At 37.2% G+C, this 127,622-nt stretch overlaps 5 protein-coding genes across 9 annotated transcripts; 2 read left to right on the forward strand and 3 right to left on the reverse strand.

Annotated features, from left to right (window-relative positions):
• Window positions 1–1,565: 1,565 nt before the first annotated feature.
• On the reverse strand, window positions 1,566–59,027 carry map3k1 (mitogen-activated protein kinase kinase kinase 1, E3 ubiquitin protein ligase). 3 transcript variants are annotated; one of them, XM_042732111.1, is made up of 20 exons: window positions 58,569–59,027; window positions 27,564–27,714; window positions 26,309–26,500; window positions 25,826–26,020; window positions 22,949–23,065; window positions 22,713–22,861; window positions 22,051–22,172; window positions 20,849–20,930; window positions 18,865–19,057; window positions 17,357–17,611; window positions 13,937–14,056; window positions 13,277–13,370; window positions 12,687–12,879; window positions 10,509–11,766; window positions 9,874–10,026; window positions 8,402–8,564; window positions 7,929–8,060; window positions 6,841–6,983; window positions 5,160–5,291; window positions 1,566–3,199 (listed from the first exon to the last, which is right to left on the reverse strand). In XM_042732111.1, exons 1-20 carry the CDS (start codon window positions 58,985–58,987, stop codon window positions 3,050–3,052), a joined length of 4,413 nt encoding a protein of 1,470 aa, XP_042588045.1. In that variant the 5' UTR covers window positions 58,988–59,027; the 3' UTR covers window positions 1,566–3,049. The 3 variants fall into 3 exon arrangements, with proteins under 3 accessions (XP_042588045.1, XP_042588047.1, XP_042588046.1); XM_042732113.1 differs by lacking the exon at window positions 58,569–59,027 and adding an exon at window positions 30,184–30,278; XM_042732112.1 differs by lacking the exon at window positions 58,569–59,027 and adding an exon at window positions 30,107–30,263.
• Window positions 59,028–72,281: 13,254 nt separating this feature from the next.
• syk (spleen tyrosine kinase) lies at window positions 72,282–97,195 on the reverse strand. Of its 2 annotated transcripts, XM_042732115.1 has the most exons (14): window positions 97,062–97,195; window positions 89,662–89,976; window positions 84,778–85,218; window positions 83,071–83,235; window positions 81,086–81,233; window positions 79,982–80,065; window positions 78,705–78,773; window positions 76,762–76,825; window positions 76,523–76,682; window positions 75,848–76,057; window positions 74,883–75,072; window positions 74,584–74,724; window positions 73,467–73,579; window positions 72,282–73,197 (listed from the first exon to the last, which is right to left on the reverse strand). In XM_042732115.1, the coding sequence occupies exons 3-14, from the start codon at window positions 85,173–85,175 to the stop codon at window positions 73,125–73,127; spliced, it is 1,815 nt and encodes a 604-aa protein (XP_042588049.1). In that variant the 5' UTR covers window positions 85,176–85,218; window positions 89,662–89,976; window positions 97,062–97,195; the 3' UTR covers window positions 72,282–73,124. The 2 variants fall into 2 exon arrangements, with proteins under 2 accessions (XP_042588049.1, XP_042588048.1); XM_042732114.1 differs by lacking the exons at window positions 78,705–78,773; window positions 84,778–85,218; window positions 89,662–89,976; window positions 97,062–97,195 and having other exon boundaries at window positions 83,071–83,253.
• On the forward strand, window positions 97,185–100,793 carry LOC109098032 (GTP-binding protein Di-Ras2). Of its 2 annotated transcripts, none has more exons than XM_042732116.1 (2): window positions 97,185–97,321; window positions 98,022–100,793. In XM_042732116.1, the coding sequence occupies exon 2, from the start codon at window positions 98,055–98,057 to the stop codon at window positions 98,652–98,654; it is 600 nt and encodes a 199-aa protein (XP_042588050.1). In that variant the 5' UTR covers window positions 97,185–97,321; window positions 98,022–98,054; the 3' UTR covers window positions 98,655–100,793. The 2 variants fall into 2 exon arrangements, with proteins under 2 accessions (XP_042588050.1, XP_042588051.1); XM_042732117.1 differs by having other exon boundaries at window positions 97,191–97,321; window positions 98,037–100,793.
• Window positions 100,794–105,642: 4,849 nt separating this feature from the next.
• pdzph1 (PDZ and pleckstrin homology domains 1) lies at window positions 105,643–116,870 on the forward strand. The gene is made up of 13 exons (XM_042732118.1): window positions 105,643–105,751; window positions 106,342–106,434; window positions 107,409–109,604; window positions 110,274–110,441; window positions 110,904–111,074; window positions 111,151–111,252; window positions 112,333–112,443; window positions 113,358–113,536; window positions 113,625–113,782; window positions 114,652–114,694; window positions 114,895–115,081; window positions 115,516–115,651; window positions 116,589–116,870. The coding sequence occupies exons 2-13, from the start codon at window positions 106,377–106,379 to the stop codon at window positions 116,686–116,688; spliced, it is 3,609 nt and encodes a 1,202-aa protein (XP_042588052.1). The 5' UTR covers window positions 105,643–105,751; window positions 106,342–106,376; the 3' UTR covers window positions 116,689–116,870.
• Window positions 116,871–118,158: 1,288 nt separating this feature from the next.
• Window positions 118,159–125,365, reverse strand: LOC109098035 (CMP-N-acetylneuraminate-poly-alpha-2,8-sialyltransferase-like). Its single transcript, XM_042732119.1, has 5 exons — window positions 125,128–125,365; window positions 122,826–122,955; window positions 122,376–122,632; window positions 120,299–120,592; window positions 118,159–119,466 (listed from the first exon to the last, which is right to left on the reverse strand). Exons 1-5 carry the CDS (start codon window positions 125,304–125,306, stop codon window positions 119,184–119,186), a joined length of 1,143 nt encoding a protein of 380 aa, XP_042588053.1. The 5' UTR covers window positions 125,307–125,365; the 3' UTR covers window positions 118,159–119,183.
• Between the last annotated feature and the right edge of the window lie 2,257 nt (window positions 125,366–127,622).

Consider the following 127,622-nt stretch of genomic DNA (forward strand, 5'->3'; position numbering starts at 1 on the left):
TTTAAACTTAAGTTAAAAAGACTGAACTAATATGTAGTTGCATAACCATTCTTATTGATATCTACTGTGTGTCTGCGCTGCATGGAGTCAACAAACCTCCAGAAACAGGTAAAGTTATTCCAGCCCAGGATCAACAAACTATGTTCCTGTGAATTTTTGGGTTTTGCTTCAGAAAGTGCATTTTTAAGAAATGTCTGACTGCTTTTATTTCTTGCAAACTGTAACATAAAACAAAGTTCAATAGGCTGAGACAAACTGAGCAGGTTTCACAGGCAGAACAGCTGAACAAAGGGCAGGTGAATGTCATGAGTGTCCAACAGCTGCTGCGTGTATAAAGTGCGTCTCATCCTTCGAGACTGATTTACAGAACACCACCCATGCTCCCTTCATTTTCTCCACACAAACACACACACAAAAAAATAATTAAGTGAAGTTTATTTTTTTTGGCATAAAAAAGCACCTCACAACTGATTCTAAACTAATAAACTTTCTTTGTGAATGCTTTAAACGTCTTTTATGATGCAATGGACTACACAGCATTAAGGCTGACATTATCAAAAAATTAAAAAAACCCTACTGATTCATGCTGATTGATTATGAGCACGAAAAAAAATTATATTTTGGATTCAGATAAATAGAAGTATATAAAAAGCTTGAGCTTATAAGACTTGATGTAAGCTTACTCACTCGATGTCTAGATGTCTGCTGAGTGATTCAGTTCTGAACATTCAGTCAGTCTGGTTCTAATCAAAACAATGGTGCAAAACACAACTAAACCAAAAACTCATCTGTAGTCTTCTATACTAATTAAATAATCTACTTTTTGAAACTTCTGCAGTCTAATAAGTAATTATTAATTTACTTTTTAAATTTCTAAAAAAGTAGGACATTAGAAATGCATTCAGAGTTTTACATGGTCAGTTACAGTTTATGCCGAAATACTGTACTGATGTTTATCATTATAGTAAACACTTGACAGTAAACCTACTCAAGGGCAGGTAATGTTCTCGATCAGATACTGATATCTGAGCTCAGTGAAGGCACCATCTTACACACAATAAATCTTACAGCAATGGAAGTTAAGCCATCATTTCTTATTACAAATCACATGATATTGTAGACAGCATAGTTACACTGATCTGACCAAATGTAATGTGAAACAAAAAGAGGCAGAGAGAAAGAGATTTTCCTATACGTTTTATTTGCTATAAAGACCAAAATAGGTAGATTTCATTATAAAATGTTTCAAATGGGGTAAAAACCTAATAATTAAAACATTTTTGACAAAAGCTACACAAGATTAAAAGATACAGCTTTAGCCAATTAAAGTTTCTTTCGCTGAACCCAGAGATGTATTTGCACAATAAAAGGAGCTAATATAAGTTAGCCCTCAAGCCCTGGAGATCTTTGAGAAAAAAAAAAAAAGAAAGAGAGAGAGAGATGTAGATTTCTTAGTAAAAGAATATATATTTATATATTTTTATATTTTTTTATATGTATTGATATATTTTTATTTGTTTGATTATTTATATATATTGAGAATGTGGTATTTGGTGACTGGAATTAAACAGCAATAGACAATCTTCACATAAAAAGTACCACCAAGTGACAAGAAACGGCATCATTTCATACAAACCAGTTCAGCCCTCATCAAAAAAGCCCATGAAATAACAGAATAATAACATACAGTGAGCAACAAGCTGGTTGAGATGTTGAGAACTGAAAAGAAATGACAGAAGATGTGAAAAACTCAAGTAATACTGATTAGATTTTATGAAGCTGACTGAAACAGACACCTTTCCAGTATATAAAAAGACAGAGTGCATAACTTTAAAGCTTTTATAAAGGCATAAAAAAACAAAACAAAAAAACACACCCAAATGCAGGAACAAAATAAGTATTTATATGATGAGAAATGTGGTTTCCAAAAAATAAAATAAAATAAATAAAATAAAAAAATAGCAGGAGTCGAGTAAAATACATTTAGCTACCAAAATTCATATTTACATCTGAACTCTTCAAGCTTGATCAGCCTGTATTCCACAATTTAGCATTAAATAACTTTACTTTTAAAAATAGTTTTGAAATGGTCACGTTTAAAACTCTGAGATTTGCGTGAAGGGAGTCCAAATAAGGTCGTCAATATTCTTTTAAAATTTGTCAGCAGCAACAACACTTGAAGAGCTACAGTTCACACACCTGACACGTCTTCAGAACATGCATAATGTTAATTGTTTTTGGGAAAACAATGATTACGAGCACAAATATCATTAGCTAAATATGATCCCTCCACCGAAATGTTCAACAGCATGAAACGGAGTAAATAACACATGAGGAAATACTCAGGTACAGGTGCTGAATACTCCTTTAGGAAGCTTAATCATTTACAAAACGCCTGTTGGATTTTTCGTGAATGTGAACAGAACAGCACCAAAAACATGGCTGAGCAATTAACAGCCGAAATTACAACTGAATCATGAGTCAAATCACAACATTAAAACCGAAATGGAGTTGGAGATCAGAAATGATGTTCCAGTGAGACTTTGCAACAAGTAAAATAAGAGTTACGGACACACATCACAGTCTAAAATTGGGTGATAGCTTTGAAAAGGTTCCCGATTACACCCAAACAAGTAAAAGCAGACATTTATACATATGATCTCCATTCAGAAATGAAATGAAAAGCGAACCATACCGGCATCATAAGCATTCACATTCAGCGGTGTGCTAGTTCAACTAGCAAAGATTTGTCTTTCACCAAAACACATTCGTGGTGTAAAACAAATCATGAGGCCCGACACAAACAGTGTTAAAATGTGAGGAGATTTAACAGATGAACTGACCTCGGCCTCTCTGTTACTAAAGACGACCCGATTCAGAAGGTAACTTAAAAACAGACATGGCACTTTCATACAGACACTCATGTGCTAGCGGGTTTTTGCATCAGGTATCGAGGCTACAGCATTTAGGGCCCTCTTCAGTGACTGTGGCAAGAGAAAGACAGAAGAGCATGACAGCAGGATGAGCTTCAGTAGTCTGAGGTCCCGCTCTACCAGCTGTGGCGGAAGATGGGATGCTTCAACAGCTCTCTGGAGGGCGACCGGTCGGAGGGCTGGAGCTCCAGGCAGCGCAGGGTGACGTCCCGCAGGCCTGGAGACAGGTGGGGCGGGATCGTGGGCGCTGTGGTAGCGCTGGCGATCTGGGAGAGGAGAGTTGGGACAGTAGAGTGGATTAGTTTGGACCAAACAACACATTTAAGTGAGACAGGAGTTCAAATATACACACACAAATCTATACATGTCAATGCTGGGGGAAAATGTGGTAACGCTTTATTTTAAGGCATCCTTGTTACACGTTATATGTAATTACTATTATAATACCAAATAGTTATGCATAATTACATGTAAGTAACCCTAAGCCAAACCCTAATTCTAATGCTACTTTTTTTTTAACCCAAATGCTGCATTCAGCCCGTTGGGTCATATTTTTAGGTTGTTTTTAATATTTTTTAACTACCCAGCACCAGTTTTTCTACGTTTTAAAAAATGCTGGGTTATTATTTTTAACCCAAATGCTGTTCAGCTTGTTGGGTCATTTTATTAAGTTGTTTTTTATAATTTTACCCAGGTGCTGGATAGTTTTTTTCTGTGTTCTAAAAATGCTGGGTAATTTTTTTTAACCCAAATGCTGGATTCAGCTTGTTGGGTCACTTTACTGGGCTGTTTTTATATTGTTGTTAATATATTTGTTTACCCAGGTGCTGGGTAGTTTTTCTGCATTCTAAAAAATGCTGGGTTATTTTTTTTTTTACCCAAATGCTGGGTCCAGCTTGTTGGGTAAGTTTATTGGTTTGTTTTTATGTTTTTATATTGTTGTTAATATATTTGTTTACCCAGGTGCTGGGTAGTTTTTCTACGTTCTAAAAAATGCTGGGTTATTTTTTTAACCCATATGCAGGGTTCAGCTTGTTGGGTCACTTTATTTGGTTGTTTTTAATATTTTTACCCACGTCCAGGGTAGTTTTCTGTAATCAAGTTGCTGGGTCATTTTTCTACCCAATCGCTGGGCTGAGCCTGTCTCCGACAAAACAACCCAGCCACTGAGTTACAGTCAGAGCGCGGGCATTTTGAGCCAAACTACAGGAGAGAGCGATTCTCTGCTTCATTTATCAAGTCTTTATTGTGCTGTAAATTATATTATTTTACAGAAAGAAACATACAAGGACAAGATGTCAGTCAGCTAAATGCGTCAGCAGCAGTCGTTTAGCATGATGAAAACACCTTTTGACTTGCATATCAAATTGATTTTATTCGTTATAATATTTAATTTAATTTAATTTGATGGTAAAATATGTTCTCTAATCTCAGTACTGTTTGTTTTTGGGCAGGTTATGGAGTCAGTCACAACATCTTTCAGCTATGATCGAAACACGAGGCCGCGGTCTAAAGTTCACAGTTCCCCTGGTGAACAGCAGCCCCACACCATCATGCAAATTAGCACAATTTCGGTGAAAAGTGATTACAGAGTTAATCAAATTAAAATGCTATTTTTAAATATTAAATTTTTTGTCTAAAATGCTTGTTAAATGAGTTTAAATGTGTGTAATATTGTAAACTATGCTGTATTCACACAAATAAATAAAATTTGTCTTAATAATAAATATTAATAATAAATGTTCATCTTTTGATTATTGCTGTTGCCTATAGTAATTCTGTGTATGATTTTTAATTTCCAGCTCATTTTAAGTTAGCAATATAATTATTTTTAAACAATAATTATCTTAAACAAAACAACCCAGCGTGTTGAGTAAAAACATTTAACCCAAAATAACCCAGCATGTGTTCCGTCCAATATTTTTTTTTTATTTTTTGTTTTTGTAATGTATTTTCAATAAATACATGCATTTATTTATATATATATATATATATATATATATATATATATATATATATATATATATATATATATATATATATATATATATATATATATATATATATATATATATATATATATATATATATATATATATATATATATATATATATGAAAATGTATATGTATGTATGTATATATGTATAAAAATATATAAAATTCCATACTCTTTCTTTTTTTGTTTTTTTTTCTTTAATTGTGTGCACACACTGTTCCATTCTCACCTTGAAGATGAGTGCCAGGTGGTTGGAGTGTTTCTCTGCATTCCAGGGCGGCTTCGCACAGGACATCTCTATAATAGCACAGCCCACACTCCAGACATCACAGCTGCGACCGTACTGCTGCCCTCTCAGCACCTGCACTCACAGACATGACAATCACAATCCCTCATGTGACACTTGAGACGCGTGCAGAAACGCACAGACCTTTCAATGTAGCTGCAAGAAAAACACATTTAAAAATTAAATATAAAAATCTAACGCAACTGCCACTGACTGACAAGCAGCAGGTGCATGCAGGGTCTCACTGGGTCACAGGACTGCACACCCCTGATCTGTCCTCTTCACAGAGCTCAGAGAACGGGGGGAGATTCGGTCATCTCTCATCAATCAGTGACTGATTTACTCCTTGAATGCACAGTCACCCTCGCAGCATGACTCACAGACTATTCTGCAGCCCAATACTCTTTCAGTCCTCTGCTCTGTGAATTTCCAAAATAAAGGGGGTAGGTTTGGTCATCTCTCACCACAGTATCTCGTTTCAAATAAGCCACAGTACACTTGTCAGTAATTCTCTGACATTTCAGAGTTATTAGTCACGGAGGGCCAAATAAGACAAAACTGTGCTACAAAGTTTGAATCTGAAATACTGTACAAAACCTAAAAAGCATCAAGGGGTCCACTTCGACATTGTCAGTTTGAATGATAATGCATGACTTAAAAGTTCTCTGCTTCATTATTAAAAATGATTTTTCTAAGTACAGGCATGTAGAGAACTCTGGATATATACAATACACAATACACACTGTATTCTATAATGCTGTTTCTGTCGCTTTAATTGATTTTGTGAGTTAACCAGCTAAAGAACTGACTTACTGACAGTACATTTAAATGAAAATGCCCAAACAAAACATGGCATCAGCCAGCCATTCAAGTGATGAACTGATCCAATACAAATGTTTTAATTCTCTGCACCATGTAATGTGAAGTGAGGGCACACAGGTGCACAACTTTCCTTGCCCTCTAAGCTCTGGACATTTAAATGTCTTTCCACAAAACTGTGGTCAAGTCTGGTGACCTCTGTGTGTGGTGTTCATAGTTACATGGCCAGTCAGGAAAACAGGACAAAGCGGATTTAGATCTCAAGTTGAAATGAAAGTAAATTGCAGTTCTTTTAAGGCAGCCATAATTGACCGAGCCCTTAATTTCTTGTTGTTAGTGTGTGCCCAAACTCTGTTTAATTAGGAAGCAGTTCAGCTGGCCCTGCCTCCCCTGACTGCGTATTCATTACTGAAACCTCTTCAAAATGAACAAGCTTTCTTTTGTCTGGAAGGTCACTCTTTCACTCAGTCTCTCATTTTCCGACCAAGCCACCAGAGCTTTGAGCAGAGTCTAGGCAGGCTAATGTCTTTATGTAGTTGAATTAAATGGACCCAAGCAAAGCGACTATCGTACACCTCAGTGTAAAACCAGATGGATGTATAGTTTTTCTATATCGCTGCATTTTGACATATCAATAAATTCTGCAAACAAAAGAAACATTGCACCACACTGTCCCATCTGAATGCAAGTTGTGAAATGAAGCTTTAATATTGTGTGTGAGACTTGCTATAACGCTAAACACACATGCAACTGTATTTACTGTAGCGAAGAGGCAGGTTTTGCATTTTTAGATTAAAATGTTTACCTCAGGAGCCATGAAGGCAATGGTTCCCAGGAGCTGACCCTGAAACTCCCCCGCACCGGTGCCTTTTGAAGCCAGACGCGCCGCTGCCCCAAAATCAGCTATCCTCAACCTCTGGCCCGTGCTGTCTATTAGTAGATTGGCACCTGCAATGATAGAAACATGCAATAAAGCTCTGCTCTGCTACTGCCTATGTAGAGAACTACCCTCAAATGTAGCAGAATTTTCTTGACTTGTGCATCTTATAATAACTGGGCTTATTTGAAATGCATTCTGGGATTGCCCTGGGGTGGGCAGTATGACTAAAATTCAGTTTCACAGTATGACAAATTTTATTTCACGGTACCGATTTATTTCACGATATAGTTATTTATATATGTAGTTACTCTGAACATTGACTAAAAGGGCATTATATGATTAATAAATTCAATACTTTAGAAATGAAAAGTACTTCACCACTTCAACTTGTTCAATTTTTTTTTTTTTTTTTTGTAAATCATTTATTTAGTAAAAACACACTACTGCCCCGAGCTGACTGATATTAAATGAAACTTTTAGGTGCAAGTAAACTTTAATCATGGTGTTCTTGACTTATTTTTACATCTCATGTTTTGTTTTACTTCAATCAGTTCATAATATCTCATTTTTTATTTTAATTTTATATTTTTATTATATTTAATTTAATTACTTATTTTGTAGAATACTATCAATATTAGTTATATTGTTTCACTTTGTTCCCTTCAATCTGCTTATTATGCTGTGTTTTAAGGGGCTTGTTTTGCTCTTTTTGTGATATCTGGCAACCCTGCACCTGGAGCTTTAATCAAGAGAGGGAAGAGTTCAAAAGTGTCTAGGAGGAGAGCAGAAGTATGCAAGCTGAACATCACCTACTGTACTGTTAATGCTGACTGAGAAGTGTAAACTATAACCGTGTATTTGACTCCTATTGTTATTGGTTAGTTTGATTTGTGAGCTTTAACCGTGTATTTGACTCTAGTTCGAGACGGGAGGGCAGATAGTATTAAGGTATGAATTCCTCCTAGTACAGAGACCGCAGCAGTGTTTGCTGTAGCTGAGCTCCAGCAGCTTACCTTTGATGTCACGGTGGATGATCTGGTTCTCGTGGAGGTAAGCCAGACCTCGTAGAAGCTGCTCGGTGTAGTTGATGACCACACCCTCCTTAAAGGCACCATACTTATTTAAGAGATGAGACACAGAGCCACCTAAGAAAACAGGAGTCTGAGTATTACATTTATGGAATCGGGCAAAACAACGACTCTGAAAAGTGTTGCTTATAAAGAGGAAAGTAGCCAAAAGGATCCCAACACTACCTATGGTACGGTCACATTTGCCATTGTTCTGTCTTTTTTATGGGGAAAATCCAATTCAATAAGAATCCACACAATTTGGAATTGGTTATAGCTTAAAGTTAGTCATGCAGATGCACCACCCATCACCAAGAGAAAGCTGCTTGGGTTGAAACTGATAAATGGACCTGCTTTGGCCACAAAATTTCAATTATGTGACCGCACCTTAACTCTCTGCATGATTGTGAACAACCAACCTGCCATCCACTCCACAAACAGGTTGTAGTTGTTCTTCTCACAGGTTGCCCCGAGCATCCGGATGATGTTGGGGTGGTTGAGGAGGCCCATCATGCGGATCTCCTCTCGTAGTGCCTCCACCACCTCTTCCTGCTCTGAGGAGGTGTTCCTCACATACGTCACCTGAGGAATAAAAATCACAGTTAAGTCTGCAAATGGTATGTTCTGTCACCGCTGCCAAAAACAAAACATACTAGGCCCTGTTTGTGTCCATATTTAGTGCCTTTGTCTGCAACCCTGCTCCTGAAGGACTACCATTCTGCAGAGCCCAGCTCCAACCCTAATCAAACACCTGAAGCAGCTAATCAAGATGCTTAGGATTACTGGAGCAGGGTTGAAGACTGCAGCAAGGTAATCGCCCAGGAACAGTGTTGGCTAGCCCAGGTGTCCACCTTTTTCCTATTGAGCCTACTGCGTTTTAAATTACGGGAGGCACTTCTGGTTTGGGGAGGTTCCACGTAAAAAGACTGCAACAAATCATTTCAGATCATAAGACTGTGCTACAAATAATCCCTATATGAATATGGGCTGTACATTTTCATTCAGAAGTCAGGAGAATAATGTTATGTTGTGTATATTAATATGATGTCATATAACAACGATATTTATAGAATAGCTCTTTTCAGCCCACTGCATTATTTTCCTCCTGAGTATTTTCATGTTTCCTTTGTATTCCGCTGTAAGTAAATGAAAAAAGACAACATATCTTGTGCATTTGTGGTCTGTTCTCCCAATTTAATTTATAAACCATGAATAATTCCCTGGAATTCACTGGGAATCTTTTATTTTTCTCCCCAAAACCTCATGTGTCTTTCCAGGTTTGTTTTGCTGTAAAATGTAATTGTTATGAAATAATAAACATACATTACTATTATGATATTTAACATGTCCGAAATATTGCTGCGGATAGAAGGAGGATCTTTAGGAGTTATTCGTTGTGTTTAAAGTTATTTTTTAATGCTTTTATACTTTTAAATTTCCTTTTAATGATCGATGGTTGAAGGGTGAGTAAAATAATGTCACCTCATTGTACCCAGTTTTTGAAAATGCGTATTATTGTGTTCACAGAGCAAACCTTTTGCTGACTGTTTACAATGTAAACAGAAGTTACTCCCATAATTAGCGCAAAGCATCATGGGCCGTAGGAAAAAGGAAGCTAGCTTCTCACTTTTGCTATAAATGACCAGAGAACTTTGTCTAAAAGCAGTTTTGGATCATTTTTGTCGATTTGCATTTCAGCTAACACCCAGATCCTCCATAAACATGTTAGAAAAGAGAAAAGGCTTGTCTGAGAAAATGGTGGACATCAAAATGTGCTAAGGTTGGACTGATCAGTAATGTTTCCAAAGGTGAGGCTTGCAACCTGAAGATGATAAATTGATGGTGATGATCTCTTATGAAGTGCTGTGTGGTGTGTGACTGATATTCTCACCTGTTTGACAGCCATCAGAGTGCCAGTGCCCACATCCTGAGCCTGGTAACATGACGAGAAGGCACCCAGGCCAATCTGCTGACCTTTGAGCCATTCCTTGCCCTCCCTGTATGGCTGCTTTGCTTTGGTATGACCAGGCAGAGTCTCTGGTGTCTGACCATGGAAAGCAAAATGGGGGAAAAATTGAAGCTAAATTGGTACAACAGCTGGCCACTGGGGTAGTACCCTGAAAGGAACATCTTTGTACCTTATTTACTGCTAAAAGGTTCATTGTAGCACCTTATGAGGGGATATTATTGGTTTTATTGGCGAATAGTAAAATGAAGTGATGCCAAGGCCATGTATGGTAAACCATACTCTGAATTTGTCCTCTGCATGTCACCTATCCAAGCACTGTTTGTTAACTTCCCCTACCTAGATTTCCTACTGGTACTGAGACTTGAACCTGCAACCTTCACAAGTTTATAATTCTTTAACCATTAGGCCACAACTGTCCCTATAATAGTAGATAAGGTACAACGTTGTCCTCTTAAGGGTACTGCTCCAGTGACATGTTCTGGTAAATTATTTTTGTGACAGTGTACAAACAATTCACCCTCATTTTTGGGCAAAGTTTACTATGATCATGCACTTACATCCACCTGAATAATGATCACGTCCTCTTCTTTCTCCACCTGTAACTGTGGGATGACAGGCAAGGCGTCTTGTGACTCAGACATGGCCATGATCACCGCCAGCGCCTCCTCTTCCTCAGCTTCCATCTTCTCCTTGCACTTCTGGTTCTGGGTCACGTCTTCGCTGTACGTGTCGTCGCTCGTGTTCGCCTGCTCTGGTGACAGCACCGCCACTTCAGACTGAAAGGTGACTGTGCTGTTTGCCGCGGGGATGGAGGTTTCCAACAGGTCCTCCATGCTGGAGCTGAGATCGGCCGAGGCGTCCAGACCGGGAATCTTCTCCTCCACTGGAGTGAATACCGAGTCCTCGCTGGGGATGAAAGCGGATCCGCCGCTGCAGACCACGTCGTCTCTGGACCGGATCTCCTGAAGGTCCAGTTTCATGTTGCTCTTCGATCCTGGGCTTAAAGCTTTAGCTCCTTCGGATGAGGCAGCGGGACAGGGGCGAGAGGGTCTGGGCCGGTGGATCTGACTTAGTGGTCGAGCTTGGGTAAACACGGGCGAAGGCAGCTTCTCCGGCTCCTTACAGACGCCTCCGTTTAGTCCCCTCTGCAGAGGCAACTTACACTGGGTATTCAGTGAGGACTGGGTGAGTTTGCTGGGCATAAAACTCTGTGGCAGGGCTTTGGGGTTTTCTGGAGGGAAGGCTGAGGCGTTGGCCATGGACAGAGAAGGAAGGTTTGGGGGTTGACCGGATGAGGGGGAGTTCAAACACTGACTCACGGGTCTGTTTCGGGGTTGAACGGGGGGCTTTGGAAACTCAGCAGGGCTTGTGACGACGTTTGAGAGTCTCTCTGTTATATCGTCCACAGGAGCAGAACTGGCTTGACCTGAAAGCGCCACCTTGGCGGTGGGCTGCTGTAGATCAGGGGTGGGAGAGCTTCTTTCGGTCGTGCACGGGGAGTTATGGGGGGCTGCAGGTCCGAGGAAAGCGCTGGAGTGGGAACTGTGCCCAGTCTGTAGGTCGTCTAGTCCCAGATGGATGGCGTCCAGGATGTCCATCTCCTCTGCGATGGCCAGGAGACGCCGGCGCATGCGGGTGTAGTGAGTGGAGCTGGTGATGTTGAGCATGTCCAGGAGCTTAACGAAGACATGAGGCACACGCGCTACCATACGAGCGGCGCTCAGGAAGACCCGGCGAGAGAGTTTACCCACCATGGAGTGAGAGTTATCGATGGACTGCAGCGCGAAACTCAGAAGAGGCAGCAGCTTCTGATACCTACAAAGTCAAAACAAATGCAAAATTTTGAGTAAAGGACCTTGCATAAAGAGGGTGCAAACCGGTTTCCCTTTACTTTTTAGTTCAGAAACTGATGTCTAATCAGATTACTTATTCCAAGTAACTAGTAAAGTAATGCAATACTTTTACATTTACAACAAAATATCTGAGTTACTTTTTAAAAATTTTTTTTTTTTTTAAGTTTTTTCAAAACTTTTTTGTTGTCTGATACATAAGGCATACAAAACGTGAGTTTTGCAGTCATCATCTGATTGGTGGAATACTATCGGTTTATCGGTAGAAGTGTGTGTCCCTTTCTTTAGCCCTATTCGGACTGGATTAGTTTTATGGGGTAATGTAATTTTACCACAGGACGTCTGTAATATTACAATTCGCACGGGATTAGAAATCTCAGTAAAACTATCAGAAGTGGGAGGGGTAACCGGGTCATGTGTGTTTTACATTACTTCCTGAATGAGATATTTTTGTACATGTGCAAACACGCAACATGGCGCCAACGAGAAAAACTTGAAATTGGACCAGGGAGGAAACACCGTTTAATTTTAGAAGCATCGACTTTGATTGGCTGCTTTAAACATCGGTCACACAGCCATTTGGGCGGCCTTAGCCAATCAAAGCTGCTTTGGGTTTAATTTTTGATGTTTTGTGTTTGTTTGGCTGTTTTAGACTAAGGTTAAATCTACAATCCTGATACTTGTTCTGGAACACATTTTTTTAATTAAAATGTATTGTTTTAATTTAATTTTTTTTTTTTTTTTATTTTTATTTTTTGAGTTTAATGTAATGACTTATTTATAAAAATGTGTTTACAGGGTTGCAAAAATGATAAACTTTTATAATAGTTCATATTAAATAAATTAAGAACAGAAGCACAGTAAGATTTGGATGCATTTCTGTACCTCTCCACAACGTTTTGGGCCTGGTTGCAGTCTCCACCAGATACGATATGAGGGTAGAATTCAGCAGGAAACTCCAGTAAGAGCCTGTCGATCAGACACAGCCGACCCAGCAGTGCTTGCCAGTTATTGGCCTCCGTTTTAGAGCCCAAGATACAGTTCAGGACATAGTCAACTCCACCAATACCAATAGAGCCTGATGGACAATCAGAGATGAAAACATCTTTATTTAAATATTACAGAGAGAAAGAGAAGAAAAGAATGCCTGCAAAAAGGAACAGTTCCTTAAAAACTCATTACTCATTCCAAACCTGTGTTTTAAAGTACTATTTTATACAAGGCATTTATAATAGCTTCATGAGAGGTATACTTATTATTCACTATAAATCTTCTACCATGTCTGTGACAGGTCTTGGCATACACAAGTAAGATTTTGAGTGCTATGGTGGAGTGTCAATAACAAATGTAAGCTTCCCGTTTCTCACACAAAGCTAATGTATATGTGAATCACGATTTGCATACTTATGCAGTATTCTACGTGGTATACTTATGCTCGTAATATACAGTGTGAAAGTGTGGAATATGATTTGTACCTGCTTTGAGGATTTCTCTTCCCACAGCGAGCTCCCCCATCTGCCCTTTGCACAGTTCCAGCAGAGTGGAGACGGACAGCTGACTGGTGCGACTACAAGCACAAAAAACACACACACACTCAGTTAACTCACTCCAAAAGAGCTTTCAAAGTAAACAACAATGTGAGGCCTTTTTCTGAACTGATATAGGGTGAATTCTTTTTCTGAACAGAGATAATATTGCAAATAAGTCTGATACTTGCTCATAAAAAAAAGCAGAATTGAAAAATATTAGTGTGTGGTGATGCCCACAACAAAGAAAGATTATAAAAGACAACCATTATTACCTTTAGAATAACACGCACACCTAAATCATTCACAATTAGACCAGGAAGATGTGTGGTGGAGCAATTAGTACACATTTTGATTTCATATTAAAAATCTTAAAAAAAAAAAAAAAAATTAATAAATAAAAAATATATATATATTATATAATAATAATTTCAGCACTTCAGCAAACACTAAAATGTATTATTCAACTGTGTTTGTTACAGCGCCTGGCCACTAGGTGGTGATAGCTTGTTAACTTCAGACCAGGGCGTTTGTCTATTAGTTTGTTCATTTTTTTTTTGTTTGTTGTAAAATTTGATCTATGTCATATCTTTTGTTAGGTGTTTTGATGTTAGCGTCTGCACACTTGAGCAGGATGGTCTCCACCACGGGCCGCAGCAGCTGCTGTAATCGCGTCCGCTCGGACACAGAGTGACAGGGGGTGTAGACCAGCATCGCTCGCAGGGTTTTCTGAAACAAACAACAACTCTTAACATGGATCAACACAAGCAAAAACAAACAATGTTGCCATGTTCAGGACTGTGGCTTGTGTTGTGGCTTCTCTAGTCTTCAGTTTAAGTTTTCTGTTGCTTTAGCCTCATGACCCAAAGAGAGTTGTGCAATTAGCTGAAATATTGAAAGTGCATATAAATTAGCTGCTGTTCTAAACAAAAAGTAGCTTTAAGGGTTTTCTGCCAAAATAAAAGCTTAATCATTTAACATTTAAAAACTATGAATTGGTCACTTTCTTTTAAGGTCTAATTCTCGCTATAAACAAACCATTAACTACGACTTTTGCCTCAAACTCCTAATTAGCTGCTTATTAATAGTTAGTTAGGTAGTTGTTAGGTTTAGGTATTGGGTATGATTAGAGATGTAGAATATGCTCATGCAGAATATGTGCTTTATAAACACTAATAAACAGATAATGTTTTAATAATAGGCATGCTACTAAACAACTAAACTATTAAACTATTAAAACAACAACTATTATTATACTCATTTTACATTTAACATTAAATTACAACATTTTTGGCCTAATTGCAGAGCCCTACCAACAAGTACAGCAAACATGGAGCTTTTATTAAAAAACAATGACAACAACATTAAATAAATCACAATAATCCGAAAAATCTCAGTTAATTTTTAAATTCCAAAACATGCAGCCATACACGGAGCATAATATTTGTTTAGTTTTGAGTGCTAAGTTTCTAAAGGTTTCTTCAAGTCACACAACCTGGTTAACTTGCCTAGCTTTTACAAAGTGACTTGTAATTGACATCAGCAATAAAAGAGTTAAGTGGTAGTTAAGTTTTGAAAGTTGATAAGCCTCTTTACTATGTTAGCCTACACACACAAGTATATGTTCAGCTGTATTTTATTATTTGCATGAACACTGCGGTCAGGACAAGGCTGTGATGCTCCAGTCTAGAAGCACTGGACTCTACACCAACAGTGCAGTACAGTGAGTGTGAGAAACGGTTCACCCTGACCCGACTCCAGAGAGAGCTGGGAGTGGTGACTGATAGCACATCGCACTGGAGCGCGGCCCGGCATTGATTAACCCACCATACACTCCCTCCTGAAAACAAACACATTCTACCGCCTACACACTCACACAACACTAAAGGCTCAAATAATGCTCTTCTCCCTGCAAAAAAAGAACTCCAAGTCAAGAATAAATAGTGAAACGTGACATTTTAACTCGCCGCATTTAATACATAAGCAGACTTCAGATAAACGTCACTATGCTGTAGTGTTTACAGAGCAGTCTAACACAAGGTAACATCCCGAAAGCTTTAGTCTGTAGTATTTTTAGTTCATAGAGATGGCCCTCTTTTTGGTGCGTGTTCTAGGAACACAGGAAAACTGCTGGAAAGCCCCGAAAAGACAAAACGCTTGTTGTTTTTTTCATAGAGGCGGCTCACTGGAGCACAGAGCCCGAGGGAAAAACACCATCCCAGAAGTCCAAGCAGCAAGAGCTATTGTTTTTTTGTTGTTTTTTTAAAGGAAGAGAAATAGGTTAAGAGACAAAGAAAAAAGAAACCTTTCTTTTCCAGCTTCAGTCTGAGGATCCCCGCTGTTTCCAGACTTCCTGGTTTGAAGTGAACTTTAAAACTAGCCAGCGTGGTTTGTTGCACTTTAGAACTCAGTACGGTTCTGATAACCTCCGATCAAAGTTGACCAAAGGGAAAAAACTTATCTAGACTGCTTTTATATCTAGCAGAAATACATGGATATCAGCCAGAACAAAAATGAACATTTTGGCAAAAGTTAAAAAAAGCATTAATGGCCTGATTTCTGTTTTATTTCTTGGGAATTTTGTCATTTTTCTATTGGCTGAACAGTGTTAATGATAAAGTTTTAAGTTTAGTTTAGCTTTCTAAATACTGTAAGCCATTTTTCATCTCATGAGTATGACAGCCTCAAAGTGATCGGGAGTATTTGTTTGTGGTGCACTAAGTGAAGAGCATCAATGGTTTCTATTTACATGTTTTTGAAGCATAAAGATTGCACTTTATGTACAATTTCTTTATATTGTTACCTTTAAATAAATATATTATAAATGCTTCTTTTGTGTTTATTTGCTAGAAAACAGAAAGTGAATGCTATGTATAGATATTTTCTAATTAGATTAAAATTATTTGTTTAAATTAGGTTTAATAAGATTATTTTTAGAAATAAACAATGTACTTCATAACAACAATCTTGTCTTTCGTGGGTGACAAACAAAAGCAAATATATTTAAATACATTTCGAATATAGTAAAAATGTGGAGAAATAGAGATTTTTAGCTATATCATCCAGCCCAGTTTGGATGTGTCCTTGGCATGATGGAGATCAACTGGACTGTACTCTACAGAGCAGGACTTTTCTGAATGTGCCTCAATTAAGACCAGCTCACGCAAACATCCACATTAGCGCTTAAAAACTGAATTCGACAAAGCTAAAGACAAAAGGGTACCAAGACAATGTTTTGACGCGAGACTACTTTAACCTGATGACTGTAGGAGCTCTTGGTGAAGAGTTGGTGCAGTATTGTGCAATTTCCTTCCCAGCACTGTGCAATCTCTCTATGATCATAACAGAAGCATCACGCTGTAAGCGTCTCATGTGACTGAAGTGTACACATGATCACAGCAGCGGTCAGACATGTGAAACACTGGTCAAGGGAGAACGCATGTGACAGCACTTCACCAGTCAGCATGCACGACACTTGGGCATAATAAAGACTGGAGCATTTGAATAATAAAGACTTCTGCTTCACATAAGTGCTTAAACAACTCCGAAAGCACGTACGCTATGCATGTAACCTGAGATGTAGCGCATGAAACCAGTGCAGCCTGATTAATGCACACACTGATTCATTGTCATGTCTAACAGGCAATGTGCTATTGTACTACTGTACAATACAGTATTGTTGTGATGTTTTTGTATTTTGACACTATTTATATGTGTCCTAAATCTGCCTTTAGATCAGGGATTCTTGCAGGTTTGATGAAGGTAAATTTAAGACTTTTTAAAGAGCTTTTTAAGAGCAAGTAAAGAAAATTATTTGTACTGGAAATCAACAATACTGAGCAAGATATACATTTTTCACTTCATGCAACATTAAATGCCATGACTTCCTGAATTTAAGTCTTCCTGCTCTGATTGAAGTCTTTTAAGGCATTAATTTGCAGAAGGGTGGATTAAGACGTGCAGAAACCCTGCCACACACTTTAGCAGAGGCAAGGGTGGTGTCAAGAATACAGAGGTGTAGCATCTCACCAGTGCTGCCACATAGACTTTGTAGACGGGGTCAGCGCAGACCATGGAGAGCACGCTACAGCAGGACTCCACCACCACGTCTCCGGACACCTCCCCTGCAGCTGTCCCAAGCCCCGCACCCGCCCCGGCCAATGAATGCTCGCCATTGGCTAAGAGGAGGGCGCCGCTCACGTCATGTGACAGCCGCCGAAGAGCCATTTCTCTGATGTTCCAGTTTCGGGAAAAGAGACAGCCGACCAACTCCAAACCAAACACCTGAGAGAGAGCATGAACACACAAAACCACACAGAGGAAGTCAGCCGGACAGTCATGCCAACGGTGATAACAAAATAGAACAGTAAGAATAAAAATTTTCTTGCAGCGTGACATTTTCATGACCATTAAGAACTAAAAACCATCATAACGTATACTTATAAGTTCACTTTTTTTTTTTTTTTTTTTTGCATTACAGGAATGAGAATTTAGATGAAAACACAAGTCAAGCAGGTCAGTTTATGTGAGATGATCTTTAATAAGTAGTGAGTTTTGTAAATATTGATGGCCGGCAATTATTTTTATGGCCAATAATTAAATCAATCCCGTTCTGTCCATCCAAAACGAAATCATTTACTCACCATAATGTTTTCTGTAACCTGCAGGACTGACTGACTTCTGTGGAGCACAGAAGATATTTTGAAGAATGTTGGTAACCAAACCGTTTCAGTTCCCACTGACATTAATTTTTATGCTCATACAATGGAAGTCAATGGGGACTGAAACTGGTTACCAACATTCTTCAAAATATCTTCTTTTATGTTCCATAAAAGAAAGAAAGGCATACATGTTTACATACAAACAACATATGGTTGAGTAACTGACAGAATTATAATTTTTGGCCAGACTATCCTTTTAGGCTACAGTGGATCATTAGGAAGAAAAAGAAGGTCTTCTGATGGCTTTGTAATAGAAAGTGAAGAGTTATCAGTCTGGAGAAGGCTACAACGATATTTCTAAGGCCTCTTTGGCTCCAACAAACCACAATCAGAGCAATTTTATCCAAATGAAGAGAGTTTGAAATAGTTGCACAAGGAGTGATCGCCCTGCCAAAATCCAAGGTACAAAATTATCCAGAAATCACAAAGAACCCAAGAACAACCTCCAAAGACCTTCAGGCCTATCTAGTGTGATGGTTTTGCTGATGCAAGCAGTAAATTCTGCTCTGAATCAGTGAATTCTCCAGGAGAATGTGAAGTGATCAGTCCAGAAACTGCAGCTGATACACTATTGGGTCAACACAATGATCCAAAACATACAAGCAAACAAAATGTTTTAAAGCTACAGCATTTTTATCCCCGTCAGAATTCTTTCACAAAGGTGTGTAACGTTTGCTGCAGTAACTGGTGATCACCTTCACACAAGTGTTATATAAAAAGTGTCTTTTTTTGTTCATGAATGGTCATGTTAATGCATTTTTGTCTGAAGACCATAAGCATGATCTTATCTGTGTATAGTTTGCAGGTTGAGCGCACCTTGATCCAGGGTTCGGCGAGCTCTGTGTACGTCTGTGGGATGTGCTGCACTCCATACTGTGGGAGCGAGAGGTCGCTCTCCTGTCCCGTTCTCGAGCTCTCGGTATGAAGAGATGAAGACATTGAAGAAGAAGCAGCTGTTTGACTCTGGGAGCGGTTTGTTGTGCTTTCCACTGTAGATGGTGCTTCATAACTACACACACCAATACACAGACAAACAGCTATCAGATTATTTGTCCAAGCAACATCCATGATACACTACTGTACTACTTTTCTATTGCGCGTTCTTTTCATTAAAGTATCATAAAATATACATCTATAAAAAAAGGATTATGTGACACTGAAGACTGCATGAATAATTCAGCTTTACCATCACAGCAATAGATGACAAAAACTGTTCATTTGTACTGTAACAATATTTCATAATATTATTGTCCTTGTATTTTCAATCAAATAAATTTAGCCTTGGATAGACTTCTTTCAAAACAGTAGTGAACGGCATAAATCACATCTTACTGAGCCAACTGAAGTATCATGATGCCATGTTTGGTTGTCATGTTACTCATTAGCAGAGATAATTCATTTGACTTCATCTTCAGACAAACCATTCAAAAAAAAAGTCACTTTAGATAAAAGCATCTGCTAAATGCATGAATGTAAATTGAGTCAATAAACAACTTTTCTTCGAGTTAATTTTTTGGCAGAACAATCTAATCTTTAATCATTGCGGTCTTTACATTTAAAAAAAAAAAAAAAAAAAAAAAACGCTACACTGCTGAGTCTTGCGTCTTGAAATACTGGTCAAAGTATTACAAGCAAACCGCTCCATGGCACATAATTAACATATGTTTGCACTGAAATGGTAACTGACTGTAGAAGACAGGTTACACTAATGGCCACTGTAATGTCTCATAACAACAAAACAATGCATGTGTAAGGTCTAATATCGCAGGAACACCACAAAGGCAACAAACCAAACCCGTGATTTGTGTTCTTGAAACCTGAGATGGCAAGACCATGATGTGTAGCACAGCATCATGACAAATGAAGGGGATTTACTTCATGAAATTAGAATAATTGCTGTTTCCTAAAAGAAGAAACATCAGGATTTGGTTTCATGCGGCTCTGTGTGTGGGGCGATTCTCTGGATGGTTTGCGGGAAGTTGGAACATACCAAAACCTGACTGGCCGCTAGCATGTCTATCCCGGGCAGACACACAAACATGGCTGGTGCCAGGCTGTCTCGCTTACCTAACCACCAGAGAGGAGTCGACACCAGACTCTGTGATGCTGCCTATCCTGACCTCTGCATGACCTCCTCTCAGAGTAAATCTGAATGAAGCATCAGCACTGGTTTTGCCAGCTTCATTAGTTAGCGCTGTCTGCCGCTCTGACAGCGGCATCTTTCTTAAACTCCATCTGTGTTGGGGCTTGTTGCGTTCAATTAGCATCAGGCCTGCTTGGGTTTATGCGAGACTCTTTTGTTATGGGTCCGCTAGTCAACTGCACACCTCCTTAAATACGAAAATATTTATGAGGTACTCGGTCCTAATGCTCATAAAACATCTGTAACTGTCACTTTCAGCTTCAGAAAGTACATTTATTCATACATGAACTGTTGATTTTTTTTCCTCTTACGTTCTCTAGCACTCTCTATTCTAATTCTATCTACTTGTTTCCTTTTTTATTTAAATAAAAACAACACTTGACCCTCTAACACTAGCATTCTCTATTCTTTTTCTATTCTACTTGTTTTATTTTTATTTAAAAAAATTACTTTATAATACTAGCGTTCCCTGTTCCTTTCTATTCTTGCTACTTGTTTTCTTTTTATTTATTATAAAAAACCCTTGCTACGTGACAACTGAGACTTGTCACATATTATTAGACATATCATTGACCTTTTGTTGGTCTGATTGCTTCTATTGTCCTCATTTGTAAGTCGCTTTGGATAAAAGAGTCTGCTAAATGTAAAAATCTGTACCTGTAAAAATCATGAGACTTCCACTTGGCTCTACACAGAGGGCAGATTAACGGGTCGTGATTTCTCCGGCACTCCTCGGCCCCTAAAAACGAACAGGACACAAGAGATGCTCACACAACTGTCAGGGTATATAGGGCTAGAAATGGGTCAGGGATGATCATTCAGCAAACAACTAGTCACTACAAATCAAATCATCTTCTGTGTGCAGTGTTCTAGTTTTTACATGTAATCTGACTTTTGTGGTGATTATGAGAGTTTTCTGCAATATTTAGCCTATTTACTGCATTAAGCTCTATTTAGGTGGGACTAGTTTTCTCAGAGGTCAGTAAAATTTGTTTCACAGATGTACTTTGTGTTTTTAATCCAGTCTGATTCTGCCAAGTCTGTTTTTTTTCCTCAAAAAACTCAAATTACCTAGTTTTTCAAGAAATTGAATCCTGTCCAAGTGTGAACGTCTGTGATTGCTGATATTGTATCATCCCAACATTTCTCCTTGACTAACCTGATCTACCATTTGCACACTAATTTTCCACATGCTGCACCTTTTAATATCCAACTGGTGTCCGAGAGAATTGTAACACAAGCATCACTCATGTTTGAATACAGCTTTTGTTGAATAGCTGAATATTACTGGTTACACTACATGGGAATATTCTCAAAGGACCAATTTTTTTATTCCATCTGTAGCATTTTTCTTTTATTTGTCGGTCTGTATAAACATGCAACTTTGTTTTGTGCTGTTTTTCAGTGTTTTTAAGCTGCCATAAGAGGAGCACATAAGAAGAGATCTGTCATATAGACAACGAATGAGCATATCTAAAACTTGAAAATATCTTCAAAAGCCATTATCTTTGACTTTATACTTGTACTGCTGGATGGAAATCGATTGAAAGGCCTCTCTTCAAATAAATGTATATTCTCAGCCCAAAATATCAATTCAAAATGAAAGCTCAAATTTTATCCAAAATTACACCTTTAAAAAAAAAGAAATTCATAAAGTTTCAAATTTTTTTTATCAGACTTTTTGGTTCTGAAAGTGTGTGTTTTGCATTTCCTGTATGTGGGCTGTATTTGTAAAATTGTCTGGACCTATAAATAGGCTCTTCCTCCTGTGATGTGGACAGTCAATGCTAGTTCCTGTGAACATTCGAAATATAACACCAGGGGATGTGGGATAATCTGATATTTTTCCTGCTACTTACATATAGACATGCAGTGATGGTGGAGTTTGTTTCTGCAGCCCTCTTCACACACTGTCAGACTTTCCTCATCTAGCATGTCCAACAGACAGATAGGGCACATCTGCTCCTCCTCATCCTTCATGCTGCTCACAGGAGTAGACACACATGCACAGCTTTTAAAAAAAAGTTACTAAGACACAAGGATTGACGAGGAATCCATTCATGAGGAATCCATTTTTTCTAGGACTTTTGAGATAAGAATGAACTGAACTCAAATATGACTCGTTTTGACAACTTACTAGCATCGCACAGATAGATCAGTACAATAACTACACCTTTTTTGGGATTCAGAAACTTGGCTCTCCCACTCAGCCAGTGGGGTAAAAGCAAGACATACAGTGCCTTGCGTAAGTTTTCAAACCCCTTCATTTTTTTCACGTTTTGGTACGTCGCAGCTTTATGTTAAACTGCTTTAAATTTCTCTTAATGTTAAAAACCTGTAAGGTTTAACATAAGGCTACAACATAAACCATGAAAAAATGGAAGGGGTGTGAATACTTTCGCAAGGCACTGTATATGATGTCATAATAGCAGCAAACTATGAATTCAGAGTGAATTATTTTGCTCAAGAATGCAAATCGCATAGTTCAACCAAATTAGAGGGTCTCTGGAGCTTCACAGACCTGCTTTCGTTGCTGGATGGGGAGGCGTTGGAGGTACACGTCGTGTGAGAGTTGGACATGCGAGAGACAAACTTCTGGATGGTGCTGCGTGAGGGAGCTTTGATGCGCGAGCTGCGGCGACTGTGGTACTTCTGAAACAAGCTCTCCACCTGAGTGAGATCAGAACATCAGTGTGTGCTGAGCTTGAGCGATGGCACAGAGCTCGTCGTGTTTTGGCTGCATAACAGTCTCCTCACCTCAAAGTTCTTCAGGGTCTTCCTCCACAGCAGAGGGTCTGACGGCTCCAGCTGAAAGACTCGGAGCATGACGAAGAGCACGTGGATGCAGAACGTCCCTCGCCCACAGCTACACGTCTGCTCAACATAACGGACACCATATTAGGATGAAAAAATTACAAATTATAGTAGTGACAAATATGACTAGAATACATCCTGTAACACATTAGGCATGCAAACAGGAAACAGAGCATATGTATTTACATTTTTCTTTATGAATACCATTTTCTCTTCTAAAATACAGTTTTTTTTAATAGAAATCAGGATGTTTATATATAAAATCAGTTGATAACCTCATTTTTTTTCCCTTCAGTATTTATGTATAAGAACACTAGAATAGATACAGGGTTTCTGTAGTTTTTATAAATTTAAAGGGGTCATATGATGTTGCTAAAAAGAACATTATTTTGTGTATTTGGTGTAATACAATGTGTTTATGTGATTTAAGGTAAAAAAAAACACATTATTTTCTGTGTACTGTACATTATTGTTTCTCCTCTCTGCTCTGCCTTTCTGAAACGCGTAGACAAAGCTCAGCGTTCTGAAAAGCGAGGTGAGCTCTGATTGGACAGCTATCCAGTGACTGGCTAAATACCTCAAGCATGTGACAGAAATGTTACGCCCTTTAACATATTTGGAAACACACGGCATCTCCACAACATGGCGGCGGCGGCAACAATACTATAGCGAGAATAAAAGTTAGCCTTCTTTCTTTGCAAGAGAAAAAAAATTGCACTGTATTTTATGTATTCACTGTATTCTATGTAAAATCATTTTCTATTTTTAACTGTTTTAAATTCATTTTAAATCAATGTTTCAATCATTTTCAAAGTTTTTAAATTTCTTGTTTTACTTTTGTGATTATTATTATTATTTTTTTTCATGATTATTTTACTTTCTTTTATGTAAAGCACTTTGAATTACCATTGTGTATGAAATGTGCTATATAAACAAACTTGCCTTGCCTTGCCTTTGCGTAAACATTTGGGCGGTGTTATGCAAATTGTCCAACCCAGTGGTGTAGATTTGTGGGGCGTGTTTGAACGAGGTGTTTTAAGAAGGCGTGGACTAGAGGTGTGAATCGTCACTGGTTTCACAATTCGATTCAATTTTACAGTTTCATGCATCTAATACGTACTGCATTCCAAACAGCATAAATGAAAGCATATCTAAAGTAAAACACTGATATAACGGTGGGTGGAAGCACAAGCCAAGCAATGCACACGCGTGTTTCACAGCACGTATATTCTATACCACGAAGCTGCCATGATTGTCTGTAGTGCACACACGTGCCACTATAAGCTTGTTTTTTCCAAAAATGTGCACAGATCTCGAATTAAAAAATAGTGGGTGCATTTTTTTTATACTGGCGTGACAAACACGTATGACGTCAGTAGGCTATAATCAATTACAGTCTATTACTGCATCGCTGCAGAACTGTCCACGTCCCGATGCATCGATTAATTTCAAGACCCCTAGAATGAAAAAAAAAAAAAAAAAAAAAAAACAGGGCTCTGAACCGGTTCAAGGAACGAAAAAGAAAACTGGAAACAAACAAAATTTTGACAAGAACGGAACCAGAAACAGAAACGAAATCAAATCTTGCAGTTCCGAACAGAATCAAACGTTTTAAATGGCCATTAACCGGTTAATAATGTTATTTTATCATTCCATTTAATATTTGAAATTTGGTGTCAACCAATCACGAATTCCAGTAGTACGGCCTGCAAATATGACACTGATGTATCCAGCGAGTGAAATGCCCACTCAGCTGAACTCATCATGGCTAAGATGCGGTCGATGTGGGTGAAGTACAAAGCCTATTACCTAATAAATCATATTTTAGCATCCAGATACGTCGCGAACATGGAAACATTTGGATTTGTGCCGAATGAGAGAGGTAGGCATCAGTTTCACCTTAAATTAATTTGTTTTTGGATTTACGTTTTTATAGCCTAAACTTCAGAAGATTTGTTGCAGAGAGAAGGAAACTGTGCTTGTCATAGATAGATATGTATACGTAGTTTGTAAACATTTTGCTTTACTGGCATTTTAACACATTATTTCTGAATGTAGCCCAATAATAAAATGCAACATAAAATAGCCTGTTTTTTCCCTCTCAAAACGCAATGTTATACAAGTAGCATTTTTTTTTTAACAAAGCAGCAAACATTTTTACATTTCTTAAAAATACTTTAATGTCTTTAAAGCGTTAACAGATTTTTTTTCTTTTGTTTAGTAGCCTACATTTGGCCAAAATCTAGAAAAGATGATGCTGTATTGGCTGTGACTAAGCACAACGGGTTAGGATGCAGATCTTTTTTTTTTGAGTAAAGAAAATGCTGTTTGTGTTTATTTATTTATTTTTTTTTTTTTTTTATTATTATTTTTATTTATTCATGTAATAAACTTTTAAAAATAGCGTTATTACCCAGTATTTTTTTCTAGGCAAACAGGTTTCGGAACGATAATAATACAAAGGAATGCAGGAATAGAAACGTTAAAATATCTCTTCTGCTCTGAGTGAACTGATTGAATTATTTTTTTTCTTCGTTTTCAAGCCCTGCCAAAAAATACTAAGGAAGATAATCATATTTTTTTTTATTTAAGACTTTCTGCTCTGATTTCAGACCTTTTTAGGCCTTAATTGGTGAAAGGGCAAATGAAGACATTTCTAAGACCTGCAGAAACCCTGTAGATAACTGGTCGCTGTCCCAGGGAACCGATTTGCCAGCTGTTTTAGTTTCATGCCTATTTACGTATGAGTGCCTTCTCACATAATAAAGTAATTTCAGCTTTATTTGCCAAATGTCATGTCAGAGGTCTGTTTTAGCGTACCTGTGGACCAATGAACACCCGGAATTTGTTGTCAGGACTGTCTCCACCGATCAAGAACGAGTTAGGTCCGATCTGCTGCAACAGGTAGAGGCGGGCTCTCATGACCTTGTTGACCCTGCGGTTGGTCTCCTCTGGACTATATGGGGAAAAGCCATCAGGCGAAGGAGCTCTCCGAGGGGGCGTCACCCTCCCACTCTGTAACCACACATTCAAACAAACGCATCAGCTACATAGCAAAACAGATTTTTAGACTTTTAAGTCCACAGAACTTGAAACTTGAACTAAATCGAGCGGTTCTTTTGTAGAGATGCATTATGATGCTATTGTCTTGATGACTTTATTTTTTATTTTTTTATTGAACCAGACCTGTGGAATCCCTGTCACATGATATTTTCAAAACATGCATCCTTACAAAAAAAAATAAAAAAAATCAATTCAAATTCAAACTAGATTAAATGTGAATTCCAGACATCTCAAACTCACAGGCACCGGAGAGGCTCTCCGTCTGCGCAGGCCAGGAGAATCAGGCTTCCCAGCGGTCTTAGTGGAGGATGATGAAGAAGAGGAAGGTCCAGGTGAAGGGCTGCGATGACCCCTGCTCTGAGAGGAAGATGAGCTGTGATTGTCGCTTCCCGCCTCAGTGCCGTCTGCTCTCAGAGGAATGGGCTTCACTACCTGAGATTCAATCACACAAGAAAACACAGAGAAAAATCCCATAAAAATAAGAGCCAAACCATTTCCATCCTGTTTTCTGTGTCTTCATTTGCCTTTTTATTTAGTCTTGTAGTTATGTGTCATAACAGACAATATTTGGACACTGATCAATAACTGCTCTGTTAACAGACAGATGCCAAAGCCTTCTTGTTAATGTTTTGTATTCCTAAAAATGATTATTTCCAGTGAGAAAACATTACAGTCTAACTGCAGTGGAGCGTTAAGGCAGCCAGTGTGAAAGTCTGTCAACGGTCGATTGTTCTGATGGTTATATAAGGAAGTCATGCTGATCTCTGGAGGAGCCGTTCCACTTCAGAACTGCTCACTTCCTGTTTCTTAGTTCAAACTATTTTTGGTAACAGGGCTTGTGATTAAATGATTTAACCATTAACAGTTGTTAACAATAGTTAACTAGTTAATTAAGCCAGTGATTTAATTGTTAACTGTCGTATTGTAGAAAATGATGAGGAAAAATGTGGGGACAAAAACTAACCTGACAGCACAGTTACAATTAGACTGGTTACCGAAGCCATTTAATTAGTTAAAAACAAAACAAAAAACACTGTTATTATAAAATTTACTTAAAAAAAAAAAAAACTTTCAAATGGCATCCCTCAAATCGAGTCCTGTTTATAGGCCATGTATGTCAGGCCAGAACTCATTTTTTTAAACTTCCTTTATAATTAGCATTAGCTAAACACAAACTATGTAATAAAATTATTGTTCATTGTTAATGTTAGTTTATACAATACAATTTTAATTGTATGTTCACATTAACAGATGTACACAGCCTTAATTTTCAATTTAAAAACTATAAGTAAATGTTGAATTAACATTAAGATTAAAAAATACTGCAGAGGTACAGTACATAAGTTAATATAGTTAACTAACGTTAACAAATGAAAGCTTCTCATATACTCTCTTACTATTATAACTTTCGTGACTGTTTGTCAAACAGTTGCAGAAAAACAAAACCTTGTGATGAACAGAAAATGACCGGAGTCATGATGTAACTGTCCCGTACCATCGGGCCTCTCCTGCTCCGCCTCTCCAGCCACTCGCTCTTCCAGGTGGGCATACAGGTGGCCTTGAGCTTCTCTCGGATCAAACGCTCTTCTGGCCGGTCCTCCATCTTCTGCAGACCTCGCAGAGTCTCCTTGCTCTCCATGTCTCGACTGCAATGAGAAGAAAGTTAATAAGCATGTGTGAACTTACTTTTGCCATATTTGCCATATAGAAATTCATGACCAACCGGCAAACCAGAACAAAGCCGTGTAAATGTAGGCTATGGACCCGAACAGCATCCAAACTGTTGTGATGTAACATTTTCCAGCTAACCAATTATTCCTCTAATAAACAAAGCTTTTATACCACACTTGTCATAATCAAGAGTTTATAATTTGTAAATAAATAATTGCTGGATTCAAAACAGCAATTAAAATGCGCTGACATTGAAAATACGTTTTTTTTTTTCAATGATGCCACATACGAGCATCGTTCACAAGTTTCTGCATGGACCTATCTAGCCGAGGGCACAGGTTTTCAAGCCTTGGGACAAAACCGGATGCTTTAAGGAAAATGTACAGCCTATGTAGGTGATAGGCCTTAAATAAAAAATAACAATTTGTTTTAATAATAATAAAAAAGCGAAATATATCTGACTTAATTATAAGTAACAGATTTAAAACAGAAGTGTGGCGGCGCTCCATAAGTTCATGTAAAAAAAAGGATGACAATGCGCATTCTGTTTGTTTGCTTTATTTTACAAGAGCACAAATCTTCAGTTTTTTTGTGAGTGTGCACAAATAAAAGTAAACACTTTTGCAGATTATATCTTACTCCTTAGAAATTGAGTTTTTTTTATGTTTCAGCTGTTCGATCGCGCCGGCACCTCGCGCACGCACACCACACATATTCTAGCAATTGAAACTTACATCGCAGTCTGTTCATTATCTAAATAAAATACAGTCAACCAAACATATAAAAGGATACACTAGTCAGTTTAAATAGACCGTAGTATACCGGTCCACTCTGCTGTTATGCCAAGAACGTTGTTGCTCATGTGAAGAGGATTATCTTTTCCGTCTATATGCGAATGCGTGTAAACTTCAAGACTAGTTTACATTATAAATAACAGTTTAACATTCAAATACATTGCGAATATGGAAACATTTGGATTTGTGCTGAATTAGACATGAGCAATAACCTCCAAATAAATCTAGCCAAACCCTCACTCACTCATCACGATCTAATGCACTGTAAATGCTGGATCTTTAAAAACAAACAGGCCTAACGGAATGCAAAAATTCAAAATCTGAGATTTTCCGGAACAGGATCCAGCAGGATCAAATTAAGTACTGGTCATAATAATCATATAAAAATGTTTGATGTGAGCAACAGTGTGTTTTGCTGTAGCAGCGCCGACGGAAGCGGTTCACTGACTGCGCAGCACAGCCACACGCGCCACAGTTACGTTTGGGAGAGTTTTATTTTAAATGTCAAAAAATAAATGCCATGTTGAAAACATTGCGATTGTGTTTTAAAATACAACAAAGAGCACCACGAAACCATTTAAATAGGTGCGTTCAGCGGTCTCTGTGACAGGATAGGAAACAGTCAACAAAGTAAAATAATCTCAAACGTACGGCGCGCTCTCTTCATTTTATCAAATGATCATAATCACATCTATTCATTTTACAATCCTGCTAATAGCATTTTATTCAGACTAAAACCCCTTTAATTCGAGTGAAAAAAGCGGGGTTTTTTTGTGACTTTTGCACATCCTGTCCCGTGCTGCTGCAATAGACGCAAATTGCAGCATTAAGGTTAACGATGAATCGATTCATTTATTGTTAATTTAAATGACGAATGATCATGGAAATGATCAAAAATTGACATCCCTAATCCCTACTTTAGACATTAGTTTACTGTCTTTGTTCAACAATTAAGCTGCTTAGAACAGGGTCCTGCGTCTTGGCACTGTTAACATACAAGTCCCAAACATTACACTGAGCTGATGCCGATAATTAAAAATGCCAAATTTCAGCCGTTGAACATTGTGCAGATTCTATGTCAAAAGTAGTCAGAGCAATCAAAATTGAAAGTGATGAAATAAAAGACTGGTTAAAATGAAATTAAGACAAACCAACAGCACTATCCTCAGCAGTGAACTTACTGATTTAACAGCCACTTTCATCCAAAGTGACTTACAAACGAGGAACAAAAGCAATCTTTCAAATGCAGTGATAAACACAAAGCCATCCGCAAAGTCTCATCCATGAATAAATGACTCTTAGGAGACTGAATTATTCTGTCACTATTTTTCTGCAGTGAACGGAGGAAACACTGCACAGTAAGAACTGCGTGATCTTTCTGAAAGAACTTACCCGTCATGTACCAATTCACATAAGATCAAAATCACAACTGAGGGTCTCATTAAGCATCATTAAAATGAATGGTGGAAAAACCCCTGAACCACCCAACAGAGACAGAGATAGAGAGAGACAGAAAAAAAACAGAAAAAACAGGACTGAGAAAGACAGGCGGTGAGAGAGAGAGTCTAAGCACCCATTTGGCGCTGTGTATCCACATGTGGCGGCAGGATGAGGAGCGAGAGGTGGGCCGGTGTGGGTCTCCATCTTTACCGAGCAGCAGGATCACTGGTGTGCCATCGGCTCTTTCAGCTTCCTCAATGAGCAGTAGTGAGCGCTGCATAACAATAACAACCCTAGGACAGGAAAGCCAGACTTCCTGTGCTCCCCGAGTCAAACCAAATGAGGAAGTGCAGTGACGTCTCAGCAACTGCAAAAACAGCAACTATTTTACAGAACCGCTATCTGCTGATCAACCGACTGCTAATACTTCACCAAAAACTGTGGGGCTAATCCAATGATCTGACCTTAACTAAAACAATGTTCAAGCATGATACTAAAATTACAAACGAAAAAAAAAAAAAAATTACAGTAACATTACCATGTTTTCTACACAGTTTGACGGTAATTGATGGTAAGGCTAGCTGTAAAATATTGATTATAGTTTGTCAATCATGAAATTACAGTAAGCTCCAGGAAAAGAAGAGAGATGACACGACCTGCAGGTCTTGTAGGAAGAGGGACAGGGTGTTTTAAGTTGACATGCTGTATTAAAAATAAAGCCAACCGTGGTTTCAAAACGGAAGGTCAAGCCAAAGGGACGATAATAGCGGTGTGTTAAAGATAATTATGGTACTTTGCAGAAAGAGGGTAGAGATGCTCTTGTGAGTGTTTTTATTGAGTTGGTCAGAGTGCATTCAATGACCAAAAAAAAAAACATGCTGCCTTATGTTTTGAGGGGTTTTGCAACAGGACCCAACAAAAAGAAATAAGTGCAACAGATGTAAACCCCCCCCACACACACACACACATCTGTATATGTATTTAACAAATTAGCCAAGTCTGTGAACTGATTAATTTTACACTGATAAAATGTAAGTAATCACACTGTGAATAAACCACACTTGATAGATAGATAGATCGATAGATCGATAGATAGATATAACATCATTATTAGTTATTACTTTTGTTTTTTTGTTTTCTTTATGTTTTTTCTTCTCAATCTGCAAATGTTTGACTATTTGATGCTGCTGTTAAATACCTGAAAAAACTGAATTTGTCTCCTTGTTCTAATGGGTTTGCTCATACTATTCTTTGCAATGCTATATTTTTTTTGTTACTGCTAATGTACTTTTAACTCGACCAGTTGCTTGGATAAAAATCTTCACTTACTTGATAAAGACTTGATTACATGACATTTTTGTTAAGTCATTTTATAATATTTACAATAACTTTTAACATAAGCATGTGTGTTAACTAGCAGGTGGTAACAGCACTAGAATTATCAATAGTAAGGAACTGATCTCGTTGTGCAAGAACATTTTGATAAAAATAACACCTCAGCACAGCCTGCAGATTAATCGGCAAGATTTTTTTTATTAAAATAACACCTCAGCACAGCTGAGGCGGAGTCAGGTTTTCCCGTGTACAGACAATTTTATATCTGCTGTCATTATACAGTGCATGAGCGGCGTCTAGTTGTTGAAATCACTGACAGCACGTGCTTTTTGTATAGACAAGTGATACTGCACGCTGTACAGAGCGGGAAACTTCAGACGATTTCCATTAAATTGCATTTTATTTGTCCCGAATCATTGTTAATGTACATAAATTGTGTATTGTGCATTTTCAGTGAAATTATTGTCTTTCTGTGGCTCTAATAAAGTCTGTATGCTTCATTTATAGAGCTATAATATAGATCGCGCTTTCTATTTCCGTTTGCTCTGTTTTTTAAACACTGAACTTCAAATTCATCTAGGACTCATTATTTATTCTTGAAGTAAACTTGTGTCCGTTTGGTGATCAAATAAACTGTTTTAGACCGCTGCTCGAGTTGAACATGACACATCCGGAGTGTGTGTGATACCGGCAAGTTCTCCTAGACTCAGCGCTGCGCTTTTATTTTAATTAGATAATCGTCAAGTGTTCAAGAACAGAAGCAGTTAAAGTGTGAGAGTATCAAACAATATATATATTTACATAATTTTAATGCTATGGCCTTTGTGATATACTTAAAGATGTGCATCTTTAAGCATGACTGTTGAAATTAAATGGTAACACTTTTAAATAAGAGTCCATTTGTAACATTAAGATTCATGAAAGCTGTGTAAGCATTGTTCCTTGTTAGAGTGTTAATTTCAACATTTACCATTATTATTATTATTATTACTACTACTAGTTTGGTTCAGTACTGTTTTTTTTTTTTTAATAAAGCACTATTTTGGTTTTTGTTCAGTATCCATTTTAAAAACTATCGGTTAATTAATCGGTACCGGCCAGTGTGGTCCAACCTAGCTATCGGTATCGGCAAAATCCACCATCGGTTGACCTCTTGATTGTTTGCACTGACAAATACTCTCACACTCAGTGCTCAGGACAAGAACAGTACAGTTTTAACGCAAATCAAACGGCAACACTGTAAGCATGCAAGTAAACAACAGAACAGCTCACTCCCACACTAGGAGAAAGCAGCTCTCACGAGCCCGAGCCAGCCACAGCGAAACCGGAGAGCAGGAATTCACCATCTTTACTTTGAATGAGAAAGTCCGTGGTGGCCAACCCCTGCCTCTCGGATAACAGCTATCCCACAGTGCCATGGGGCAGGAACAAAGAGGCATTGTGGGCCAAGCAGGTGGGATGTGGAAGAGCCAGCGGCTGAGAATCCATTTCAGCCCTGCACGTAAGCCTAGACTGCAGGCCTGTAGCTGTGCACACCCTTTCTCATGGGCCGCTGTGCTCTTAGCACTCGGGTTACTCTGAACACAATGAGCACATCTCTGCTGGAGGGGTCGGACACTCAGACGCTACAGAAAGACTCCAAACACGCACTCAACTAACCAGCGCTTGGCACATGAACTAAACCAGCTATCAGAAACCAAGATCCAGCCACAAACTAACCTTTCCAGCAAACACACAAAGCACAAATAACTGGTAAACAATGAGAGCAGTAGTGTTGAGAAATGCGGAGAGCTTTGCTCATCACACAACATACAGAAACCCTTCATTCAGCTCCCAGCTCTGCACAGTCTGGACATTTGAAATCATGAGGTGCATCTTGGGATGCTTAATTTAAACCTCATTCAATGGGCGTTTCTCAACATGCATTCTTAAGGGATGTAACGGCATGAAAATTTCTTGTCACGGTTATAGTGACCCAAGTTATCACGGTTATCAATATTATCACGGTATTGTTAAAATGTGATGGAAATGCTCAAAGAGTATTGCTATACCAAGTTTTGAATTCAAAATGAACAAACAGTAAATAAAATTACTTTTTGTTTGCATAAACACGAAAACAATAACATTACCAATGATGTCCAGATTTTAAATGACATGACTGACAACAATAACATGTACGAAAAGTTCAAATAAAGCTTTAAAAGTTTCATAAAATGGTAAAGCTCACATTTCAGACTTTAAATAAAGAAAAGGATTAAATCAAAATGATAATTGAGTAATAAATGATTATATGTATTTATCCGCTCCATAAATAATTCTAGATACCTTATTTGAAAAGTTTTAATGTGTGGAATTCACATAAGCTTGTTTTTCCATCAACAGGTCAAAATTTACAGCAGGTCATGTGAATTTTTGGACAAACAAGAACCGTACACAGGCTGAGTGTAAATGCAACACCCTGTAAATCCACTCTCTGTCACTAGGTGGCACTTATGGAACAGTAGAATAAGAATTGTTTCCCGTAACCTCTGTGGACAATGCAGTATTGCAATTAAGAACTCTACTTTATTAGGTAAAACATGGAGTGAAGATGCAAACAAAATGCTATCAAATCTTTTCTGAAGACAGTCAGAATTTTCAGAGGTACATTCTTATTATTAACTCATTCATATATTAATTTGCATAATTCCATTAGCACTCCCAGCTTTTCTGCCATGTTTTCACAAAAAAATAAAACTACTCTGCGTGATGTGCGCACGTGAAACTGTTACTGAAAACTGTGCTTTATGTTGGACAGTAGTTATTTATAGTGCTGTGTTTGATACATCGATACGACGTTTCATTTGAATACAAAAAAAAACGTTTAAAATGGAGAAGAAAAGTGCGACGTTTCTAAAAAAATATATAGATATAACGCATAATATATAGGCTAGAAGAAGGTTTAATCTAGCTGCAGAAGAACACAACTGGGGTTGCTTGAAATAAAGAGATGTAAGATTGCTGCTGAATGTCTGTGCGCGTGCAACATGATCTGTGAATGACTCGGCATGTGTGTGAGATACAGTGAAGACAGCGCATTAGTTTAGAACTCTTCTAATTTTTATTTGTATTTTTTTAAGTGTAGAAAGTGTGTTAATTTGTGCAATTATAACCTACCAGCAATGTAAAGATGATTTTTTAATATATATTACATAACGAGTACATTATTAGTTATGGGCTTCAAAACAAGATGCAAACAATCAGAATATTGTACCTGGTGGGGAGTGCCCAACGTAAACATGAAACATATGCCATTACCTATATTGTACTGTGGTACAGTTATGGAGGCCCTTCATAATGCCGAGGTCAGCTGCCTGCTCTGCCAATAGTTAGAAATGGCCCTACAGTATGCAGTATTTAATAAACAGCTGGTTTACTAAATTCTTCTGAGGTGAAATTCAGTGCAGTCCTGTACTGTGAAGCATATCGTATCGTGGCCTCTGTATCGTATTGTGACTTTGCTGGTGATACACAGCCCTAGTTTATCAACCGAATACAGTTTTAACGATAATTAAATATGAAACGGTAATACTAACTGTCGGGAATTTTTTCATAATTTATCACAAAACCAGTAAGCTACTTGTGTTCTCGTACCTCATCGTCATCAACCGTTGAAGTTTAATTCCAATACTGAAGAACACAAGTACAGAGGACGCATGAAAGTGCCAGGATGTGTCTGTCAGAAACTGTCAGAAATCCCAGAAGTCATCTTGGGTGATGCCTGTAAGCTTTGAAGTTCTTTTTAAAACTTATTTTTAAGAGTGAAATTAGGGCAGGGCATTATGACGGTATTTATCATTACTACAGTATAAAGTGTCGATCATTAGAAATTTTGCTATACTGTTTATTTTGCAGAATGCAAATATATCCACATTGCACAGAACTATTTAAAAGTTATATACACCTAATAGTGATACTTGATCAGTGCAGTCGGTCTTAAAGGGACAGCAGCCAAATAAACTTGCTGCTGTCTGTGTCATTAATATTAATCAATTCCAAAAGACAGAGAGAATCACTTTTGGATCTTTAACAAGAATCAATTCATTTTTGATTCATACAGTGAAGACTATGCAGTTAGTAATACACCTAATTATTTAATTCCTGTAGTATTTCTTATGTTAAATAAACCTACTGTAGCTTATTTAATAAAAAGTTGATTTAATTTGTATTTCTGTTCTATTGTGTTTGTAACTTGCTTCTTTGTTCTTATTTTTAATAAAAACATTTATTTTAATAAAAATAGCCATAAAGAGATATATATCGTTATTGTGATATTAAATTTCTCATACCGTGAAATAAGATTTTGGTGATATTGCCCACCACTAAGGGAGCTGAGCCAATTACGGCTACATACAGAGAAAGCAATATTTTTATTGCCAGATGAAAATTACCCTTATAATGTGCTTGGAAGGTCAATTGAGCGAAAAGATCACAATGGTCACAAAGATGCTTTACACATCTTTCTACAATCGTATCAAATATCACTTTAGATTAGGGATGTAACGATTAACCGCGAGCCGGTTGAAAATTTATTCAAATATGTGATGATTCAAATCAGTTGAGATGCTAAACAAGTCATGATTCATTTAGGGGCAGGAGTTTATATGAATGCATGTCTGAGGGGAACTTACTGTCTTTAGAAAAGTTTAGATGGTATTTTTTTCTTTTCATCTTGCCTCTGTATAATGCATATTAAAGTTCATAAGTGCAGTGCTTCTTCGTTTACAGCAGAAACCAAGGAAAGGCTTTAAGCTCCACCTGCTGGCAGAGAGTGAATCTGCATCTCGTTCAGCTCGTCTGCTGTTTCGGTTTCATGCAGATATTTTTATGTTTAGTTTCACAAAACTGAAGTCAAAACATTCTGTTTTTGCTTCAAAATTTCGAAGTTATACAATCTAATTTAGATTTAAAAAACTGCTCATGTTGCATGTGTGCAACATCTTTGTTTGGATCATGATTAAAATGCAGTGGCTGCCTCTAATTTAAATGGAAAGATGACAGACAAAGCCTTATTTTGTTTATATGAAGAGATTTATTTTATTTGTGTTACTAATTCATTTGATTTGGGGCTTGTTTTAAAATTTCAATTTAGTTTTGTTATTTACATTTACATTCTATTTAAATTTTCTATTTAAATTTCCCTGATTTGTTTGTTTGAATGGATGTTGTCTTGTTGAATCAAAAAGAAAAAAGTTGATCACAAAAATTTTTTTTTGTCATTTCATTTTCTTTTATCCAAAGTGACTGAGGACAATAGAAGCAATCAAAACCAACAAACGAGCAATAATATGCAAGTGCTACATTAGTATATTATTATAGTTATATTTCATTTCACAAAGAAATGTACAGCCTTTTGTCCAAGCTATAATAAAAGGACACATTTAATTCATAATTTTTGTAAAAAAAAAAAAAAAAAAAAAAAAAGGGAATCGAATCGCGAGCTGAGTGATTCATTACATCCCTACTTTAGATTAATAATGTGTACTATGTAAAACTTATGCAAATTAAATTTACTTTATAGCATTAGTTTTACAGTATTAAATAGGAAAAGTGTGTCGATAATGCAAAATGACAATAGTAAACACTAATTTTTCAGTTAAACGCTGTTCATCATTGAATTCAGTGATGTCATCATCCAGTTTACATAGTATTTCTGCAATCAAGTCGACGATATCGCTGGAAATGAACTGTCCCTAACTAAGCAAGCCAGAGGCGACAGCGGCAAGAAACTAAAACTCCATCAATGACAGAATGGAGAAAAAAAAAACCTTGGGAGAAAACCGGTTCAGTCGGGGGGCCAGTTCTCCTCTGACCAGACGAAACCAGCAGTTCAATTCCAGGCTGCAGCAAAGTCACATTGTGCAGAGGACTCAACTGGAGACAAGGTATTCACTGTGGATCTGTCTCTGGGGCTCATCTGGTTGTCCTGATCTCCCCTGACATTAAGGCTGTAGAGGTCCTATCTAGGTCCTTATCCACCAGAGATGACATTATCGATGACAGATTACATTAAAGTATGTCACTGACTTCGCAAAAAAATAAAAATAAACATCTTGAGGGATTTCTTTTTTTTTTTTTTTTTTTTTTTTTTTTTTAAATCACACAAGCAAGAGTGCTTTCCTGAATATCAGCAGCAATCACAAATGTGCTATTAATTTTATTCAACAGTGCAGAGCAAATCTGTATTGGGGGGAATCCTGAATCAGATCCTGAATGAATCTGTTTTGGAACAAATCAAGTCAGCCAATGATTCAATTAATCAGTGATTAAAACAGGGATTTTCTGCCACCTACTGGCAGAAGGTATTTATTTATCCATGACAGGCCTAAACAACTAAGGTACCAGGGTATTGACAAAATTCCCCCCATTTCAGGCCCCATAAGAAAAACAGCTGATAAATCATAGTTCATTTAAGAAAGCTCAATTTATTTTATTTTATTTTTTAAATAAAATGAGTATAAAAATGAGACAAATTTTGTAATCATTACATAAAATTAGCCATGGGGCCTACTAAGGGAAACTAGGCCTACTTGACCACACCATCCGCCCTGAATTGTTTTTGCAGTGTGATCACTGGTCACACCACTCCAAACATAGACAGGCAGCGAGAGGGAACACAAACGCGCATTTTTTTGGTCTTATGGTCTGCCATTGCTCACTGCAGGAAGCCTTGGAAAATACATGTTTGTTCATTGGTAATTTCTGAAACCACACACCATTGTCCTGCCAACAGCTACAAAAAACAACTTTAAGGAACTGGGACAGGCATGAAGTACTAGTGTCTACTGCTTTAGTGAAGTTAATCAGGTTTCCTTGCCTTTAAGCATGACGGGGGTGTGACAGAGAGCAAACTTTGTCACGCTCATCCACCAGGTTCCGGCTGTAATGTGAACTAGCACATGAAACAAGCTGCTAACTGCCACTGCCATTAGCCTTACCACAATATCACCACACTCAGTTACAGTCGAACTGGGTCACACTGTAAAACTAAGAGCACTTTCAATCATGGGCTTACTGTACACCTGAGAGAAAAACTTCAAACATGATTAAAGCAGGGTTCCAAACAAAAAAATCGAGTAAGGAGCCATTGGCTCCTATAGAAAAAAACTTAGGAGCCAAATTTTTTTTTAGGTGCCTCAGAATAAACGTGTTTTATTTATTTTACGATTATAATTATTTATTTATTTACATTTCAACATTTCAATCATACTGTCATGTGTTTATGTCTCATCTTTTCTTGACTTTATCAGCATTTTAATCCATCTTGTAGATGACCTGGGAACTAAGGTTCACTTAAAGTGGGAACTAAATGTCTTTTCCAGCTTGAAATCTACAGTCACAAAGAATTGTTCATTACACAGAATCTGTACCAGTTTCATGGAGCATAAGCATCACTTGGGCTCCTCCTACATGAGACATTTCAGTAAGCTGTACTGTAGGATCTCTTATAAAATAGCCTACCTTTTGATGTTAACTCATGTTCATTATGTACTATATTAGTAAAGAGAAAGATTAAATGGGTTCACTTGCCCTTGAACTGAGGCGCTAAAGCGACCGCGCTTGTCCCATTAAGGAGCGTCAAAACTGTATTGTTTGAATTTCGTTATGAATTCAGAATAATTTTAAAGCTGGTACTTTTTATTAAAAAAGTGACAAAGCACAGAGCTTTTTGCGATTACTGGACGGCAGTTGCACTTCAAATAATGAAGTTCACGCATTAAAAGAACACAGATCTTGTTTAGAAGAAGCCATATTAGTAATTATTATAAACGAGAATTGTTAACGATATTGGCAATATCCACACAGCTGACAGCTTTACCTGTTCTAGTTTGTTCAAGTTGTGCTTGAAATAGACGCTGTATTTTCTGCATTTTCCCTTCTTACGTCTCCGTCATTTCTCTCTCGCTGCACAGCGGAGCTGCGTTTATCAGACTGTGGGTCAGCACTGATGTGCGGCAGAGATGAGGACTGTCTGAAACTCTCTTTTTTTTTCCACGGAAACTTTGATGCGCATCGTCTCAGTTTAATACGTGAACATAACAAAAGATTTGATCGCAAAACAATTAGGAAAAAAGGGCATTACATTTCAAATTTTTAAGTTATAACATGTAAATATATACCCAGATAGCAATAACACTCGGGCTGATTCTGTCTGACATGCGTCTCGGCATCGGTGAGAAGATAATGGACCAGAGCCGCGCCGACTCTACAAAACACTTCTGGCTGACAGACGGCTTTTTCTCTATGGGCCGGACTCGGCTGAAAGCTGTTGTACACGCGGCAGGTCCACACTCGGTGTAGTTGTGTGTATTAACCTTCGGCCCGAGTTTGTTTTATCACAGACGGGGCGCTGCTAGAATGAAGCAAATCATCCGCCTGAGAAAACTTTTTTAGCGTTAAATCCTGAGGAGCTTTCGGCGGGTAGTCGCCAGTGGCGACCTCAGCAAAAACGTCACTTGCAAATTAATATTTATGGGCGCAAATGCGACTGTTTTAGTCGCAGTTTGGAGCCCTGTTAAAGGCATGTGAAAAAAGAAAGAAAAAAAGAAATACACAATTTACAAACATAGATAAAATAAACATTCAGGTACAGAAATGTAATTATTAAGTGTTAAACACTGCATTGTGTTCACTGTATGAATTAAATTTAGATTAATCTTTGCTATAGCAGTTTCGTTGTTTGATTAACATTAGTGACATATTCAGCAGCATGTATTTATAGGCTGCTGTCCCTTTAAATCTGACTGCACGGATCCAGTATAATGATACACATCTGATTTCTTTCTCAGCTGTTTAAATTCATTTAAGACATAACCGACTACGTTTACGAGAATGATCATTGAGACGGGTACTATTGACATAATTCTGTGGGTATTTGTCTGTTCAAACATAAGGAGGAGATACGAAAGACGAATTAACTCGGTGTTCAAGCATTGTCTGAAACGTGTCTCTGTGTTTGTGTTTATGTGTGTGAGCGCTTTGCATGTGTGTGGCAGAGTCAGACACTGTTTTTATACAGTCCATGGTCAGACAGCAAGACGAGATGGCAAAGAGTTGTTTTCTGCTACTTATTGGACTAAACTCTTTTTAACGTCAAGCAATTCTCTGCTATATGCGTCGAACTAAAACTTTGACCTATTGCGACGTTTTGATTCAAGTTATTAAAAATTATTTAGATATCGAACGCCCTTGCGATATGCATATTGCAATATTTACATTTGCGATATTTCGATAATTTCGCTTTTATGGGTTTGGAATGACATGGGGGTAAGTGATTAATGACAAAATTTACATTTTGGGGTGGAGTATCCCTTTAAGTATTCTTTTTTTTTTTTTATCAGCACTTGAATATAGGTAGGTTTCATAAAAATGTATAGTATCGAGCAAAAAGGTGAGAAAATCACATTTTTATCAAAAACTACATCTGGATAATATTAAGTACGATTATCAAAGCATAAATCCAGCAAATTGCTTCCATCAACACCTCCAAAGCTTGCACAGACATGTACCACTTCCTAGATCAACATTTTACTGTGTAATATTATGCAGTTTTCATTTATATGCTGTCTATTGCTGATGATCGCATTATTTTTAATATGCATCTGTTTACATTAGAGATCGCTTGTTTCTCCGTCCTGTTCATGTGTGTTTTTGTTCGGGAGGTTTTGTACTCGTTCAGAAGATGTGTAATAGTGCACCCGAGTGTATAACAATGAAAACAAGAAAAGACGTAAAAACTTGTCTTTGGCTGGGAAGCATTGTCTTCTAAAAGATGAGATAACTTGTCAATGGCGGGGAAAGAGTTAATAGGATTGATGAATCAAGTGCTCCCTTAAAAGTATAATGACGATGTGTGTTAAGAAGAAAAAATGTGTTTAAACCGAATATAGATTAAACTATAAAAGAAATGAGCCAATATATCCACAAATTTATGCTAGCAGAGCTAATCCTGCGGCAGGTTTTTTTTTTCTTTCATACTATTAAAATGTCCTGACAAATTGAAACATTGCTGGACATGATAAAAACAGTAAAAAAAATAAAGTCAGATTAATGTATAACATTTAGTAAATCCTCAGTGAGAAAGGACACTGGAGATAATAATACTAAACACATGACTAGGGTTGGGCCGATAGATGATGCCATCGTTCATCGCCAATGGCTGACAGACATCACGATGTTAAGATGACATTGCGACCCCCCCCGCCGCATCCCAGTTCCGTGTTCAGAGATGGAAGGATAAGGCAGTACTTACCACACATTTGACAAGATTAGATGTTTGTCATTGGTGCTCAGGATCTGCAAATCACTCGCCATCATCCTCAGTCATCTCTTACTCTGAGTATGTGATAAGTGAACCTTCATGTCCTGTAATTCAACAGGCTACCTGTTGTTATGTTGTTATAGTGGCTCGTATTTGTCTTATACTTCAGGCATACCCCTAACCCTGCACCCTGATGTCATCGTCAATCACAATGTTTCACCGTAGACATCGACTGATGCCAATTTGGTAGACATCGCCCAACCCTACACATGACTGTAGGTCTGTGGTTCTGTGAACAGTTTTTTTCTCACAGTTTTGTCCACTATAATAATGCTCTGATTTGGTACACTTCTACCTTTCATAAATAAAGGCTAGCATGCACAAGTCAAATAAGCAGAAATGTCAAAGCAAACACCTCCACCAGCCTCTGATTGTGTGGAAACGAGTAAACAGACATGGTTTATGTACGAAGGCACCTCGTTAGGAAACTGCTTTCAGACTGGCTTCAAAAGGCACCATAACTGCATGTCTAATGATCCATTTTACAACAAATTCAAGTGAGCTTCAGAGAAAACGAAGCAAATGCTCAAGGCTGGAACATACTACACAACTTTCCCCAGATTAGCAGTCTGGACGAGTCAAAGGTACTTGCTAAAGTCATAGCTGACATTTCACACACACAAAAAAAATAAATAACTAAATAAACTCACATAATGGGTATGATTTTATTTAGTATAGACTATGATTCTCAATCCATTTGAAAGTTATCCAACATATTTTGAGCTGAACACATCACAGTATATAACTTGCCTTTGCCTTATAACAGACTTAACACAACTCATCTCGTGATGCAATCTGTAAAAGCTGTACCGGGCGCATCAACCCACCCAAAACCGCATCCAAACGCTCTTGCCTCATTATTTAGCAACTCAGCACACAGTGGCAGCAACTACTGCCGTCAGCTCCTGTACATCCATGTTTGTTTACATCAGTCATGCATCTCCACGCATGTTACTTTGTGAGTTTGTTGCATTTCTGAGTCACTTGGTTTTCTGGGCTTATATAGTATAAGCGGAACCGTCCAAAATGATAATGACCCAAAACATGAAAACACAGCCAAGTCAAAGCCCAGACCTAGTATTTCAATCCAAATGAAACATTGGGAGACTATGCAAGAAACCCCTCTAAAAATCACTAAATTTAAATGAATTAAGCAGTCGACAATCTCAACATTTCATCTAGTCACAGTAACAGACAATTAGAAGCTGTAACTGTACCTTGGTTTTCTGTATGCATGTGCTGAAGCAGATGGAGCAGTGAAGATAAAGCAGGCATACATGGGAACGCTGTATCCCAGAATGAACCTCATTAAGTTGGTTGAAAGATTGTCCAGAGCTATAAACTAGACAAAAAATCTAAAAATGTAATGACTATTTTTAGGTTCACATAATTGTCTTCTTTTGATTTGTGCATCTTCAGTGATATGGCAACAAAAAAACAGTACGGCTGCATGACTAATTAATAAGAATTCATAATGAAAACAGCGGTCATGATTAGTCGGGTGTATGAACTGAGCCATCCGTTACATCAGTATTGATTACATTTCACTCTCTGAAAAAAAAAAAAAAAAAAAAAAAATGTACAAATGCCGTCACTGGAGTGGTACCTTTTCAAACAGTATGGACTTTAGGTACTAATACAGTATGTACATTTAAGGTAATATGGACCCTTTAGGGGTAAATAAAGGTGCACCTTTTTAATGGGTATCATCCCAGTGACAGCTATTGTGCCTTTTTTCTGAGAGTGTACAATTCAAAAGTATGAGGTCAGAATATTTTTTTCAATGCTTTTGAAAAAGAAAGTCTCTCACGCTCACCATTTTTAATCAAAAATACAGTAAGAAAGAGTGTAATACAGTAATAAATTAAAAATATATATATTTTAATATAATGTAAAATGACAATTTATTCCTGTGATGCAAAGCTGAATTTCCAGCAACCACTGATCCAGTCCGCATTGCCACAAGTTGAAAATTAATGTGCTGCATAATACCTTTTGTGATTCTTTGATGAATAGAAAGTTCAAAATAACTTTTTGTCTTTTGTAACATTGTAAATATCTTTGTCACTTTTCTTAAACTTAACTGACTCCAAACATTTGAAAGGTAGTTTATGTTCTTAATTCAGATTATTTTTAAGATTAATAAAAAGGTCAAATGAAATAAAATGACATATACTCTTGCTGTTATCAATAAAATTGCATAATTAACTTTTAAAAGAAAATTGAAAATACTAAAAAAAAAAAAAAAAAAAAAACGAAGATGCATTAAATACATGTATAAAAACAATATTGTGTAAATATGGGAGTAGGTATGCATAGTATGCACTGTAAGTGGGAGAGAGACTGCATGAAATCCATCTGCGTGTCTGTATGTGTGAAATGAGGGCTGGAACAAACAAACTGTGTGTGACTTAGCAAGGGAACATAAGGAAAAAACTAGGTTGGGTATCACTCACAATATGATACACACATCGCCATACATCAAAATTCAATACATGTCATGGTATCACAATATCATAACTGTACTGTGACTGTAACTGCAGAAGAGAATCCCAGCATGTCCACATAATAGACAGGGTTTAGGGTTTCAGCTCTGAGTACAGGAAGTTTGCCAATAATCAAGCAATATGAACACAAACGTGTTAAAGATGACCTTCATTAGGACTAGTCTTTACAGGAAAGAGATTGTGTGTGTTCCTTAGGAAGAATTGTACCAGCTGGTCTAGTGCTAGTCCATGTCAAAATGATCAAGATGACCAATCAAATCAAAGAATTTCTGAAATACTACAACAATTCTGAATTGTGAAGATTTTAATAAATTATTAAATTGCTGAAGTTTTATTAATTAAATTGATTAGACATGCTTTTTGACTAGCACCATGCTAGTAACGATTAACCACGAGCCGATTGAAAATCGATTCACATTTAGTTTTGAAATGCTAAACAAATCGCGATTCATTTAGGGGTAGGAGTTTATATAGGTTTTATGATTTAAATTGATTAGATATGCTTTTTGATGCTAACATTTAAATTTAACTTTTAAAACAGAATCTAAAAGAAAAATAAAACTAAAGCCTGAAAAATTTAAACTGAAAAAAAAAAAAAAACAGAATTTGGAAGAATTAAAACTGATTTCACAGGGCTCTATACTTAGTTTGTGGTTTTGTTTTTCCTGATTATTTAGTCAAGTCAATACAGTCCTGTTACTGTATTTATTTTTTTGCACAGCATAGCCATAGTGTTTTTATAGCCTTCAATTTGCACATTGCTCTGGCATAAAACTGGAATGCAGAGAAATTCCTCCGAGCAGACCGCTTCAGTCTACCCAACTGGAGCAGCAGGACCCCAACCGTCTCTCAGCAGGACTGGGCGACTAACCTCTCTCCCACACACTGCTACAGCTACAACACCACCACAACAGCACAACATCCGTGCTTTCGCTGTGTTCTTGACAGCTCTTGAGTGCGCGTGTTCACAAACGAGTGCTGTGGGTTTGATAGGCTGTGGACGTTGTTCCTCATCACATTCCTGCACCACAAATCACAAGGAAATCATGTACCTCCCCCTCCACACACACACACACAGCTCTGATGTCAGGACGATTGAGCCACGAGCTCTGATGAGAGGCGCTGGAAGTGGAGCACAGGCCCTGCAGGGGACGGGGAACCCAGGACTCGTGGACCGAGCTGGAAACACAAGTGGAGCACGTACACAAACACACACTGTAAAAGCAGCCATGCTTATAGAAGACAAATAAAAAAAACGTAACTTTCCATTTAGTTCTTTTTGCATCAGTTATCGAAGCTGTAATTAACAAGACTATCACTATCCATTGAGATAAAAAACAGTTTCTTCCAAGCAAATGTAAATAAATATCACAAAGAAACTTCATGCTGAATCACTGACTTTGAGGTTAAATGTGACCCTGGCCCACAAAACCAGTCATAAGGATAAATGTTTTGATTTTAAGATTTATACATTATTTAAAAGCTGAATAAGCTTTCCTTTGATGTATGGTTTGTTAGGATAGGACAATATTTGGCTGAGATACAACTATTATGAAAATCTGGAATCTGAGGGTCCCAAAATATTTTTTTAATTTAAATTTAAATATTGAGAAAATCAGATTTAAAGTTGTCCAAATGATGTTCTTAGCAATGCATATTACTAATCAAAAATTAAGTTTTGATATATTTACCGTGGCAAATGTACAAAATATCTTCATGGAACATGATTAATTTAATATCCTAATGATTTTTGGCATAAAAGAAAAATCTAAAATTTTGACCTGTATTGTTACAATGTATTGTTGGCTATTGCTAAAAATATACTCATGCTACTTATGACTGGTTTTGAACTCCAGGGTCACAAATATTAAACATTGTCATGGGACATTTGAACATTTGAGTAGAGACCCTATGAATAACATTTTGAGAGCAGTGGAACCTGATTTGTTAGAACTGAGGTAGAATTATTAATAACATGAATTAATAATATTAATTAATAATATTACATGTCTCTAGAGATTGCAAATTTGACAGCAGCTTGAATTGACAGTAGCAGTACCTTGAGCTGGGATGCAGATGTAAATTTATTTCCATTAACATTTGTTAAACATTTTTATAGGGTAAAATGTAAACATTCTGATTGAGTTTCAACTTATTAAAATTAACCATTGGTCTTCCGTAGTGTCATACATTTGTTGATCATAACCACAGGTAAAACCACACTACCATGGTAAAAAGTAACTATATGATTCTATATCAATATCCCCACATTTCTGCCACAATACCATGGAAACAGTCCAGAGTTACCCGAGTAAATACATGGTAAACTCTCCTGTTTTCTGTTTTAGATTGTTGAGAATATCAGCATTGTTTTGTCTGCCATTAAAATAATTAAAAAAATCACCAAAACACTGATGGTTTGTGTTGGACAACTCAAACGCTAGTTACTGGATGACAGTGCGGTTTAATAACGGTCACGTGATCGAGATCACGCTGTGCTTTCTTTAGGCCAAGCTGAAAGATGGTTTGCATGTTGCAGTTCAAACGAACAACGTGGTTTTTGTTCCACTTTTGGATTGTTTGCAACACCAGCAGCACCAGAGCAACCTCTAACAAAATATAGCTGCAACCTAGAGCCCTGATACTGCTGACAAAAACATACAGGCTCACTGCTCAAGCCCCATGAGACTTTCAGCTCACAAATAGCATCAGCTTCATTTGAAACAGATATTTTAAGAAATATCCAGACATGTTTGGTGCGACCAAAGCTCACAGAGAGAAACTAAGGCTTGCTTTTTTGTCATATCAGCTAATGGTATTGCTCAAATCAATGGATCAAAATGTGATAAAATCAAACAACATATTTAGATTATAAATCCGATTCAATTCGTAACTGATGCTCCACGTGCGCTGATCACATGATGGCCTACATACTCCTGCATGCTGGTTTCATATGAACACCAGCTCTAACACAAAACATGTTAAACATTTACTCCATCCTCAGACTGAACCCTCTGGGTCAGTTTTAACTCTGATAAAAAAGTAACTTTACAGTCAACATCGTTGTTAATAAATGATGTGTTAGTCAACAGTGCTTAAAAAGCACAGGCTTCTTCAAAGGATATTAATGGATAAATAAAGTCTATATTTAACTCTCCTGCATACTCCAGAGCTCTTTCACACTGCTGGAGTGATTAAACGCTTTCTAGGTCACACCGAGTCAAAACATTACTTCATGACATTCTGTTCATTTTTAGGATTTCAGAGAAAAGCATTCAGTAACCAAAAAAAGACATGTCCAAAGTTTGTGTAATTTCTACATTTCTTTTAGGATAGACTAGACCAATAACAAAGTAAACAAATTACTTGTGTAATAAACCAAAAAGAAAGAAAGAAAGAAGTTGCTCTTCCATCACACGTGGGTATTATGGGCAACTCTTATAAATTATAGGAATCAAATGGAAGAATTAAAACTCTCCACTGCTTGGTTGTTGAACATGATCAGATTTAAAAGGGCTGCAGAGAACCGTTGTAATCTCGGACTTCATTCAATCTGACTGCATTTATAGACTACATTTGGGAATGTATTTCTGCCTTTAGCGGTCAATTTTACATTGGATTAAAAAGTTATGGAATCATTTTTGAATTTATTGCTGAACACGCGCTCTGCTTTAAAGCACCACTGGTATTGCCTTCAAAGAAGATGAACGCAGAGAAGAGTCAGTGACAAATCTAATGACCAGTTCTCACTCAGCTGCTCTTGTTTAAGCGCCTATTTCTAGCACTGACTGAACCCTGCTCAGCCTGACTCTCAGAAAGCAGCCGAGGGACTGGAACAGACAGCTCTCCTAGTAATTCCAGCTGATGTTAAGATGAAAGTACAGCACAGACACTGGTGATGAAGGAGTGACATGTAGTATCCTCTGCTCTGAAGTGAGCTGACCATGACACAATATTACAACAGTAATATGTCTGGTCTCCCAGACTATATACAGGGAAAAACTGTAAAAGTAAAATTGTTAATGTTGTAATTTTAATTTAAAATGCTTTAGATTTTTTTTTTTTTTTTTTTTTTAGAACCAAAAGAACAAATCAAAATATAATTTAGTCAAAAACTGTAAACTGATTTTTCCACAATTCCCTGTAGACACTCCACATTTGAAAGTATTTTGTTTAAATGTGTTGTACATTTGGGTTTTATGTTACATCTTCTGTTGTTTAATGAATGTTTACTGCATTATTTATAACATTTCATTTATGTTGCAACAATGAATTGAATATTAATTCAACATATTCGACCTACTTTGTATAACTGCTGAATAGTAGACTTGGAAGTAAAGTTTTCTTGTCAGGTTAGTTTGATGTTAAATCAGCTTAACTAACATATCTTAATAGTTCTCACTAAAACATATCAAGACACATTTGAGCTTTTGAAATGTCTGCATAGTTTTTGGTCCAATTATGAAACTTTTGTACTATTTACAGTCTAAACCATCTGGGTTTTATTATATTTAAGTCATGCTCCCATGTGTTTATTTATATAGAAGACACATAAAGGGTTATATTTTCCTGAGTAACCTCAAATGCACTTCCAGTGAGGGAGTGTGGGCAGCGTCCAAAAGTAACAGGCCAAATCATAAGTAATTTTTGACCCCAGTTGTGGGGGGTGGAGGTCAGGTTACATCGGAGTCCATGTAGGAGTACTGAGGTTCTGGAAAGAACCTAACTCACGGTGCTGGAAAGGAAAGCAAAGACCAACTTCCAGCACAGTACATCTCCATTAAAAGAGTCTTTCCGACAGCATCCAGAGAAACCAACAAACACTGAAGAAAAATAAAAGTGTCATTAAGTCACTCCGCTCTCCATCAAACAAGGAGAGAGACTCAGGAAAAAGGTCAATGGAGATTAAACCCAACCTCAAAAGAACAGAGTAAAACAAAAGACAACAGCAGAACAATGTCCCAGGACAGCAGCCCAGACGGACGCTGGGAGGAGGCCATGCTAACGTCAAACATACTGAACTTTACTTTAGCTAAAGGGAGGCACGAGAGGCCAGAGGGATTGCGAGGTGGTCAAGGGACACTTGGCCATTCCTATTTTGGCCCCAGAGCTGGGATCCTCCTCATTATGACAACAGTGCGGGCGTTTCACAATGCTTCTCTTTGTGTCGCCTCCTAAGCCCATGGATTCCGTGCCTGTCTGCAGCGCCAATCAACTGACAGTCACTCCCAATTTACAGGCCGAATCAAGTTTCCCGCTGATGGTCCCCGGAGGCCAACGAGACGCTGGGAAAATCGATGGCCCTTTCCCATGCCGTTACAACACACAGTATGTCAAGAGCCCTCATTGGACATGGTGGAGAGGACTGTGTACAATCAACACGCTCCAAACGAGGAAGCCAGAGGCGGTTGCACTCGGACTAGGCATATGAGGGTATCAGATTGTCATGTTGTGATTAACTGTAATTGCTTTAAATCATGGTATACGGTATTATCACGATATTGAAATTTATTTGCAAACAAGTGTTGTCATAATACAGTATAACAGGTTTAATAACTTTTTCTTATAACAAAAAGAACTGAACATTTAAATACAATAAAGCAATACACAAAAATGTCAAAAGTTAAGAATTTCCCAGATTAAAGTGCAAAAGAATTATAAAGACCAAAAGGTGACACTTTACAATATGTTAACTATTGGAGCCTTAAAGTAAAGTGTCTCCGAACAATAAAGAATCAAAACATTTTCTAACAATATCAAGGGCGTGTTGTAGTCAAGATTAAGATAAAGTAAAGTAATAAAATATAAAGAAATAAAGTAAAGTGAAAATAAATAGCCTATTAAAAAGGTACAATATGTAAGATTTTCGTAATAAAATATCCAAAAACTACTTGCACAGTGTTATATATTTTATGCAGTTGTGCATTTATGTTATTCCAAAAGTTCCCAAGGATTTGTAAACCCAGAGAAATTCCAATTTTAAATAATGACTCGTCCCTGGTAATATCCGTATATCCCCAGTTTCCACTTGTATAAACTATGGCAACACACAGACACAAAACTGCTGTACAGTTAAACTAAATCCATTATGGCTGTCGCGAATAAACTGCAAATAAATTAAAGGTGTTGACTGCAGCATTAAATTTAGATCTGTTCAATGTTCCGCCATGATTTTTTATGCATTTTTATTTTTTTTGAAATTTTTACAGTTTTGAAAATTATAACCGATCACACACAAGTCAATGGCCAATCAGAGGCGTTCAGATGAGTTTTTGTTCAGTGCACTTCGCCTTTGTTATTGTTTAGAAAATGCGACCTCTAGTGGCGAAAACTTACATATTGTACCTTTAAGATTTAATATATAACTATTTGGCACACTGATGAGAACCATTGCGAATACACAAATCTGAATGGCTGTTTAAATCATTTAAATAAGTTTCAGTAACAGGAAGTAGTGCAGCTACTTTATTTATGGGGTTTCCGGGGTATCGGCTGCATTTCTGCTGTTGTTTTAGCACCATCTGCTGTCAGAGTGTGAATGTGTACTTTCCTTCACTCTTTCCCCCATGTGCTTTCTCATCAGTGCTTGTTTACATCAGAGTGCACATATGTCTTTGACGCAGCATACAGCCGTTGTGCATTGTAACCAGTTGATGAGAAAAGTATTTTGTAATAAATAATTATTCACAGTATTTTGTTGAAGTTCCCAAGATAACAATATCATGCATGCTCATTACCATGATATATCGCATTATTACACGGCTCTGTGGAATACTTGATTCTGATTGGTCAACCATGCCATCCAGCGGTATGTTATTCCCAGAGATAACAACTGCCAAATTGAATAACACACCGCTCATTCGGGTCCTACGAGTTATCTTGACCGGTACTACTAATATGCTTAACGAGTCACTCCACTATCGTTGACTGTCTGGCATCATCTTGTGACTGAAAACACTTAACCACCGCGTGTTACAATGGAAGACTTCAGCATTAATTTCAACATTAATTCCTCCACTTCGCGTCGGGGTCCTGATCACCCTGTCGGGGTTTATTCTGAGATAACAACCAGCTGGATGTACATTATCCCTTACTTACTGAATACCAACACGTCTAACTCAGACCACGTCCAAAACTTCTGAATATGAACAGAGAATGACTGAACATGGTTTAAGACATTTCCTTTGTTTTCAGAGCACGTTTGCTCATACCGTGGGTGAGTTCGAGGGCATCTCGCCGAGGCCTGCCACATGACCTGTTGTTTTAACCAGTAATCTGGGTCTTATTAGTCACGCTCCCATGTGTTTACTTTTCACATGTAATCTCCAGCTTGCCTCGTCCTGCTGTTAACTAAACAAAACCTGAGAGGAGGGGGACCCCGTGCCTGCGGACAGGGCCTAATGGGTATGGAAATATCCGGGCCTTTGTGTCCGGTGTCCAGGCGTGATCATTCAACTAACCCTGGGCTTTAAACATGCAGTTCCTGGTGGCCATGGAGAGGCCTCCGCTCGTTAGACAAAACACTCCACCGAGACAATATAAGCCACAAAGACACAGCACTACATTACTGTGTCGGAAATTGTATAAATTTTTTTTAAAAATTGTCTTTGGAATGCAGAGGAAAGGAAATCATACCTGCAAACTCACAAGAGGTGAAAAGGGTGACATAGTTTGAAATATAAACCTTGTAGGGGGGGTGTTTGGTTGCATCCCCAGAAGAAGATTTTTTTTGATTTTTTATGTTGTTGATGAATTATTGTGGTGTCTGTCTGAAAAATAAAGGGGGGAAAAGACAACATCTGCTTCATGTTTAAAAAAAAAAAAAAAAAAAGAAAAAGATTTTTATACTACAAAATTCTTGGACAGTGCAACTCTGTTGTCATCTGTGTTCATACTTCTCTTTGTGAGCAGTGGAGTTATTTATTTTTGCAAATTTTAATGTTCACATTAGAGTGCGCATACTACCAACAAACTTTTCACTGCAGAGGAAACAGAAGTTGCATCTGAAAAAAAAGTGACATGACATACAGCCAAGTATGGTGACCCATACTCAGAATTCATGCTCTGCATTTAACCCATCCAAAGTGCACACACACCATGAACACACACCCGGAGCAGTGGACAGCCATTTATGCTGCGGCACCTGGGGAGCAGTTGGGGGTTCAGTGCCTTGCTTTAGGGCACCTCAGTCGTGGTATTGCCGGCCCGAGACTCGAACCCACAACCCTAGGGTTAGGAGACTGTTTGATGAAGCAGAGTTGCCATAAATGCATTTGCATTACTAAATTTCAAATGCATAAATAATTTTATAAAATTAATGTTTTTGAACATGGTTCGAAGATGTTAAGATGTCTACATCAAAATAAATTTACAAAAGTGATTTTATGTCTATAGAAACTCATTAAATGTAAGTAACGTGTCTACTTTTAAGGTTTCAAATAACTTTTTGGAGAATGAAACGTCAAAATTTGGTTGAAATGGTGACATGGTGTCCATAGGGTCATTGTGTCTCCTGCCAATGATGTCATAACCCCTCGATTTCCGGTTTTGTTTTGAAGAAAACATGGAAACACTGAAGACGCTTTAATATGTTTTGCGTTTTAATAGGTGACGTCCGCACAGAGTAGCATTATAACAGAACCTTCAAATGTATCTGGTATGATAAAATAGCGCTGCTTTACCCCAAATACTCATGACCGGAAGTAGCGGAAGCGGTCGGCTGTGGCATAATAAAAGCTCTGCTGCTTTCGAGCTGTACGTGTGACACACTCGTTTAGCAGCCTCGTTTCACTTCGATGGCTTTCAGCCTCACCCTGCTTCATTCTACAACGTTAATAAATCATTAGCTCATCCATGAACATGATTTCTGCCCGAGTCCCGTCAGATTGCATCGACTGTGGGGATGAAGACCACAGCTCCCATGATTCAACACTCAGTCACGGCGTTATCAAAGCGCCTTTGTTTCTTTGTTTTGTTTTGAATACATGCCCTCCAGCATTGAAAAAATACATAGTGCCTTCAAATGAGTAAAAATTTCTTACTGACAAATGGGCAAAACATACGATAGTGGCAAATTTTAAAAATGTTAAATAACATAATTAGTAACTGGGGTGAAAGTAATTAATCTTATAATAAGTCATAAATTGATTTTTGTTGTAAATATGCCTGACAAGATTATTACACTGAATGACATTTTAGTTGGTCTCTTCTGTAAATCAGGGAAAAATATCTGATATTTTTGTTTTTTGCTGAGAAAAACAAAAACAAAACTGCAATTAAATTAAACAGATTTTTTTTGGGGGGGGCACAACAACAATTTAAAGCAGTATTACACTTTTCTCTTTACTGCTAACATTGGCATATTATCCAAGTGTCTAATTCTAAAGTTTGGTAATATATCTATTCAAAATTGTGATTCCTCGATTTCTAAAAAAAATTGAATCGTGGCAAAATATTTAATACATTTAATTTAAACATTTAACATTTATTAAATCGATAAAATCTGAAAAATCGCCCAACCCTAACTGAATGCTATATTTCACATTTAGATTTTCATTTAATTATTTAGCAGATGCTTTTATCCAAAGCACCTTACAAATGAAGAGAACAATAGAAGTTATTTTATTCATCTATTTATTTTTTACTAAATTAGACCAAAACTAATAGAATATATTTTATAGCAATATGAATGATATTTATAGCGCTGTCAAATGTGGCTTTACCAAGCTCAGCGGCTCTGGGCCAAACAGTGATATAAAAGAAACGCTACTGGCTATTTAAAAAAGCCAGTCTTCCTGTTTCAATTGAAACTAAGTCAACACAAAATAACACTGCATGTTTCAAAGCACTTCAGTGGACCTTTAAATACACTGTTGCATTTTCTGTGTATTGTAATTAATTGTGACAACCCTCTACATTGGGAGTAAATCACTCGCATATGCAACTAAATCTTCACTCTGGGCGACTAAATGATGTCTAATATGAGCCAATGGCTAATAAATTCTCAGATTTTACTCGCCAGTGAGTGAGTTGAAGTATAAGTTAGGCACATATATATTTTTAACCCTGCCGAACACTGAGCGCTTCAGAGTTTCACTCTCCATCAAGCGATCTGTGCTGTTTTTCAGTTCATCTGAATGGATGTGCAGCGCACCTGTATTTGACGCACCATAAACTCTAGTGTGAAGGCACACCACTCGCAGTCGCTTTGTTTCATACACACGCAGAGAAATTGACGCGCTGCATTTTAACGATATTCTTTGATGTAATGCGCAAACAGCAATCTCATTGGCTGGCACTCACCTATTATCGTCATCCCTGTTTTGATTTCAGCAAATTAGTTTCGCAATAATGTTAAAGTGCGAACGCACAAAACCTGATTAATATTCATGAATCCAGCAGCTCATTTAATACGCATTAATCCTTAGTAGTTTTTTGTTTGTTTTTTTATTTATTATTAGTATTCGTTTGTGCGTTTTATAATTAATATTCTACTTATTAGTAGAATTTGTGCAAACGGCAATCCCATTGGCTGGCGCTCACCTATTTTGTTAGTTTTTTGGTAATTTTTTCCCCAATTTTTTTTTTTTAACAGAAAAACTTCTGTATAGCAAAAAAAAAAAAAAAATTAAAAAAATCACTCTGGCGAGTAAACTAAAAAATTTACTAGCCAATGGTGATTCAATTGCCAAGGTGTTCGTAGAGGGTTGTGTGAGAATGTTTTTTTTGTGCAAGACGTGTAAAGAGCACTACCTCTGTTCTGTCCCTTTTATATTTATATATAATAAGTTTCCTCAAACAGAGTACTAGCAATAGGTGTGAACAGGCCTTTACTCAGACAGAAATGTATGTTCTAGTACAGAAAACACTACAAGAACACTAAATGTATCCTCTATAAGTGAAGCGTAAGACTGCAATAAACGCAATTTTAAGAAGTGTCACATTTCACACTCAAACACCACTGAGACACTCCCTCAGCGAGCGTTTAGGTCGCCACATGCACCCTAGATCTTTATTTTAGCCTGCCGCGGACTCCCACGAGAGGCTATATTTGTCACAATAAAGCTCCAGAGGACCTCATGAGTCTTTGGGAGTCTACTTACAAGCATGAGCTCGTCGAGTGGACATTTCCAACCGGAAGAATGCCAGTCAAGAGCGTGTTTGAGGAGCGCCAGCTCAGCACTAAAGTCATTCTGGCCCCAGATGTTGGTCTGTTGCTAATTTGAGGGCAGCCCCGGAAAGGTCAGTTTTAGAGCTCTGACAGGCCACCATTAACAGAGACAGGCCAATGAATCACATGCTTTTTATAGGACACAAACGAAACATTAGACACTTCACCAAACCAAAACGTGTTGCATAAATCACACAAAATGTGTTTTACCTGCTAAGAAAACCTGGTCTGAACATTCAGTGTTTCACAAAATAATAATAGTATCGTCTCCAGCATTGGATAGCCATCTAGAGTGGTCAAAGCCCTGCCACATCCGCTGGAAACGCAAACAAATTAATTACGATTATGTGAGCTGGGAACACCCAATGGAAGCACACAACTGTGTCAAGCACACAGGAATCTCCAGACCCCTGCGCAGACACACCGGACAGCGCTGGAAAACCACGCCGCTGTTTCACAATGTCAAGCTCCGATTGCATGTCTGCTGAGAAATATTAAGCAATTCAGTCCGCATTCACAAATGACATAACGAATGACTACTGTAATAAATCACATTTAATATTCCAAGGTCTTTGGAAATCATCTAGATCTGGAAGAAAGTTTGCTGCAACAAATGTAAACAAAAATCATAAGGGCCTATTTGCATTTTTCACTTTGTGCATTTTCTCTGATCCAGTTTGTTAAAACGCTTCTGTTTACACTTCGCCACATAAATATAAATCAGTGTTTCAATACCCACGCTATTTGCAAATTCAACAGAGTTGAGTTGCAGATGCATGCACGAGCCTCAAACTACCTCCTGAAGAGGTTTGTACGATCAGACTACAATCTGCGTTTCGAAACACCATCCAGTCAAAAAAATGCATGGAGTGGCCAAGCGTAGACCCAAAGTCACGCTGCCTTAAGGTTTTCTCTGCGAGCTCAGCTGTCAAGCCATTATTAATCTTTGTATAATATGGACCCCCAATGTCACTTTTTTTTTTCCATGTTTCAATACGTCCACCTGCCCCACTAAGACAATATCAGCCAGGCTGATTCCCACAAAAAGTCTAAACATTGTGTCTATGTGGCATCAAAACATTACTGTGTTTGTTTGAGAATCCCAACCAGCCCGACACAGCAATACCAGCTCAACCAACTGTGAGTTTGGAGCAGAAGAATTCAATTTGCCGTCTAATAAAAAACTGGCAGAGTGTTTAGGAAACCAGTTCGAAAACAACCATTATTATATTTTATTTTGGTGCCGACAGTGGTGTATAACGTTCACACTTTCTTACGTTTAACAATCAAAAACAGCTCAAGGAGATGCACTGATCTCTCTATGAAAACATTTTCAGCGGATGAGTTGTCCTACTATTACTCAAGAGAACATCTGCTTCAACAGCAGTGTCAGAAACAGGCACGGTTCAACACCTGTTGTTCTCATCAGGACTGTGTCACCTGTAACAGTGACTCCAGGACACATGAACACACAATGACTGATGCTCCTGTTCTCACCTGAGGGGAACAGTGGTAAATGAATAAGCTCAGTGACGTAAAACATTGGTTTGGAGTCACTGTCAATCCCTTTATAGCTCAGAAACACCAAAGAGACAGAGGATAAAACTGGAAAAACAACCAGGCTAATTAAAGGTAACACCATGTGACTAACCATACCCTTTAACCCTTTTGCTTTATTCACATTTAAACATCAATATCTCAAATTTAAACATCTCATGCACTGGTTATTTATATAGTTAATAATGTAACAGGAAATAACAAGCATTAAACTAGTCTTGTCAAATGATTAATCATGATTGATTGCATCCAAAATAAGTTTTTGTTTACATAATATATGTGTGTGTGTGTGTAATGGGTATATTTATTATGTATATAAATAAACACATATATTTAGCAAATATTTACATGTATATATTCATATTAAATATATGTAAACGTAAAATTTTTCTTAAATGTATACATGCATGCGCGTGCATTTACATAATGAATATACACAGTACAAACACATATATGATATACACAAAAACTTCTATTTTGGATGTAATCAGGTGACAGCACTATCTCACGTAAGAGTTGTGTGTGCTCAGAAGAGACTTTAGTAACTCTCAAGTATTATCCTGGAAAACCGAGCTCACAAAGGCATGCATTTTTTTTTCTCCAGCAGTTTTTTTAGGTTTCAGGTTTAGGTTCATCTCTCATTATCTTTACAGTCTCAAAGCCTGCAGCTCATATTGCAGCAAATCCTGCGCTTGCAGTCTTCCAGCTGAAAACAACTGCCAGTCAACCAGCAGACGCTCATGAAATTCACACATCATCATAACACAGAGCTGAACATGAGACTCGGGCTCCGACAGCACACTCGAATATGAACTGAACATATGCAACATTAGAAACACACACGTGACCCTGAATCACAAAACCTGTCATAAGGCTCAATTTTTGAAAATTAGATTTGTACATCATCTAAAAGCAGAATAAATAAGCTTTCCATTGATGTATAGTTTCTTAGGAAAATAAGACAAGATTTGGCTGAGATACAACTATTTGAAAATCTGGAATCTGAGGAAGCAAAAAAATCTTAATTACTGAGAAAATCGCCTTTAAAGTTGTCCAAATGAAAACTAATCAATTTTTGACACTAATCAAAAATTATTTTTTTAAATATTTACGATAGTAAATCCACAAAATATCTTCATGGAATATGATATTTACTTAATATTCTAATGATTTTTGGCATGAAAGAAAAATTGATAATTTTGACCCATACAATATATTGTTGTCTATTGTACTTATGACTTTATAACGACAACGATATACAAATAAGCAAAACATAAAGGGGAAAATATACAATCAGATGTGTGTTTGTCAGCTAACGTACGTTTTTTCAAACAACTTTTTTAAACCAAGTCGTGAGCGTTAAATTAGATATCGGTTTATTTGTAAACTTTTAACTAGTTTAGCCTGCACTTTTAAACGGTTCTTTCAGAAAAGCAAAAATAAAGAAACCGTTGGAGATTTTTTAAATCGCCTGAGTTATAACTGTCACTTTCAGTGAGACTGTATTCAGTTTCTCACACTTAATCTTTCACACACATAAGTTACCAAACAAGGAGCTCTGTCCGAGAGAAGTTTAGCTAACGTTATATCGCTAACGTGTAAAGTTTCTCCAAATGCATCTTACGACAGAAACGCGTCTGAAGAAGAGTTTGGGGGTTATTTTTACCTGTTGTGTGAAGCGTTCACGTCCGCAGCAGTCCCTCCATGATCAGCGCCTGGACTCTCGCTGCTCTTTAAAGAGCTCCTCGTCCATTCCTGAGCACTGGGACACGGGTTATCGCTGGTTTTCTCTGCGAGCGGCGGCTCGGCGAGGCTCTGCTGCAGTAATGCGGTCTGGATCGAGCCGGGACCGGACACCGTGAGGAGGTGCAGCGCTGCGGTCCCGCTCTCGCATTTATCCAGATCCACGCTCCTCACCTTCCGCCTCCACTGCGAACTCTCCCCGGGATTTCTCTTCACTTTCCCGCTGCTGTTCGAAAGTGTAGAGCCGCTGGAACTGTCCTGAAGTCCGTTCCCGACGCTTGTGCCGCTACTGGAGTCTAATAATCCGCCTAACGACAACGTCCGGCTCCCCGCCGTCGCCATTTTCTGTCCTGAATTTTTGCCACTTAATAGACTCTATGAGAGAGGGAGTGGCGGGAATCTGTGGGAGGATGAGAGGGAGGGGCGTCCGGGTCGATGGGCGGAGTCGTCTGCAAAAAGTGGGAAGGGCTAAAGGGAAGGGACTCCTTTGGGAAATTACCTGCTACGTGCAGTGTCACAGAAATTAAAGGGGTCTTGATCTTTTGAAATTTATGTCGCAATCTATGAAATCATACTGTAACAATTTTTCAGAACTCAAAACTCCCAGTCCAAAGACAATAGTTTATTTATTTATTCGGGTTATTATTAGTATTACTATGTCAAAAAATTTCGACACAATATGTCCAGACATCACCTCAACAAGCTTAATGACTTGAAGTATCACTGAAGTATCAAAACTACAATGAAGGAGGGACCCAAGAGTCAATATGAAGTCTTGGAAGTGGCCTCTTTTGACCAGAACTTAAGAAAACCAATTAAGAAACCAATTAGCAACACATTAAAAAGTACCGTAGTAATCTTTAAACAGCTCTGGAAACCCAGTATGCCATGTTGATGTGATTTTGGTAACAAAAAAATAAATAAAATAAAAATAAAAATATACAAATATATATTTTAGACATTAGACATTTAGTCATTTAGCAGACGCTTTTATCCAAAGCGACTTATATTTTAACTTACTGACAAAGACAGAAAATATTTATAGCAATAAATAAAACAAAATGAAGAATAAAAAAAAAATGCATGCGTGTCATAGAGATTTATGGGAAATGTAGTTTTGTTGCGCATGTCAACTCATGAGCAGTCTATTTATGTTATCAAATGTTATCATTATTGGTCATCACCATTATATGAATTGTATACACCTACTGTAAAGTTCAGGAAAAAAGTTTAAATGAAATACAGAGTTTAAAAGAAAATTTGACATAATCACAGCATTCATGTGCGCTCATGAATACAATAATTCAAAGAAGTATAAGCTTTAAAAAACAGAATTGCCCACAATTACACATCAGCAAAAGTGGCCCATCTAATTAAAACGAGCAGTGAGAAGTTAGTAGGTTACTTTAGAATTGTAGGATACTTTTATTCCTATTCATCAAAAGAAGAAGAAGATAATGACATAAGCATCATATGAAAGAGGAAAGATGCTTTGTGTAGCACCTAAGGCTCTGCACACACTTCTGAAGCTCCTAAGGCTAAATTTAGGTTTGTTAAATTTGTCATTTATGATGGCACTTGATGTCTGGCTTTAACAGTCAGAGATCAATAAACAATTTCAAAGCAGTGTGTACTTGCAAAAACTATATGTCAGGCAGGCACTTAAATCTGCTCCGGCTCCATCACTGCTGCAATGACTGAAAAAATCCTGAAAAACAGGGCACAATAAGTGTATTCATATGAATAGATTTTCCATGTTATTTATTTGATTTTGATTTTTTTTTAAAACAGTGATCATTACAAGTGGTTTTTATTTAAAAAAAAAAAAAAAAAAAAACCTTGGGATTTAAACACAAATGCATTCATTTTCCGGGTAGATCTGACCATTCAGAGGGTTTCCATCCCTCATGGGAAGCCTCCTTTCGCTATCTGGTGTATAGTCTTAATTGTTCTGGCACAGGGCAGAAGCTACGCACGCAGTTAATATTACAAACACTGTACATCACTTTGATGGGCCGAGATGTTAAACTGCTGTGCTGTATGACATGTGAAAGAGTGTTCAACCGATTTAATCAACAACATCTGAACATTTACCTAATTATTTGACTGGATTACACTTAGAATGTTATTTCTCTCATATCTCCCCTCAATAAGAGCACTTTAACCAAGAAAACTTACCATTATCTTACCATTGTTTCATTTTTAATTCATCAACAAAACCTCTGGAAAATCAATGAAAAACACAGTTACACAAGACATAATCCTGACACCAACCAAGTGTGCTTTAGTTTAAATCATGACAAGAGATGTAATTATTTAAAACATACTTCAAAGTGAAACTTTTAAATAGATAATATTACAAAAACTTGTGTGTATTAAGAAGCAGTCATGAAAGTCTAAGTGACCTTACAATATATGTATATTATGTATATTATATTATTTGCCATTTCTAAAAATATATATATTTTTTATTATTTTAAAGAACACTATTAAGTGCACATTCAGTAAATGAAAAACACTTTCACAAGAGTATGCTTCATGTAGTATTATTTTTAAAGAAAAAACACATAGTAACTCCACTTTATGGAACAGAAAACATATATTTAGAAGATAAATGCATTTTTTTTCTGGGTTTGAAAATCATGGTTCAATTGAATGTACATGTATTTTTTGTCTGAACTGCAAGCAGTGTAAAATCACTGCAATCAGCAAAATAGGTTTTTGAAAGCAGAAGTCCTGTTGGTTGAGGACCGGTTTAGGGCGAGGGCTGCGGCACGGAGGAAGCAATTTCCTGTTCAAGTAGATTCACTCCATCAGTAAGCGCTATTCTTAGCCAGTCAGGCTTCCTGCAGCTTCTGCATTTCCTGCTCACGTTGACCACAACACAAAGTATTTCTGCCTCAACGTGTGCAGTGTCAGCACTACTGATCTCAAGTGTGGGTCAAACAAAATGAGAAAGACAAAAATGGTGAGTGATGAATAAAATAACGGTGCAAGAAAAAAGCATAGGCCTAAAAGTCCTTTATAGAGATTTCAGTTCAGGAGCATTCTTTGCACATTGAACATACTTTGCTGCTTTTTACTGGTAAAGTTAAAGATTGAGTCTTATTTAATGCCAAGTGAGAGATTAGAGAAAATCATGCTTAATTTCAACAAGTACAATAAAATTCTATTGCAGCAAAAGTAAACGAGATGAAAGACTTCCTGCACAGAAGTGCACATGACATTTGAAAGCTACTGCAGAGGGGAAATTGCACTAGGCACTGATGTACTTGCTTACTGGTGTAAGTTTGTTTTAATAAAGTCTGCATTAAATAAAAATGGACACATTAATGCATGAAAAGTTTCTTAATGCATGATAATCCTTTTGTGAGTGATTCATCTGTTCATGCATCTTTTATTATTATTGTTGTATTTTTAATGGTATAATTTGACTTCTCTCTGCTGATGTATCTGAGGACATGCATGCTGCAGTTTAGCCAAGTTCTGCTTCAAATTAAGTCAGGACTGCAACTATTCATTTTATTATAATATAATAAATCAGCGCTCCAACAGTACTGCCACAGATTATCTTTCAGTTATTTGATGTTAGGGTAAATTTCACACGACCCGAGAGTTAGAAAAAACATTAACTGGAAATCTTCCTGTGGAATATCTCATAAACAGAGCACCAGTGCACAAAGCAGTGCCTTTCCAGAGAAATAGGGGGCCAGTTTGGTCAAAGGCAGGAAACAGCTTTGTGGATAGACATTATTGTTTCCAGCTAATGAAAGGAAAATTGTGACGCAAAGAGCTGTGCTGTGTATCGGGGTGAACGTCCATGAAGGATTGTGTGATAGTTTTATTTGGATGAACTGGAAGGTTAAACCGGACCCCTGATGGGTGGATTGTATCTGTAATATCACTGTATCTGTCTGTAATATAGTTACACATGGTTAAATGTGCTGTCAAATAACTGGGTGAAATGACCTATGATTCATCCTATTATGATTCAGCGTTTTTATATTACTGGTTTTAATAAGTTGAACATTGTCAGGAAAAGCAGGCTTGAAGGTCCAGACACAAATAAATCTCTTTTCTTCTAAAAACACAGACCTCACAGCAGCACATCTGAAAGATCCAACTGGCTTTAATGCTTTTGTGAGAAATCTCTTAAAAATATGTCCTGCTTGCTAAATATACAGATCTAATGTACTTCATTTAGCTAATGCAACTGCATATTTTCAGAATATGAAGATTACCATTGTAGTAAAGAGTTTGTATTTAGATTAAATTTCTGTCAAAACCATGTAGTACATGTTGTTAAAAATGTGATATTTATCACGTATGCACTGTTATTCATATTTATTGTTTTACTTATTTGGTTTTCAGATGTAAGTTGCGTTTAATTTTAATTTAAGGTTAAGAAACCCCATTTGGGCTTTCATGAAACTATTGCATGAGCAGGATGGACTGTATTGGAGACAACTTCATGTCCATTTTTTTTTTTTCAGAAAGCTTTCCGAGGACAGACACTGGTATTTTATATAATAACAGCAGTTGCTGTTTCACTACTCATGGAAATAAGGCCACGATGACAGATGAGACAAGAGTATTGTATATGGAGGGAACTGACCTCCCTCAGGATCAACCCTCTCCCATGTCTCTCTCTCTGTGTGTGTGTGTGTGTGTGTGTTTATCTCTTGCCTTCATTCTTTATTAGTGAGTTCAACAGTTCTTGATTCTTGTTGTATTTGTGTATAATTCCAGTGCTTGACTATTTAATGCATCACAGTGAATTAATTGAAACGACTAAGCATGCTGAAAGCATATTGTAAATTAACCCATATGGCAAATATATTAACATAATGTTTTTGGCAGTTGTTATATATTTTGAAATACTGCATCTGAAAATCTATTCTTTGTCTTATGGGAATGCAGGGAAGGTTTATATCAAAGCACTGGTTTTCATCTACTCCCACCTGTTTTTTCTGAAGCGCAGTGCCTGGTACAGAGCCTCGTCTCCCTCCTCCTCCTCCTCCTCCAGAGTCCTGTTACCAAAACAAGCAGTGAGAGCACGTGAGGCTTTACAGCATATACAGTGTCCACACATCATGGCTCTACAGCTCTTCTTTTACAGCTTTTGACAATTGCTAAGATGCGATTTCTGGAACTGTGACTCTTTCTCTTTAAACGCTACACATAAAACCCCCCAAAAAATTGTGTGTGAGATATTTTTCACATAGTGATAATTTTAGAAGAAATGTCACTTAAATACTGTAAATAATCTGATTCTAAAACCAAACTGATTGTCTCCTCAACTGCTCATTATAAGTAAAAGAAAAGTCATAATTCCTCTGTTTTCTGGGAAACCTGAAGCAGTCTTATTGCGACACTAATTGTTGAGTAAATGGAAAAGGGATCAGTGCAGAGCTCAAGGGCTGGTTGGGTTTGAGTGGGAACTACAATTAATCGGCTTTAATCACAGCAGTGGGGAGATTCAGACACATACCCCGCAGACTGTGTGTTCTTTTGCCTCGGCCAATTAGTCTACCAACTAATCTTATCCAACTGGCCCAAACAGATTTGATCCCAAAACAAGGGCCATGTATGTCAAGAGGCTTTAATTCCACAGCAGTCTTCAATGACATCATTGTTGCATGCAACAAAAGGAGTATTTTTTGTGGAGTTGAGCGCTGCTGCTGAAGAAATTCGGCTGATACGTGTATGAACAGGCTGAAACGGTGGGCAGTCTCAACAAATATTACGATCAGAAGATAAAGCAAATGAGATTACTGCAAGTTTTGTCAAGTTGATCTCCTCATATGGACATCAGCAATGTTTTCCGAGCCAACTATAATGGGGCTATTACTCTGATATTATCTTGGTGCTTGGGATTTCCTTGTCTTTCTTATCTTAGTTCTTCTAAATAGTGCGGATGCTAAAGCAGGAGGCAATACTTTCTGTTCAGAGGATATAATGCTGATCTCATGACCGTACAGTTAATTAGATCAGCTGTTGTTTTTTTGGAAGGAAATTAGTTTTTTTTTTAGGAGAGAATGCATTTTTTTCTAAATATATAATGCTTTAGTTTTGTTTTTTAAGAAAATATAATTTTATTTGAAGTAATTATTTAATTTTTGTGAGATTTCTTAACGCACTTTTACAAAGTGTAAAAATGCCAGTTTTAAAGTTTAAAGTATTTTATCACATAATCTATGATAAATTCATAGATGTATATTAAGGAAGTCATGTGACTAATTTGCTCAGCATAAAAAAACGGATGCGTTTGCCATCAATTCAATGTGGAGTAACAGCTTTTGTCACAATTTCAGTATTAGTGCATGCACATTTATCGTGTGGCAATCTGTGCACTGTGACTATATTCATTCAGTCACGTTTACTGTACATACGTATATTTATTTGGCAGACACTGAAAAGTGACTCGCAGTGCAAGGTATGCTTTGTTTACAAGCTGTGATGACTGATGTCACCGTTTTTCTCTGAAGTGCAACCTGAAAGGAAATTTTGCAGGCTGATGTAAAACGTGCCATTCAAAACATGCCAGAGTCAGATTCTGGAGGTAACGGCGGTTACAGATGTTGGCTGGCGTCCGGCTGAAAGCATCTGCTTGATTGATTTGATGAATACAAAAATAGCATCTGCTTCGGTGTTTTGAAACAGTTGTCCTGGGAGGTTAAGTTACAACACGCATCAGTCTGCAGTCTAAAGTTTGAGGTTTTGAATTTAAAGACCTTTTTTTCCATCTTAGCAATGATGTCAAAACTTTGGAATGCCACAAAGTGGAAAAACTCCCATAAACGAAACCTGACAAAGTTACCTGTTGACACCTTCATTTGATTGCCCTGTCATTGATGTCATGATCTGAAAGAGTTAACAGATACAGTGACAGATAAAGATGATGTGTCATGTTAATAACTTTGATATATCCCAGCTTAAAGTAATAGTTCACCCAAAAATTAAAATTAGCTGAAAATAAACTCACCCTCAAGCCATCCAAGATGTATGAGTTTGTTTTTTGTTTCTTTATCAGAAGAAATGTTGAGAAATTTAGCACTCACTTGCTCACCAGTGGATGCTCTGCAGTGAATGGGTGCCGTCAGAATGAGAGTCCAAACAGCTGATAAAAACATCACAAGTAATCCACACCATTCCAGTCCATCAGTTAACATCTGGAGAATTGGAAAGCTTTGTGTTTGTAAGAAACAAATACATCGTTAAGATGTTTTTAACTGCAAACCGCTGAGTCCATAATTCATAATATTGCTTTCTGCAGTGAAAAAGTCATGAATCAGCAGAAAAATCTGCACAGATCAAGCACCGTTTACAAACCAAAACAGTCCAAAACAGCTCTTAACAAATATGTGAATTGATTTTGATGTGAGAGACAACAGGAGATGGACTCTTTCACTGGAGGAAGCATAATTATGGATTTATGGACTCATATTTTGGCTAGACGTGATGGTTTAAAGTTAAAACGTCTTAATGATTGCTTTGTTTCCAACAAACATGCACCTTTTTCCTCAACAAGACATTAACTGATGTGGCTTTGAACTGGAGTGCTGTGGATTACTTGTGGATTACTGTGATGTTTTTATCAGCTGTTTGGACTCTCATTCTGACAGCACCCATTCACCGCAGAGCATCCAGTGGTGAGACAGTGATGTAATGCTACATTTCTCCAAATCTGATGACGAAAAAACTCATCTATATCATTAATGGCCTGAGGGTGAGTACATGTTCAGCAAATGTTCATTTTTGTGTGAACTATTTCTTTAATATGCAGAGACAACTAAGCAAGACTTTCTAAGGAATTTCCTGTGAAGTGTTAACACTGTGGCTCATGACCCCTGTGAAATTATGTTTCAAGTTTTTAATGATTGAGATGGAGTTTTTAATGATGCTGAGTTGTATATGATGGGTCTTTCTTGCTAAACAGCACTAAGTCGCTCAACCTTATCATAATCTTGAGTGACAGGAGAGGTCAGGTGAACTTTAGATGGCTGTTATCACCTATTCATTCAGAGGCCCATATACACTGGCTGAATTATTGCTGTGTAAAGATATGTGCTCAAACTCTGCTCTCTGTTTAGGCAAACTGCTATGGCCTTCTGTTGATAAAGATAACACCTGTGCTGGCTTTTATGGGATGTTGATGAATAACTGGAAAATGCAGCATTCTCACAGGCGCACATAACAGCTTTTATTTGTTCAGCTGTGAAAAAAGCCTCTGCTGCAGAAAGACACTATGAGAGAAAAACTTACAAAACTCTGTGTGTGACAGAGAGAGGAAGAAGTTTATATTTCAGATGAGAGAGGCTGACCTGATTTAATAAACTAAGTAGACTAAGTAGTGCTTCTCAAAGCTGCAGGTCAAGAATGACAAATGAAACAAAAAGTTACAGCTTGGAACAACAACAGCAACAATCACGGGTTAGTGGATTCAAGGGTCAGGAGCAATGGTGTAAATTGTATATTGTCACCAGATATCTCACCATGCATGTTTGTTTTTGGAAGCTCTACACTGAGAATAGAAGACTACAGCACAGAAGACATCCAACACATACTGCTGTAGGATTACATTTACATTTTCTTATAAAAATTCAGTGTTCTCTACTAAAAGTCCTCTGCTATAACTATGGTAAATTTCATGCAAACTTATATTTTCACATAAGCTTTGTGGGAAAATGTTCCAAGCAGCGGAAACAATTCCTTCTGTGAGCACAACTGAAATAAAGGCAGGCCCTCTGTGAAAGAGAAGTGTGCTCAGTTGTACTGAATGTGCACTTGTAGTGTACTTCAAATCTTTAAAGTACATTTAAAAATGTACAACAAATTGGAAAAAAATGTACTTGCAGATAATTCAATATTAATGAAATAAAAGGCCATTTAAGAACACTTTCATATTTCTTAAAACATTTAAGTATACTTTTAAAATGTGCGCTTTTTAATAATGTCAAATTCAAAGTTTAAAGTGTGTTTTAAATCGTTATGTTTTAATAATCTTTTGTTGAGCTTTAAAGAAGTATTTTTGATGTGTTTACTAACTAAAGTCTGAAAAGATTACATTCAGTTCACTCTTAAGTGTATACTTTTAAAGCATTTTTCCCCGTAATAATTCTGTAAAATCATCTTTTTTAAATTTAATTTAAAGTATGCTAATTTTTCACACAGGGTTCCACTTTTTGGTCTGATTCAGGACAGTGTTTGGTTAGATTAAAACTAATGTGAAATATATCCCAGATGTATGTGTGTTTTAATCACTATTTTCATTTATAAAATGTATTTATGAATGGAACTGAAACAGAAATGAAAAGGGAAAATATAATATATAATCAATAAGTGAAATATTTTTTTATTTAGTATTCAAGATCCACATTTGGAAAGGAAAATATACATTTCTAAGAATATTTCTGCCAATGCAAACACAGAAGGGGATTTTTTTCAGGGGCTTTTCAGGACTCTTCTTCTCAGTTCATTATTAATTTCATAATACATTTACAGTATGTGGGCAATGATTAATAGAAACGCATTCCTCAATCCTTTCCTGCTCGATATGACCGCTCTAGAAATCTCTGACGTTCATTGCAGGATTTTGCGCTGCCCTAAGCAGCCTTTGTACTCTGTTGACTGCAAATCATCTAGAGGTTGGCAAAGTTTACTGCAGGGGAAAAGGGCCCTTTTCAAAGCCTCCTTTTGTCTTTTCCTTTCTTTCTCCTTCACGCCCAGCCAACGCTCTCTGCTCCCTCCCCTGCCTTTCTTTCTCTGCCGCACAAATCACAAAAAAGTGGCAGCTTCAGGTCAGGTCATGTAAAACGAGCAGACATCAGTTTCTTCTTTGTCTTGAGGGAGAATAGCACAGGTTGAGGGTACAGCCGCGTTTGTGAGATAATGACGCTTTCATTGGCCTGAGGGTGCTGCTATTGAACTACAGCAAGCACACAACGAACGTCTGAGGGCTGAGATCCACCCTGAGGAATCTTCTCTGGCTCAGGAGGATTATTGGAGACCTCCAGTTTCTTAGAGGAAATAGAAATAGACAGAAATGAGTCACTTGTTGACATACAGCTCAGTAAAGGGTGTCCAATCCTGCTCCAGGAACCACTGATATCAAAAAAAAAGATATTTTGTTAGATGAACTACCCCTTTAAAATTGCAAAGCTATTACGTTTGTGTGTTTAGAGGCCTGTTGGTGTTCAGCCGCTTTGATATGTTTGCTGTTTGCCTTTCTGGAATGTAGGCCTATAATGTCTTCTTTAAAATAGGAAGGGCAGTTGTTTTTAAGTATTAAAGAGGGAGGTTTTACTCTTGAATGAAACGTATTTGAATGATATCATTGTGTGATGCTATGCTGTTTGCATTAATCAGGAGCAGTAGACACTGAGGGGAGCACGTCCCCGAAATTTGATATTCTTGATGCTGCTGCAATGTACTGCTCTGTATGTTCTTAGGATAAGAAAAAAGTGAAATATCACAAACCTCAGCTGTCTAACAGTGTGAATTGGACTAACAGAAACATCTCGGGAGGCCTGCAATGTTGTCACGGACAGTGCTTCAGAAACACTGCGACAGAAGAATCGAAAACCCAACAATGCAGCACTTTTCATACAGTCGGTTTTTAGAATCTTTAGAATCTGCTTGTTATCAGTCTATTCACACAAGCACATTAGAGGGTCTTCAAGCAAGTGGAATTAGTATCTAACAACCACACAAAAGAAGCACAGCTTGTCAATGAAAAGCTCAGCTCGATCAGCCAGCCACTGAAAAGGGAACAAAGAGCCAGGTGAAGTGGGCTGATGGAGGGGTGAGGGACTGAAGGAAACACAAAGGAAAACAGGAGCTTGATCTTGATTCATTCACCAAGATCAGAATTTGGGTTTAACCAGATATTCAGTAACTCAATTTTTACTAACTGTAAGTAACTTTGCCACTGCATGTCAGCTAGCAGTCACACTAAATATCTGCTAACGCTTTATTTTGATGCTCCACTTTAGAAATTCTACTGACTAGTACTTCACAAATGTGAGCGCACTTGGATGCTTTTGGATACTCATATTAGATATTGCATCTTTATTTACACGCACATCTTCAGGAACCTATTTACTGCATATTTATCAAATATTAATTAGTTTAAAGTGATAATCTGTTCTACATCAAGAGTTTCTGTTCACATCTGTCGTGATGAACGGTGTCAAACAGTGTTAGAGAGGAGAGTTCAAAGTCGAGATCAAAGCTTATTGTACATCCTCAAGTTTCAAAGCCCTACTATGGTAATAGCACTCACGCTTCCTTGACAGTGACTTGTGGATATGCATGTCCTTGTGCAGATAAGAGAGGGGTGTGGAGGGATGCATTAATGAGAAGAGGATGTGTGCTACATCCAGCAGCGGGACGTCCCTCCACACACTTCCTGATCAGGAGCTCAGCCCTCTCCACTTGGCAGACACTTTGGAAGCTTTTTTGTGAAGCGCATCCAAAAATGCCCCAGTGGTGCTGGCACTGCCGCTTTGCTTAGAGAGGGAATATCAAAGTCATTTCTGAAAAACAAGCCTTGGTCAGATGAAAAGCACTGGATGAAAAGAACATTCCTTCCTTGCTCAACTCTCATGTTCTGTTTCGCATCTGAGAGACTGTATCAGGTCGATCAAGACTGATTGTATGCAACATTTGCATAAAATGTATAGAAAATTAATTTATTTTGAAGTTCTTCTGAGTGGTGTACTCCAAGATGCCACTTAGGAAAAAGAATGTGCCTAATTGTATTAAATGTGCACTTGTAGCAGACTTAAATGTGTATTTTTTAAAAAAAAAAAACTGCATTTACAGAGAATATACTATATTAAAAAACCACTTACAGGAATGCACTTTCATGAAAGTTTCTTAAAACACTTTTTTACGCACTTCTGTAAAGTTTTGCTTTAAAATATATATGATGATATATAAAAATATTATTATAGAAATTATGCTGTAAGTCATGCTTTAAAGAAGTACACTTATTTTGATATGCTATACTTTTTTACCTGCCAGTTTATTTTCATTTACTGTTATTATTCACAATCTCATCACGTAAGTCTGTCAGGCACGGGAGTGAATGTGCAGGAGAATGGAAAAGGTCCGGGTTTCATCACAAACTTTCTGAAAGTGCACAGATGCATGTACTGTTACCACTGTCCGGTCTCTGCTGCTCCCATCCCCCTAAAATACACCCACCCTGCTCCGTCTGGCATCTGGGAGAAGTCAGACATCTCCCACACAACTGACGTTCCCATCTCAAATTCCGAGGAACAAAAGAAGCTGCCCACAGCCGGCCTGCAGTGCTCCAGTGGACACAGGGCCCTTGGCAGAAAGCCACTCACTGTCAAGAGGACAAGAAAGAGATCCCTCTTTTTTGACTAAATGAAGAGAGCAGGGGTGAGTACCCCCACCTCTTTAAAGGAATGTGTTAATAATTCACTTCATAAAGATGAAAAGGCCTTGATATGATGAGGAGAAAAAAAGCAGTAACATACAGTATCTCAAAAGGCTCTCCTGTTCACATGCAATGAATTCTAGACTTCCGGTTACTGTTTGTTCAAAAAATAAAAATAAAATAAAATGCAACAGAGTCATGCTTCCTCAAAGTGTGACTGCTGACATAGAAATCTTACAGTTTATACAATGTACGGTTTGTTCAGCAGTCGTGATGTTTGATCTTTGGTGGACTTGTTGACTTGTGCATTATTATCTATTAAATATTTTTTATATTTTTATATTTTTTAAATATCTTTCATCCGTGCTAATAGGCATAAAAATCTGTAAATGTAACTTTATAAAGAAAATTAAATGTTTGATTTTTAGCATGTTTAAGATTTATTCCTTCATGGTATTTTAGTCAGCGTAGGTTATATCCATAAAAAATACCAGAAGTGTAATGCTTACTGAATGTTCATATGCTCCCCTTTTTTCCCTTTAAATCACGACATCATATTTCAGGACGTTCTGTTTGTTTTCATCTGTTTAGATGAGAATGTTTATTTACCATAATTGCTCCAAATTCCGGTGTTCCAGATCATAACTGGTTAAAACAACTTCAACTAGGACAGAGTTTGCAAACTCTAAATGCTTATATCAAAGAACCTCATAATTTACATCTGACAGACAAATACTGAAATGATGAATAAAATATTGGGTGATACGTGGCTGAATATTCATGTTAGAATACAGCATCTCGGCTTCACTTGATCTTGCTGCGTATCGCGCCATCTGCTGGACTAAAGGTGATTCAGTAATAAATGGTACACTGATTTTGTAGAATCGAGCTCCTGCTGTGTGGAGGCTGTTTTTAAGGTAGTATTTTGTATTTTTGAACCAAACACCCAGCTGTTGGTTTCAAACTATTTTGAATTTGCCATTTGATAATGCATAACTTCTCTCAATTTTATACTGTAAATGGATTAATGAATGTATTTGACCTTACTTTCTCTTAGTTTTCTGTGTCAAGAGTTAAAATCATTTTAATTCAGAACAGTTTCAGAACAAATCAAAGAACTAGAGGTCTGAAAATACCCCTTATTACTTTAATCAAATATTATGTTTATTTTATTCCACTGTGTTTTAAATTATTTCTCTATGTTCATATTTTAGTGCATCCAAGAAAGCAATCAAAAATTGTCTTTATTTCTTTTGAAAGCATTTTTTGAAATCGTATTGCAATGCAGCCATACATGATCAGTTTGCTCAGTATTGTTTATCGATCTCATCATGAGGAAGAGCAAGATTTTAATGTGTCATGCCATGCTGTTCAGTTATCAGTCTGCAGAGACTGAATCAAGCTGAAAATCACAGCGAATATGCAATGAATTCACATACATGGAGAAAACAAATCCTAAGAGATTACTGATGAAGACCTTGCTTAGATGACATGCAAAATATATGCTTACATTGTACCTGATCATGAGAGGTAAACACTATTCACACAGAGAATGAATACCAGCCTGTTTTAACTCTCAACTTTTTAACCATACACTCAATATTAAAAAAAAATAGAATTTGGCACTTAGATGAAGACAAAAACCCAGTTAATGTGAGAGAAAGGAATGAAAATACTGTAGACATGTTTAGCTCTTGACTGGTCATCCTATTGCTGTTATACATCTAAAATACTGACTTGGCTTTAAAGACAAAACACTGATGTTCTTTCTAAACATGCTTTTAGAAGCAAAATCAACCCATTTAATAAGTTTTTGCTTATTGATCCAATTTGTACAGTTTCAAACAAAAATAGCCTGGAAGTACAAATACTTCAAGAAGAGTTATTGCTTTAAATGATTCAAAACAAACTGCTGTCAATCATCTAATTAGAATGTGCACCAATGATGAAGGAAAACAGATATTATCATGAAAAATGTCAATGGAAAAAATTCAAAAATTACTAGACCACCTCTTACAGACTGACTGTTTTGAAATACTGTATTGTATAATTGTACATGTTTGCTCATCATCACTGAGATATGTCATAATAGTAATGCCGCAATCTGGGTTCAACTACTGAAAATCCAGGTCTCTCGTCCGGCCTGCAGAAACAGAACAGAGCCATTTATTATCCTTCAGTGTACTGCACTGAATTAATCATCATTACACAGGTATACGTAATAGACATTTGTGTATAATAAACAAAATGCTATCATTCATTGCTTATAATCAGTGTTCTAGTTTGATCTCCTATCAGTATGTTAAAGACTGCTAGCATAGTTCACTGTAAGTCATTTCTCTTTTAAGTTATGGAATGATTGTGAATGCAGAATTATCAATATATAAATGCTGATATATGCAATAAACATACTTGTATGTCCAGCATTTCCTCATGAGGTTGTACATCTCAGCCGGGCAGTCGGCTGGGGCGGACATTCTCTCTCCACTCTCAATCATTTGGATGACTTCATTTCCTTTCATACCCTACAGACAATATGGAATAAACCAACAATGCTAAAATAAATGCTTTTTTTCAAACACCGGATGTGCAGTTTGTGATTTAGATGATATTCAATATACAGTATGTATGTCAATATTATTTTAGGGGGTCCTGAAGCCCACATAACATACTGCATACAGTTTATTTAATGCTATTGAGTTTATTATATTGAATAAAACAAACAAAGCCCAGTGTGAATGTAGCTATATAGTAGATGCTTATGAGCCACTAAGGACTTTTGCGAGGTTAAAATTAATATTATGTATTAGTGTGTTAGGTATCATGAACTAACAAAGACAGTGTTTTTGGAGGTTTTATTAATCACGGTTAATGTTAATATATTATTGTGTTCTAATACATTTTTAGCATTTCATGTTGTATATGAACATTCATTATTTACATTTACATATAAAAATGAGATAGAATAGAATAGAGAGAGCTACAGTGTTTTTTAATAAATATAAAGTAAATAGAATACAAATAGAACAGAGAGTGCTAGTGTTAGATGGTCACGTGTTTTTATGAATAAAAAGAAAACAAGTAGCCAGAATAGAAATAGAATTCTTCAGTAACAAAGAACAATAATGTATTTATGAATAAACATTAACTTTGATTAATAAAGGCTAACAATATCTTTATTGTTAATGCATGATAGCTAAAGTATTAAATAAATAGTATGAATGAATTGAAGCTTATTGTAAAGCATCACCATGAAAAAGAAGAATTTTATTTTGTTAGTTTATAGACGGCTGTTGGGAAGCAGATTCAAAAGGTTTGCTTAAATGCAGATTTACCAGCAATAACATAGGTTTTCCACTGTCACTAAATGAATACCAGAAAGAACTGTATTTATTGTTAGGCATTAAAAGCATTGTGACCATTTCAATATTCAAACATACTCACTTATTGATATATTCAATCATCACCCAGCCTGATTAACAATACAAAATATGTTTGTTTAGGAGCATCATAATATGCATGTTCAAACCTTGTACGGTTTCTGTCCGTATGAAAAGGCCTCCCACATCAGGACTCCAAAGCTCCACACGTCGCTCTTGGACGAGAACTTCAGGTAGTTCATGCACTCGGGAGCGTACCACTTCAGCGGCCATTTACCATGACCTTTGGCCTACAGGAGCAGCGAACAAAGACCAGTCAGGGCTACGCTCAGCTTAAACCCCCATTCTACTCTACCAACATGAAGCTTTGTAATGAGGGTATGTACTGTAGATCTAAAAGGGCTTTCAGTCTTACTTGGTATATGTGATTAGTTCCTGGTGACTATACCTTGTAATAGTTCTCTTCTTCTGCCAGGGCTTTAGAGAGTCCAAAGTCGCTGATCTTGGCATAGTGCTGAGTGACTAAAAGCACGTTCCTGGCTGCGAGATCTCTGTGAACAAAGTTGTGCTCTTCCAGATATTTCATTCCCATAGAGACCTGATGAACCAGCTCTGTGATGTTCTTCATAGAGATGTGTCTGAAAACACACAAAGTGAAAAGCTATTAAACATACGACTAAAGTGCGGTCATGAAACTGTTACTGTCACTCTTAAAAATAAAGGTGCTTAAACGGTTGCCATAGAAGAACCATTTTTGGTTCCTCAAAGAAACATTTAGTCAAAGGTTCTTTAAAAAAATGTCTCTTTCTTACCTTTTTATAATCTGAAACAGAAAGGTTCTTCAGATGTTAGTTAAAGGTTCTTAATGGAACCATTTAGACAAAAAGGTTCTTCTATGGCATCGTGAAGCACCTTTATTTTTAAATTTTTAAAAGAATTTTAAAAAATTCTGCATAACCATATTTTAATCCCTTAAACCAACCCATTACCTAAACATACTGTAGCTACTACAACAACTACCTTACTTGTTATCAGTAAGCAGCAAATTAGGAGTTTATTGAGGGAAAATGTGTGAATATGTGATCTAAAGTGTTACCACATAGAATAATAAATGCTGTAAAATATATTGATAATTGTTAGTCCATGTTAGCTAATGCATTTACTAATGTTCTCTGTGCATCTCACACAATGCTATCATGACTTCAGAAAACCTGAAATATAGCGCACAGTTTTTAGGCACTATGATGAGTTTTTGAAATTTTTGGCCTGTTCACTGTGGTAACTTTTGAGTTAAATAGCTGCTTAACGTTAATAAAATCTCGTGAATGTAGTTCCATTGCTTATTTATGCATTACTATATTCACAGTTCAGCACAGCTCTCATATGTTCTGTAGTATTTCTAGCATGGCGTACTTGTTCTTCTGGAGGAACTTGTGTAGGGGCCCCAGCTCAGCCAGCTCCATGACCAGCATGAGGTTCTCAGCTTCACAGATGCCGATCATGCGAACGATGTACGGGTTATCCAGCTGCTGCATGACGCTCGCTTCCCGCAGCATCTCGTCCTTCACCGCCGTGTTATTATCATCATTCTTCAGGATCTTAACAGCAACAATCTTCTGTGTCCTGCATCAAACATAAAAGAAGAGCCAGTGTTCAAGTCATGTCGGAAATCCTATTTATGAGCTGAGTGCACATGACATCAACACTTCTGCAATACATGAGGAAGCAGACCAAACCACATTTCCCATCATACATTGTAGCAAGAAAGAAAACACGCACACACACACACACACACACACACACACACACACACACACACACACACACACACACACACACACACACACACACACACACACACACACACACACACACACACACACACACACAAAACACTGATTAGTTTCTTTGTTTAAACCATTTCAGGCTTTTAGAATACAATACCAATAAGTCATTATTTTAATTGCATTTTTTAAGAGTGAGAATAACAGCTTATAAGATCTTGCATAAAGGTTTGATTTACTGACACTGACAGATTTGATATCCTTAAAATAACCAAAATCCTCTACGTAAACTTGGTCGACTAACTTTTTCATCTGGTAGACTCCTCTCAGCACAGTGCCGAAGTTGCCTGAGCCCAACTCTCCATCCTCCAGAGTCAGGTCGCTCCGCTTCACTGTCGTTGACCGCAGCTCTTCAGGATCCGCGTATGGACTCTCATACACCTGTGTGTCCATCGGCATAGCCTCTGTCAAGACAATAGTGTGAGTGTTTAGACTCAAAGATCATTTAAACAAGTGCTGGTGTGTTGAAGCAAGTCAACCAACCTGTGATATTAGGCTTGGGAAGTTCCAGGTTTGATCTGAAGTTATATGGATTTTCAACTGGAACCTACAAGCACACGACACAATTACAATTGTGAAAATACACAGATTCGCATAGAAAAAGCTGATAGGACACAGGCACGTTATCTGAAATGCCTGCATGCATCAATGGGACAGAGGGGCAGGGTCAAACCAAACTTTCCTGTGTTCTTCATGGCACCTTAAATCAGAATCGAATGCGTATTTACATTTACTGAGATGTTTCAATGGTAAATGAATGGCAATTCATTATACGTGATGCGATCAGTGTCCATGAAGAAGAGGAGAAACTTCTTCCAAGGTCAAAAGCCAACACACAGTGTACAAATAAAAAAAGAGATTGATAATTATGTCATTTATATAATTACAAAAGAGTGATAGAGAAGGAGAATGAAAATATGGAGGTATGATTCGGGGTAATGGCACCTCAATATCAACACAAATCTTCCAAAAAAAAAAAACAGCCAGTCGTTGCCTTTGTTCAAAGCGGATTGATTTGGTGACCGAGTGAAACATTTGGCACAGGCAGCAACTTTTTTGACTTTTAAATAGCACAGCAGACTGATTCCAGTCAGTCACCTCTTTTTTGTGCTACGATGCCTTCAAATGCACGATCAAACGTATAGTTCTGGATCTATTTTCTCACTGGATAAATGCAATAGCTCTTGTAAAATTCAAATGAAGGCAACATCTATGATCCACCTTATTTTTCAGTGCAGAAGTAAGCAGAAGACAAAGTACCGTAATGCTCAAAATGTTTGCACTGCATTCCAGTGTTTTCATAATTAAGATTATACATTAAAATAATATGGCAAGCATATATCAAGAACCAAACAAGCTGTATTTACAGCTAAAAATAGACACATTTAATTTACAAACATCCGTGCCCGCTCTCTCTTACAGGAAAAGTGAGGTGGATAGTGATGTGCCAAATTTCTTTGTTGCTTAATAAACATAAACAGCTGCTATCTGTGATATGATGGCTCATATCTACAATGTGAAAGTATTTACTCTCACTTTTGATCAATTTAATGCATTCTTGCTGAAAAGCCACATTTTTGAACAGTAGTGTAATGGAAATGATGTAAATATGCTGACTATTCCAGTCTTAGTGTTTGTTTGTTTTTCTCACTGATGGATGTAAGAGCTAAATAAAATCCACCAATTATATTACGTGATTCTCTGAACAAATACCGTAACCAACATTACCAGTGCAGCTTAGCGTAATAAAAAAATACATTTACAGAAGAAGAATGGTTTAAGTTTTTCAAATCCTTGCTGGAAAAACCTCTTAAACCATTATAAGCTGGACTAGCTGGTCTCCCAGTTTAGTTCCCGAAACCCAAGACCAGCTCAGACCAGCAAGACACGTGAATACTATAATATATAAATATAACTGCAGAAAAATACAAATCAACTCAAGCCCATGTGCCCTGACTTACATCCTTTATCCACCTTATTTTGCAAGGTATTTTCTTTAAATGTGCGAGATTTCCAATTCATTATCCACTACTGTAAAATAACTAGAAGAATAACAAAGCTGTAAATGGTCAATTTGCACTACAAACCAATGTTTATGATTTTGCTAATAAATTTATGACACTGGAATCCTCGCACATTAAAAATAGTCATGCCCACATTTATGTTAGAAATAAGGTGGATAGGCTATCAAGGTGGCTCAACAAAAAATGTGCAACCATTCTTTAGAGTGTAAATCAGATCTTGATTACGTCTGTATATGAATGTGAAGAGTTATTAATGATGATTGGATGTGATGTACAGGGCAGTTAATGGAGGAAGAGACCAGAGAGGGGTGAAGTTAGAAGCAAAAACCACACGCAAGCAAGGCGGGTGTCCTACCACTGCCAGTGGGGGATAGGGAGGAAGACAGGGGTGTGTTAGTGCACCTTTTTTTGGCCAGGTTTGGGGAAGGAGTATGATTTGATTCTGGAGAGAATCCCACCTGTGGCACCTAGCTAGAAACCACAATTTTAAAGAGCATTAGGTTATTTTTATCCTACACTATTTGATGCTAATGTTAAATGCTATACATCCATGAGCCATTCTTCAATAATTAGTTCAGCAAACTGACTAATTCTATGTACATTCAGCAACATTTACATGGTAGCATTTGCAGTGGGCCTTGTGTTAAATGGATTTGTACAGTCTAGGTCAGTGGTTCTCAGCAGGCTTTACTTCTGGACTCCTTGGTTAAATGTCTTTAAAATATATTATAGAAACTGCATAAACCCAGTAATGTGTAAATTAGTTTATGTGACATTAGACGCTGAATGAGAATATGAAGGTTTCATGCTCCTGGCAGACAATGATTCAAAGCACAAAAAAAATCATGGTCAGAACATATAATGTTTATCCCTGATGTCTTCAATCATTCATAATCGAATTCTTCCTCTGAGGATGAGGAAATGTAATGAGCTTTGTTTCGCTTTGCTGTTCAGAACAGGCTGATGGGAAAAAAATTAGATGAGAGAGAAAATTATATTTCAGTGGTTTTGTGGCTACTTGCAAAAGTTTTGCATTCCACCGAGAAACTTTGCAGCTGTCTGCAAAACTTTTGGACGGAAAGTTTCTCGGACAAACTTTCAAGTGCAATGTTTCTCAGAGAAATGCATCATTTTTGGGAACGAATGCAAACATTCTTGGGGGAAATTTTTGCCTCGGAGGAATGCAAAACTTTCATTAATGAATGTGCAGTTATTTATGCATTTTTTTCCTGTTCCTTACAAGTTTCTTGAGGGAATCCAAATTTTTTGCATTTTCTCTATGCATGAATGCAAAGTTTCTTGGAGGATTTTTTCCTCCCATCTCATATTGTTTCCATCACCATGTCTGTAAATTACTTAGTTAGTTGCATTTAGTATTGTCTTTCCCTATTGTCTGTGACAGCACTTTTGGGTCACGACCCACCAGTTGAGAACCACTTTATTTTCAATTTACAGTACACCAAGTGTAATGAACTGTTAGAAAGTTTCATTAAAATTGTGTCTATATTCAGTGAAACAACTAAGGATTATCTGTGGATATTTGAAACAGTACAAGAGTCCTGAATGGGAGTGCTTTATATATAGTCTGATATGTCAGTGCACTGTAAAGTCTTTTCTTTAAAGCTGATACGAGAACACATGGTCACTGCTGCGTTTCTTAGAGATGTGACTGTACTTACGACTGAATCATGTGACGGTCTCGGGCAGGTCTCGGTGAGCACTCGGAGCAGGCCATCAGGCTTATACGAATAATGTTCTACCAGCTGTAACACACAACACAGTGCCCATCAAAGCCAGATTCTGGACATCATCTCAGCCTCACACAGTATTGTGGTTACGCTTCTTACGCTGAGGCCTGTTTCATCGGTCGATAAACTCTCATTAATGTACTGTCACGTAAAGCTTCAGATGAAAAGAATATATATACAATATATAGGAGGTTTTGTTTATAGAACTTAACGCACAACTTCTTTACATTCTCCAAATGAGCACACCTTCGTGTGTTGTGACGCATCACCGAAATCAAACTATTTCTATATCAACGCACACTTTCATTGCACACTCACCTCATTTGAACCATGCACTCACAGTGTGAGAGATGTTTCTGAGGCCTAGCTGTAGCATTCACCTAGCTGAACCTTTGATGCCGTGCAACATGCAGCCACTCATCCAGGAAATCTAAATATAACGTGGCGTTTGTCCTGTTGGTCACCAAATGAAAACACCTGTCTAACTCTACAAGATCCTCTTTAGGACATCAGCAAAATCAACAAGCCTAAAATAACAATGCATCACTTTTTGCTAATTATCTGAGGTCATTCTTTTCCACATATACAGTACTTGTCAAAAGTCTTCAGTGTCCTTCAGAAATCATAAATATTACTGTTTTTGCTGTATATTTGAGCACAGGCTTGGTGAGCAGAAAAGACTGGCCGGCACACTTTTTTTATGGTCCAATTCTCAGTAACAACCATTTTTGCCTCAATAATCTCCTAATTAGCTGGTTATTGATAGTTAGTAAGGTAGTTGTTAAGTTTAGGTATTGGGTATGATTAAAGATGTAGAATATGCTCATGCAAAATATGTGCTTTATAAACAATGTTAATAATAGGCATGTTAATAAGCAACTAGTGAGAATTGGTCCCTATGCTAAAGTGTTACCAAGAGATTTCATTTAAAACATTCAAAAATCGTACAGTTTCTAAACTTTTGACAAGGACGGTATGTATAGCTTCTGAGGTCTCTGAAGTCTTAGCCAGGTTTCTCTTGACAGGTTTATTTACCTGCCAAAGTGTGTCGAACTTCTTCCCGTCAGGAATGGAGAGTTTGCCAGCCCTGTCTTTATCAATGCGATAGTGCATGACTTGGTTATTATGCAGGAGACATAGAGCAAAGGACACGTTTCTGCCATTGTTTTCTCTTTGTCTAATTCTGTCAGGAGGAGAGAGAACAATACAGTTAATGTTAAGCAGAAGACAATAGGCTCTTGCAAACTGAGCTCTGGTTACAGTATATTATACACAAATCAACACTAGATGGAGCTGGAGGAGAAAAACTGACACTTTTCAAAGCAGTACTGAGATTCAGTGTACAGTAGATGCAGTTGTAAACTAATGTTTAATTAATGTTTTAATATAAATTTTTTAATATAATTTTATATTGTTATATTTTTTAGATGTTTTTTTGTAAAAAAAAAAAAAAAAATAGTGAGTTCAAAGCTCATGACATGATCTCATGATGGCCTTATAAGCAAACTTTCTTCTTTTTCCATTGTTTTGTGCACTGCATTGCAACCGTGTGTTTTAAGATGGTGGCAAGTGTTCTATTTAAAGCAAGCGCACACTTGTACTGACACGCACTACCCCCACCCAGCACACTCGTCTTCGGTCACTTCAGGAAGTCCTCTCCAACAGTGTGACAGCGGAAACCGCATGCTGCCTCTCTGCATCGCTTCTTTCACTTCAGAGCAGTCCAAAGCCCTGCCTGGAACCCACTGCTGTATTCAACCTGCACCCTCTGTAGCTTTTCACAACTTATTTCTTCGCAACAGTTTCGGGATTAAAATTTTAAGATGATTGATGACCTTAAAATAAATATGAATATATATTAGGTTATATCAAATCTTGATCTAGGCACTAAAAATGATTAGAGTGCATGCACATAAGCATGTTATAATTTAACCATAACTCTAAATGACTAACATTCGTGTAATTAAAGCAAAAAAATAAAAAATAAAAAAAAGCTTTAATTTGGTGATCTTAGAAATTTAAATTAAATGCTGATGCAATATAACAATATAAACAATTACATATTTTTTTATGAACTATTTTATTTAAGATACACTGCCATTCAAAAGACTCTTCCGCTCACCAAAGCTGAATTTAATTGTTTAAAAATACAGTAAAAGCAGCAAAACTGTGACATATTATTACAGTTTCAAATAACTGCTTTCTTTGTGAATATATTTTAAAATGTAAATTATTCCTGTGATGCAGTTATTCCTTACTCCAGTCTTCAGTGCCACATGATCTTCAGAAATTTGATGCTCAAGAAATTTTTATTTTTCTGGAAACTGAGACACATTTTGTGCAAGATTCTTTGATTTTGAAAGTTCAAAAGAACAGCAATTATTTGAAATCTTGGTTAGACTTTATTTTAAGGTGTCCTTGTTACAGTGTAATTATACATGATATTAATTAACTACATGCACTTACTATATGGTTAGGATTAGTGTTACTTAAATGTAATTATGCATAATTAATTCTTATTATAATAGTAAGTACATGTAACGTGTCACAAGGGCACTTTAAAATTAAGTGTTAACAAAATCTTTTGTAACAATCTAAAAGTGTTTACTGTCAGTTTTGATCAACTGAATGCCTCCCATCTGAATAAAAGTGTAATTTCTTAAAATAATAAATAAAAATCCTACTGACCTAGATTATATGCTGTAGCTAATAAAGTGTGTATTCTGGGTAAACTCTTAAAAATAAAGATGATTAAAAGGTTGCCATAGAAGAACCATTTGTGGTTCCACAAAGAACCATTCAGTCAAAGGATTTTTATAATCTGAAGAACCTTCTTTCACCACAAAGAACATTTTGTGAAACATAAAGGTTCTTCAGATGTTAAAGGTTCTTTATGGAACCATTTAGACAAAAAGGTTCTTCTATGGCATCGTGAAGCACCTTTATTTTTACGAGTGTATTTCTAAACACTCAAGATCACGTCTCATTTATCTTGTACTTGCGGAGTGAATGAGACTCACAGGAATTTGCCGTTGACGCGTGAGCTCCTGAGCAGCCGCTGCTCTGAGTCCTCGCGGTCGATCTTGCCATGGAACCACGGCATCTTCTCATGAGCCGTTGTGGCGATGAGTTTCTCCAGCTTAGGCCTCTGGCTGATGATAGCCTGCTCCAGAGCCGAACCCTGCCACACCACAATACATAATAAATCAGAAATAGCTAATAAACTGCTCCTGTCTTATACCAAAAATGTGCATTTATGATTTGTGTAATGCAGCACAGGGTTGGCATAAATGTATTCACAATTGGTGCAAATGGTTTTTATGATTATTGTGAGAAATGAAATATGGGCTTTTTATGTTTTGTTTTGTGTTAGTATATAGGTGAATGTGGTTGTGTTTATTTTTTATTTCTATAAAAATGTTCACTAATTTCATTAAATGTCAGTAAAACTTTCAGACTGAAATTGTATTTTCTCATAACATATACTCTGTAAATACTCAATTTTTACAGTGTACCCAAATGAGCAAGATGATTGGAGGGGATTTGCTGGAAAAGTAAGTATGGTTTGAAACCTGGGTTTGCTGGAAAAGTAAGTAAGGGCACAAGAAGACAGTAAATAAACAGTAAATACATGAGCTCAATGCTCTATTTAAGCAATTGTCTCTGAGCATAACTGAAGTCTCAAATACCAAACTCATGAGAAAGCATAACTATTTAACGTTTCGGCGAATTTGTACAATTCATAAAAAAGGTATTTAGAAATAAAGTAAGCATGAAGGTCAACCTAAACATAACCATCAGTGGAGCACAAGCAGATTGTATTTTATGAAAATATACAAAAGACATTGCACAAATTCATACAAGTTCACCAAAAAAGTTACAGTACAGTATGACTCACCGTGCAAGTGTATTGCAAACCCTAAAAGATTTATGAGTTATGAAAGAGCAACTTCTGAGAAATTAAGGTAACACTTTTAAGCTGTCCTTGTTACAGTGTAATTATACATTTAAGTACTGAGTAAAACATATATTTACTATATGGTTAGGTTTTGGCTTAGTGTTACTTGCATGTAATTATGCATCATTTATTGTTATTATATAATAACAATATAGAGTATAAGTAGACTGCGTGATTAATATCTGCTAACTCTTTATTGTGATGGTCTCCCAGCAGACACTCTACTGACTATAAGTAACTTTACAAGTACATGTCAACTTATTCTAACCCTACTGGTCTACTACTACTCTACTAACACTCGAATGAGAGGTAGGTGAAACATTACTTATAGTCAACAAAATATGTTAAAGTGAAATAATATAACATGTGTAACCTTAAAATACAGTGTTACCGAAATTAAATAAAGGATTACACTTTATTTTGATAGTCCACTTTAGACTATAAGTAACTTTACACTCTTAAAAATAAAGGTGCTTCATGATGCCATAGAAGAACCTTCTTGTCTAAATGGTTCCATAAAGAACCTTAACATCTGAAGAACCTTTCTGTTTCATAAAAGTTTCTTTTTGTGGTGAAAGAAGGTTCTTCAGATGATAAGAGATAGTTCTTTAAAGAACCTTTGACTGAATGGTTCTTTGTGGAACCAAAAATGGTTCTTCTATGGCATCGCTGTGAACTTTCTTCTATGGCATCGCTGTGAAGAACCTTCTAAGCACCTTTATTTTTAAGAGTGTAGTGTATAGTGGACTATTGAAATAAAGTGTTATGTAGTTTAGTGGTTTGTTTGACGTACTGACGGATGAGCTGCTCCCTGAGGTCCTCAAAGGGCCCGACTTTAGGCTCGGTGCCCCGGGGCCGGTTGAAGGGCCTCTTCAGCAGGCAGACGAGCCCGTCGGACTCCTGCGAGTGGTAGTCAATCACATCTATGGGGGTTCTGTGAGATTTTCCGCCGGCGATGGCGTAGGTGTCGTTCATATCTCTCTCGATGGTGTAGTGGTAGAACTGGCGACCGTAGGCCACGGACAGAGCGTATCCGCCGAGGAAACTGCGGCTCTGGCGCAGCAGGTACAGGCCGTCCCCCGCTCCTCCCTGCCGCAGGTACTCCTCTGCCTCCTCTCGCGTGATGTTGCCGAAGAAGTACGGCAGCACATGCACCCTGTCTGCCATGTCTGCTCAACCGTCTGCCAAAGCTCAGAGGACCGCTAATAACCTGAAAAAGACAACGGGCCTCAGTTATAAAATGTTGCGCAGAAACCATCCTAAATTTGATCTTACGATCATCTCTCAAATGTGACCCTGGAGCAGAAAACCAGTCATAATATTTGTAGCAATAGCCAACAATACATTGTATGTGGGGCAAAATGACCGATTTTTCTTTTATGCTAAAAATCATTAGGATATTAAGCAAAGATCATGTTCCATGAAGATATTTTGTAGTGCTGTCAAACGATTAATCGCGATTAATCACATCCAAAATAAATGTTTTTGTTTACATAACATATGAGTGTATACTGTGTATGTTTATTATGTACTGTAAATATAAATACAAACACATGCAGATATATATTTAAGAAAAATATGTTTATATATTAAATATATTTATATATAATATCAAATGTATAATGTATAAACGTAAATGTTTTCAAGATCAATACTGTATGTGTGTGTATTTGTATATACATAATAAATATAAAACAGTAAACATACATATATAATGTAAACAATTTTTTTTATTTTGGATGCAATTAATGGCGATTAATCATTTGAGAGCACTAATATTTTGTAAATTTCCTACTGTAAAAATATATCAAAACCAAATTTTTGATTAGTAATATGCATTGCTAAGAACTTAATTTTGACAACTTTAAAGGTGATTTTCTTAATATTTTGATTTTTTTGCACCCTCAGATTCCAGATTTTCAAATAGTTGTATCTCGGCAAAATATTGTCCTAACAAACCATACATCAATGCAAAGCTTATTTATTCAGCTTTCAGGTGTATAAATGTATAAATGTACTCTTATGACTGGTTTTGTGGTCCAGGGTCACATATATGTGTACATGTGACTCATAAAATGAACGTACGCACATACTCCTCTCTTTCAGATGTGAAATCTCTGAATCCCAAATGATCTTGAACCTGCGCTCAACTGAGTGGTTTCAGCTCTCTGCCTTGTAAACGACTCTTAATTAAAGTCATTAACATGTAAAAGATCCCCATTCTTTGTCCAAATTCTTTCATTTAGAACAGCGAGCTGCAAGAACAGCTTAGATTTTCAAAAACCTGCAGTAGGTACTCCGACAAGAAAAGGTATGTACGTCTGCTCAGAATCTAAGCACGTTTCCATGTCAGATATTAGCGCTGGCATGGATTTTAGCATACGCACACTCTAAGATAAAATCTGAGCATACGCACGCTTTATAAATGAGGCCCAATGTGTAGAATATTTTCTTAGAAACTTTTGATAGACTTTTTTTAGAGCTTTTGACTTTATATTACTAGCAAATTGGCTGGTTATTAAGCACATATTAAAGTCTTATTCTGCATGCCCTTATTTTAGATCCCTTAATTTGAACCAATATTTAACAACTACCTTACTAACTATTAATAAACAGCAACTTAGGAGTTTATTGAGGCAAAAGTCATAAGTAACAGTGAGAATTGGTCCCTAAACTTAAGTGTTACCAATAAAGGTTTAAATGGGCTTTAATTTAATCAGTAATGACCACGGTGTAAAGGCAATTAGCACTCAAGACTGTACATGAATAAATGTTGTGCACAACAACATCAGTTTGCCATGGTAGCATTATAAATGCAATATATTTTCTAAGAAAATGCACTGGTTTCTAATGTCTTATCTTAATCACCATCTTAAGCGTTTCATTTTAATCTGACTGCCTGTTCCTTCTCATTTTTTGATAACTACTCCAAGCATATGTTCATTAAATAAACAATTTATTTTCACATAGCATCAATGTTTTGGTAAATACTGAGGTCATTATGAAACACTGGTTTACATTTGTGAACTAGTTTGACGGGTTTTTGTTGTTGTTGTTGTTGTTTTTGCAAGGATTCTAGAACATCCAGTTAAGTGATCTAACATTCTGAAATATTCTGTTAAATTCTAGTGCTTTCTGGAACATTCCAGAACATTATGGGACGAGTCAAAGAAGACAAAACTCATCCAGCATACACTTCTGAAGTTCTGGACGACTCTTGGTTAATGTTAAACTATAATTCTTAGCTTAGTATTATGCATGTGCCATGTCATTTTTATGCATGAGAAATAAAAGATTAACGAAGTCATAAATCATACACATATATATATTAGTTTTCAGGGGCACTGTTAATGGAACACAGAAAGTAATGTGATTTTTGTATTAAGCATGCGAATCAAACATTATAAAAAAACCTTTATAAAGATTTACTTTACTATAATTATTCATTCTTTGTTGTTACAGTTTTCCACTTTTTCTACAATAATAAACTATGAAATAAAACTAACGGAGGAGTGAAAAATTTATGAAGTAAATTAAACAGATCAAACCTATATTATATTTTCGCCCCGTTTCTATGTATACAAGCCACTTTTTGTCTGTTTTACCTTCAGATCCATATCCATTTAAACAAAAGTTTTTACATAGCCACACTGTATACACAAAATATAGTCAGAGCATTTAAGCTTTTAGATCAAAACGTTTTTTAAAAATAATGAGAAACACCAATTGTATTTTCTTTCCACACTTTTTTCTTTTTCTTTTTTTTTCTTACAAAGTAAATTACAGAAACACGTGTATGTGTATGTCTATGTATATTTCAAACTCTAACTTGGGTGAGAAGTTAAAAGACATGCGGCGCTGAGAAACTAGTTCACGCAGAAAGAGGAAGTGGTCAAGTCTTTTGCAATAGCATTCAGCCTCTACTACAACTTAAGCCCAGTCTCATGAGATGTTTAAGGCACTTAAAGATGATTCACAGCAAGCAGATGAATCCGCTCACGTCAAGGTCACACAGCTGAACACCTTACATGGAAATGAGCCATTTCATGCTTCAGTGCTGCTTAATAAGTGCCACAGACCATAAACATATCTAACAAGTCATTAATCCCAGTTTAAACTGGTACATCTTGATGTGACTGTTTTGATTTTTGTTCACCTGTTATCTAAAAGTCTACAGTCTGATCCAGTGAATACAGTACACTCTATCAGCATTGCAATGTTTTTTTTTTTTCGTTTTTTTCTATAGAAATATACATTAATTTTCCCATTATTACCAAGTATTTGTCAAAATGCCAAATGAAGCAAACAGAAAATACATCCTCTAGCCTTTTTACTTACTAAAAAGCAACCTCAAACACAAGTGCTAATACAAAACCTCAGGGCCTGGTGTTCATGCATGAAAGAGAAGCAAGTCTGAGAAGATTCATCAAATTCAACCACAAAAGATTCCATAAAGAAGAAGCCAGATTGGCTGAGCTAGAAAAGGTCAGTATCATTGTAACCTAACAGCAAAATGCAAGGTTTGTGATGGAAAATGTGGTTGTAGCTTTGTGTTAAATCAGTGAATGTAGCAAAGCAGCACAATGACTTTAATAAAACATGTCTAGCTACAGAGACGTGTGCCACTGGTTAGGCGTACAAGTTTTAAATATGTCATTTACTACTCGGAAAACTTTTTTGTGAGCTATTATAAAATGTATTTTATTAAGGTGTTTTATTAAGCCAAAATAATGAAATAATTATATCATATATTATGCCCTATTATTGCTCTAATGATCTTTTATGTACGTTTGGCTTTGTGTAAGATGCTAATAATAATAATACTCAATAAACTCTGGACAATAGTTTATATATATGTTGAAAAGTCTAAAATCAATAGTGAGGAAACTTAAAAAAAAAAAAACTTATATTAGAACACAATAAAAAAAAATGGTAACCATGCAATTAAAATGTTTCAAAATTTCATAATTTCGCAGTATTTATTATGTTTGTCATAACATCTCATAAAAGTTTCAAAATTCTATAACTTTCTTTCTTTCGTGTTTTTTTTTTTTTATATTTTGAACGCCAATGTAATGATCTACAATTTAGACATTTGGACCTCACTATATATTTATTTTATATCAAGTGAAAAGCATCAAAGCAAATATTCAAGACTTTTATATGCAAATCATTAATAAATTATTGTTGAATTATTAACATACATTAAACACATTTTTATTTGATAAAAAATCACAAACTAATAATTGCCTTCTTTAAAAGAAATATTAGACCACTATAAGGCAGAGAAACATCTGATATTGTTCAGATTATTTACTTCAAAGTAACTAAATAATGCCAGATCAGGTAATGCCACAACAAAGTGATAATTTCAATATTTTCACTAGAACTTTTGCCTTTTATTTTCATGATATTTCCATATCAATAATTTACTATTAGCATATTTAATATGATGCATACCGTGTGATGATCATTCTAAGTTTCTAATACAACACTGCATATGAAATAAAATCAAATTGTAATTGAAAGTATTTCAATTTTTTTCTTCTCATCATTCACTTGATTGGTTGAATTCACGCTTAATTCACTCAGCCTGAAGAATTCATCCAGTTTAACAAAATCTGATGTACTACATGAACAGACATATTCTTACCTTACAAAGTGTTTCGACGTCCCTCACTTTGGACAGTGACTACACACCATGTTCACATAAGCTGTCGAACTGAACAGGAAGTGGTATGACCAAAAACTCAGTGGATAGTTCAAAAGTAGCTGCCAATTCTGGAACACCAGCACTAAGAGTACACTGAAACTGAGCGAATACTGGTGTGCTCAAAAAATGTTCACCTTTGAGTTGCTGTTATTGTACAGTAAGTCAATGGAACTATTTGCAGACTTCCTCATTTTGAAAAACTTCTGTCTACTTCCTTCACTATTTTGTTGTCCTATCTTTGACTTCCTCTTCCATCTGAAACGAAAACATATAATAGTAGATATTTAGTCCAAGGAGTTGCCCAAGAAATAATCCATAAGATTTACTAAAATGTTCATTTTCTTAGATCAATTTTGCATGACAGTTCATAACATTCAAAATTTCCTGAAAAAAAAAAGGATTTTCAAATTAAATCAAGCTGACTTTTAATTAATCAGTACATTTTGACCAAATAATCCTCCTAATTAGTACACATCTTGAGATAATACTTTAACATGATAACGAGTAAGCAATGCTTTGCTTAACATTTAATAAAAACTTAAATCAATAACTGAAGCATGCAAGTCACAACCTTCGCATAAACAATAATTACCCATAAAATAACACAGAAACTAAACTGTAAATTAACAAGTGTGCAAGGTTTATGATCAGCAGGAAGAGCAGATGTGTTTGCGGTTCAACCTAGCTGTGAATTTAAATTGCAAATTTAATTGTTTTCTTTTGTTCACAATGCTCTGCATTATATTTGAATGTCAGTCTGTGATTATCACACTTTTAAAATGCATGCTATTTTGTATAATTATAATAAATGCTTAAATAATAAATCTTATGCTACAAATGCCAACACAGAGGGTGTTTCATCCTAGCAACAGAGAGAAATGCAGAGTTGTGCCACAAACAATCATCTGAGAATTTCGCAACAAAGTGACATTTACTGCAAAACTCTGAACCCTGGATCGTATTTTACGCTTCATGATATGTGGGGACCTGGCAAATGGTGGCAGCAATTCATTGTCTTTCTTTCTTTGTTTTTTTCTTTGTTTCTTTCCTGGAACATGCACTTTGAGGTTAAAGTATAGTACCTGTCAAATGTTTGGAAACATTATGATTTTTAAATGTCTATAATGAAGTCTCTTCTGCTCACCAAGGCTGCATTTATTTAATCCAAATTACAGTAAAAACTGTAATAATGTGAAATATTATTACAATTTATTTGTTAACTGAATATTATAGTAAAATGTAATTTATTGCTGTAATGCAGCGCTGAATTTTCAGCATCATTACTCCAGTCTTCAGTGTCACATGATCCTACAGAAATCAGCCCAACACGCTGAATGAAGAATGCAGTGAGTTTATTAGTAATGTCAGGTGTCAGTTTGTGAAGTTTTATCTGCTCTCAGGAGGGGGCAGCACAATGCTTCAGAACAACTGAAACTCGTTCACAGCGACCACATCTGTTATACCAATAGACGCTGTGGTTAGCAGCTGTTTATTTTCCTAAACTGATCAAAGATGATTTTATCAAACCCACATGTACTGTAGTCTACAATTGGGTCTATTATCATTTTACTATTTGAAATGTGTAATGCAAATACGTTAATGTAAAATATTTTACAAATAGAAAGGAAGTTTTATTTTAAAGGCATCTTATCAAAAGTTGAATCTGTTGAGATTGTGCTTAAAACTCCTGGTCATCCATTAAGAATGGGCAAAAGTCAGCTTTAGGGAGTGGCAATAACTTGGTACTTACTGTATATTGTATGTACCAAACTTGTACTCATCAAGCTGGACAACTTACAAATGGCACTCATTAGCTCTGCCCAACAAGAAGGACCAACAAGTAATCCATAGCAGGGAAGTAGCATACACACACACCAGGGTAAAACAGACGTACACATCGACGAGACCGGACAAAGAAACACTGAACTGACAACTTATACAACTTATATTGGGATAATAATGGAGGAGGTCAGATGACCGGGAGGAGGAGGAACAACAGAGGAGGGAGGAGCCATTTAGGAGACAGGAGGATCCATGGAGGAACAGATGGAGGGAGGAGCCAGGGTGACGACAGAAGGGAACAGGAGCAGGAGGAAGAGCCAGGTGGGACCCAGGCTGTAGCCATGATGGCGGCCCACGGTGGAGCCAACAGAGGGAGCAGCCATGGTGGAGGAAGGGCTGACAACTCCAGGAGGCCAACTGACGGTGGTGGAGCAGGTGGAGGAGGAGCCCGAGGCGGAGATGGTGAGCTGATGAGCCAGGGCAACACAGAGGAGTCCCGAGGTGGCTAATGGTCGACAACAGATCAAGGCAGAGCCGGAGGGACAAGGAAGCCCGGCGGAGGTGGTGGACTGACGGGCCACAGTGAAGAGAGGAGGGAGCTAGGAGCCATGTTGGAGCTGCTGGGTCGAAGGGCTGAGGCGGAGTCCAGGACTCAGAGGCTGGAGGCAGAGACAAGGGATCCTCCAGCCACAACACCGATGGAGAGTGGCAGACCCGCGGTGAATGATGGTGGGCTGAGGGTGATCATAGGGGCTGACAGGAACCAGTGGTCGCAATGGTAAAACAGGGATGACATGAGGAGGCAGGAGAGGGTGGGTTGGTGGTTGGGAAATCCAGACGAGCAAAGGGTTTAGGGATGGTGTGCACTGCCCACACACACCATATCACAACTCCCAACACTGGGAGCGCGGCGGACAGGGGGATGACATCAGTGGTCGTTTCTGGGCATGCAGAAAGTTCAGGACGGACAGACAGTTCAGGGCAGACAGAGAGCTCAGATGAAAGCGGAAGAAGAGGGGGCATGTCTGCATACAAATCCCAGTTATAGTCTATTAAGCTCAGCTCACCCTCAGCCATGGTGCAGCGGGCGGAGATTCCCTCCATGCTCTCCATAGTGCTCTCCTCCGTGGCAAGCTCTGTAGCCGGCTCTCGCACCTGGTCTGACGTCACAGGCTCTGGCTCTGAGGCGATCCTCAGCACTGTCGCAATCACTGGCGATGGCTCGTCGGTCGCAGTGGGCTCTGGCTCAATGCAGCAGGGAGATGGTGGGCTGGGCTCTGGGTCATGAGTGAGGCTGGCATTGTCGTCCATGATGTCCATGGTGAGCGGGGTTTTGTGGGGCTGGTGTTGTCGTTCGTTGTGTTCAGATTGGGTTTTTAGAGGACCCTCTCTGGAAAGCTGCGCTCGTGTGGCGACATTTGGTCATGTTTTGTTGTTTAGGATCAGGTTAGGTTGTACGGGTAGTGTGTGATGTCCGGATAGTGTGTCAGGTTGGCAGTGTGGTCCTCGAGAGAGAGATCCCCCTGCTCCAGCAGGAGGACGAGGACGGCAGGATCATCCATTAACAAAATGAAAAACAGACAAAAACAAAAAACCAAAACGCAGGGAAACACACCACTTTACTTTATTGGTCTGGTATTATACAGTATAATACAACTTATATAGGTATGATAATTGAAGAGACACACCTGAACATGATGACACAATCAGACACAGACACTAGGTCACAGAGCACATGGGGAGTGAAAACACAGCAAACAGTCCTGGGGTGTGACACCAAGACACTAAAGATGCTAAATTATGAACAGATTTTTGCAATATTAAGCTGTGTGTTTGGTCATGGGGCTGATCACAACATCTGCAAAAACAAAAGTAAAATTTTAATATGGTTTTGGTGTTTATGACAATGTCTGCATAAATCATGACCCAGAGCCCAGCCCAACATCTCCCTGCTGCGTTGAGCCAGAGCCCACTGCGACCGACGAGCCATCGCCAGTGATTGTCATGGGGCTGATCACAACATCTGCATATTAGGAAGTGTTTTTTTTTTATTTTTTGGTAATGGGTTTTTTTTTAATTTTTTTTTTGTAAGTCATTCATAGAGGTTGACTCCATGCCCTCCGCACTGTTGGGTCTGTCACAGAAACTCAGATTTTCATTGATAACCCCTGTGGAAAATCTGAAGCACTTGTCCATTGGCCTTTCAGAACTAGATTGAGAGCTAGCACACTGTCAGTGTCATTTTAGGTCTGACATACAGATCATACCTGGTGTACACGAGAACAGAAGAGATTCTCTTTCAAACATTTAACTTTAGGAAATGTCTGGCCAACTCCCATAATGCATTATTTCTGGTGCCTTTAAACAGACCTGAACAGAATGACAGATAACCTTCAATTTCTCTAGCGAACCGACTTTGAGAGCTTCATGAGCTATTGATATCCAGCTGGATATTAAAGGAATAGTTCACCCAAAAATGAAAATGTCCTGTAAATGGACTCATCCTCAGCTCATCCAAGATTAGGATGAGTTTGTTTCTTCATCAGATTTGGAGAAATGTAGCATTGCATCACTGTCTCAGAAAAGGATCCTCTGCAGTGAATGGGTGCCGTCAGTATGAGTCTGCACAGCTCAAGCACTGTTTACAAGTGAAAACAGTACAAAACAGCTCTAAACAAATATGTTGGTGGATTTTGATGTGAGAGACAACAGGAGATTTTTACTGGAGGAAGAGTTATTGTACATTATGGTGTTTTTTTTTTTTTTTTTTTTGGCTAGAAGGAAGTTTAAAGTTAAAATGCCTTGATGGATTTGTTTATTACAAACATGCAGCTCATTGATGGACTGGAGCGGTGTGGATTACTAGTAGATTATTGTAACGTTTTTATCAGCTGTTTGGATGCCAAATTTCTCCAAATTTTAATGCAGAAACAAAATCATCTAACATTTTGGATGGCGTGAGGCTGAGTTCATTTTCAGCAAAATTTCATATTTGGGTGAGCTATTCCTTTAATTTGATAAAAAAAGTTAAGAGAAAGCCAGCTTGCCATCACACAAATATCTCCAGCAGATTTAAAAGGCACTTGACTCCAGTACCTCCATACAAAGCACTGACCTTCGAAAGGAAAGCAATAGCTTCAATGCGTTAAAGCTCAGATATTCTGGGTGAACAGACAAAGCATGTTACTCACCCGCTTGGCTGAAATTAAAGCAAGGAATATAACCAGCCTTAATGTTAAGAACTTGATATTCACACTCTTTAACAGTTCAAAAGCTGGTTAAGGGATTCAGCACACTTACTACCAAAAATCTCTCATCCCGACCAAACCCAGTTGAACCAATTTCAATTACGAGAACATAATGCTCAAAACAGCCTCATAACCTACCCTTGCGCAACTTAGAGACCCTGATGAAACGTCATCAATGAGGCATCCCATTGCAAGATACTGAGCAAATGTTCAAAAGAAAGAGGAAAAGCCTCTGCCATTAGACCTACAGACCTATTTTAAAGACTGTAGCTGCATTTCATTTCAAAGGCTCTGGAGGTTGCATTTGTTGGCCACACATGTCATAGATGCTGTATTATTTCAGAAAAGTAACCACCATTATATTGCACAGTAATTTAAGCCTTAAAAGGAATAACAGTCCATTTTATAATGGTTGCTTTTCTGACAAGAGACAGCCTATAAATTATGTATGTAGATGACAAATGCAGAACACCCGAGGGCGCAGCCTTCAAAATGACACTGTCATGATCCGGTCACTGAACTTCTGTTTATTCACCACCAGAGGTCATCATCCACAATACAGACTCCCACACTACACAGTACACCCTGGACTACATTTCCCATGCTCCATTGCACCAATCACAGTCACCTGATAACAGTCACACATGCACCTGAGACCAATTACACATTCAGCACAATCAATCAGACACGCTTTATAAGCATTGGACTTCCTTTCACACACTGCCGAGTATTGTTCTGCACATATCCCTCCCCTAGCGATAGCTGTGATATTTAAGCCTTTCCGTGTTAGTTTCTAGTTTTCATAGTCTTGTTTCATATCCTTGTTTTCATAGTCTTGTCTCTGTTTCTAGTTTTCATAGTCTTGTCTCTGTTTCTAGTTTTCATAGTTTAGTCTTTTTCTTTGCTGTGTTTTGACCCTTTTGCTCTGGATACTGGATTACCCCTCTTGCTTAGCCCTCTGGATATTGTTCGCTCAAGACCCACACTTGCCCTAGGAATATTCTTTGTCTTGCCCTCTATATACCTGTTTGCCAGTGTTTGACCCATGCCTGTTATGAACACGTCTCTGTGTAATAAAAGCTTGCACATGGATCTGCACGTCTCATGACTCATCAGCCCCGTTACAGAGACACATACCAATACTAGCATACTAATCTTACAACTTTTGCCACAGAAAGAAATGGTAAGAGTTGCTGGTATGCGCTTCCGAATTCAGCAGCAGCTTCTGGATGATGAACTCACAGCTCCAAATGTATATCATATCTCTACTTTATGTACTAATATACGTAAAAACACTTTTTTTTCATGTTCACAAGAACATGTAAAACATATATGTTTTTGTGTTATTTTCTGGTCTGATTTGGTAAAAGTATTACAAAGAAAGGGTTGACAGAGCTGGTTTGATTACAGTTTACTTAGAATTTATTTTGCTTCAAACATTAGTCAAACAATATGAAACTTAATATTGTAAAAATGGACATTTAACCCATGGGTAGGACATTTTGAGTATTTTTCCCCCCTCAGAGAAGGCAACATTTTTGTAAACAGCCATAGACACTTTGCAGTGCAAAGGTGCTTATGAATTGTTAAATCTAGGACTATTCAAGAGAGATAAAACCAATCACAGTTAAATATTAAGTTTTTTTTTTTTAAATTGAGATTTATAAGCTTTCCACTGATGTATGGTTTGTTATGATAGGACAATATTTAGCCGAGATACAACTATTTGAAAATCTTGAATCTGAGGGTGCAAAAAATCTAAATATTGAGAAAATCGCCTTTAAAGTTGTCTAAATGAAGTTCTTAGCAATGCATACTACTAATCAAAAATGAAGTTTTGATATATATACCTGTGCTACTTATGACTGCTTTTGTGCTCCATGGTCAATATATTGCAATATATATTAAATTAGCTTACAATTGCTATTGCTATAACAATTGCTGTGTGTTTATATTTTGAATGTAAAAAATTCAGTACATTTTAATCTTAAATGTCTTAACTTCAAAAAAGCCTGGTAATTTTATCTTTCATATCTTTCATGATAGCTAAAAATTGATAGCCTGAATGCACTGTAAGTCGCTTTGGATAAAAGCGTCTGCTAAATGCATAAATTTAATTTTTAAATTTTAATTTAATCTGTGTAAAGCTGTTTGAAACAATTTGTATCATATACATTGCAATATAAATAGCTTTAATGTGACTTGACACAGACGGCACAACTAAAGCTGAATAATATGCAAAAGAAAATATAAACGAAGTCTGTATGCCAGTTACAAACACTTTAAAACCGATTGTGGCAGAATACATACCATAAATGAGGGCTGTTCATATGGACCCATGAGTTTTGCAGCAGCAGGGGAGAAACGCTGAAATCCCTCGTGACGTCACGGGGAGAGAACGGGAGAGAGTCAGCCAGCGCTGCCCCTTTAAATATCAGTCACGCCTTGGATGGCTCTTTAGAGGAATCGCAAACCCCCAGGAAAAAACAGCCCATATCCCATCATTTCCATCGTCTACCGCGACATGACAACAGGAATTTAGAATTACGTCTTTAAACATCAACATTTAGGTGAGTTTAGCATCGCATCCATTCAATCTTTTGTTTTTATACGTTATATATTATTTAAAATACACCGTGTTTATTATGCATATTATATTAGCCTATATATCAACTAATCGTAAAGGTATAGGTGGCACTCACAGTTCAGGACTGGATTCTCTTTGTCCTTTATCTTGCCTGTTTTTTTCTGCGCATCCTGCCTGCACCATCCGACAGCGCTGCATCAGTTTACTGCCAAAGAAAAGAAAATATTTCCACTAGCCGTTTTTGCTCGCATCCATGTGCTCACTGAGTAGATGCTGCTCCTGCATTGAGCGAATAAGGGAAACGTACTGATCAGGGCTGGCAGAGGTCTCATTGGCCAGTATCTCTACTGACTCTGGTTACATGTGAAACATTCCATATAAAAGCTGAGCTTAGTTTGATTGAAATTGCGTTCATTTTTAAAAGTCTTACATGATTTATATGCTTAATATATTATACTGTATCCAAAAATTAATTGTATTAAAGTCTCTGTATTGAAACATTCATGCATGAGTTCATGTTATGTCAAAGGCAATAAGAAAGTGGCCCATTTACAGGAATGTAATATGATATGTATGTACAGTGATTTTTTTATTTTGGTTCACTCTCAGATAAAAGATAAATATAAGGTTGTAAATGGTTTTGTATGGTTTTTGTACTTTTATTTCATAATCATTCCTGTCAGTTTGCCCCCATCCAGGTCATTTTGAGCGATACCATGCCAGAACAAAGCAATGATTACCGGGTGGTTGTATTTGGAGCTGGTGGAGTGGGCAAAAGCTCCTTGGTCTTGCGCTTCGTGAAGGGAACGTTTCGAGAGAGCTACATCCCCACCATCGAGGACACCTACAGGCAGGTGATCAGCTGCGACAAGAGCATCTGCACGCTGCAGATCACAGACACCACGGGCAGTCACCAGTTTCCCGCCATGCAGCGGCTTTCCATCACCAAAGGCCACGCCTTCATCTTAGTGTACTCCACCACCAGCAAACAGTCTCTGGAGGAGCTCAAGCCCATCTTTGAGCAGATCTGCCTGCTTAAGGGGGACATTGAGAGCATCCCAATCATGCTAGTGGGCAACAAGAATGACGAGGTGAGCGCTCGTGAAGTGGAGAGCAGTGACGGAGAGGCCATGGCCAGGAGGTGGAAGTGTGCCTTCATGGAGACGTCCGCTAAGACAAATCACAACGTTAAGGAGCTGTTTCAAGAGCTGCTTAATTTGGAGAAACGCAGGACTGTAAGCCTTCAGATCGACGGCAAGAAGAGCAAGCAGCAAAAACGAGCCGAGAAGCTTAAAGGCAAATGTGTGGTCATGTGAAAAACCAAAACCAAAGTGTGCTTGGAAAACCGAAACGGTTTCACTTTCACGATGCTCTGGCTAACACTGTTTACACCTGAAAACACATATTTACCATGGTACACTTTTACAGGAACAAGGATTCAGTGAGACTCCAAAAATCGTGCTAAACTTTCTGTGGAACACAAAAGTAACATTTTTGAAGAATATGCTGGCTGCTCTTTTACATATTACAAATTATACTATAAAGTAGTTATTTCAGAAATTCCAACTCTTTCACACGTTTTCCTGTGGAGAAATACTTTAAGAACTCACAAAGTTATCATTTTAATTACATAACTTCTCTAGCTTGTCGCAGGTGTGATTGTGATGCCGCTGCACCAGATTTTAGTAACCAACCTGTTTGTTGTAGACCACAAAAAAGACGGGCTGATGTGCATGAACCCAATGACAGCACTAATACCCTTTCTTTTACCAGTAATGTAGACTAACAATTTCATATGACATTTCACAAAGCAGTAAGTCAGTCCTTACAGCACAGGCTGGGCTACAGCATATTAATGTACTGTATAGAAGCATAATTCATCATATATGGCAGTTCATGATCGCATATATCAGCTGAATGGGAACATGCAGGGGCATGCAGCCAGTAGTGAAGGTAGTAGTCAACCAAAATAAGCTAAATGGTTGTTGCTGTGTTAGTTGTGCAATTTATTATCAAAGATTAAAGTAAGCCTGCTGTAGTTTTATTTTACTTCCACATGCCTTAGATTTAAAGCTTAGGCTATAGTTTCCTTTAGGCTTTTTTTTTCTATTAATGTTTTTTGAAAAAGGAGTTGACTATTTTCCTAGTACAGTATTTGTATCAAGGGATATTGTAGCATGAAAGATTACATAAACATTAATTAATTGTAAAACTTAAATGAAAACTGCACTGCCAAAAAAAAACAAAAAAAAAAAACCTTAGTATTCTTGTCGTTCTTTTAGTACAAACATCTTGTTTTACCTTTTGGTTTCAAATTATTTTTCGTAAGCCACTGACAGATATTTGTACTTCTTTTTGAGCACAACATTTTTCAAAAAAACAAGACTTTATGTCTTAAGTCATTTTGCTTCTCAGGTAAATGTATCTTGATTCAAGAATGTTGAGATATTTGTAATAGAAAACAAGACAAAAATACTAAGTAAGAAAATCCGTTTTTGCAGTGTGGCAGTTTAATTTTTGAATATTGTAAACAATAATATTAACTGCTGACAAAATGACTAATAATTGGCAGTAGTGCTTTTTCGAGTGAACTAACATGAGCTGTACATGTGTTTACACATATTTAGTGAAATATCAGCAAGTGCTTTTAAGAGTGATATATATTTTGTAATTATGTATTTTTAGCATGACAGGTCTTGTAATCGAGTTGAAAGTGCTATACTGTATTGAAACTCACTTGTCTGGTTAGAGTGATGTAAACAGCTGTTTATAGAGTACTGGAGACCGTTAATGCCATATTTGACTTGAATCTGTGCAAATGTTGCTAATGATGCATATGTAGCTATTATGGATGCTCAGTCCCAAAGCTTACAGTGGGTTTCTGTTATACAGTAGGAGTTCCCATAGATAAAATGTAATATTGTTTTGATGAAATGCCTGTATAGACATCATGTGTGCCTACACGTTTTTATGACTGTATTATAGGTCACAAGAATAAATAATATTATGCATTTGATGCTGAATATTACACTTAGTACACTGAGAGGCTAATGACAGCTGACAGTTTTTCTTGAATCATCCATTAACTAGAAATGTATCCAACATTTAAGGGTTGCAGTCGAAACCTGCTGCCTTTGAATTCAGACAATTGTGTTAAGGTCACTCTACCAGCTGCTATGTTTATGTGTGTACTTAATCAAACAGTTGATGAATGGTTTGACTCTGAGCAGAAACGATGCTGTGTGTGGGGAAGAATGTATGTTGTATTTAGACATGTCAGAGTAATAAGCCTGCCTGCCTCATTACTGGCAAGTCAAGTGGTCTGCAGTATAATAGAGCACCTGCCAGCCCTTAACAAGCATCAAGCCAGTAACACACAATGAGCTCTTCCAGACTCCACCAGCATCATGACATAAATACACATGCACCATTTTCAAGTCCACCAGCGTTAATCTACTCTCCTGTCTGGTTTGTTTGTTTGTTTGGTATGTTGGTAAATTTGAATTTGAGGACTGGCGATGCGTTCCAATTCAGAGGCGGCATCCTTCGAAGGCTGCATCTGAATACCGATTACAAAGGATGCAACCTTCGAATCCTTTGAAGGCAGTGAAGTTTGGACGTTGTGAACTGGGATGGTTACACAGTTGGTCTTCGAATGCAGCCTTGAAAGGATGCAGCCTCTAAATTGGGATGAGGCTAGTGAATCATGTTGTCAGTCATACATCACCTGCTCTACTATATACTTTCAAAGTGCTATCTGGATGCGCAGCCTGTTGTAGATTCTGGAATTTCAGTCAAATATTTTTTGTGTATAAGACATGCAGTATGCATCATTGTTATTTATATAGTCTACATAAATATGAAAGACTTTAATGACATTACAAAGCGATGTAACTGTTGTGAAAAAACTATTGAAACCCAACTGAGAAACTCGGGTATCAAAATTGTCTCCCAGAAGAAAAATGATGGATGGATACAATTTTGATAATCAGTAGGCTAATGCAATCAGTCAGAATGTGTTAACAGTGCTATACTAAGGTTAAAGTGAGGGTTTAGTATTTATTTCAGTGTTGTGTACAACAATTGTACAATACAATTGCCAGATATTGCTTACATAAAATCATCTAAATGCAGTTTATGCCAAAGTGACATTTTTGACATAGAGAAAGGAAACATTATCTGACAACCTGGATTCACTTAATGCAGTTAACTTAATTGAAAGCCAAGTAATGGTTACTCTAATTAATAAGGTAAGAAAATAGAAATAATGCTATTGTGTTTCCTTTGTTTTATCTCTGCATGTCTTTGGGGTTTCCTAAGCCATTTCAGCTGTGATTGGTTATGTCATGGAAAAGTGGGGAGGGAGGGTGGGGAGTTGAACAAGTCACGGCTCTCCACTGACTTCATAACCATTAAACTGCAGCTGTTGCTCCTGTCGAAGCCGCAAATGCATCCTGATATTATCCTGATAGTAATGGACCCATGAGATGAGGGCTTTGGCTGTGGGAGTCACTGCGCCAGTAGGTTCACTGTGTAAACAACACTGCTGAAAATGTGATGACGCACAACTGCACCTCATCATTGGCGCCATAAATCCTCCATTACATCTGATCACAAATGGACCTACTGCCTTCATGTGTGACCACACGTAGCAGTGCAAAACAGCACAAATGAGTCACCAGGACTAATCCTCTGCTCTACCGTACTCTAGCAGTCCAAGCTCACTGCAAATGCAAAATTATATTATGTTGCTTCTTGTTCATCTTACGACACTTTCAAAGTGAAATATACAGTGAGTGGAACTAAAAGTGCATTTAGTTTTATTCTAAACAGATGAACGTGAATCTGCGCTAAAATGTTAATGCTCCATTGTTTTTAAAAAGAACGTTCCACTCACACTCAACCCCACCCTAAGCCTAACTGAAAGTGTTTACTAAAGCAAACATTAGATTAAAATGCATTTGCACAAAAAAACATGTCATTTTAGCTTGCTTCTAAAAGTCTTTGTGGTCTTTAATCGTAGTGCATCGATTAGTGCATCGCAGCAGCAATGCTGTACCGGGTGTGCTACTGAGCAAGTTTACCACATCTGAAAAAAGCCATGTGATGAAAACATCAAATGCATTAATTTACAAATCATGCATTATGATAAAAGCATTTTGAGGACATAGCACAGTATTATACAAGGAACAGTGTGAAAAAAAGTCTATATTAATTAATTTATGCACACATTTTATATATAGTACATATATTTGTTTTTATTTATTTATTTATTTATTTTTGTCTACTTGTTAATTTTGGACATCTAGCTTCCCATTTAGTTTTTAGTGGTTGAACTGTTTTATAACTTGTTTTATTTTAACAGTATATGAAATGCTAAAGCATATAATTTTACTCTACACTTTGGCAGGCAGCTTTACATATTCTCTTTAAACTGTTGTTAATTTGACTCACATTTGAAACTGAAAGCTCCCTAGACAGGAAGTCCAGGCCCTATCACAACAGCCAGTTTCACTCCCGTGGCTCCCAACCTGTCAGTCAAAATCTAATAACAGCCTCTCACAGACAAACTGAGCCAAGCAGTGTGTGAGAAGGAAGTGTGTGTGAGGCAAAACACGTGCACGGAAGCCATTAGACCTGGAGACGTTCCCTCCCAAAGGACGTTAAAACCCTCAAGATGGAGACACTCCCTGATCTCTAACCCACTTGTGAAGACATCACAGCGCAGGTTATATCCTACGCCTGAATACTGTAGTTTCATAACAAACAATTTCTCGCCTCACATCCTAAATCTGGTTTTGAGCCATGAAACGCATTAGAAGAACTTCTATCATTAAATGCACATCTACTTAAGATCTCTGTTAATGACACTGACTGACATCAGTCCAGTTTTTATTAGCTGATAAACTGTTACTAATGTTAGCCCTGTCGTTCTGTGTTTTTCCCCAGTTTGCTTTGCTCTTTCAGCCATGCCTGATGAATGCAGCTGTCTTGGACAATGAAAATGTCATTGAACCCAATGAAGTCTACAGACATCCTGACCTACATGACTATTAAAGTGTGTTTCAGGACCAGAATCAATTCTGATAACCCTTAAATGTAAAAAGAGTTATAAAATTACATCGCAATTCAGTTCAGGTGATTTCAATGGAATGGCGTGCAGATTTGCAGTGAATTGTGTTTTTGAATGGATGTCAAAGGAAGAGTGGCTTCAAGTTAACACCAGCACTTAATGAACTGACAGCCTGTCCCTTAATCGCCATCGTGTTTGCCGTTAAATAGTTAGTCTGGAGAGAGCTATATTTAGAGTTCACAACAGAAGAAAAGAAAAGGTTTAAATCAGAAAAATTAGCAGCAGATAGTAGTTAGTTCACAGCACTACTTCTGTTCATATATATTTGTGCTGACAAAACCAATCCAATCAAATCCAATCAGCCTTCGCTGGTAGCATGATGCAGCTCATCACCTATCTCAGTCAACTCAGACTCTGATCCTTAAAGGGACAGTTCACCCAAAAAACCTAAATTCAACTCACCTTTTAATAATGAGTAACAACAACAACAACAACAATGAGCAGCCCTGATATAAGTCAATGCAGACTGAAGTTTAATGATGTTCAGTACTGTGACTATAGAATTATTTGCATTTTATTTAGTTTATTCTTTATTGTTATTTATGCATACTGTGTTTTGGGGAATATGGGGGTTGTGAATGTGGGAGCGAGTTTTTAGCAGAGTTTAAGCAGAATTAAGTTATATTTTGTTAAAGAAACTAAATAAAATAAAATAAAATAAAAATAAAATAATTTTTCATTTATGGACCCACTGTGTCATGGAGGACTATTGATGCCACTCAAAAACGTAATTCAAAACTGTTTATTAATTCCATGATTAAAATGTTGTTAAATATAACAAATATGTATTATAATGTATAAATAAGGTACATATAAATATAATAATAAAACGAGGCTTGGCTGCCAGGCTGCAATACTGTACACTTCTCACAATGATTATATTATTACAGAGATGTTGTGGTTCAGAGACAACTGTCACGTGTATGTTCCTGTTTGTCTTTATTTGGTTTGGTTCCTGTTCTCATTATTAGTTAATCACCTTCATTCTGTTCACCTGCGGTGATTGCTCTGTTTCCCCGTCTTCATAAGCCTTCGGTTTCTGTCTGTTCTTCGTCCTGGATTAATGTTGATTTAATGGTACACGTGAGTTGATGCTATTTTGCTCTCCTGTTCTTTGTGTTAAAGTGGAATTAAAGTCTATTTTGGTTACTCCTTCGTCGTGTGCTATCTACAACCACATACCGTGACAAGAACCTTGCATACCAGATATTGTATGGTCACAATGCATTTATAAAGTTTAATAATTTTTCAAAAATAAATGTCAAATGCTTTTTTTTTTACATTAAAAAAACACAAACAATTTTTTTTAGATATGCTTATTTATTCGTCCATTTGAAATGGGAATTATGTATATATTAGTGCTGTAAATCGTTTAAAATATATTTTTTTATTTTTTTATCGTGATTAATCACGATAAATCCCACCTAACATTAAAGTTTTTAAATATACTTTTATTTTGCAATTTCACATGCAATCTTTAAATGAATGTACAAACAACATAAAACAGTATATTTGTTAATATTTGTTTAGTGGCATCTTTTTTTATGACTGAAAGCAGGTATCACTGATACCAGTACTGATGCCTCTATGAAATAGATTTTTTCCCCCCTAATATTTAACCATTGATTATAACCATTCAGCATTACAGTATAACTGAGAGCTATCAGTTCGAACATTTATAAGACTTAAAAAAAAATTACAACTTCTAATTTAACTTAAAACTATTTTCACATAAACCCATTATAATAAATGTCATATTTAGATTAATTTTTATTTTTGGATGGATGTGATATTCATGAATTGATTGAATTTATTTATAAATAAATTAATTATTAAATATATATGAATCTTTAAAGCTACAAAAGTTATTGATTTCCTCTTTTTTCTTTTCTTCTTTGATTAACAGACATCACAGCAGCTGGGATATTAGTTTTTTTGGCTGCTATTTCTTTATAATTTATTAATAGACTATTTAAACTATTTAAATAGTAACTTACTAACTATACTAACTTAAATACTAACTTACTAACTAAATTTCCTTGCAAAAACTAAAGACAAAATGCTATTGGCTACCTTTCAAAAGGGTGTTTCATACACTGACACAGGGCTGGGTCTGAGGAGGATTAGTTCATTTAAGCTCCTTCTGTGCTTTATGTCAAGAATAGAACAATAAGAAGTGGAGCAGTGCCCTGATATCAGCTGCAGTTGATGCAAATACTGCCTCTACATCATTACTTCTCTAAAGGAAGCTCTGCGGAAACGTGCAGTGACTGCCTTAAGGTAAGAATGTACATCGGTCTGGATCCATATACAGTAGTTCCATATAGTTTGAATGTGTCTCTTATAGTTAGTGATTGTCATGGCAAGGTTAGGACATTTGTCATAGTATGTCTTGTATTCCATTAAAATAATAAATATATTTTTTAAATATCGAACCAATACAATTAAACGAGAAGGTTCCTGAATTATGAACTAATATTTCATTTGTTGACTGACTTCTTATAAACAGCATTTATGCACACAGCTTTTATGATTATATTGAGCCACAATTGAGCCTATAAAATATTCTGGCTTTTAAAATGGATTTATAAAAGGATCATTTGAAATGAAATAGTGTAAGTGTTATTAGTTAGTTAGTGCTATAGTAGTTAGTGTTAGTTAACGTATGAGGAACAATACTTTACAGCATTTATTCATCTAGATTAACGTTCATTTCTACAATAATAAAACATATTCATTTTCAACATTTCAGCTTGTATAAATGACCATTTCTTTGGATTGATTCATTAATTCATTAGTGTATGAACAAAGAGTTATTTCTAAACAAACAACAGCACAGAAGATGAGACTGGCCCATGTTTCTGTTTTAGTGCACAGGACTGTAGATGTTTGGTCATCCAGCAGAATGAGTCGGAGGAAGAGGAGGAGCAGTCGCAGGAGGCGGAGCTCCAGCAGCAGTAAACGTGAGTGCTGATCTATATGTGGCTCCGGGGCCATGTGTGGACCATAATCCTCTAAACACTGTCTGAGTCACGCTTAGCCCACGCCTGCAGCACAGCCCAGACACAGGTGCCCGATTACTGTTTACCTGCATGTCATGTGACTGTTGACCAACGTCCAAGAAACGTGAACATGCAAATGTGTTACTTAATTATTAACTTATTACCGTACAGTCTTAGAGGGGACTTCAAGTAAATATAGCTATCACGTGAAAGAGGTTCAGCTGACAAAAAACCCCCAAAAACTTGGAAATCCCTGCATTACATGTAAACAAAACATAATGTGAATTTGTGATGTGTTTGAAAGACAGAAGCTTTCCAAAGCATATTAATACATGGTTAAATAACCACTGAGTGATAATTCAGATAAACATCGCATTCATCAGTAGTTGAAGCAATGTTGAAATGCTTAGAAAATACTTCTTAAAATTTAAATGATTTCTGTGAATCCAGAGGTCAAATGCTGTGTTTCCTCTCAATTTTCTAGTGACTGGTCTTTGTGTGAATGTCCACAAAACTGTATATATATAACCAGTAGGTTATTTTACAAAGGAGCATTTTAAAAATGAAAAATCAATCATGAATCATTTATTGCTACTGTGTGAATAATATGTAATCATGTAATCAATAAATTATGAATAATTTAAAAATGTAATATAATCGAGTACTTAATTTTTGGAATCTGATTACGTCATCCAGATTACATGTGATCAGTTACTAGCAAGCAATACAACAGAGTGTTTTCACACCAAACCACACTTTCAATTAGCTGCATAGGTCTTACATGAAAAATAAGGTGGATTTGGCAACTTTATGATAGCTAAAATTACGCTTTTTGGGGTTTTTCCTTCAAACATAAACAAGTATTGTGTTACAAATAAGACTGAGGAAAGATATGTGCAATGCTATGCATCTAAACCTCTTTTTATTTTGTACAGAATGCATCTCTCCATATCATTTTCAAAGACACACAATGGTGGACACTGTGGAAGCTGCAGAGAAGGGAGAAACTGACTCCTTCTGTAAAGAGCATGGACTGTCAGTGTCTGAAGACGAGAAGGAGACTGAGACTCCAACCACGGAGAAAGAAAACAGACCTGGGAGTTGTGAAGATTTCTTCCAGGACAAAAAGAATAAAGACTCAGAACGAGTAGACAGAGGTCCAGGGTTAAAAATCACACATTCTGTGACCATCGATAACTTTGGACTGTCTTCTCCCAGAGTTGTGTTCGAACGGTGCAATGAAGCAACGGTTAGTAGTGTGATAGCAGTCACTGAGGTCAAATGCATGAGCCCAAATATGAAGCTTGAGATCAATGAAGTCGTGACATCAGACGATTCAAATATCAAGACGACCTTTGTTATTCAAAACCACAGAGACAAAAGAGAAGAGACTCATTTTAGAACTGAGAAACATCAAACTCGAAAAAACACCCATGTGTGTTCATGGAACCGACAAGGAGCAGATTACAAACTAAACATCAGTGAGACTATCAGCCACAAGATTAGCATTGCAGAGCTGAATTCAGAGTCATCACATGCTTCCAAGAAGCAGAGCTCATGGGACGATCCCGAAGAAAAGGCTTGCAGTAAAAGCTGCTGTCAAAACAACTCCCGCTGGGGAAACACAGGTGGCCAGACGGACACAGATTTCACACTGGTTGATGGATCCTCCTGTTGTTCATCACCCTCTGATTTCTGGCGACATCAGAAACAGCACTCACTGCCCAGCAGTTTCAGTAATGAGGCATTATGGGATATCCCTCCCCCTGATGAATTTGCTGATAAAAAAAGTAATGCACAGGATTTCCTTGCAGAAGATGTTGCATCTTGTCAGATCAGTCCCAGAGAAAGATTCGCTGACCACAACAACACTAATTGTATGCCGACAGCATCTGAGGTTACCTTGTGCAAAGAGTTTACACGCCAGAATACACTGGACAACAGGACAAACGAGCCCAGGTGCGAGTCCTCGAGTCCTCAGGAACACTTATTCATGAATCCCAGAGCTTCAATAAACAGATCTTCTTTCACTAAAAACTTCATCGACAATCACGAAAGAAAGACGCGCTTGCGCAACAACAGCATCGCCATCCTAGAACGCAAAACTCATCCTGCAGGCTACGTGGACATTCCTCCCAAAAGACGAAAGACCTACCCGGGATTGACATATCAAATGAGTCAAGCCAGAGAGAGCATTCCCTCATACAGAGAGTCGTTTTCCTCTGGCACACTGTCGTCGTTTTTTATGCAGTCGCTTCCCTCTCAGGCAGAGAGGATGGGCAGGTTTTATGTAGAAGACGAAAGACTTCGTCCGCTTGGGAGCCGCAAATCTTCCAGTAGCAGCAGCTATAGACCAAGCTCCAGCTCCACAACAGGTCCCGACTCTTGTATTGCCAAGTTTAAAGATTACCGCTCAACGAAGAACCCCTTCTATCCATCCAGGTCTGATGAGAGTCCAGAAGAAGTCTTCTTTAGAGGCGAACAATATCATGGGCCAGCAGAGCTTCAGGCGAGTTCTGGTTTGATGATCGCTGATGGGGATGAAGATGGTGCGCCTGAGCTGAATGAAGTCAATGAAAGTGGCTTTGACGAGGAAATGCTGGAGCTGGATGAGTCCATTTCTCCAGGTGACACCATGGAGAGACATCAAAGGGAGCTTCTTATTCATGTCATCCCACCTTCCCTGAGCAACTCCGAGGAACAAATCGATGAAGGATTACACAACAGTGTCAAGCATAACACGTGTGACAGAGATGAATCCGACGCGCCGAAGAAACGAAGAGGGTCGGTAATGACAATAATCACTGGGCACTGTGAGCAGAGATTTCTGCAGGGCAACCGCATCTTCTCATTTGATGAGGAGCAACAGACAGATGCTTTGAGCCCTACTGCGTCTCCCATAGAGGACCTTGCCTGCATCAGAGAAGCGGTGGAGGAGCTCCAGGATTCCTCACAAGCACAAAAAACCACATCTTCTGCGAATAGTATACTAATCTTACATATGGACACGTCGTCTCAACAGTCTGGAGAAATGCAACCAAATGAAGTCCCGGATAAAACAAGCACAGATGTCTATAGGACAACCAAACTTTATAAAAATGACTTGCCTGAAAGGCAAAGTGCCTCAAAAAGTAAGCAATGAAATATTTTACAGTATGCTTTCTTAAAAATGGTTTTCACTGGTGTGTCACAACTCACAACCTCCTTAAAACTCTGAATGCTGGAGAGACTGAAACTCAACATATTCACTCTCTAATGGACACACACACAGTTTCACTCACTCTCTTGCTCATGTTTAAATTATAATATCGTGGTTTTCTGACTACAGTTCAAATAAGTAAGTAAAAATATTAAGTGACACACATTTTAGACACAAAATTGCTGATATTAACTGTTTTTGCTCTGTTCTGCCAATGAAAAAGTCACAATGGTATTTTAATGATTCGTCCGTTTTGAATGAATCATTTGAATGAGTCTTATTGATTTAATTTTTATAGTTCAATTTAAAAATAGTAAGAATTTACATGAAAGGGGACAAACATTTAGCAACTCATTTAGCAACCAAAATCATCATTTTTTTTTCCATTCAGGATGTCATTTTAATAATTTTGCAGATTGTTTTACCAATGTCCAGATTTCTGGACATTTTTGTTTAGTTATTTTGTAGGATCATCTGTGTTGTTGGGTCACCAGTCTGTGCCCTGAAGCTGAAAACGACTAAAACAGTGTTTTGTTGGCTTTGGCTTTACAATGTTGCTGTAATTGCACCTATTGATTTTTGTGTATTTTATCATTCGTAGATTCATTAGAGGTCAAAGAGCACCTCAGGCCTTCAACAGACTCCATTCATAAAGATTCAGAGGAGCATTCAGAGCACTGGGCAAGGAGACGCAAGCTCTTCAAGGAGAGCAAACAGCGCAGTTCTGCAGGAGGAAGCTCTATTACTAGCAATATCACAGAGGAATCAGGTATCCACTTACATATTGGTTTCAAAGGAAGTATTTGTGCAAACAATGCATTTTGTTCTATTTATGGCAACTAATCTTAGGTCACAAAAGGTGAATTTAAAGCAGTGTGACCATGGAGTCTAATTTCACTGTTGACACATGCTATTCTAAAGCTAATAATTCTACTTAATGCTATTTGAATATATTAAATATTACATTCATTTATTAATATAGCCTTATACATTAAAGGAGGACAGAGAATTTACTTATTTCAATCACTTTAAACCACCTGCAAGTCAGACTCACCTGCATTCAGCTCCCAACTAGTGTGTTTGATACCCCAGATTTCTGGCATATTTTTGGTAGTTTGGTACTTCTATTAAGAAAGCTATTGTGAAAATTACTACTGACTATCAAAATGTTGGCTACAGTAGGTAGAATGCATTTTTATTTAAAACATTGTCTTCTGTTTTTCGTCATTAGACACAATGAACTCTGAGGACACTCGTTCAGTGGACATGTCAATGCGGGATATTGAGGACAGAGGATTTTACACAGAAACCTTTCACTCAGTATCGTGGATATACCATGGAGATGAAGTTAACCAGGATGAAAGTGCACACTGTCTCAGCAGCTGTACTCGACCAGCAGCAAGTGGGTTCATGGCATTCTCGGATAAATATAGGCTATTTATGATTTGCAGTGTTTAAAGATGCATTATATGTTTCAGTTCGTGAGCGGACGGTGAAAATCAGCAAAGGCATGGGCGAGTATCCCTGGGGCTTCAGGATTCAGTTCTCCAAACCTATCGTGGTCACTGAGGTGGACACAAGTAAGTTATTATTAAGAATACATATCTGGTGCATGTCAAAGTTCAAGAATGAGAAACTCACTAGTAATTTTTTAAATCAGATTTTATAAAAAATAATAGCTTGAAGGCATTGAATAAGGTCTGTTCACATCAAATAGAGAGAGGGAATAATAAGAGAAGCCCACACAACACCTATAACGATAACGACACAAAGGAACAATATCTTTGAAATCAGATTGTGAACAATAACAACATTCGGAGCCAATCAGAATCAATCCTGCTTTGAAGTGCTCAAGCTTTTAAAGACTTGTAACTGCAGTACACAGGAGACGTGACATACTCAAGAAGATCACGCCTTTGTGCAATGAGCTACACATTATAATGCAATACTGATTTAAAAAATAAACAATTTGATGAATCTGCATGACATTTTTTTGCAACTTTGACAGGGTATGTTACTGGTTAAGTAACACTTAGCAGTTTAACTTGATGTCTATGTCTGTAAATTCACGAGTAGCCATAGGTCTTTCTTCCTACTGGCAACTTCAAAGCATGGTGCTAATACTAAACATGCACTGTAGTTAAATTATCATTATCTTTATTGTTAATAATCTTGATTCACCGTAGATTACAGTGTCAGCCAAATGATTTTAATGAGATTACTAAAAGAGCTATTTAAAAACTATGGCACATTAGCCACAAATTCATGACTAAAGAGTTAAAACACTTACAGTACAAACGGTCAGTGAATTCAGATTAATATGTACAGTCTCATTTGTGTATTTCGTGATCAGTTTAGGAGTAGAGCTTCATTCTTAGGTTTTTATACAAATTGCATGTTTCAACAAATCATGCAAATTGACACCAAATCACCGATTTGTAAAACAGTGATATGTTCTCTTGAGATCAGGTTGGAACAGCTCTACTATTATCCTTTAATCACATGAGTTAGTTTTTAAAATCTACGATGAGCAGATGGACAGTGCAAGAATAGACACCAAATTTTCTTTTCAGTTCTTTAAATGCTAACTTATTGTAAATTCTAGTAGCACAAAGTGCACCGTTCCTCCGATGTTGAGAGCTCAGATGTCTGTGTTTCAGATGGAGCAGCGGAGGAGGCAGGTCTGCAGGTTGGAGACTATGTGCTGGCGGTCAACGGCACCGATGTCACGATGGTGCCACACTCAGAAGCGGCTGACCTCGCACGACAAGGTAGAGTGGACACTCAGACAACATTATTACTGCATTTCTCATGGACAAGGTTTGATATTTTGAGGTGATTTCAGATTTAGGTTTGTTGGTTTCATGCCCAGTTCTCTCTGTAACCATTTACTGTACATTGGCTGGTAGTTTGACATATAGTTACAGTTTTGGGAAGCAACTAGTTACATGTAATTAATTTAATTACAAAATAATAAGGTTACACTTTATTTTAAGGTGTCCTTGTTACAGTGTAATTATACATTTAGGTACTAAGTAATATTAATGAACAACATGTACTTATATGGTTAGGATTAGGGTTACTTGCATGTAATTATTTATAATTTATTGTTATTATAATAGTAAGTACATGTAACGTGTAACAAGGACACCTTAAAATAAAGTGTTACCTAAAAGAAATGTAATTTTGATCAGGTACAGTTACTGAGAATGTAATTGTATTAAATTATAGTTACTTATGAAAATGTTAACGATTACAAAGAGGGTTACATCTGAATATTTTCACACATCAACATACAGACTTTATTTTATTTATTCTTTTTCATAACTTGCACTGACTGCTCTAAAATATGAGACACCAATGTTTCAGGAGTTTAGGACACAAGCTTCTTCGATAACATGCGTCTTTTTATTTCTTATTTGGGTTTATGTCTGTTTTTCCAAGCTATTGTTAGATGCCAGTGTTGAAAACATTAGAGAAGTAATAAAAAGTATCCAGTTACATTACTTGAATAAAGCAATTGAAATAGTTACACTACTTTTACATTTCCAAACTAACCTTCCCAACACTGCAATGTTATTTATAGTGGACTATCAAGATAAAGTCATACCGGTGCTGTTGTATAACTTCATGACATCATTTTGTGTCTAATTGTTGTGTGTGATTTCTGGTTTGAATAATAAAGGCCCAGACATTTTGACTCTGACCATTGGCTCGGACATCGGTCGAATGCCGAACACTCCTCGACCAGCGTGCAGAGGATACTTGCATAAGAGAACTCAGTCCAGTTTGCTGAAGGGCTGGAGAAAGAGGTGGTTTGTGCTCAGACACGACTGCTGCCTCTATTACTACAGAAACAAGCGTGTGAGTGCAGCTTTCTGTTTCATCCTGACAGATGAACCTGCAAAATCTGAAGGTGCGATGCCATGTAAACTTGGTTTCTCATTGACAGGATGAAGGGAAGAGCCGAGCTCAGTCTGTGGTGAGTCTGGAAGGAGCTGTGGTGGAGGCCGACAGCAGTTTAGGAAAGCCGTTTGTGTTCAGATGCTGCCCTGTGTCTGGAAACCGAGTTTACTACCTGTGTGCCACATCAAACCAAGAGATGAAGAGGTGAGAACATTTTTGTGTGTTACATAGAGAAGTGTATGTTGTGTTTTGCAAAAAGTGTTTTATGAAATTGAAAAGAGAATTAGCGTATGGTTTTGCAGATTTGGTTTGTGCTTCTGGTCTTTGAGTGTCAGGCTTCAGAAATAGTGTGACAAGTAAAGATTTTGTGTGCAAGCAGTTGAAAAAATCAATCCTCCTCCAGCATCACATAAAGTAGTACTTGAAGGTGGTCCCGAGAGAAAATACTTGTTAAGAATCAGGATTCGCCGTGTAGCTTGTCACACAAGTGTTTCAAAGTAGTTTCCCCAACACTGAAAGGAATTAGGCTCATAGAGCCTTTCCCATGCAACAACATGTAGGTTGTAATAAAAGTGTTTTTAAGAATTTTGTACATTGATAGGTTTTAGGCTTGTAGTTCCAAACCCGTAAAAGCTTAGTTAGTCTTCGGAACATAATTTAAGATATTTTGGATGAAAACCGGGAGGCCTGTGACTGTCCCATAGATAAATAACAGAGTCAAGGTCCAGAAAAGGTATGAAAGTCGTCGTCAGAATACTCCATCTGTCATCAGACGTGCAATCTGGGTTATAGGAAGCGACGGGAACAGTTTTTATAGCATGCATTTCAGTCACAAGCCTCCAAGTTTTCCTCCAAACTATCTTAAATTGTGTTCTGAGGACAAACGGAGCTTTTACGGGTTTGGAACGACATTGGGGTAAGTGATTAATGACAAAATATTCATTTTGGGATGGAGTATCCCTTTAACGTTACTGTTTGCATCGTGCCATCCAGCTTGTTTCAGAGGGACTGATTAATAACTTACATACCAAAAACCCATCTAACAGATGAATTTGTAATTGTTTGTTTCTCAGGTGGCTGGAGGCTATGGGTAGAGCAGTTCATCCTATTACACAGGTAACTTCTTTATCATTTCTGCATGCATTATTTGCTGTGGCATCATTACACATATCTAAAATTGGGTATTTCATTCCAAATTTCAACTCTATTAATTCAAATGAACAGGATGAATGAATAAACTGAATCGCATTGGCTGAAAGCGACTGATGTTGTTGTGGTAATGCTCATAATGCTAATGATGGTGCTTGTTGAGGCAGGATCACGTGTGGGTGGACGTGACTCGACACAACTCAAACCTGCCCCCTCTGGCAGTCAAGAACCCAGAATGCCTTGGGTTACTGCACCAGCTGGACAGGAGCAAGGACTCATGGGTGCAGCACTACTGTGTGCTGAAAGATGGATGCCTCTATTTCTACGCCAGCATTCGGTCGACCTGCGCGAGAGGTAATGCGTCTGCTACAGTGCAACTGGGTCGTGATGTGTGGGTGGTTATGTTTCTGTTACAGTGTTAGTTGTGGATGGGTTAGAGGTTATGAACTGAAGACATTTTTTTGCACAACTGACTTAAAACCATTTTTTTAGTGGTGAAGCAAATGCTCTACAGGCAAAAATTCCCACAGAAACACTCCAAAATCTTGAGGAAAGCCTTCCCAGAAAAGTGGAAGTGTCATAGCTGCAAAAGGAGGGACTAACTCCATATGAATGTGTCTGTGTTTAGAATGCAGTGTCATTAAATACCTGATGGTCAGGTGTCCCAATAATAGTGTATATTTTGGACATACAGTATCGGATTATTTATGTTCTTTCATGCAAATGTTTTCAGTTTTCTTGCTTTGCTATGACGGCTAATACAGTAGCTCTCATTTGTCTTGTTGCAGGAGGAATCTACCTGCATGGCTACACAGTGAGGGATCAGATGATGGGATCCAGAAGATCTGCTATTGAGCTCAGACCTCCGTCTGAAGAGTTTAAAGTGTTCTACCTCTGCGCAGAGAATGCAAACGAGAACAAACGGTAATGGACTTGATATTGACTAATGTTCAATCATGCATTTAAAAAGCATTCAGTAAATGCATCCACTTCATAATGCTAGTTAAGACAGCTTACACACACACAAAAAAACAGTAAAGATTTTGACAGTATTATTTTAAAATTAAACTAAAGTGGGACTGTCAAAAGTGCTGAAAACTATTTTTTTTAATTATCAGTCTACAAAACTGCTCAATGAAAAAAAAATTAAAGGAATAGTTCTCTCCAAAATGAAAATTTTGTCATCATTTACTCACCCTCATGTCGTTCCACACCTTGAACTTCTTCCTTCTTATGTTGAACATAAAGAAGATATTTGTCTTCAGCAGTTGTTGGTCTCTGTTGACTTCTATAGTATTTCTTTCTCTACTATGGAAGTCAATGGTGGCCAACAACGGTTTGGTTCATTAAAATTCTTCAGAATATCTCATTTTGTGTTCAACATAAGAAAGAAACTTATACAGGTTTGGAACGACATGAGGGTGAGCAAATGCTTAAATTTTTTTCATTTTTTGGTGAACCATTCCTTTACCAAACAGTACTATGTTTTATTGTTTATTGCAAAGAACAAACCTAGCTGTTAACAAGAGCTCATTTCTTTTGAACAATTATAAAATCAAAAGATTTAGCCTAAACTCTTACCACTTCCAGTTTTATTTTTCATACAGTTTGAGTCATTTAGTGGTCTGCTAACAATGTTTCGTTGTGTCATATTCATTCATTTTAGTTGTATATATTTGTGAAAAAAGAGTTATAAGCAAAAATAGCCATTTTTCGTGTCTCCTGACCACTAAGTGGCACTGCGCAGAAACACAAATTCAAGCTAGTTATAAAACACACAGATTTTCTGACAGGAAGACTTTAGGCAGCACATGGATGAAATGGCAGGAATTAACATCATCCTTTTCTCTTCTGTTTTCAGATGGATTAGCGCAATAAAATCATCTACAGCAAAATGGCTGCCATTGCATCAGGCAATTCAGGACTACATGAGTCGCCCATCCGAGGAAACAAGAATGTGAACGAGACTGATTACAGGACAGGCGTTTCTTAACAAGCACGACCGTGTTCAAACAAGAGCATGAGGATCTCCTAATTTTCTCTTAAAATTAGATCTGTGAATACCCAGACATTGTGCACAATAACATCTTAGTTTCTTAGAAGACTTCAGGTTGACAGGTTTGTAGCTTGGGTCTTGGTGGACTACAAGCTCTTATGCCTAAATGGCTCAAATGCATAGCCTTACAGACGCATGACGCCAAATTAGCATCAGAAAGTTTAGCTGTACAGTGCTAAAACTTGTAATCAGATCTGTACTGTTTTGATAAACGTCTGTGATGAACTGATCTTGAGATTGGCTTTGAAGTGCATTTGCTTATTTACCAAAAACTAAAGGACGAATTGAGCGGTATGAATACAAAACAGAACGATTTAACAAATTGAAACTACAATGAACAAATCATCTAGTGTAAACAGTCATGATGAACCCTAAAATATCTCCATATATAACATTCAAGTGCTTTTTTTGACACTTCAGCAGCAGCAGCAGCAAGTGCATGAAGTTGTCATGGCAACCAGTGCAGTGATGGCAGCTGGAAGCATAGAAATACAAGCAGAAACCTCAGAGTTACATCAAACTCTTTTCTCTAATTCTCTCAGTCTTTGGTTTTAAATGATGATTGTTTTAGGTGCACGTAACCGTTCAGATGCTCCTTGCATTCAGAGGACAGGTTAAGAAAGAAGGATGGCATGCATTTCTGTAAACCTGTTTGTGAATTCTTATGATGTTTTCCATTTTATGTAAAGACACTGCCACTGTTATTGTATATAACACACATTTCCTTCAAACCTTTAGTCCTCTTTAGATAAGATGCAGTCGAAGTTCTTAATTCTCGTTTTAGCTCATTTATACATTTGACGACACTGTCATGACTTTTACTATTCTTTGTATAACTAATGCTACATTTATGGGTTTTTGTATTAATATTTTTATTAGTATTGGATGGTCTTCCAGTTTACAGTTTGATAAGATTTTTTTACAACCTAAGGGAGTATTTATACTTGGTCACTTTATTCACTTCAATCTATTTATGTGGCATTACACTTGGCTGAAACGCATTTGAGATTGCATCGACCTAATGAGCTATTTGATCAGAAAACACATCTAGTGACCAAGTGTAAATATGCTCTAATGATTTCCCTAGAATTTGATGTAGTCTGTTCATTGAAGTGCTTGTATTGCATGTAAATAGCCAGCGAAGCTTGCCAAAATACAGACTTGCATCATGTTCTACCTCACACAAGCTGTTCTTGTGCGTTTGAGTTTCATGATTACAGTTTTCTGAACCAGTCTGACTGGCGTCACTGAGTGGTAAAATACACTATACTGCTCTAAAATATACCGTACAGTACATTATATTTTAGTATATTTGAGAAAATATACTGTACATTATATTTTCAATTAATTATTAATTAGTTTAATTTAGAGTTACTGAATTACAATAAGATTTTAATGAGTATAGACTGATTTTTGTTTTACAGTTTTTACTGAACTGTTTTGGAAACAGGCCTCCATATGTTTGATTACACAAAACACAAAACTGCTTAGAAACGCATTTAACATCTGTTTAAAATACAAAATACGTTACAATATAAATAAAAGAATACACTGAAGTAGAAAAACAAAACTCTAAGGCATTGCATGTAAGGCCTAACATTATACATTCACATTTTTTGCTCATGTTTTAAGATAAAAACAATTCTCCGAATGTTTTTACTTAACCCACCAGTAACACACACAATGTAATGTCACATAAATAATGTAAGGCATTATTATAGGTTTCAGGCATGCCAATACAATCTGACATACAGCAGTACATTTGACTTTGACAACATACACGTAATACATTCAGAAATACATTCTGTGACTGATAAATACCAGTGTTTCCCTTTTTAGGTGTAACCATAAGGTTCACTGACAACCAACCAGACATGTGTTCCTTTTATTTCACATTAATAGAAAATCATTTAAACTTATTATTAAAATTTCCAGTCAATTAAAAAAGTGGATACTGTGGGTGAACTCAGACTTACCAAGTAACCATATGCTATGACTGGAATTTAATGCAAATTCACATGATTTTACTTTTTTTTGCCCTTAAAAGGGAACTGCAAAGAACCAGGACATGTGTGACCAGGTTGGGAGTCTCTGAATTGTGCGAATCAAAAAATAATTATGTTTCTATATACTAAAAATACAGTATCTTTGGCAACTTTGGTTTAAGACATTTTCCAAGATTGTAATATCAACGCACTAAGCAGGACTGTTTCATTTGGAAACAACAGTAGTTTGTTCAGTGTGTACAGCATTGCACTTTCTCTATAGTAAACGAATCAGAAGTGTCACAGGATGAACAGTTTGCAGTTGAAGGCACACTCCTTCTCCGAAGCTGGAAACACATTAGTTTGATTTCTCAGTCTTCACTTGAGTTCTGAGCGTTTGTTCATGAGCTGCACGTCAAGGGTATGTGCATTTAGATGTGGTCAGTTTGAGCGCACCCTTGCTGTGCAGTGTCTTCAGCGTTTTAAACTCCAGCGGCATCCGGTGGGGACTCGCATTAGAAAAATAACGATATCTCAGTCCGTCATAGTAATGATATTTAACAGGATTTCCGTTGCCGTCTTTGGGGAAAGGCCAGAATCCATACAGGTGGATTTCATCACAGAAGCGCGTAGCCAGTGTGTACATCAATAATCCAGTAGAGGGTCGTTTGATATTTATCTTATTTGTGAGCCAGTACCTAAGAAATAAACAGACATTGCTTGTAATTTTTGAATTATCAGCTGCTGAGTGTACTATAATCACTATAGTACCAATTTTCAGTACTATAAATGTTCTTCCATGTAATATGAAATATAAAATCACTACTTCTAAGTTTGGTATTTTATTATTTTTTGAATTTTTTGGTAAAGTCTTTTGGCATTAAAATAGTACTGTCAGGATTTACTAAAGACGCACAGTGAAGAATTGTAACTGAAAAGGCGTGGACACAGTTATTTTTGCGACTGACCTTATTGAATATGTATTTGTAGGTGTTTCCCTTTCAGATTTATGGGAGGAGAGTATTAAAATGGATCACGCAATGCACTTTCTTAATGTTTGCGTTGGTATTTGCATGATTATTTAATGGCCCAAAAAAGCAGGCGGTCGCTGCACTTGGTAGATTGCGCTGGTCATTATGGAAATGATCTGGCTGTGTCTGTGTTCTTTAATGTGTGCGTTGTTAGTAAACATGCAGAATTTTCCACTCACATCGTCGCTTTTATGGAATTGCACTCTAGCGCTAATTTGCCCTGTTTAGTAAATCTGGCCCTAAGGGTTTAAAATCTTCCAACTTTTAAAATGTTTTTTGAATTTAACCAAAATTCCAAAATTGTAACTTTGATTTTTAACTAGAAAAAAGTTGTCTTGACAAACTTGGCTGTTCTAGTTAAAAATCAAAGTTACAATTTTGGAATCTTGATTCATTTTAAATTTTACGACATTGCTTATGAATTTGAATTACAGTTCTGCACTCTTTCATGTTACTTCAAATCAAATGAAAACCTGGAATTGGAAATGTCGTTACTCACCCTCGTACAGCGTGGATCAGGCGGAGTGAAGGATATGCCGTGCGCACTTTGAGTTTGTGTTTAAGAATGAGCTGGTTCACGATTTCCACATGCCTCTCTCCACCCTTCACCATGAAGGCCGGGATCCAGAGCACGCTGTTGTTTAGCTGCTGTAAACGCCGGATGAATCGCTCCCGCTGTCGTTCGTCCCTCAGACCCCCGTACACCCGCGGGATCACAGATGGGTTCATAGTGGTGAAGTCTGACCTCAAACCCACATCATCTGCAAAATCCTCCAGAGGAGCGAGGTTACATCTGCTCAGGGATGAAAGAACAGGCAATGGTCAGAGACAGGGCTCTCCAAAAATACATGGAATATATATATATATATATATATATATATATATATATATATATATATATATAAAACTTTTGAAGCTTTTTTTTTTGAAACACTGATGTTTTAATACTGCTCTTTAATAATGTGGACTGAGGCTACTGAGCACCACAGAACCAAAAAAATGCAAGTGCAGATGAGATTCAAAGTAGAGATCAGTGAATAATTAATTAAAATTCAAGTGTGTTCCTCATATAAAGCTATAATTTGGCTACAATAGGACCTCGCATACTGAGTCAGAAATTTTCTTGTGTTTTTTTTTTTTTTTTCATATTCGTCTACTTTTCTTCTCAGAATGCATGCTACAGATGTGAAAAACACAGAAAATCAAACCGATCCTTTTTTAAAAAAAAAATTTAATGACAGACAAATGTTTCGAAGGTAGTGTGTAAATGTGATTGACACAACATGAGGTCATATTTATTTTTTTACATGCGGAAATTTAGGAGGAATATTTCGGACTCCGTGCACAAGGACCTTTAGAGTGCACAAGTTGTACATGCTATTTTAATTTATTTAATTTGATTTATTTTTGGTTTGTTTTGTTTTTTGTCATACATAGCGTTCAACATCCTCAGTCACCATTGAGAAATCACAGTTGATATTAAATATACATTCATTTTTGTTTCATGGATAAGTCTGGAACAGGAATTATTATTGTTAACTTAAACTAAACCATAAAAATGTCATTACTTAACATAAAACAAAAAGTAACTGAAATGAAATAAAACATAAAAAACATTTCAATTATATTTTAACTTATTTTATTTCAGTTAGGCAACTAATTTTCTCATTTTCATTTACTTTAACTTAGTTCTAAAATAACTAACACTAAATATTAAAAATGTCAAAAATGCACTGCAATATTACTACTTTGAAAACAGGAAATATTAAAATGAAATCCAAATAATATATATATACACAAACTGAAAAAAGGGTAACACTTTAGTATAGGGACCAATTCTCACTATTAACTAGTTGTTTATTAGCATGCCTATTATTAACATATTGTCTGTTTATTAGTGCTTATAAAGCACATATTCTGCATGAGCATATTCTACATCCCTAATCCTGTCACGCCTCTGGATGTTCTGTGTTCCTGTTTCATTGTGTTTTCCTTCCCCGTGTGCTAGTTTTACCTCATGTTTGATTGTCATTCCATTCACCTGTGTTCCCTTAATTATCCTCATTAGTTCCTTGTTTCTTAAGCCCAGTGTTCCCTGTGTCTAGTGTTGGGCGTCGTCAGTGTCACAGTGATGTTACAGTGTGTTTTCCCAGTTCTCTGAGTTTCTGTTCTGAATAAATGTGGTTTCCTTATCCTGCTCCTGCGTCATGCTCTTCACAGCAAGAGCTTGTGACAAATCCTAACCAATCCCTAAGCTTAACTACCTTACTAACTATTAATAAGCAGCTAATTAGGAGTCTGTTGAGGCACAAATCATAGTTAATGGTTTGTTAATAGCGAGAATTAGACCTTAAAATAAAGTGTGACCAAAAAAAAGAAAAACATGATGTGAGGTTGTCATTTTACTTTTGTTCCTGGTTCAAATTTCCAAAAATGGGATCAAATAATATTCAAGCCAAGTTACGAGCAGGAAAACACTGATTCAGTGAGAGATAATTGACCATTTAGACCTTGTTAGACTGCATGCCTTGCCATAAGATGGTAATGATTAGATAACCACAAAGTAAATACATTACCGTATAACAAAACCATGGCTGTCTATCTCCTTCCCACATCCGCTCTTCAGGAGAACGCCTGAGTTTCCCACCACAGCACATGTCTTGAACGTCTTGTTCTTTAGTGGAGAGACTTCGGGAAGTAAACTGTGTAGAGTCTGAGAAACATTGAATGTCCTGCGCCGGTCCAGAACGTAGTGGATGGTATCGCCAGGTTTGAAACTGCTCTTGATAACAGACACGTCTCTCTCTGCATCCAAAAAGCGAAGCACGTCCCTTCCATGTGTTGAAACACATCAGAAGAATAGATGACTCATTAGTTCCTAATCATACCATCTAAACATGCTCTAGAAATGACCCTATGAACTCATGCTCTGAGTGAGTCATAGCACTCAGTATTTCTAATACTCTTCCCTCTCGAATCTGTGCTTTAAGTGCTGTATGCATTTTTAAATTCATGCAGGTTACTCACCTTATGATGGTCCCAAGGGTGGCATTCATCTTCCATCCCACCCCCATGTCACTCAGATCACTTAAACTAAAGCCGAACAGTTTGTCGGAGCCGTTGACCATCAGTCTAGTGGAACTGGGCTCAGACTTCCTGTTCAAATGGAAATGTGGCATAGTAACTACATACAGACACCAGTGCTGATAATTCTGCTGGGTTCGATATTGTGTTCATGTAGTCAAATTTTTAGATATTTTACTTCACCTAAATTAGAAAAATTGCCATGCAAATATCTGAAATGAAATAAGTAATTTTTAATATTTTCTTTCAATTAATGTTTATTTCAAGTAATGAAAATGTTTCTTTATTTTTGGTATTAGTTTCAGTTAACCTTAGCTTCTTGTTCTGATTATCCAGTATAATGTGTTTCAGTTGTCATTTGTCCAGTCTTGTTTGGCTTTGTCTGTGTTTTTATAAGATGTTGTAGTATATTCTCTGCTGTCCTGTGTTCCTGAGTTTTGTTTTCATCAATAAATACATTTTGTGTATAGATTTACACCTTAAGATGTTGTAGTATATTCTCTGCTGTCCTGTGTTCCTGAGTTTTGTTTTTTTTAATGTATAAATATCTAAATATTCTTAAAGCAAGATATATTTGAAAAATTAATGGGGTAACAAAAAAAAGGAAAAAAAACTTATTTGAAGTTTTTTTTTCTTACCTTATTGGCAGATTTTTATTTTTTTTTACATTTTTTGTAAACATAAAGTCATCCACTTAAGTTTGATACATATCTATAGAACAACACTTATCATTGCTTCTACATGTTTCTTGATTTTGTAAATTTTGTGTATTGATTTTAAGTTTGATACATATCTATAGAACAACACTTATCATTGCTTCTACATGTATCTTGATTTCTTCTTCGAGGGGCGAGTTTGTACAGATCTGCATGTTAGAAATGAGCAAAGCCTCTGCAAGGCATTGAAAGATTTATGTCATATGAAATCAAATCGAAACCCTTACAGCAGACTCAACTTTAGAAGCAGTTTTTTTCCACTTCTGTTTTTAAATTATGCGCAGCAAGTTTGCAAGTCACAAACGGAAACCACATCTGATGAGCAGAAGCTGTCTGCTGTCCTCTCACTTACCCGACAACACACAGTCATGCACACACACGCACACACACGCACGTCAGAAGCAAATCACGAAGTCACCTAAAAAAAGTGCGTGTTCTACAGTATGTTCTTTTGGCACCAAAATAAAATTCATTAACTCAGTGGTGAAAAACTAAAACTTCCCAATGCTGTGCGAGTGTGTATTCTAAAGTGAAGCAGATTATGAGCAAGTATGAACTTGACCACATTTTTTTCAGTTCCTGGAACAAAACAAGTGCTAGTTTGTCAGTGAATCATCTAAATTTACCTTGCATTTCAAACTTAAAACATTTGGATAAAATGTACACAAGAGCCCTGGGAGATTGCAACTCATTTTGACGCACACGTATGTTTAGGCATTATAATAATAGATTTACTGATGCAAAGATTTGACATGTCAGTGACAGGAAAGTGTATCAAGAAGAAAAGTTAATGTAGGTATGTAGGCCTTGTATACATTATAGCATACGTTTAAACAATACTAATTAAAAAACAAACATTTTAATTGAAAATAATTAAGTGCAACCTAAATAGAATGTTAATGCAATTAGTTAGAAATTATTTTATTTTTGGACTTCAGTGCATCTTTATATGTTATGTAATTTCATGTCAGCATGGTCATAATGTAACCTACTGCCGAATGCACTGAGGAGCATTTATGGTAACTAAAATATAACGTTGCTTCTATTGAAACTTGTTTGTCATGTTATTATACTACTATTTGTTATGTTGTTACAACATAATGATTTTTAAAGGGCACTTGAAAATGACAGGTTTAAGTGTTAAGAAACAGTGTAGGCTACTCTCCTAAGTTAATTAATGATAGAGTATCTTCAAATGCCGTTTATTAATGTGTCTAAAAATATACTTAAAAGCAGTCTACAATGGCACCTTTAATTAATTACACGTCTTTTTCACAAGAGGGTGTAAGAATAAAATGGCCATTTCGACTCAAACAAAGGACAGTCAGTGTGAATCGATCTTAATTTAATTGAGATGGAACAACAGCGGGGCACATGGACTATAGTTTACAGTAGGAGGTTTATGAAACACACCATTAAATAAATAAACATACATGAGTGTCTTGTTTAATGAGATACACATATAAGCTACACCTTAATCAGACTAAGAAGAGGAGCGGTAATTCTGTAACAGCAGAAGAGCCCTCACCCTGTCAGTCCTGTCGTCTGATGCGCTTCATTTCTGCTCATTTCTCTCGTCTTGTAGAATATCAGCAAGATGCTTATGGTGCAGATAGTCCAGCGTTTCCGTGTTAGCCGCATTTCACACACGAATCGTGTCAAAATGTGTGGAGGTGACAAGAAAGCGTGCTCTCCTGTAGCGCACATTACCCATCTCAACACAACACTCACTCACTCACACACATACTCTCTCTCTCTCTCTCTCTCTCTCTCTCTCTCTCACACACACACACACACACACATACTCTCTCTCTCTCTCTCTCTCTCTCTCTCTCTCTTTCTCTCTCTCACACACACACACACACACAGTATCTCTCTCTCTCTCTCTCTCTCTCTCTCACACACACACACACACACACACACACATCATACTCTCTCTCTCTCTCTCTCTCTCTCTCTCTCTCTCACACAGAGACAGACACACACACACACACCGACATACATACTCTCTCTCTCTCTCTCTCACACACACACACACACACACTCTCTCTCTCTCTCTCTCTCTTTCACACACACACACACACACACACTTACTCTCTCTCTCTCTCTCTCTCTCTCTCACACACACACACACACATACTCTCTCTCTCTCTCTCTCTCTCTCTCTCTCTCTCTCTCTCTCTCTCACACACACCGTGAATGATACGTACAGGAGCCAATAACTTCATATAGGCTACATGCTATTAATAATCTTTACTTACAAATTGTAATCCGTTTCTGATTCCAGATTACATGAAGGAAATCATAACGTTATCCATTACCTACATTACACAGAGGCTAACATAATCAGACTACTGTTAGATTACTTTAACATATCCCGTTTATCGCATTGATTTAGATCTTGTACCATACTGATATAAAAATACAACGATTAAGAAAAGGCAGCGGATATTTAATATTAGTGAAAGAGGAAAGGGATGTTTTGCATCTGCTATTTACACATTAGATTATATTTACACTAAGTGAAAATAGCTATAGATTCTATTTACTCTATGCTAAAACAGCAGGATTTTCTGTTTTTTATACTACTTATTGCAAATAGTAGCCATTATCCTCACCTCAATATTGTAGTACATTATAAAACAGTATGTAACAATAACTTATTGAGTGTAAATTAAAATTTATTTCAAATTATTAAATGGATGCCACCTTATTGGGGCAATAAAGCCCTCCCAACACCTCCCCTAACCCTACCCGATACTTTATTTTCAACTTTTTGATTATATTCTTCATTTGCATGAATATAAATGTTTTTCTGATGTGATCTGAAATTTGAAAAGGGAGGAAAAAGTTCACCAAAAGGCGGATTCGAACCTGGGTCTATTTGCACTTAGTGTAAATATAGACACTCTGTTAAAGGGGTCATCGGATGCCCATTTTCCACAAGTTGATTTGATTCTTTAGGGTCTTTAGTGAAGTGAAGTGACATACAGCCAAGTATGGTGACCCATACTCAGAATTCGTGCTCTGTGTTTAACCCATCCAAAGTGCACACACACAGCAGTGAACACACACACACACACCGTGAACACACACCCGAGCAGTGGGTATCAGTGGGCAGCCATTTATGCTGTGGCACCCGGGGAGCAGTTGGGGGTTCGGTGCCTTGCTCAAGGGCACCTCAGTCGTGGTCGAGACTCGAACCCACAACCCTAGGGTTAGGAGTTAAACTCTCTAACGACTTCCCCCAAATTAATTCTATCATTACTCCAAACCTGCCAAGACCAAAGGGGGCACCCAGATTTGAACTGGGGACCTCTTGATCTGCAGTCAAATGCTCTACCACTGAGGTATACCCCCATGAAAAGTATATAACATACTTTGGTTAAAAATTCTCAATGGTAGTGTAAAAAACACCCTTTTTACACTGTCAAAATCAGCTCTGTTTTCTGCACACAGTTCTAGTCCATGTTGCTTTAAATGCTAATGAGCTCTGCTGACTCCGCCCCTCTCTTCCGAGGGTTGACAGCAGACTGTAAACTTCAGCTGCGAAACTTGCTAACTAGCATATATACTGAAAGGTGTTTTGAAAGGTTTTTTGAAAAGATTTTTTAATAGTGTTTTTTTTAGTTGAAGCTCGATCACGGATGATTCACATGAACAGACGCATTTCGGCAGATCAGGGATCGGCGCATTCCCTTCAAAACAAAAGTAACGTTAATACTTGCATCTTCAGCGGCTTAGATTTCTGGAGTAAATGACGACTGCTATGTTCATTATTACTTCCAACAACAGAACACCTGAATCTCTTAATCAGAGGCACAATGGCAGACGCTCACAGCAGGGCGGGTCTAAGGGAAGACGGCCTTGTCAATCAACTATTGTGGGAGGGGCCTGTGCAGAACCACGTCATACTGACAGGAACCTCAGAACAGCCTGATTTGAGAAAGGGGAATTTAAAATAGGGATTTTTTAAAAAACCACTGGGTATTGGCAATGTCTCCAAGATGCTTAGAGAAATGT

The sequence above is a fragment of the Cyprinus carpio genome, chromosome B10 (assembly GCF_018340385.1).
Source record: "Cyprinus carpio isolate SPL01 chromosome B10, ASM1834038v1, whole genome shotgun sequence".
In the NCBI taxonomy this organism is placed as follows: domain Eukaryota; kingdom Metazoa; phylum Chordata; class Actinopteri; order Cypriniformes; family Cyprinidae; genus Cyprinus; species Cyprinus carpio.

Coding starts and splice junctions, on each gene's coding strand:
- map3k1 (XM_042732111.1), bottom strand. CDS start 58,987: ATGGCGACGGCGGGGAGCCGGACGTTGTCGTTAGGCGGATTATTAGAC. Junction 22,862..22,948: donor AGACCCTGAAGAACTTTGAG/GTGAGGAGACTG, acceptor GATCTCACTCAG/GTGGAGAGCTTGTTTCAGAA. Junction 11,767..12,686: donor GCCCAAAACGTTGTGGAGAG/GTACAGAAATGC, acceptor TTGACTTTGTAG/GTATCAGAAGCTGCTGCCTC.
- syk (XM_042732115.1), bottom strand. CDS start 85,175: ATGGCAGACAGGGTGCATGTGCTGCCGTACTTCTTCGGCAACATCACG. Junction 74,725..74,882: donor AAGAAGAGAACTATTACAAG/GTATAGTCACCA, acceptor CTGCTCCTGTAG/GCCAAAGGTCATGGTAAATG. Junction 73,580..74,583: donor ACGGACAGAAACCGTACAAG/GTTTGAACATGC, acceptor TATTGTCTGTAG/GGTATGAAAGGAAATGAAGT.
- LOC109098032 (XM_042732116.1), top strand. CDS start 98,055: ATGCCAGAACAAAGCAATGATTACCGGGTGGTTGTATTTGGAGCTGGT.
- pdzph1 (XM_042732118.1), top strand. CDS start 106,377: ATGAGTCGGAGGAAGAGGAGGAGCAGTCGCAGGAGGCGGAGCTCCAGC. Junction 112,444..113,357: donor GGCTGACCTCGCACGACAAG/GTAGAGTGGACA, acceptor TGAATAATAAAG/GCCCAGACATTTTGACTCTG. Junction 115,652..116,588: donor AATGCAAACGAGAACAAACG/GTAATGGACTTG, acceptor TTCTGTTTTCAG/ATGGATTAGCGCAATAAAAT.
- LOC109098035 (XM_042732119.1), bottom strand. CDS start 125,306: ATGTGCGCTACAGGAGAGCACGCTTTCTTGTCACCTCCACACATTTTG. Junction 122,633..122,825: donor CCCTTGGGACCATCATAAGG/TGAGTAACCTGC, acceptor TCAACACATGGA/AGGGACGTGCTTCGCTTTTT. Junction 119,467..120,298: donor CTGATCCACGCTGTACGAGG/GTGAGTAACGAC, acceptor TTTATTTCTTAG/GTACTGGCTCACAAATAAGA.